The 144,179-nt window shown below is 36.9% G+C and overlaps 1 long non-coding RNA gene across 1 annotated transcript; it reads left to right on the forward strand.

Annotated features, from left to right (window-relative positions):
* The first annotated feature begins 52,030 nt into the window (after window positions 1-52,030).
* LOC141960751 (uncharacterized) lies at window positions 52,031-117,826 on the forward strand. Its single transcript, XR_012633689.1, has 5 exons — window positions 52,031-52,363; window positions 83,005-83,118; window positions 116,659-116,741; window positions 116,827-116,898; window positions 116,983-117,826. It is a non-coding gene; the product is annotated as an uncharacterized LOC141960751 (long non-coding RNA).
* The last annotated feature ends 26,353 nt before the right edge of the window (window positions 117,827-144,179 follow it).

Consider the following 144,179-nt stretch of genomic DNA (forward strand, 5'->3'; position numbering starts at 1 on the left):
GATATTCCATTTACTAAAGGTTTTATTTGATGGATGTCTCAGGGCATACAGCTTGCATGCTAGTGGTCTTTAACAAATAGTATGCTGGCATCATGTGATGACAGGTACTTCACACTTGGTGTGGAAATATTAATTTCTGAAATATGGAAGCTTATTTTAGCCTAATTTTAAATGCAGTAATTTATGATTTTAAGTAACTATGCCACAAAATAATCCATGTACATCACATAATATTCAGGAACGGCTACAGGTGGAGCTTTCCCATATAAAAAATAGATCATTATGAACTGCACCTCTTTCTACCAGCTGGACAATCTTGCACTGTAATTCTTATGTTGCACTAATAATTATCAGATTAGTATTTAACTGTTCTTATCCAACTGGGTATAAACTGGGGCACATACATCCCTTAAGATTTGAGCTAGCAGCAACCTAAACACATGTGTTACCACATGCATAATTGTAGTCTTACTGGGATGTCAAACTTTGATCGTAAAGGAGAAAGGTGTGTTCACATTTTGTACCTGTGAAGCTCTTGCTGGAGGAGGCTTTCAGGGAAAGATAGTTTTCTCGAAGTGTAAACTAAGTGTAGGCATTTTTACTCAAGTGACACAGAAAGAAGGGAAATAGGGGACCTGTATTCAAACTGATGCTGTGAATCTACGTTAGAAATTAAGATTTAGAAATAAAGCATAATGACACATTCACAGTCAGCCAAAAGTACTATCCCAGATAAACATAAGTGAAAATGAACATACAAGATCAGATGAACAGAAGTGATCTTTTATGGGACAACTTTCCAATAAGAAGGCTCCAAAATGCACAATCAGAAATACTAATACTAATTATGCCCCTTCTGGTATTTTTTATAGTTTATTCACTTCAGTAAAAATAATGGGTGTCTAATCCCATAAAACATTTTTAGATAGCAAAACATTACCAGTTCTTACTTTTTAGCAAGTACTAGACTAATTAGTTTTATATTACGTGTATATCGCTAAGTCTGGTTCATATTTATCTGAATAATACATGCAATATTTTCTACTGTCTGGGTACTAACACACACAATTTCAAATATACTTCAGCACATCAGCACATCCATACAAATAAGCACTTCACACTTATTTTCATGCTTGGAAAAAGACTAGAAATGTCACTTGACCATCTGAAATGTTATATCAGTAAACTTCTGTGAATAAATGCATAGTACTGTACTATGGCCAAATGGGCGAAGAGTCCTGCACACACAAGGGTGAAATAATCAGATCAGCTATAACGCACATTCCGTGTTTGATATTTTTACCCCAGCCTTAGGAGACAAAATCAAACACTCAGAAAGGTTTGTTTGGTTTCTTCTTAAATTCTGGAGGAATTCTTATTTTAGCTATGAAAGAGTAATTTCCTTACATGGTATTTCTTAGTACTTTTCTTACATGGTAGATTGATGACAAATTCTGGAAGAACAGTATGATTAGGTGAATACATGTTTTTCTATTTATAACTATTTCCACAGCATTGTAGATGAATTATTGTATATTTAAGGGTAAATTCTTCATGTAGTATTCTTCATGTGTAGAATACTACATTCACAGGTGAGGTGTGCTTTACAGAGATCCAATTGCAATGACACAACTTGAGGCAAGGGTATGTATCCTAATTTTTAAGTTGAATCTTCATCTGAATTTAACACTAATGTGATTTTTAAAACTTTTTAAAACTCTCATCCTATGTATCATGCCAATTTTCTTTTGTGACTCTAATTTGCTTTATTGTGGGAAAATAGTAACTGACAGTTTATTCATGAATTATGTCCTGCATACTGTTTGCAACAGCTGTAGACTTGAATCATCCCCTGTGTGAGCAAAACACAAATTTCCTAGACGTGCATCAAACTACATTCAAGCAAAATGTGAGATGACTGTTAAAGCTATAGCCCCCAAGCCTTCAGCAAACGTAAAGCCTGTCATGTGAAATGTGGATCTTAATGCATGGTGTTCTATTGAGCTACTGTACTTGATTTGAAACTAAATTTAGGTATCAGAGAATATAATTATAATCACAAAGCCTTAAGGGGAAAAGAGAGGTCACAAGAATAAAGTAATTTTTTCTTAATGTAGTGTTAGTGAAGAACCTTTCCATATAAAGATGTCTTTTTTTTATAAAAGTCTATGACCAAATTTATTCCTGATATTATTCAGCCGATCTAATTTTTGCTGCTCCTATAGTCTTAACTGACATTGCTAGCGTTTACTGCCTTTGGATAAAATGGTATATTGGTTCATATGTGAAATGAATAGGCTTAGACAGGGAAGAGGAAAAAATTAACCAACCTGGTTTAGTCATAGTGGACAAAAACCTCAGGGATCAAAAAGTCTACAATAAGGCAGATTGGAAAAGTCTTTATGCACAAGAAACCCAAGTCAATGTTCTGAAGAAAGCTTGAGGGTTTCCAGAACATCACTCAAACCTGAGATACAGTATACAAACTTAAGATATGTTGTAAACTTCCACTGTTTTATGGCTACATTAAAGAACACAAAAGCTTTCTGAAAGTTTACTGAGGCTGAAAATGTATTATCACTTGTATATCAAAGTTTCCTTATTCCTTCCAATAAAAGGAGATAAGTTATGTGCTTTAATACCACCCTCAGCAAGCAGATAGACATTTCCTTTAAATCAGCCATTGCTGTTAGCTGCTGGACAGAACTATGTGCTACTTAGTTTCTCAGTATTCTCAGCCTTCACAATTCCGATTCATTTACTCAGAGCCACTATAAGATCTGGAGGCACTGCAAGCCCCTCAAAGGTTGTGGGGAAAATGTGCTTTTAAAAATTTTAAGATGTAAACCTATACCATCATTAACCATACACCTACAGTTATCATATACATTAATAATTCTGCAGAACTATTTTCAGCCCAGCAAGCTGAAGAAACATGAGGATACCTGGCAGCATAACAAAGGGACCAGAGATAACACATAAGAAGCAGGGAAAGTGAAAGGAAACAGGAGATAAGGGCAGAAGGAGTTCAGTGATGTGGGATGTAAATCCATTGGATTTACAGGGTTCATAAAACTGAACTCTGTTGTCCATAGAACTTGTTTGGGTAAGCCACGTTTTGGATGACAATAGCTTCAAATAAGGCAACATGTATAAGTCCTATAAAATGCACTCAACCACACTAGATCTATGCTAGCTATAACTGTGCTCCAAAGCTATTTTGATCAAAGCTCAAGAATTACTATCTTCAAAACTGGAAATCCTATTAGTGACTATTAGATAGTCACATCCTATAGTACAGCTAGAGTTGGGTGATGTTTGAGTCCAATCCCTTTAAAATCAGCATTTAGCCTTTTCATCCAGAGTGGGTGAGCTGAAATCCAAGATGGAGAGAGCTTCTCACACTAGGAAAGTCTGGATTCAGAGCTCACCTTTTAAGGTCTTGGCTTATGTAGTTTGTGAGCTAGTGTGGAGAGGACATAATATTATTTAAGACAAGAATCACTGAATGGTACTACTGTTCTTTTTCAGTAATGCTGAGAGGTTAGTTAAGATAGCGATAAAAAAATTCCTGTCTGAGTGTAAAAGCATTGACTTATATAGCAATTCATATGGGAGCCCAGAGGATTAAAGCCTGGGAACTGCCACACTGAAAAATAGACCTGAACCGATTTGAGTAAAAGAGCAATTCCTTTATCTAGCAACTCCATCACTTTCTGTCAGACAGTGTGTTAGGACTGTTTCCCCTTCACACTTCTGCAGGATGCTGTATCCCCTTCAGGCCCAAGGAACATTACTAGTAAGTTAGACTGATTCGAAGTCACGTTCGCTCTCTGAGTATACACACAGAAACTTCTGTCTCAGTCTTCTCCTTAAAAATACACCAATACTGTGGTTTATATAAGGCTGGGATTAAGAGAGTTGAATAAAACAGCAACAATCCATCAGAAAAAGAAATTAAGCCTCTTTGAGCATCTTAAGCAGAAAGGAAGTGGGTCACTCAATTATCTATATGTAAAATTAGGCATTTAACTTATTTCAGCTTATATCAAATTCTTTAAATCATTTGTGGTAATTCACCAATCATTCCAGTTAAATATATGAAGTAATGAGAACTAGACATCTAGAGACAGACATGCATCAAACACACATTGGTTAATAAACAGGTTTTGATTTAACAACAAAAGATGCATCAAACCTTTTAAGGGTAAATTCAAATTACCTGTGTTTTGAGGAGAAAGGAGTAAAACATAATACACTTTTGTTTTGCTCAGGCTTATGCAGGTAACAGGGAGAGAAGGATGGGCTCTGTGAGGAGAGCTGGGCTGTGCAGCCCCATCACATTCTTGTTACCATGTATTAAGGTGTAACAGAGAAACAGGAATGAAAAGTGGCAGGTATAAAAAGGTGCTCAACTTCAGTGTTAATGCTACAAAGGTGTTGTTAATAAAGGCCTAATATATGACCTTACCATATGTTTCCTTAAATTCAGATTAGCTTAGAAAGACCAAAGCCGGACTAATAGATACTACCTACAATGAAGTAAAGTATCAATTAAAACAAACCAATATTATTAACGTGTATAATTAATAACTACCTCAATAATTGATTTGGTCAAGCATTATTTATTCAGAAACAGGCCACTCTCAAAAATATTCACAAAGGAAAATACTTCATACTTAAATATCCCAAATTTACAGTTAACATTTGTTTTTAGCTTTTTATTACAAGAGTATTTTAGGAAATGTTTAATGAGGAAGCTGTCCTAACGACACAAGAGTTCTTTTGGATTCTGTTTTTTCTTTCATTCAAACATAACAGAGGCCATCTGCTGATGTTAGATGTGGATTGGCTTTGATCTTCACCAAAACACAGAAGTACCCCTTTCTACATTTCTTTCTAGTCCCACACCTCGTGGTCACAGTGACCAAAGTCCAGAGAGCCTCATGTGTCTGACCTAACTGCTTGGTAAGAAGGAGTATGGAGCACATGAGAGACAGCTCTCTGTAGATTCAGAGCATTCTCTAAAACCGCACAGTTTTTTAGTATGCCCCGTGAGGGTGGTGACGAGATTGTTCAAAAGGACATTTGTATTAAGCTTGGGTTGCCCCTTGCTTCAGCAATCTCCCTGATTGCTGCAGGATCTATCAGCTTTTCTTTCCATCACCTACTGTCCCCCACCACTTTCCCCAAGGTGACATATTAGCTTACTTCTGGGGTATTCTGCTGAGGAAACACAGCTGTAGCTAGAAATAGGAACAGAATACTTTGGCTGATATAAAAATCTCTGAAGTTTATGTGATGCTTGGCTCAAGCACTCACAGACTGCCAGATCGCTGCCAGGAAGGCATTTCCCCACAGGGCTGCCTGGCAGAAGTGCCCTGGCTGTGGGTCTCCCATGCTAGTGCTAGTCCCCTAGCCTTGCATCTGAGGCTCACCTGGAAACTTCACTTAGCAAGTTCCCTGCTACTGTGGTGTCCTGTGACACCAATAAAGCTTCTGAGGTCTCATGCCTTCTTCCTGTGACCACAGATCTTTTATCATGGGTTTAAGCTTGTTACAGGGTTTTAGAAGTGCTGCGCAGCCTCTGGGAGGAGCAGCAGCAGACGTCCCCTGGGCCCGCCTGGGCCCGCCTGAATTAACTGCCTGTTACACAATTGTCAATCTGACAGCCCAGTTGGTCCTTCTCATGCTCAGATTTCTAACCTGTAAATCATGAACCCGCCCTAGTTACAAGAAAAAAGAGAACTTTTTTTCTTTTTTGTTGTTGCTGGTTCTTATGTTTTTTCTTGGCAATACCTTCTATAGACCCATTCTCATTATTTTTCCTCCTGCACAGCAGTTCCCTTCAAGTCACAAGCAAAATCAAGCTTAAAAAAACCAACAACAAACACTCAAATAATTCATTCTATTTAAATAGATGGCTTAAAATACCTTATAAACCAATGTAAAGCAACCTTTTTAAAAGGAAAAGCTACATTTCATAACATTACACATATATCTTGCAGAAGCTCAGAAACTGAAGATGGAATCCCATCACATAAATTATTCATTCTCTGCCAAGGCAGTTCCCTGTAATGTAAGTTTTGAATAGTTGAAAAGTTAAAAAGGTTTTAAAGTTAGAAAAGTTTAGAAGTTAGAAAGGTTTTAAATACTTGTAAATGGGTGACAGAAATCAAGCTTTCCCTAGCTTCTCAGAAAGATAAACCATATGGATATTAAAGCACTATCCTAGTGTCCCTGTTTATGCTTCTTGTCTTGGGCTGTTTGCTTTTGCTAAGATATAGTCTTTACTCAGAATAAGATTATTTTTTGTTGCTTTTCTCATAACAACATAAATAAAATATTTGTATGGGATAGATTTACACTACCTTCTAAAAGGAGGGGTAGTTTAGACACAGAACCTGAATACAGGAGATGGAAAAAATACAAACTAGATTGCAGACTTTCCTATTTGTGATAAAAAACCACACATGATCGGTAGACCAGACATGCAGTTTCCTGTTTGTTTCATTTCAGAGAACAAAGAGGTTGACAAACAGTTGTATATATAATAACACTATGTTAGTCATCTTCTATCACTGAATGTTTCTAAGACGCATGACAATAAAATGGCAAAAATATTTAGCTTGTACATTTTAATAGTCAGCCTGAAGAAATGATAACGAATCGACATTTTCTTGCTACCTGCACCGATTGTATATATATCCATAACTTTTGCTCCATCTTTATAACATACATTTTGGCACTGCAAAGACCATTTGATTAATAAAATTCAAATATCTGTCCAGTGAAGAATAAAACTATATATTCACGCATCATGCAATGCAGTGGCCAAAGAAATTCAATTTGGATAGCACCATTACAAAAGATTAAATCACAGCATTGCTAGTGGTCTGTGAAATTTTGTATACTAAGAATGTTTCTGAAAAGTTTCTGAGTGTAGATTTTGAAACTGTGTTGTAATGAACTTATTTCTTTGGTTAAGAACTAACAGTCTAAGAATAAAGCACAAATCACTTTTATCTGGCAAATATCACTTAGGAGTGTATTCTTACACAGACCAAGTTAACCCCTATACATATACTACTGATAAACAAGGTACACTTCATGTACTATTCTTTCAGCAGAGGCCACGTCTGCTGCAGAGCAGCGTGGGCTGCATAAGGATTTCCTTTTTAGATGTGGAGAAGTTTCGGAAAATAATGTCCTTGAGGCGAATATTAATTTCAATTAGACAAAACCCCCCAGTTTTCAGGGCAAGGGAAAAAAATATAAATGATTCCATTCCTTAAAAACTTTGCAGCCGCACAGCTTTTTAACAGCTCATTATCCAGTGAGTGAGGAATCCTGAGCAATGTGTATCAGCTTCTACCTGATCTGTACCTCAGTGTCTAACTAAGGAGATGGTTTTTGGAAGAGTCTATGCAAAGGACAGAGTGAAAACTTGGACTTCTTCATGACTACTGTAGCCAAATATGCTAATCCCTCATTTTCCATGCAGGAAAACCAAGTTTGATCTACCTGTCTAGCTTGATCTATACAAGCTAGAATCAAAACCCTGCCTTGATACCCTATAAAACGTGAAAAATGAAGGATGAGAAAAGAGTTGGCAGTGTTGTACATTTCTTCCATTAAATATTTCACATTCTGGTGAAAATGAGGCTGCATGGCTGCCCTTCTGCCTCACTGCGCATTTGGTCAACACTGAGAAAAGTACAAGGCTCACCCTTTTCAAGCAGTAGAGCAGGGCACCACCTATTGTCTTCCTATAAACTTCATTCTTCTGCTCTAACCAGGAATTTAAACTTTTCCTCTACTCAGTTTATGCAGGATCTTTCCCCCCCCCCCCCCCCCCAACTCTACTGTTCCATTTAGAAGAGCAGCACAGAGACTATATGTCTGATATTAAGTAGGATTTAATGCCCTTCCCAGACTTGTTAGGTGACTGTTATCATGAAGGAGAATTTTATGTTTGCTGAAGAAAACTGTAGATTAGGTCAAATAGAGGGTTTGGTTTTAGATAATTTCAGTCATTACTTCTCAGCACCAGTGAGCATGCTCAAATACATTAAATAAATTTCCTTGACATCTCACTAGGGTAAAGAGGAGTCTCCATGCAAATGCAAAGGTTAAAACACATAAAAGATGTTTGATGCCTGTTAGAAAAGGCAGCAGGTCTCTTTTCTGGATTTTCCGTTTCAGACTATGTATAATTCAAATGTACTTCCCATATTCGCTTAGTTAAGACCAGAAGCTCTAGCAAAAGGAAACAGTGCCTTAGGAAGAGGCACTGTGCTACGTAATCAGTTTTCAGTTGAGACTTCATTACCATACTGAACTAGTTTCACACAGTAAGACAACCTTATGACCAAACAAGACAAAAGAAAATCCCTTGTGGGGATGTAGCACTGGATCAAGGGAACTTCTTTTGCCAGAAAAGACAGTTTCATCATGGCAGTTAGGGGTTTTCTGACTAGAAAGAAAATTGTATTGGACAAATAATTCTGCTAGGATTGCATACACCACATTGTTATGACAGGGACTTTAATTTATTTTGTACTATACTGTAGTGTAGCTCTTCATAACAAAAGATAATATTATGGGATATACTTATAGTACTGAAAGGAAATGACATCTTTACATGAAATGCTTTTCAAGGTAAATACATATTTTGATTCCACTTTGATAAACTAATGCTATATATTATCTTTTTATTTGAAAAAGTCTTTCAGTCCTTTGTCTTAAAATGCTAGATTTAAATAGATCCAGGCACAAAGACCCACAAAAATCTAAGTGATCCCAAGCTTTGTGACAGAATCCTTCTTCACAGCATTCCCATGGTAGAAGACAGACACATGTTGAGGGTTTATGATTTCAGACTGTTTCAGTCTTTCTTGCAAATTTTACTAAATAGTTAAGTTTCTAAAGCTTTTTTTTTTTTTTTTTTTTTTTTTTGAGGGGAGTGGGGGGCAAACACCATGCCCAATAGGGGAAACTTTCACTTTCTAATCATAACAGAAACACTAGCCTGCACCACAAAATAAATCCAACAGAAGAAAACATACATATTTTATTGTAGGTCCCATATTGTTTCTGTAGCTATATCACAACAATGAACTCTGTATTTCTCTCATCACAGCATATTATCGTGCTGGTCCTAGCTCTTGGAAAAAGGGAAATGCAGAACACACATGTGAAATAAAAGAAAACACATATGCTTTTGATTAAGCCAGTCTCAAGATGTTAATCCCAGACCTGAGTCAAAATGAGTATTGACACCATATGATAACTGTTCAGTTTAGGACTAGACCATAAATTGTAACATAGTGTTTTTCCTAGATAGCATGTCTTAATTTGGTTCCATCTTACTTCTGAGAGATATTGTCTCATCAACATTTATTCAGAGTTACATTCACTGCACCAGTAAGAAGTGCAGCTATTTTTTTAGCAGCCTGCTGTTGCCTTGGTTTATCCAATGCTAAGTGAGACCATTGTTCTCATTTGCTGAGAGTCAGTCAGTGAGCTACTTATGTCTCTTGCTATTAAATATTTGTTGGGCTACAAAAGAAGATGACTCTATAGACATCTTTCATTTGGGTGTTCAATTACGATGTGGAAGGTTTAAACATTTGACTTTTCCCTAGAAAAATTTTTGGTTTAAATTTATTTTGCCCTATCTAATTCTTCTACTTTATGATATCTGAAGAATGAAACATACGAGATTTTCATACCTTTTATTACCATATGGATATCCACCAACAGAAAATAAAAAATATTTACATTTATTATTGAAATTCTGAGAGTTTTTTATATTTCTTGTTCAGACTGTAAACTTGCTATATCACTACAACATTTCTTATATGCTTTTTGGGACATCTCACCCTCAGCCCATCTTTGAGCAAATTATAACAACTAATCTTCCTAAAATAGTTGTGAAACAATACATACATATATATCTCTTAAGAATGTATGTTGAAATAACTAATAGACATTCCTAATTAGAATGACAACATTTGCAAGAAATATCATTAAGCAATCCTCTATTATAGTCAAGAGAGAAAAAAAAAAATAGGACTACATAAGGTCTATTTTTCCCTATCTAGGTCCAGTTGAGTATGGTTGTCAAGAAACCAGGAATTACCAGGTTTACAGCATTTTTTGATGTTCCATAATTTGCTTTTATTACACATCAAAATAAAACAGACCTTTCACTATCAATTACAAATACAGGAAGATTAAGAGAAGTGGTTCACTTATTTTCTGGATCAAAGCTTGGACCTTGTGTCACCACATGTCAGGTAATTAACCCAAACCTGGGTCTTCTGGACTTCTCTGTTCCCCCTCTTCTTATTTCCAGCATAACTTTCACCAAAGTGAAGAACTTACCCCAAAGAGTTCTGTTTTCAAGTAACCAAGACTTTTGGACAGGGGAATGTTTAGTTTAAATACTTCTGACAGAATGGTTTAGTTTGGAAAGGAGCTCTGAAGTTCGTTCGGTCCAACTCCCTGCTCAAAGCAAGGCTAATTTACAGCAGCTTACTATATCATTGGTTTAAATATAGATGCTGATAACCTCTTTACAGACTTTTTCCGTATGTCTGATAATTGTGTACACCTCCTTGCAACTGTAATGATCAAAAATACCCTGGTGACTAACTAGATAATTTCAAGCCAGCACATATGTAATTATGTTTTTTATATCAGATATCTGTTTCATTTTATTCTCTAAAATGTGTCATCTAAAAGGAGACCATCCATAGGTTTTACACACAGAAACACACACCAGCTAACACTTTACAAAGACCATATATAGGTTAAGTGGTTTCCAGAAAAATCAAACTCTGTTTGTACCAATGAAAAATCAGTAGAAAATATGAAGAGAATATTTTTCAGGTAACACTATATCACAGGTTTCCCCACTGAATTTATTAGAATTATTGGTGGACGCCAACACTTTTCAGTTGCTCAGCAACTCTCCAACTGCTCCATCAGGGTACTGTAAGGAACAGTTTGTACTGTGTCCAAAGGTGTCTCTGTAAGAGAACACACGGGCCACAGTGCAATGTTGCAGACTTATCTTCTAGCACAGAGCTGGCCCAACTTTTGGTCAGTGCTTTACAATATTATTACTCCACAGTATTTATAAAGCATTAAAATAAATTCAGTCCTTCAAAATTTCACCATTTTTACTGGAAACATTCAGAATTTTAGTGAGGCATATGTATTTTTCCAAAAGATCCAAGCATGAACAGGGAACAACCACAAAACAAACTGCACTGCACAGACAGTTTATGAACAGTTTGCAAACGATAAAAGAAAATTCTTTATCTTATGCATTCAGTGAAATTAAGAAATAATAAATATATGTGCAGAAATAAAACTCTCCAAAGCAGGCCCTTTTATGTTATTTTTTGTCTAAAGACTAATTAACCATTTCTTTAATGCTATCTAAAGTGACTTTAACAAATGAGTATCAGCAGTTCAAACTGAATAGTCTGCCTGACAGCCTAGCTACTCAGACTTTGAGATTTAAACATGGCCTGCACATAATTAAAACAAAAAAAAAATTTAAAAGCTTCAACTACTAAAGTGTTGTCATTGTTGTTTTAAATGACAAATAAGTGGGATGGAATTCAAGACATTTAATTATCACATTAGTTAGCCAGATGGTTTATTTGAAATCCCAGCAGCTGAGTATCTGATTTTTGCTTTAAGTTGGGCTCAACGAGTCAGCAAAGGCAAAGGACAGCAAGAGTACGTGACTCTCTTCTGCTTGCTTTAACAAATAAAATTTTATCTGCTCATTCCCCTGAGCAATGTTTCAAAAAGAATTTATAGAAATAGTAGTAGACAAAGGAATATGAATGTTTCGCGACTCTTCAGATATCTTTGGTCACTTTACAGTCTTGTTACCTCTCTGACACAAACTTTCCACTAACTTTTTCAAATAAAGGGATTTAGAAGCAAACTTCCAATAAAATGGAAACTTTTTTCTAAACCTGAAAAATGGTTTAAATAGTCTGCACCACCTTTTTTCTTTTCCCGAATGTTTTGGCAGCAAATAAGATTCCTTGCTGGATGACTTCAGGGGTGGTGAGGAGGAGTCATGCATCAATAATCACAGAATAAGAACTGGTGGTATGACTTGGCTTAACTATGCTGTTTCAGCAGTTAGCTCTCTAGTGGCTTGTTCAAATGGTCTCAGCACATTCACAAGAGTTTCCATTAGTGTCTGTTCCAGACGTGAGAAGAATCCATCAATTTCATTTTCAAAATGTCATAGCATGTAATAACTGCCTTTGCTCAAACAGCTTCTCTTAATAAAGAAAGTTGAATTCTGTCTGGTAAGTGCATCCTGAATAAGTTTGTCTTGGGGAACAAGTCATTATTCTTGGAAGAGTTTCAGAAGTTTTTTGGCTTTCACAGGCTGCCTGAGCTATGGACAGATACCATCTGCTCTTATAAGAATATACATCTCTAGTGTATCATCGTACTCATGTATGAAGTATATAGACACAGAAGGGCAACATCTTTAATCCCATCCCCACTGTGAAAGTAAGTGGCAAAAATCTTGGTACTTGTTTTCTTTTAGTGGTTGAATTAGAGGAATTGAAACATTAACAGCAGAGTAATTCATTGCCTCTAGAATATTTCTCAGATGACCCTTTGAGAAAAGAAGTAGCACCTGATGTGCCCACTTAGGTGCAGTCCTTGACAGGGCTCTCCTCTAAAGTTGTAATACTGGTACATTATGTGGGAACAGTGTGTCTGGCAAACAAGGCAACCAAAGATACTTTACATACAACCATAAATACAGTAGCCTCTGTAAGGTGATATTTCCAAGTAGAGAAATATCACAATTTCTCTTTCCTTAGTGGAGAGGTGAGAAACCGAAACATTAAATGACTTGTTCAAAATTATATAGGTATCTGTGGCACGGAAGAGTCATGCCTTATTTCCCATGTTTCAGACCACATACCTTTTGGATATCTGTCCAAAGAAGTTAAAACCCTTGTTTTATGTATTGCTCTGATGTAGTAATTGGTGGAACTTCAAAAAAACCAAAACAACCAACCTCAAAAATTGAAATCCCAATGATTTTCAAAGAGACTAACATTTTTTAGTGATGAAATACAAGTACTTTGAGGTGTTGCCCAAGAGGATCAGCACATGGAAATATTAACACAAGCAAAACATTAACTAGGATTTCCAGTAAAGACAACACAGTCAATTCAGTTCTTGGTATCAAATAGCAACATCTGTACTACAGTAGGTGTATACTGCCCCTTTCACTTTTTTATTTCACACAGAATGCAGATTGCCAGTATGAGAGAATTTCTGGGTCAGGACATTAAAATCAAGCTAATGCACACCAAATGCATCATCTACGTATTTTTAGAATTCTGGGGTTGCCTGCATAGTAGAATAGTTGCTTTTTCCTAAGACTATTCTTGCAGAGGCTACGTATCATGGAGAACCGTAAACTATACTGTGTCCTTCTCTCTCTCAGCTTGTGGTCTTTCTGTTCAGTTGGCATACAGGTGTTCAGTTTTGCCTAGTCATGACAAAGTTTTTTGGATCACTATCACCCTTCAGGATTTTTTTTTTTCTAAATGACTGCACCATAGGCTGTCTGTATGTCCCCCACCCTCCCTGCCCAAATATCCCTGTAAAAGAAATATTGTCTAAAACCCACATGTGCATCACTTACTATGGCCATAGTTTGGGAATGACCAAAGTAATCTACATTACAACTATAGATTATTTGCAAAAAAAAAAAAAAAGCCCTATAAAGCTCTTGTCTATTCTTGCTTTGAGATCCTGAATACCAAAGAAGGTCAAAAATAATCCTGTCTGGCATCATTAGGTTTCCCTTTGTCAGTTAGGGGGGCCTAACTCCTGACTGCAGCACGGTTTGCAACTTTGCACCTCTCAACATATATGAACTATCATGTCTCTCTCTACCTCCATCATCCTTTAGCATACAAAATTATGCAGATTACTCCTAGCATGCAGATTATTCCTAGATAAAATCTATACCTGTTAAATTCGGAACATGCATCAATACATGATGTCACGAGTATCTCAGAAACAAACCATTAAAAATTAAGTTACGGAAATACACAACCCATAGAGAAACCTGAGGTCTGCACTATAGAAGGAGATGGAAAAAAAATCCAGTTCTGTTTAATATTTGAGACTGCTATAAATCATAGAGAATAGTTATTTAGGTTTTGGAAAATATTTTTGCATTGTGTTTTTGCTTCAGAATGGGTGGCTTCAAACATGCCACCCCAAGAACAGCTCAGTTTGTTGTCACCAGAGAGATGATCTCCAGTGTGCTTGAGAGAGACTTTGATTTGGGTGTCCCAAGAACAATGGGACACAGATTCTACTTGGGGGTCAGGGGAGACAGGCTCTTCTTCATTGAAGAATGTCACTCTATTATTGGAAAAAGACTTTTTAAATTCTGAAAAACAATGACCAAAGATAGGACTGCAAGTCTTGCCATAATACATAAACATACATTCACTTCACAAGACACAATTTACTAAATTCTGCCTTAAAATATACAGACAAAAAAAAAGTAGTGACCACACTTGTCTTGGAAAGGACAAAAGCAGAGATGAAATGTCTTGCCTATGATGATGTAACAGGTCAGTGACAGAAGTAGGACTATAAAATGCACCATCAGTTAAGTGAATCATGTACTACTCTTATAAACTATCATATTGCTTCTCTCAAATCTTACTTGAAAGAAAAACATTGGCTTAAAGCACATGCTGGTCTGCTTTGTCTCCAAATACATACTTCAAAGAAAAGTTGCAAATATTTTTTCCAAGGCTGCTAGTGGTCTATCTTTTAGAAGCGGAATAGCTACCAACAATATGTCATATGAAATAAGTGTTGGACTTACTTAATGGCAGATCACTGGACATTTATATGGGAAAAATACTCTCTCTAGTTTTGGAGACAGACTAGGGAGAGTGGGGGAAAAAAGAGGAACTCCGAGCTGTGAGCTCACAGCCCTTGCAGATAACTAAACGACTCAAAGTCATGGGGAAATCTTTCCCAGACCTTAACACAAAATGTAATAGATGAAAGAGTAAAGAAATCATATGACTGGGTGAAAGGGAGTCAGTTACAGTCATAAATGGTTTTTAATGTAACTTTTGTAGAAGTTTTGCTGGCTGTTATTTATTGACAAACAGGTTGATAACAAATTATGGAGCTATATTCTGTTTTAAAAATCAAATATTTTGTTATTTTCTCTGCAAAGCTTGAAGGGCATCCTGTATAAACTTGTTTACGTATTTGCAATTTATTGTTTCCCTACTGTTAAACCCATCTTTTCTGTGAAAACACTGTACCTTTGTGAGACTGTTAAAAGAGTGCAGCTAATCAGTCCTTTTTCTGGAAGGACTCTCTTAGATACAAATGAGGTATAAGGTCTGTGGCTTTCAAGTTCTACTGTCTAAATTGTTCTTCCGCAACAGCTGGAGAAAATGCTTTCAAGAGTTTTATGCTTCTTCCTGTGTGGTGATGCAGTTTTCCTCTAACGACTATTTCCCATCAATACCCACAGACACCTACCTTCTTAACCACAGGTTTAACGGTTACTTACCACTTCCACCTTTCCGAAAAAAAAGACTCGTTTGGAAGAAGGTTTACAAATATCTGCACACCAGGCTGTTGAAGGAGATAATATCTCAAAGAACTTAAAATTAGGTGTACAAGTCTTGTCTAAAGAATATAAACCAAAACAGTCCTGAATATGTGCTGGCAGCAGATGTGATCAAAATGATCGGTATATACTCTTTCCCATGTTCAGACTACAATGGTCTTTACTGAAAACTTCACAGCAAGAAAAAATAAGTGACCATGTTCCATGCAATAGAACTGTTATAAGATTAATAGTTAACACAGCAAAGTCTACTGTTCTGAATTATCCCACATTCTTTTGAATTACAAGAAACTTTCAAAAGCAAAGATTTCTTAAACACAGCAAAACACATGAAAACTCTGTTTTTTCCAAGAGTCACTATCTACTGAGAGACATATGCTGACTTTTCTAGGAAATTTAATGTTTGCTTCCTTTTCCAGAGGACTCTGGAGATCCACCCAATTGACTTCTCAAACTGAACGCTGCATTAACAAAAGTATATTTTAGCCTTATTAGGGTAAAACTTTCACCTATCCATTTATTTAAAATTGCAGTGAAATATTTAACTAATTGCTGTTTTTTAGATAGTAACTAAGGGTTATCATAGCAGCCCAGAAAATCAGTGTGATTTAATACTGACATATACTCTTAATTATTAAAAATACAGTATGCTTTCTCTCACATATCTAGTTTACTTATTTGTTATAAAGAAAAGAACAAGGAGAGCTGCAGCAGAAGAGTCTGTATATGACACAGTCTGATAACTATTCCTATAGACCTCTATTTCATGAAGCATGCCCAAATTTTATTTAGGGTAAAAGATGATTGCATGATTCAAAAATTCTAAACAGTCACCTGTTTTCAGGCCTGCCTCTAACAAATATTCAAACCAGTTTTCATACAGAATGATAAAGATTGCCCCCCCCCCCCAAAAAAAGAAGTGTTTTTATTTAAATCAAAACATGCAGACTGAGAGTGATGACAAAATATCACAGAAATGCCATTATAGCTTTATAAAATCAGTCAATCAATAGCTAATTCCAAAAAAGAATATAATATAAAGTCGTTGCTGATAACCTCATCTCATAAAAAGATTACTGACATCACTAAGAGAATGTTAAGTGGATAGTCTGTAAGGACTAAAGTTGAAAAGTGCTAAAGAAGTATTTACTGAGTAGTAAGGATACTGTCTACAGATTTTACTCAGTCAAATTAATCACACAGGGGAGTGAATTAAATTCAGATTAAAAAGAAATTCTTATTACCCAGAAAGGTAAGGTCTGGGGCATTCATAATCAAGACAGCAAAATGAACGATCAGGGTTTATAGAGAATGATCTGATCCATGAATCTACATCCAAATATCCCACTGTTCTGGCACTAAAAAACATGCTCAGCCCAGAACCTCAGCTACAGTTTGTGTGGTAGCCAGGTCCACTATCAAGATTGGTCTCTGTGGCTTTTACAGACTCAAAGGGGGAAAAGAGGACTTTAATAAGTTCATGTTTATTAGCATCACTTGATTATGGAATGTTTGTGGCATTGCTTAAATACAACAGTCAGCATGTCCTCCCCCTCCAACCAAAAACATTAAAAATGCATTAATAATAAGATTGATAACACTGTTATGTTTCTAATATTACTAAATGTGTTCATTCACTGGATTTTTTTTAATGTAAATGCTGCAAAACTTTTAAACTAATATATTTTAACAGAATGCAAAGTAGCAAATTCAGTTTGTCTGGCTAAAGCACGGATTCAAATTTATTAATTCTAGTTTTGTAAGAGGTTCTATATTACAGGAATACAGGGAACACAAAGAATGGAATTTATAAAGAAAGAGAACAAGAACAAAAGTTAGGTGAACAGTTCAAATCTAAGAGGAAATTCACAATTAATTTAATTCTTGGAAAGCTTTTTATACTGTAAGAATGGAACCATTTGGGCTTGCTTGGCTGCTACAGCAGCTGACAAATGTGTGTTGGATTCAGATTTGGGAGAGTTTGCAAGAGAGAAAGGACTAAAGAACTTGCTGTAGGAGGAAAAAAAGAAAAGTATCCAGAATCTCACAAAAAGATGCAAAGACAATAACATAAGTAGGTGACTGACTATTTTTATTTCATAGAATCATAGAATGGTTTGGGTTGGAAGGGACCTTAAAGCTCATCTGCCATGGGCAGGGACACCTTCCACTAGCCCAGGTTGCTCAAAGCCCCGTCCAACCTGGCCTTGAACACTGCCAGGGAGGGGGCAGCCACAGCTGCTCTGGGAAACCTGTGCCAGTGTCTCACCACCCTCTACTTATTTAGGAGGGTATCTCAAAGAAAAAATCCGAAATCCCAGGTTTGTATTTTTCACTAGAATTTTTATCACGCAAAAATCTGGTTATCAGCAATGTTTTTATAGCATTTAGTGAAAATAGCTTTACTTCTACTTCCAATGCATAATTATAATTTTTTTAGTAAGATGTCAAGATTGTTCAGCTACTGAAATGCTTGTGTTAAAACATCAGACAAGTTCATCCTATGGTTTGTTTTCTTCTCACTTTTCTAATTCATAAATCATCTCATTTATTGTTTTTATGCAAGAAATTCAAATGAGATGTTTAGTAGAACTAATATAGAATTTTTCTATTGCAAAAATCTGATTTTCTGCATTTACTATTCTCAAAAAAGCAGTCACTTATTTAATATTGGCCAGTTTTATACTTTTACATTTATTTAAGATATGGATATGACCTAAATTCAATTTAGATTTTTAATTTAGACATTAAGAACTTATTTAAATATTTTGTTTTAATTAGAAATTTTATTTTATCATCTTTTTGATGAGAATTAGATGAAAATAAGAACATTTGCCAGTTTTAAAAGACTGTAAAGACTATAAAGACTATTTTTCTTTCAAAAATCTTAAAATTACCGTATTTTAACTAGACTGTGCTTGCAAGTAGACTTGTCAAGAAACAGCCATTTTATACATTGTAGTTTCATTTTTAAAACAATGAATCCATAAACCACTAAAATTAGAAATAACTTGTCTTTTTGTTGTAGAAACCATACAGTTGTAACAGAACGAGAATCAGGCTTCAACACCCACAATCAACAGTTTAAGTAAATATATGTCCTTATCAGACCATAAGTATTTGATTGCTTATTTTTATACATTGCTAAGAGATTGTTTGGAAATGTCTCATACAAAGATATGCATATATTTGTCAGTGCGAACACTAAACACCAGCTTGTTAGCTATCACACTTTCTTTCTTTCTTTCCCTCCATGAGCAAATGTGCACAGAAACAAATGCACCCTTTCCTCTCTCCAGCTCGCCAGTGATATGCCACGATGCACTTTGTCAGAGTGGAGAATCTAGCTTTCATTCTGCATTTCCAGACATTGTGTAAACTCATTTTTGTAATATTAAGATAGAGTTTAGGTTTTGTAAACAATATTAATACAAAAACATTAAGATGATAAGAATGTAAATCAACCTTTCCTCCTTTCTGTGCCAGCAACTGCAATAAGATGAGGAGCTTTCACTGACACTCCTTTCAGGCCTCATTCACTGCTCCCATGCACTGTGTTATCCACAAATTATTCCTACTTTCATGAGTAACAATAGCACCAGCTGATAATATGTCAAACCAATGGAGACTTATTTATACTTAGGGGTATCTTAAAGTCTTAACTGGTGGGTTTTTTGGTTTTGGATTGAGAAAGTGGGGTGGAGAGAAGGCTAGATTTTACTGTTCACACGTTTGCCTTTGTTACAGATGATGGAGCATTAACAGAGACTGAGATTCACATATTTTCTGAAAATAAAAAAATTAGCATACCTAATCCAAGGAGACAACACAATAACTTGAAGAGCATCTATTCACACAGAAAACTGAGTAAAAATAATCTGTCTATACTATAGATATTCTATGCTCCATCTGTATCAGGTCTTTAGATGGCTGATACACTGACTCCTGTTGCACTTCTCCAATATCTCATGGCAGAGAGAAAACTTTACTGTTTTTCTCTCAGCTGTCTCACCAAAACAGCCTGCAGACAGCTCCATATCATAAACACTGCTAGAAGATGCCCAGCAACACCACTGCAGTTTTAATGTGACTTGTTCAAATGGTACTAGAAGGAACATCCATAAACATGCTGTGCAGCTGCCCAAGGTACAGGTGATAATATATCTCATAACCCTAATCTTCACTAGGATATAAATGTGACAAATTACAAAATAACTTGCCATTAAGCTTCCTTGGAATACCTAATTTACAGTTGAAGAATTTGGTCATTCCCACTGGCAGCTGCTATTTTCAGCCTTCACTGTATGAATCAAGTCAAGACTGAAATGTCTCATGTTACTGCCTGCCACCACAAGGACTCAAATCCAGAGGCACAAAATTCCTAATAAGGAGCGTCACAAGAGTTTCTGCTATTCTATTGTATATTTTACATTAAATTCTCTACCTCACTTAATTTATTCATCTTTGGTGAGACAAGAGGTCGCTGGTAACATTTCACTAATTCTCACTGGTGACCAGGTTGACATATACAGCTGGCAAAACACACAGCTGCTTTTTTTTTCCTTCCCTTTTTTCTTTCCTTTCCCCCTCTTTTAAACATAAACCAAAAAATATTACCTTTGTATTACAAAAGCAATCCCTTTCCTGCAAACTCTAGAGCTGCCTTCCATTAGTCTTTTTCACCGCACTTTTAAAGCCACTTCAACATTAAGGAGTTCCATAACTGCATGGCAACTGGCTGGCTGCCAACCAGCTGTAAAACGAACGCCCCTTGTATTGACATTAGAGGTTCCTTGATCATATTCAATAAAGCACCTTTGATGTTAGCATTGTTGGCTAATATCATCTTACAGGGTCCTGAGGGAGAACTTATCGAGTCTGTAAGACAGATCATAAAGCCAGAAAGGACCCTCTAGTGTTAGAATAAAACAAAGTTTGTGTCTCATGAGGTAAGAATAGTATTAATAGGTGAGAAAATGTCAAAATACACGCATCATCTATGATTCACCATTTTTTGTGTAACATTTGGTGAACCACAGATCCCACCTTGTCTAACAAATACGAAGTTGTTTTCTCTTGTTAGCCAGCTTTAACAGAGAAGTCCCCATGGGACACTAAACAGCCAGCCATGCTTGGGTGCCTTTCTGTCGTTCCATATTCTCCTGACTGTCACCCCATATCCTCCTGACCTTCCTTTGCTATAGCCAGGCATCTGCCTCTTTCTTCCCCTTTCTGGCATGCTCTCAGAGCAAAGTTTGTCACCTTGCCCACAATGTAGGACTTCAGCACTTGGCAGGCACAAACTTCTAGAGCTCTAGCACTGTGGGCTGTCTAGTTTAGCAACGCCTCTTTAAGTACGTGAAATTGTAAAAGCAGAGATACTGACAAGGCGCCCAAAGGTTTCTGAAACAAAAGGGACAATGTCCTAGGAAAAAAAGAAAAAAGATGTAATACACAGTGCCTTGTTTCAGCAACCTCAGTGCTGGGGAACAACCTCTGGAAGAGTAGAAATCTTTCCACATCCTCTACTGAAATATGGAAGGTATTCTAGGTTTTGGTGGTGATGGTTTTGGCTTTTTCTCCTGCTTGCTTCATTAGCTTGTGTGCCCAGCCCTGCAGTGGGACAACTCAGTGAAGTCATCATCTTTTCCTCTGATCTTCAGCTTTCTGTTCTGCTGTGGGAAATCCTCCAAGGGTACAGGCTTCTTTTGTTCTCTTTTTCAGTTATTGCAAAATTTCACCTTTCCCAGCCCTGTAAACCGGGAACAGCATCTGGCTAAATGTTATGACCTGGAAGATCCCTTCCAGAACTGAAAAAAACAACTTCCCTAACATACTAGTCATCTCATTTTAGTCTGGGCCAGGTGCATTTCTAAGCAGGTAAACTGACCCTACTGGAGCAAGCTGAAGTGTTGTGGTACCAGGCCTGCCTCTAGCATTGGCTATCAACAGATGCTAGTGAAGTGTGTAAGTATCAGGCAGTCACATAATGATAGTTTTTCTGTTCTATTCTTCTAGCTTGCAATAACCAGAGGTTTATTAGCTCACAGATATCTAAAAACTTCTCTTCCCTCCTTTTTTAATAATAGAGGGAAAAAGCAGAAAAAAGCTATCACAGATCACTTACATGATAAAATAAGATATTCTGTTTCATTTTTGTGAAACTGCATGGACACAGATGGAGATCATCTTCATCATCTATTAAATGCTGGATTTTGCCCTCATATTGGCCTGGCTTATTCAGCAAAGCATATTTATTCTATGTCATTACACCTAGCCCCATATGAAGTGGCTGACATTATTCTAATCCTTGGGCCAGTTCCTCCCTCTTTCTCCTCTCTGTCTCTCTAGCTCAAGGACTGCTGCCTCTTTGCTCACACCACCCATCCACATTCAGTGATATTTTTGCCTTAGGCTCAGGACCTCATGCACATGCAGGTCTGCTGTACCTTTCACACCAGGAGCACTGATGACACAATGCTCTCCACTTCTGAACACCAGTGAGATAAACCCTCTGAAGTCTAAACTTCAGACCTCCAAGCTCTGAAATACAACTCACTGTCTTGTGTCACAGTCAAAGACACTAGAAATGGACTTTCAATAATCACAGTACTAAGAATATTAAGAACACAATATTAATAATATCTATAATCATAAATAATTCCTTATAAATCTGAACACTGGGAGGAACACCTGTATGTTTATTTACCAGCTTCTTAGATGAGACATTTAGCCTAATTGGTTTGATGCCATAAACCAGTTATGTTAAACTAAATAACAGATGTATACACTTCCTTCAGACATGAACTCTTCCGATTATGACATTTCAACAAAACAACATCCAAACACTGTCTCATGAAATAATCTTGGCAGTGAGAAATTTCTCAGGGCTGTAGCCTCTAAAAGAAGCAGTATCTCTCACTCCTGCACTTTTGTATAATTTTGCTCCTTTCCAGCTACATTCTTCAGGTGAACAGGTTTTTGCAATTTATTTTACATTCACTTCAATAAGATTTTCTTAAATGTCATGTTTTCTTTGAAATAGAAAACTGCAGAATAACATAATCAGAATAAACTATGACCATACTGCAATAAAAAATATTTTTAGCAGAAAAAATCCCATAAATGAGTAAAATTTCTAATTTGTGAAATAACTGATAAGCTACTCATCTCCACAAAGAAGTTAAAAGTGTAAGATCACCTAAACATTTTATACCATGGCTATGACAGTTGCTTTTAACAGTGTGCATTCATTAAATCATTAAAAGCTGTCGGTGCTTATTAAAATGAATCTGTATTGTTTTAAACAAATAAGAAACTGCCTGAGATATAAAGGCAAGTTTCTTTAGAAGAATAGGAAAGGAGACATTAAGAGTAGCCAGCAAATTATATAGGAAAAAAAAAAAAAAAGTGTTATTTCAACTCCAGAAATTAATTGTAACTACTCCTTCCAAATATTCAGTTTAGATGTGACTACTTGAAATAAATTAATCCAGCTGAATGTTTTCAATAACTCACTTGTGTGTTGTTTTTTAAAAATTAATCTTCCTAAACTGCATCCATGTCCCCTTTACAATCAGTTGCACGAAAGATAGTACAAGCTTTATAAGCACAAATGGTTATGGAAGGTAAGTTCAAAGACACATGTGTAAGTATTCAAGGAAAGTATTCAGGTTCAGTCAAAAATATTTGCAACTTGAGTACTTACCCACTTGAAGAACAGAAGCCTTATCACATAGATTACCTGATCATCCTAATTCCAACAGTACACACCACTTGCTTGCACGGAATACCTGATGGTTAATTCAGACAGACAAGATATTGCTCTCAAACAACACTAATTCTCCTCACATAATCAATATATTTTGGTAAGCAATTTTCTGAGCATTGGAAAACGCTTTCGGTAGGCAGAATAACAGAAGAAGGGAGAGAGGATTGTAGTTGAGCTGTAGTGGGAAAAAAGGGATAAAGAACAGGAGCCCCTGGAATTGTCATTTTCACTATATTTAAGAAGGGGTACAGAGGCATAAAAAGGGGAAAACCCCACGACAGTATCAAATTGCTGGGACCTGAAATAGTCATTAATTATTTCAACTATAAAAAAAAATTCACATGTACAAAATAATTATAGCTTTAATGGTTGGTCCCCTCTCTAAATGAAATCAAGGGTAATTAAATTGTGTGGCTTAAAGAATATTGATTACTGCTTCTAATTGTGAAAGCTCATTAGAGATCCAAGTGAACAGATGAAACGTCCAAAGAACCCAAAGAAAGGTATTTGCAAAGACAGCCAGTTTCCAGGTGATACTTCTGATCCTGATACTTCTAAATAACTTAATAGATTTGAGTTGAGCCAAAATGGAGCAACAAGTGTGCTTTCAATGGGATGAATAAAAGTAGATCTTTTACAAGTGCTTTAAAAATTTCCTGGATATTTCCCATTTCTAAATCTGATCTGTAGTATATACTGAGTTAATATTTTAATCATTTTGGCTTTACATATCTGAGCTCCACTGCTGCTAAAACAGAAAGAAAACAAAAATATCCTCCCCATGTTAGATAGGATTTGGATAAAGGGTCTTTCATTACAGGTATTACAAGTTGAGGATAAGGTGCCTATTTTCATTTTCCTATTAAAGTCTTTACAATTTACAACTTTTTCTTTCATTTTCTTTCAATAATGCTATAAAATCAAAAGGGCACTAGTGATTTTGCACATTGCTTTTGTCTGACAAATATTATTTCACAAAAAATAAATGGTATTTATTTGAAAACTGGATGTATAAGAGAAAATTTTAACTAGAAAGTTTTGCAATATAGACATTAGTTCTTCACACTTTTGTGAACCAGTGAAATTCTTTTTTATAGTTGCAAGTTAATTTGACAGTCACGTTTATGCTTACAAATTAAATATTAAGTACTAAATTAAATATTAAATACTAAATAATTATATTAATGGAATGTAAAAAGGTATTCATTAATATAACTACATTAAAGGTAAGGATTCTTTCTTCCATGCAAGATAACTTTTTGGTTCACATAATAAAAAACTGAAGCCAAACAACCTGGGTTTTATTTTCAAACATACCATATGTTTTTCTAAAATAACAAATTTAACCTTCAGAGATGTGTATGGCATAAAAGAGGCAGTCAACTGGTAGTTTACTTTGCTTTTTATAGCCACATTACTTTTATTTTCACTGAACAAGGCCATACATGCTATTTTAAAGTCTGATGACTCTGGCCTTTTTAGAGTAAGCCCTCAGCCCCTCCCTGCCTCGTCCCCAAATCCTCAGACTGTCCTGTCACTTGAACAAAGTATTGCTTTTTCTGCATAAGCATCTCTCTCCTAAGTCAACAACTATATACTGCTCCAAGCACCGCAGTCCAGCCTATACGCTGGTGAATGTAGCTTGTCATTTCCTGTCACAGGATACCCTTCTAAATTGCCCTTTTCTTTTTAAGAGTTCAGCAAATCATGTTTCAAGAAATGACCATTTGTATTTCCTTTTTGATTTAACATGTTAAAAATAAACAGCAGCCATCCTTCTTGTTAAATCCAGAGCCAGACGAGGATACCGTAGATCAAAAATAAACATCACATTTCTTCTCCCAGCTATAACAACCTTGATTTTTGAAATTTGAAGTTACAAAAGAAAGTAATCTTTAGGTTGGATATTTTTAAAGATATATAGGAAAATAGAGAAGGGATTTTAAAAAATTGCAGTGAATTATTTCCTCTGCTTTTAATATTTTATGTTGGAGCATGCATTCTTGATTGACAAAAAACAAACTTCCACAAGAATGCTTAATATACCTCATGTAAGCTTTAGTAATCTGAAAGGTGTTGAGAGTAAAAGCGGTTAAAGATACAGGCTTTCACACTAAGATGTTTTGACTCACAGTTCACAAGGTTTTTGACTCAGATGAGGAATTGCCACATATGCTGTACAGTTTTCACAATTCTCATCTCAGAGGAAAAGTTACAGCCTCAAATTCCATGCAATGAAATTGAGAATGGAACTCTGAAAAATTAGTCTCTCAGTTCAGTGGCCAAGCGATAACAGATTTAGGTCAAATTATAATAAAATACTTTATTTGATTTGCAAATTAACTAACCTTTTAAAAGCTTCATTTTGATTATGGACAATTTCAAACTATAAATGTCTTTTTAAGCCAAAAGTCTAAAAAAAATTTATTTTTCCAAAAAGGTAATTGTTTTCTTACAGCAAATCAGCTATTCTTTCAACTTTTCCTTGACAGTGGAGTCAGAATACCTCCTGATCCATCTTATTACCAATTCACAGGTCACTAACAATGCCAGCTTGCTGGAAGACAGCTGGCTAGTGTGCTACCTGCCTGTGCAGACTCAACTGCAGGGGAGCTGACTGCATTTGCCAGGATATGGGCTTGCCCGTGCCACATGGGCCAGTGTGCAAAAACTGATTTAGGACACGGTCTCGCAGTAAAGACATCTTATACAATCCTAAAATCCTTCGCATGGCAAATTGAGGACTTCAGTGCAACTTCTCTATTGCTACAACTCTGGTCATGCAAATATGCCAACACATGTTTAGTCTCATATGTGAGCAAACCTTAAGTTAAGCACATGTAGATTCTGTTTCACTGATTTCCATACACAGTTAATTTTATGTCTGTTAAGATAATTTTAGAAATATCTAAGGTTTAAATTAAAGGTCATTAGTAATCATCCACCAAAAATTACAGCTTTAAAATATTATGTTCTGAGGATTAAAATGAAAGCACAAAGTGTTCAAAGTTCTCCCATTTCTTACTTCTAACCAATTCTGCAAAATAGTAATATTCAAAAGTCTTTTTTTGGTCTACTAGGATCCCTAATTTCTGAACATTATTTTTTATACCTGTTTTATATTGACCCTTCACTACACTGGAGACAAATATAGTGGGGGGACTAAACAAATGGTCATTATTTCTTCTCTAAATCATAAGGTAAAATATTGGGTCTGCATATCTTCTTCTGTACTCTTGATTCCCTTTTTGCTGGTTTGGGCAATAAAAGTTCAAAATTCCCCTACAATCTACTTCAGCATAACAGAATCAATGTGAAAAGTAAATTATCTCACGTCAATACAAAAATATGCATACAATTTAAAACAGGGTTGTTCTGCACAGTCCCTACCTTACATCATTAGGTTAGTCTAACTTTCACAGTTAAGCCTGCTTTAGTGTTTGGTCAGTTTCTGACATCCTCTAACAAGGTCTGCCATCACAAGACTGAACTTACTTTTCTTAAATTTGTTGAAGGTTATTGAACATTACTCTGAGTGTGGGAGATTCCCTGTTTTAGAGAAACACACAATTTTTGAAAAGTAAGCAAAATCATGTCTTTGCCACATGTTGTTTAAGGTTAAGGAAATCCATGTATCACCTAAAATCAGACCATGACTATGGCTGTGTTTTCCACCTTTATTGGATCTGTCTAGGTCTCACACATGACAGATCTTCATTATTAATGAACACTCTGGTTTTATCCCCTTTCTTGTATAAGAGGGGCTCATGAACTTGAAGAGACTGCTTTTCTTCTCTGAGGTAACCAAGGTCATTATTAACACACTCAAGGGAGTAATGCAGTGCCCTGTGTACTTACTGCTTTCGCTTACGTTTGGTGGTGTTGAGATTTCAGTAAAAGCATTATTGCTGCAACAGTAAACTCAGCATAGAAAAACGTGATCATTGGTATTTCTTTTCATTACAGAGTGAAAGAAAAGCTTTAGGGTAAAATATAGCTTTTCCATTAAGCTCCTTTTCCAACTATACTAAAACGATGCTATAAAAACTACAGTGGCTTTTGCTAATTCAGTGGCTGTTAATTTACAATCAGATCAAAAGGTAAGATTAGGTGTTTGAACTTTCTCTTTCCCCACTGCTGTATTTTAACTAATTCCATCAAATCAAATGTCAACCTTACTTTCTTTAAACAAAACTCATAACTTGATAAAAGTTGAGTAGTTTTCTATTTGGATCCAAAGTACAATGAGGTCAGTAAAAATACAGTCATTAAGTTTAAACAGGCTCTGGCTCAGGCATTTGTATGGTCCTAACTGGACAACCAAGATAGATGGATGTCCTTTACAAAGCTAGGAGCATTTTACATCAGTTTTTGACATTTATCATGCTAATATACAGACATCAATGACCTGAAATTCAAACAAGAGACATTACAGTGTTTCACTGAAGGGACTAATAACTACTGAAATTCTTAACTGATTTGATGAGGACCCTGCATTTTTAAAATTCAGGACACCTAAACAGATGAAAATCCTGTTGTAATACATATGGATGAATATGGACTTACACTCAGAATTGCAGAGACATTAATAGATGCCTTGTATTTCACCTTTATCTGTAACTGCACAACACCCAAATATTCTTCCAGTTATTTATGCCCTTCCCTGTTCGTCTCCTTGCATGTTCTCAGATTTTCCTTTACACCAGAAATCAAGCATTAATTCCAATAGAGGTTAATAAGTGAAAAGTCATAACTTCGGTTTTTTGAAAATTAATGCCAAACAAAATCAATTTGTAATACAGTTGATTTTTAAATATTCGAAGATCTAGCTTTGATTCTGAGAATATTTTAGCTTGAATTTTGAATTTCTTCAAGTGAGAATTTTGTAAGAATATTTTAGTCAAATAAAAAACCTGAGGCAGTCCTTAATTTTAGATCATGAAAAATGTCTTTGACTTTAATAAAATCCCAAATGTAATTAAGACAATTACTGTGTATTACACATCCTAAACTGTTTGTCACAAAGTTTCATCCTAGTACTGCATGTGTGCATAAGACACTTACCTGCGTTGGCATTACTGTTGGTTATTTTTCTTTGCTCATGCATGCAAGTACATAATTGGTATTTAAAAATCAGCACAATCTTTAGTCATAAACACGTAATGTTTACCACACTTCTTTTAAATCCAGAGAAGCTGTCAATGCAATGTTAGTGAATGCCTTCTGGAGAGGCTAAAATAGTTTCTGAAATTATGTAATGTGCATTAATGGGTTTCACTGTGATTGGTATAAGATGGCTACAGAAGCCAGCTAGAGTGAGCAGAAGTTTGGATTACAACAACTAGCAGCATTTGCATAGACTAATTCACTTGCTGCTGGCCACATACTAGTAAAAATCACTAACATGGTATCTAGACTTTCAAATCCATAGTGCTTCTGTGTAATCCCTCTTGCACTGCAGCAGTGTTCAAAATAAATAAATAAATAGTTCACCGTGCGTAATGCTAGTCAGATGAAAAAGGATGCAAAGGAGTGGGAGGGCAGAATCAAAAATCTTTAGACTTCTGGAAGTTACATCTAATTTGCAAAATGAACTTTTTATTTCAATTGTGATTTTAGATTATTGTTAAGGTAAAAACCAAGTTGCCAGTGTGCTCCTCTTCGAAGAGGTCCCAGAAAGCACATAAACACTTGCTCAAAAGCCTTCACTCACTATTGTCTAGATTTCCCTTTCCCGTCACATTCATTTTGTTCCTCCATTTTTCCAACCTCACACTTTTCCTCTATTACAGCTGTAAACCCTCAATGTCCTGACACTTTCTTGCTAGTCATCACCCTTTTCTATTGAGAGGTTTCTCATTACCTCTAAGGCTCACTCTTTGCACAGACAGTTTCTGTGCCATCCCCCTCCACCCCAGTGCCAGTCAACTGTGCTAAATCCAGACATTCCAGATGCCACAGATACTTGTCCATTACGTTATCTCCCTTCAGCCCATCTGCTAAAATCAAATTTGCTGGACTGGGGACTAAACAAATGCTTCCCCTTCTCTGGCCTCTGGTAGCACTAAGCCAGCTTAGGGTCAGTAATAACAGCAGAACTTTGAACTCAGGACTTCTGCTTTTGCCTGAAGATGACCAACTCAACAAATTAAAAAGGAATAAATGAGCTCTCCTGACATATTATATACTGTTACATTATTGAAAAAAGTTTGAAAAAACTCATCTTTGCACTATTGTAGAACCTAAAAGGCCTAATGTTCAAGCTGTAGAATGGAATCAGAACTTGTTAACAAATAAATAGTAGCAATAAGTATTTATCAATGCAGTTACATTTGTAGTCCTCAATAACCACACTGCTATTTTGTATACACATGAGCTGCATACCATCTGCTGATGTTTATTTTAATTCACTAGGAAAGGACTGTGTTTAAGTTGGAATTTAAGTGACAGAATCAGAACAAAAGGAAAAGGGCAGCAGAATAAAATGAATAAATTCCAAATATGACTTGTAAAGGCAGACAATATAAAAGCTATAATCTTAGTTTAATCCCCACACTTTTTAAACATAGTAATTACTAGACATCTGCTGGTAACACAGCCTTGCTATTGGATAACCTTAATTACCCTGTAATATTTCCTGACACTCCCCAAAATATGCCCTATGGATAATAATTCATTCACAGTTCAGCCCCATTATTAGCTACTAATTCAAACAATCAAGACAAAGACAACGAACAGATGACCTTGAACAATTACCCACTCACTGAACAGAATTTATTTCATGCTTTTCAAATACTTTACTGCTTTCCTGGCTTCATGAGCAGCACTCAGAAATTGACAAAACACAAGCAAGAAAAGAGCTGCAGAATAAAGAGATTTGCTGGGGTACCCCAGCTCCCTTAAACATCATTTCCTTGCATTAACAACATAATGGCTACAGCAATATATTTCATTTTCTAAGATTAAATAGGAACTTAGACAGACTAGGTGCAAAACCCGAAACAATTGTTTTATTAGTCTGGATTTGTAAGATGTTTAATTATCTGCAAGACAAGTATTAGGAAACTTGGAATTAAAAAAAAAAAAAAAAAATTAAATGCATATAGGTAAAATAAATGGAATTCGTGCAACTGTTGCAGAAACAGATACAGTATCACTAACTTCAGTGCTGAAGCAGACGGCTGAAAATATCTGAGGCTTCTCTGTGGGCTGCTCAGGAAATATTCAAGCCATAGATCACACTTTGTCCTCATCTGAGCTCCCATAACATGATGCCCTTCTTTCTGATTACGTAGGTAAAATCAAGTGCATAAGATGGACCATTATGGCCAAGTAAACCTTATCTCTACTACTTTGGATGATTACTTGTCTTGCTGATTTTGTGAAATAATTGTCCTAGTGAACATGAAAGGGGATATGTCTTTCAGAATTATTATTATCATAATCAGTTTTCAGAAATTTTGTCTTCAGATTCAGATAAGGAGAACGTACACCAAGGAGTGTAAATGGTTGGGTTTTTTTCTCTGTACCTCAGTTCGTTCTGTCTTTGAGGGTATAGGAGGTCCCTTGCAGTACATCTGAAAGTCAAAACATTCAGGTTCAGTTGGAAATAGGACTAGAACTACTGAACTGGTAAGAAAATAAGTTGAAGTGAAATATAGGAAAAAAAGAAAATGAAAATGAAAAGTCAAAGTGAAAAGTCAAAATGAAAGAATTGTTTTCAGAGGTGGTTCTGAGAATGACCATATCATTGTAGGAATACAGCTGAATTTCTTAAACACCTGTAAAAGTGAATGGCAGAAAGAAGATATTATAAATAAAATAAAAGCATAGAAAGACAGATGCTACAAAATGCCAAAATCAGAACTATGCTAAAAACAACTTCTAAACATTATTTATTTAAATGCACTAATCACAATGTCTTTAAAGATGAGATTATTTTAATGTAAAGTTCCAAAGACGGAACAACCTTGTGAAGTTTAGGGCAGGACAGTTAGTTCTAGTTCCAAAAAATCTGAAAGCCACAGGTAAAAGGACAGCTATAGTTCTCCTTGATCTTAAAAGGAATGCAGTCTGCAAATATAAAGCACTGCAGGAAAGGTGGAGTGGAAAAAGTTTTTCTTCTCCAGTGGAAAGCAAGAGACTGTAATATCTTCAAAGAAAATTATTTGTGTCAACATGGCTTCATACTTGAGGTTTCTTGTTGAAGCTATGCTCTCTGAGTATGCTTTGCTTATCAAGAGTGCCTAATAAAATGTCTAAGATTTAAAAGATCACCTCCCAGAAATGAAGTATATGTGATGAAATTTCTCTTCTAGTTCCAAGCAGATTTTTTTCCAACCTTTCCACTACTAGTCTGAATGTCTTCGTCAAGAATGGCTGTCCTGGGTTCAGCTGAGATAGGGTTAATTTTCAGAAGAAGCTGGGAGGGGACACATCCAGGATATATGACTTGAACTAGCCGAGGGGGCATTTGATACCATGCTCAGCATATAAACTGGAGGAGCTGGCTGGGGGAGGCAGGATCGTGGCTCAGGAGCGGGCTGAGCATCAGATTCCAGGTGGTGAGCAGTTGTGTTGTGCATCACTCGCTCTATTTTTTTGGTATTATTGTTAGTATTACTGCTTCTCTCCTTATAGTTGTCCTATTGAAATGTACTTATCTCAGCCTACGAAGTTCTACCTTTCTCTTCTTGTTCTCCTCCCTATCCCACCACAGGGGAGAGGAGTGAGTGAGTGGCCGTATGGTGCTTAGTTGCTAAATCATGGCCTAAATCATGACAATGATACTGAAGTATTATCACTTGCTCCCTATAATGTACTTTTCTAGTGTAGTAACTGTAAGAGTGACTCCTTCATAAAATCCTCACTTCAAGATTGGACATCTTTCCAAAAGACAGTTTTGGAAGCAATTTCACTAGCAATATACTGTATCAAATTTGGTATGGTCTCTTCTGGCCTCAAAATTTATTAATTACATCAACATTCCTACTTAATTCCTTTTCTTTTGGTCATTACATGATCCACAGCCCTACATTTGGGATTTTCATTAGGAAGTACATTTTTTTTATATCTAGAACTTCTCTAGAAATGGACGATTTACATTTCCTTTCACAGATCAAGAGTAGCCTCTCAGGTCATAATGAAGCATCTAGGGAACAAATATGTTATCAAGACTTTGTAAGAAGAGTGTGCTCTGTTTATGTTTCAAAAATCACTCATGTAATGGATTGTCAACATAAAATACTTTTCTGTGGATAAGCCAACAAAATAATCTCTTGGCCACGGGTCAGGAATGGCCTTTTCTAATGCATAAATATTAAAATTATTATTTGGGGGGGCAAAGTTTGAAGTACACTTGTTATTAATTTATATACAGACCAAATTAATGCAACTTGCCTGAAGCTCATGTCCTTGTTCATTCAGGAACTGAAATGTCATGTACAACGAGACAGTCTTTTCTTCTAATTAATGTGGTCATGAAACAAATGAAACACAATATGCAAATAAGACCTATAATGATTAAATAAAAAGCTGTCCCTCCAGGAACAAAACACTCAAAGTATTTTCATATAGTTGGTTTTGAAAGGCCCATCTGTTAAAACTGCAAGTATTTTGCTTAAATTACATCTGGTTACTAATAGGTACTGTGTTTCAATTATTTCAGGGAAACTTAAAAGACAATTTTTTTGCTAGAGGTCAGGTCCAGAATGTACTGCATAACTGGGTGCTTGTGTGTTTAACTTTAGATGTTGGGCCAAGCTCAAAATTAAATTTACATTTCTGTTCACATCTGAAAAGTCTCCTAAGAAAGTTGATATGAATCTAGATAATTTCTCTTTATGAATATTATACAGCCAAAAGACAAACTAAAGACTATAGAACTCATTTTTAACCTGTTGAACTTATGATTGCTACAGAATGCTATAAAGCCTACACAAAACAACCAAATTTCAAATTACGAGCAGTCCTGGCTGACCGGGGAGGTCCTGACTGATTGGAAATTGGCCAATGTGACGCCCATCTATAAGAAGGGTCGGAAGGATGATCCAGGAAATTACAGGCCTGTCAGCTTGACTTCAGTGCCCGGGAAGCTGATGGAGCTGATCATCCTAAACACCATCATGCAACACATGAGGGACAACCAGATGCTCAGGCCCAGTCAGCATGGATTTATGAAAGGCAGGTCCTGCTTGACAAACCTGATCTCCTTCTACGACAGAGTGACCTGTTTATTGGATGAGGGAAAGGCTGTTGATGTAATTCACCTTGACTTTAGCAAGGCTTTTGACACCGTTTCCCACAGCATTCTCCTGGCAAAAATGGCTGCTCGAGGTTTGGACAATTGCACACTTTGCTGGGTAAAAAACTGTCTGGACGACCGGGCCCAGAGAGTTGTGGTAAACAGAGTTAAATCCAGTTGGCGGCCGGTCAAAAGTGGTGTCCCCCAGGGCTTGGTTTTGGGGCCACTCCTGTTTAACATCTTTATTGATGATCTGGACGAGGGGATCGATTGCACCCTCAGTCAGTTTGCAGATGACACCAAGTTGGGTGGGAGTGTTGATCTGCTCGAGGGTAGGGAGGCTCTGCAGAGAGACCTGGACAGGCTGGAGCCATGGGCTGAGGCCAACTGCACGAGCTTCCATAAGGCCAAATGCCAGGGGCTGCACTTGGGCCACAACAACCCCCAGCAGCGCTACAGGCTTGGGGAGGAGTGGCTGGAGAGCTGCCAGTCAGAGAGGGACCTGGGGGTGTTGATCGGCAGCTGCCTGAATATGAGCCAGTAGTGTGCTCAGGTGGCCAAGAAGGCCAATGGCATCCTGGCTTGTGTCAGGATTAGTGTGGCCAGCAGGGACAAGGAAGTGATCTTGCCCATGTACATGGCACTGGTGAGGCCGCACCTTGATTACTGTGTTCAGTTTTGGGCCCCTCACTACAGAAAGGACACAGAGTTACTCAAACATGTCCAGAGAAGGGCAATGAAGCTGGTCAAGGGTCTGGAACACATGTCCAATGAGGAGCAGCAGAGGGAACTGGGATTGTTTAGTCTGGAGAAGAGGAGGCTGAGGGGAGACCTCATCACCCTCTACAGACACCTGAAAGGAAGCTGCAGAGATCTGGGGATGAGCCTCTTTAATCAAGTAATAACCAATAGGACAAGAGGGAATGGCCTCAAGTTGTGCCAGGGAAGGTTTAGACTGGATATCCGTTAGTATTTCTTTACAGAAGGGATTGTTAGGCGTTGGAATGGGCTGCCCAGGGAGGTGGTGGAGTCCCCATCCCTGGAGGTGTTTAAGAGTAGGGTTGATTTAGAGCTTAAGGATATGCTGTAGGTGGGAACTGTGCAAGGTGAACGGTTGGACTAGATGATCTCCAGGGTCCTTTCCAACCTAGATGGTTCTGTGGTTCTGTGAAATTTACTTACAGAGTGAAGGGTTCTTACAAAAACATGATTCTAAGAAAAATTACAGTTTTGGATCAATGGTTCCATTATCCTTTAGCACACAATAGTAAGCAAGTGTCTTACATGATTATTTTAGAAAATACCTATTTATTGAGTGTTAGAAACAGGGCAGAAAGTGACCAGATTCACTAACAAGAATTCTGATTCAAGCATTTCTTTGGCCAACTAGTTCAACAGGGGATGGCATCCCCTTTCAGAGTGGAGAGGGTCAAACTGGTTACTGATATCTTCAGAGAAGAAATTAGACCTTCCCCCTTGTTATCCAATGGGAGTTTTGACAATGGCTCTAAAACCAGTTTCACCTATTGGGCCCTTCTGGGGTGGGACATCACATCCTAGAGTCAGTAATTTCCTGTTCCTCATTAAAGTTTCATAGAGAATAGGTCCTTCATACTGTGATCCTGGAAGTTTTTACATTTTTATAAATATTCCATTTCAGTGATCCCTTCAAAGATGAAAACAAGACAATGGAGAAGGTGACCATTTCCTCCAGAAAATTTGGAGAGCCAAGGCACTTGCCTGACATGTAGGAAAGCAACATTTCTTGGAATAAATCAGGTACAACAAGATCTGGCATACAACATTTTCAGTCATAAGCAATTGTTCTGACCACCACATTGTGTTCTTAATTGGTTTTGTCCATCTAGGCACAAAGATCTTTTCCAACACAATCTCCATCAAAACTGTTATACTCCCATGAGAAGTTTTAACGTCAAGGTATTGGTATTTTTCAGTAACATGTACTTCTGCTTAACTTGACTTTTCAAATGACAATATAGAGCCTCCTAGAAAGTTACAGATCCAAAAAGCAGTGTTATTAAAGTAATAAATAAATCGTTATCTGTATAGGCAAATATGATATTCCGACAGAGACCTTTTAGATGCAAGAGAGCTGTCCAGACCCAGAAAGTACTCTGAGAGCAGCAGAATTTTTATTCCTCTCAGCTATACTGCTAAGCAATCAGGCTTCAGACCTACTAAGGGCTATTCCACACAACTCAACGGTAAAGCTGAACTTCAATTGCTACCACCTGCTTTTAATTTTTTTTTTTTTTTTCCCAGCTCCCTTTCACATGAAAGCTTATTTTTCTTTCTCAGACTGAATGTTTTTTCCTGCTTATGTTTTCTCTCTCCTCCCTGGAGTCATGACTGTCTGCTTTTATCTTCAATGTAGTCAATTCCTAGTCTATACCTAAGGCTTTGACTACAATGTATATTTTTTTAATGGAAATAAACAAACTTGCTTTCCTTTTCACTTCTCCCTGCTTCTGATACTTCCTCAATGCTGCCCAACTCCTTCTTCCTCTTCTCTTAGCTTAATCTCTTCTTTTATATCCTGAAAAATTCATTTGCTATATCATGTATACCTTTATTCCTTATTGTCTTTCTCTCCCTACCTTTATTTTCATACACTGTCTCCAAAGTCCAAATTTGGTTTAAATTACAAAGCTTTAAGGATTTTTTTTTCCCCCAAATAATACTTTAATTCCCTAGCTTTATAACGAAGCAAAATATGTTTGGTTGTTTGAAGTTAGAAAAGATCATCCCACCTTCTGAATGGTGGATACCAACTTAAATCATATAATCTTTTCTCTCTGAAGATGAGTGCTAAATTCCTGAGGCGTATTTAGAAATTGTACCTTTAGTTTTGCCACAGATGTATTAAATCAGTCTGTTTTCTAGTTTCCTATTTGATGTGAAACCTCCTGTATACTTAACATTCATAATTTTAACCTACTACAGTCTGATTTGAAACATTTCTTCTTGATGATTTTTACATCTGTTCACTGCAATATAAGCTGTATCACTGCAAGATACAGAAATCATAATTGTCACATTTTTGTTTCATATATTTTCTATGGGAGATAGAAATTATAACCATGTGTAAGAAGCTGTTGTTGGTATAAGGAAGCAGTAGCAAACCCGATGGTTTTGCCATTGCTACGTTGCCACTGAATCTCAAACATTGTCTGGCAACTATCCTCAAGGGCAATTGTCTGGCCAACTTAGCAGTGGGCCCCCTGCCATCCTAACAGATGGGCACCAAGTGTAAGTAGCCATAAGACCATATAAGTGCATTTAGTGTGAAACTTGGGGCATAATTCCCAGCCTTGATCACCATATGGCTTTTCCATACTGAGTTTGCGATAAATGGGATGTGCAGTGCTAACCTAGCTTTGAACATGAACAGCATTAAGGAAAATAATAATGAGAATAGCTCCTACCATGTGATAAGCAGGGGCTAAGTTTGGAATTAGCAGGAGCAGTAGAAGAGTAGGATTATTATACACCAATGTCTTCCCCACACTTTTATTTCTGTTGATCCACTAAGCTTTCCACGACAAACTCAACTTCTGGAAAACAAGGAAATCAGCTCCTTCACTCCCTCCATATTCCTTTACAGGGAAAGAGAATGCAAACTTATGAAAACCAGTGCCTTCAAGAAAAAACCTTGAATTGATTCACTTAGTCTTGTAACTGAACTGAATCTACATTTCAGAGTAACTTCAATATTGAATTCTGCAGGACAGTTTTACAAGAGAGGCTCAGGATTTCATTGAGTCATTTACCATACACATATTATGCTTTTACACTGTATCCTTACTGGATATGGAAAGCGTTTCACATCCCCTCAGCACACATTTTTTCAGACAATTGCCATATCTGATCTAATCCTCAAGGTAAAAGGAAAGCCAGCAGGACCTATGACTATGTTTGTGGCCACCATCTTTATTCTAAGTAATTCCAAGCAGTGCATGTCTCAGTGCCTGTGAATCATAGCAGAGTGAACTTCGTTTGAGTTTGTTAACAGAAAGGATTGAAAACAAACAGTAAGTACTGAAATAAGGATTTTAGTTCCAGGAACATGATTTTTTTTTTTTTAAATTTCTTTTTAAAATCATATTGGCTTTGAGTATTTTTAGACAGTGCTTCTGAGTTTTATTTTTATCAACAAAAGATGCTGTTTGAGACCTTTAAAGAGTGAAAATAATCTAATTTTATCAAGTCTTGAGAAAAGTATGAGAACTCTGATGAAACATTCCTCTAGATTTAAGAGTTTTAAGTGGTAGAAAATCATATGAAAAACCATTTATCTGGTTTTGTTCTTTCCCTTTCTCTCTGTCATAATTTAGGGTGTAGTTCATGGTTGATTTACACCAATCTAAAACCATGCTGGCAAAAGGCGAAGTCCCCCTCTCCCATCCCAGTTACATATTTCTACTGTAAAGGGCAATGATGCCTTTCAGTGAGGCATGACTTGAGTAGTTTAAGATATTCACAGAATCATTGTCTTAGATAAAAGAGAGGGAGGCTTAATCTGGTATACACTAATACAGATGTTGCTGGAAAGAGTTACAGCTGTGCAGCTGAAGATCTAGCACAATATATCTCTCTAGGTTCAGTTCCTAGATCTGAAAGAGCAACACCTTTCATGAATACTCACTTGATTTTACTTGCTTTCCAACAGTATTCAAATAATCAACTCTGCTGGCATGAACACTTGCAGAAAGCAAATGTCAAAGTTGCTTATGTGAGCTTTTCTGGAAGCACAATTTAAATCTAGCCCTTCAAGAATTTCAGTTGAAATATTTATCTAATTAGGAAGAGAGATAACTGACAGGCAGTATTTCATCAGAATCCTGAAGCAACCATAATAAAGATTCAAACACTGTTATATTTTTGGTTGAGATATGTGAACACTTTCAGAATTAACTTCCTACTTACCTGAAACAAAGAAGAGTTAAATTAGTGCCTATTTATGTACTGGTTACTTAGACTACCAATAGCTTTTTTTCATATATGGTTACGTATGATTAGAGCCGTTATGCTAATGTCCTCTTAAGACGATTGGATCTTTTAATTTTCTTTTTAACTATTAACATATAAAGTCTGAAGCTGAATCAAGTTATGTTTCAAAAATCAGGGAATTAACTGGGCAACACTAAATAGTATATTTTTGGAGACCTAGGCACTGACAGGAAGCTTCAAATGCTTATTCAATAGTTGAACAGGTGAGAGAGACAAACCAAACATACCAATAGAACATGTACCTAGTCAGCATTGGATTATAATTAATAATGTAAAATCCCCTTGGAAATACAGAATCTACCACAAGTATTAGGAGATCAAATTCACAGTAGAGAGATCATCTCTGTGCTTCAATTATAGCTCTGTTGAGAAATTAGTCTAAAAGTTGCACAGCTTCCTGTTTGTTATCTTTCAGAAACTTCCAGGTTCGATTCACTCAGTTTATCTGAAAAATATTTTTCTCAGTTGTCAGCCTTGCAAGACTGACCTTAAATATCAGAGTCAAAGCATGGGCTCCTTCTGATGAGTGCAACTATGAATGCAGCACTGAAAACCACAGTTAGAATCACCATTACTCCCCTTTCATGATACAAATTATAATCTGTCCATTGTGACTACTTAAATATGCCAAATTCATAACACAGAAAGAAAAAAAAGAAAAAGGACTTGAGTAAAATGGAACTAGACATGAGTGAAGTAAAAATAAACAGCAGGGAAAGCTCTAATAGGCATTTATTATCTTATAAAAGCAGAAATACTGTACTTCTGATAAAACTGAAGTTACAAGTTACCTCTTTTGGTTACAAAGAGAGAGATACATTTTTACAACATAACTAACCTGCAAAACTCACTACCTGTGAGGGATTAGACAAAACTAGAGTTTAATTTGCTTAATGGCTCAGAGATTTGACTGGATAGGGAAATTAAAGAAGGTCTTTACAAGAGAAAAGTGCACATCAACCAACTGCTTCATACCATAAATCGCAAGCCTGGGCGAGGCCAGGGCTGTGCATAAATTTCCCCAGTGGACAGATGACTTGCAGAAGTTTCTGACGTTAACAAATAAGAACAGTGAAAGCCACATGCTTTTCAGCTATATTTACACGGTTTCAGTTTCTTCACATTCTCCACTTAGCTGAGGTGTGCAGCTTCACTGCCAGCACAGGTTGTGATACAGAGCAACCCAGGAGGGACACAGCCCTCCATCTGCACCTTCCTGGTCATCTGCAAACCGGCACAGCACACAGGCAGCTCTCCAACACCCATGTATCTTCAGCGGTCCAGATCAGAATAAAAGTTATGAACCTACTACAGAAGTAAATTATGAAGTATTGTATGCATCTTGAAAGGAAATTCTATTTTGCAGCAGGTACATTCAGAATATTAGCCACATTTTCAGAATTAAGAAGCAACCAACCCTTTTATAGAAAGCAATACATCTTTGAAATTGCATTGCATTTAAAACTATTAGAAACACATTTACAAAGTTGTGGTCATTGCAAAAGCCTTATTTCTGCTTGTGTTTGCTGGTGTTGTTTCAGACTTTGTCGGCCAAAACAGAAATGCATTGTGATTTAAGCTTTCAACTGCTGGGATCCAGTCAATGGCCCACCTAACACTGATGCTGGCTCCCCAGTTTGTTCTCATTCACGTCACAGCTGTACTGAGGCGCTCCCGAGTGTTACTTGCCTGACCTCTGACGTGGCCCGGGGCTGCAGAGCGGTGGGGCCTGCGGGGGCTCTGCGTGCATGGCCGACAGCGGTGCGGGGCCGGGGCTCTCCCTCCCCGCTCCCTGCACCGGCAGCGCACAGCAGCACAGCATTCCCAAGGCACGCCGACATCCAAAGTGCTGTAGGTTGCTATTACTCCTCACAGGTCCTCTGATACAAAACACAGTTCAACCCTCATCAGCCTTTGCGAGCCCCAGTCACATTCATAATGGAAAGAATAGGGGCATTCTGGTTTTGGTTGGTTTGCTTGTTTTATAGTATTCACCTCAGGTCATGGTTTAACGTAGACTACTGAATAACCTGGTGTCCACAGTCATTTAAAAGAAGAATGAAAGTTTCTAAGGCCCTTTAATTTAAGAAAACTATTTCCTTATTGGCTACCTTATAAAAAAAATGTAATATTTTAAAATGTGTCTAGATTTTTCTCTAACTCTTGATGTAAAGTGTTAATATTAAAGACACTGATTTCAGAAATTAATGCGATAGAAATATTTTTTTTTAATTATGTTTCTATTTCAGTTCTTCTTTCTAAAATATCTTATTTTCTAAGGTATTGATCATTTGTTCAAAATTGCAAACTGGACAGTGTAGTGCCCCTTTCAGATTACACTTTTATAATCCGCAGAAACTTTGTGTTTAATCTTTTGTTAGACCCTGAAGTTCTTTGATGCATGCACATTATTTTCTAGTGATTGCCACCACATGAAAAGGGTGTTAATCCTTTGCTAATTAACAACTTGTTGAGGTCAGCGGGGGTCAGCACTTTACATTTTTGGATTTAGTGAATTTTTGGTTCATTGGAACTTCTTGTTCTCATCAGTTTAGCTATTCCATCATTTTTTTCTTGATGTATTTTGTTCCATGCCAGCAATAGCATCCTCTTGCGCTCTTATCCCACTGAGAACAAACTAAAAGCTTTTGATTTGACATAGGATTCAGTGGGCTTGTATTTTCTGAGTAGCCATACTACCTACTCTACAGATACTTTGATTACAAAGCCTATTGCTTCATGTAGTTTAGGTGTTTTGTCTAGACAGGAAATGGAGTTTCCACTGCTTTTGATAGTCATACTACATGTTTCATTGCATACAGCACTCCTTAATCAAAATACAATGCAATACTTCCACAAATTCATTAACAGATTATAAAAGGTATAAAAATTTTCCTATTGGTAGAAAAAAAATTGAAGGTGTTGCTACTTTTATTTATTCAGTAGGTAATACTTATTTATATAAATATTTATTCATTACTTTATTAGTCTGAAAACCAGTTTAATTAACTCCAGACAATTTAAATTTCTTTCACCATTACCTTCACTGAGTGCAAAGGCTTACATAGTTGAACTTCTATTAATCAGATTTCAAGAACAGATTTGTTTCTCTTTTCACCTGATATCAAGAATAAAAAAATGGTAGCTTTCTTTAGGGAAATGATACATGCCAAAAACATTCTTATCTAAGCAACATTAACAAGATCCACCTTATTTTTTCATAGCATGTCAGTGAGCTATGCTTGTTTTCTAAATGACCACATAACAACCTTTCAGAGTACTGGTGAAATATAACTATGCTGCTCTATCTGTGTATTTTCTTAAAAAGGTTCTGCAATTTGAAGAAAAGTAGATAGCAGAACAGAAGATGTTTTGTTTTGCATTCAGTTCTCATGAGCTGGAAAAGGTGTATGAGAAAAGGCGCATGAGAAAAGGCATCACAGAAACAGATTAATAAAACTTGATCGAGTTGAGAGACTATGAATGCAGAAAAAAATGAAAGGCCATCAAAACAGTCCATACAGTAATTAAGAAACATGTCTAGCCTTAGTAATCTTGTCACTGAGTTCCACAATTTTATCACACAATGTATGAAAAGGCATTTCCTTTCCTAAGAAAAGAATTTGATTTTTCTATCATCAGATTAGGTTGAAGACCTCGGTCATCCCTTGTGAGACAGTCGAGGAATACAGGCACTCCCAACTTCTCTCCTCTACAAGCTTCAGTACTTCGCAATATTTTTCCCTCATGACCCATTTTAATTCTTCTGCATTTCTTAAATAATCAGTCCTAATCTTTGCAGTCTCCTTCACCCAAACCCTCTGCCTTTACTTGGCTGTTTTCATCACTATCTGAACACCATATTTCTAAAATATACTAACAAAGATGAGGGAATTCTCTTCGGAAACACTGTTTCTTACTCTAGCTTAAAATTAAAAGAAACTGCTTAGCCAGGAAAAAAAACAGCACAGTCCTGTGGCTGTCATCCATAATTAGAATTCCTTCAAAAATGCTCTAAAAAAAATACAAAACCATCTAAAACTGAAGTGCAGACTTAGCCACACGCCTGTGTAGACATTGTGACTAATTACATGTTATGTAAACAGTATCTCACAGACAGCACTGTATAGATGATAGACCATTAAGACAGTTTACAAAGGGAAGTGAGTGATCTTACTCTTTTGAATCTTGATTAAAGGAAAAAAAATAATTGTATAAATTGCTTGGTTTAAAACGATATTGTTATCTGAAGCTCAGTAAAATTTTAGCACAACAGAGGTGATTCATGATCCCGGATATGTCTTTTTCTAATAGACAAACAAAATACCTCCAGAGTGCTGAAGTTCTAACGGCTTTTACTCAACCATTTGAACCACAGGAGGATGAAGGTTTCCCTAAGGTACCCTTGCTGAGTGTACACCTTCAGCTCCTGTTAAAACAAGGCACTGATTATCTCCATAATCATTTTTGAACAGTTATTTTGACTGTTGAGAAGAAGCAACTTCTGAGATTCCATTTATGTGGATGTATGGTAAAATGAAAATAGCTGAAAAACACTTGTTTTTCTTTTCAGTATTCTCTTTCCAGAACTTTCTTAAAGAATTTCCCATTTTTATTATTAACATCATTTTTAATTTGTTCTGCTATTCATTTGTAGTAATAGATTTTAATGCAGATAAACTAGTAATTTACTTGAAAGACAATTCCTTTCTTTGCTTATTAACCAAGTAAGGAATTTCAGTGTAAATATTGGCATTAAAACAGTGCTGTAATTTCAGCATTTGAAGAAGTTTCATTACTTGAGGAACTGAAGTATTTAGATAAAGTTAAATTAGGCCACAAGAAAACATATTTTTTAAAAAGATGATGACCTAAATGGTGAATTGTGACAGCAGCCAAGTAAATAACTTAACAAGAAAAAGCTTTGCAGAATATTGATTTAATGCATCACTTAAGCAACAGAATATCTCAAACCCGCATTATCCATGCTCTATTTCCCTGTACCTTGGACAGTTTATCTATTCACCTCTCTCAGAGGAACAAGCACATATTTCTACATGAATTGTTTGTCTATGATGTACAGTTTTTAACAGTATGATAAAATTAATCTTTAGTTCAATTCTACTTTTGTGAAAGATACTTGTTTATAGAAATTTTAGCATACTAGAATTAAAAAGCTACAGAAATTTAACCAAGATATTGTATAATTAATTATCATCTTTACTGTGTGAAAATGTGCCACTGCAAAACAAAGATTTTCACTATGTCAAAGGACAGTAAGCTGCATTTTAACTTCATTGCACAGGGTTTCTAAAAAAGCATTAAAAGAATGCCAAAAATCTGATACAAAACTACAGTGATTTTAAATTATATCTTGAAATATTACATTCAGGACAAAGACTATAATAATAGTGCTGTCTCACAGAAAGGGAGACAAATGCAGGAAAAAATACTAATTTTCATTCTTCTTTTTTTTTTTTTTTTTAAGAAACATGTGAAGGAATCTATTTTTTTTATAACAATCTGTTTTATTACCCAAAGTAAAATCGGGTGCTTTAAATATTATTTCAGCCAAAATTAGCCTTTAACAATATTGTGCCATTTAAAATGCATGAATGTCAGCTTGACAGCTAGAGAGGCATCCAATCTGAATTCTCTGATTTCCTCTCTGTGGCTACAGAGCTGGAACTACTGCTGCCCGACTCCATGTCACCCAGCTGCCACGTCAGGTTCTGCACGTAGACAGGACTGTTTTCACAGCATATGCTTAAATAGTTCTACCAAAGTCCTACATGAATGATGAATATTATGAATGAGGCCCTTTCCTACATGCCTGTCCTGAGGAAGCATTTAAACCACCTTTCATCCAATGGTTTTGATATTCCCCGATTAAGCACTCGGTTTTATGGAAAATGGGCTAAGAGGATAGAGTTACTCAGCAGGTGGTAAGGAATTGCGCAGGGTAATAGAAGCCCAAAAGAAACTATGATTTTCATAGCATTTTGCAAAAACATGAACGGTCAGAACATTGTACCCAGAACAGGGTTTGAATCACTATTTATTTATTCATAACATCTTCAGTTATTTCCATCACTGTTATCTAGTCTCAGAACTATCTCACCAGAGACCAGCAAAGAATATGGAGGTAAATTCAGTACGACAAAATGAACCACAGCTAAACTCCTTTTTAGCAACACCCATTTCACCAGTAGAAAAAAGTTTTAAATTTTCATTTCTCTTCTCAGTCTTAGAGGAAGTGGCCATGAGGTCTTAGTGATTTCCCTCCCTCCCTCCATGCTGTGGTAAAAAGCTCCCAAGCTATTTGTAGTCTACCCTTTGTAATATCTGCAAAGCAGATTTAAGGAATTACAGAAGTTACCTCCTGGACAGTTTTATTTATCTTTTACAGCTAAAGGATGCTCTAAGAGCATCGTTGGAGCCTATTTGACCACCCTTAGCGATCTCTCCAGCTGATCGAGGCAGGGAATAAGACTCATCTGTTCACCTCATGTTGATTTGTCATTTGACATCTGTGTCAGAGCAACACCCTGTAAGAGCAGACACTTTGATGCCACTGCAGCTTTATCTCTGTCAGAACTAGAGCTGGGTGGACTATTTACTGTGAATAATTTATTCAGCAGATTTCACCCATTCTTCAGTTTAAGAGTTCTCTATACATGTCCTAATTAAAAGAGATAATTGGCTTAATACTCGAGCACCTCATTCTTACTTGTTCCCTTTGTCCAGAGGTGTCCTGAATAAAGGCAGGGGTGAAAACCTGGTGCCACTTAAGACACTGAAACCCACGCTCCTCCTTGATTTCACTAAGGTCAGGATCTCACTCAGGGTCCCTCAAGCAAGAGGGACCAGTTTAGATGTGATATGCCACAAATGAGGTCCATAATTAAACAGTGGGAAGGAACAAAAGAAACAGAGCAAGGACACAGTAATAGGATATTTAGACAGTATCATGATGGCTCTATAAAAAAAAAAACAAAAAACCAAACCACAAACACAATAGAGATTACTTAAAGTAGGAGGACATTTAGGAGGGCTCGGTAGGATTTTATTCCCCTACAAGGATCAGAAAAATATGTGAACATACTTTGGTGACTGCAATTATTTGAACAAGTGCAGTTTGCATTGACTTCTCCCCTCTTCCCCCCCCCCGCTTTCCTCCCCTCTGCCTACATCTTGTTCTTTAACCAAAATCAAAACCCTCTTAGTAAAGGAATTTTTTGGTCTTTAGTGTATAAGAAATTCATTAATCAATATAGAATACATAATACAATATATAATTAAAGATAAAATGTCATTACTAGAGTAGCAGTTCTATTCAACTATAGTAATCTATTTCTGAAAGCATGTTGAACCCTGCACGCACCTCACAAGTGCCTGAAGGCAGTATTGAACTATATTCTCTAAAATGTCTAGTGTTTTGCAAGCAATTTCAAACTCCTCTGTTCTTCAACATTCAGTTGCTAAACTCTGCTGCTTAAATTATTAAATCCTTTTAATTTAAATTTTCATAAGCTACCAGAGGAAAAATGCACATACTTAAAGTAACAGGTCTGGCTTCTTGCAAGGAAAACTATGGCATTAGTATTGCTTTTATGCAGTATTGACTTCCCTTAAGAAAAGAACAAAATAAATTATTTCATCAAGGAGTAAAATGTGGAGGGCAGATGGTTAAAAATAATATCCTTATGAAACTATCTTGGTTTAGGACCACCCAAAATTGGAACAGAAATGGGGCAAACTACCTACTATCTTAATCCATAAAAGACTTAGATATCAGACAAGAATAATGAATGAAAAAATGGGAGATCTCTTTAGATAAAAATTATCGAAAAAGAAGAAAAATCATCTCCAAAATTTATTATATTGGTCCCTAAAGAATACATTACTTTGAACAAAGTTAAATATTTTAACTTTAATACATTTTCCTGAAAAATAAGTTGCAACTTCTAATGACTTGTTCCCTTACAATTCTGTAATCTCACCAATAATACTGAACTTCTGTTGCAGACAGTGCTGTAGGGGTGGGACAATGGAAGGAATGCTCTTTTAAATTTTCTTACATATAGCGTGAAATACTTAAACATTCATCTATTTAGTCTGTGAAAAGAGAGATTATTTATCCCAGGGAATTACATATTTGATAAAAATTTTTCAAAATTATACCACATATGATTTTTCAATCAAGACTTCTACATTTGAAACATGAACTGCTAAATACTATCATTCTTCACGAAATACTGGATTGCACAAAATTTTGATTGGTTTCAGATTTTAAAAGAAATAGTGTATCTTACAGTGGAATGAAACTAGAATATAATATAAAGTGCCAGTTACAGAATTCTATAAGAGAATGACAGTTTGATAGATAATTTATAAAATATGTATGTTTATATATTATTATGGATTAAACTGGGGATGAAAAAACTTACCTAAAACCAGAAAAAAATACGTAACCTTGTAAGAGTAGTCTGAGGGAAAAAGACCTGTTATGGTCACAAAGTCATACTGCCCCTACAAAGTCCTCAATTTTTTTTTGTGAAAATTGGGCCAGCTGAGTTTCAGGCCTGTGTATTTTAGGGAAAATAATTTGTTTATACTGAAAGGAGTTATGGGAACAAGTGACCAAAGAAAAGGGATAAAAATAGGAGGATTCAACAACAATTAAAGAAATAACCCAGGAAAACAGAAAAAAAAAATTGCCATTTAAAAGAAATCACCAGACTTTCTGAAATATGCAGATGTCATAGAAAAATTATTCAAGTATCTTTCATTTCAAAGGTACCTTAATTAAAGCTACAAAGGATTTTTTATATTTTTTAAACTCGAGGTATATCAGCTTAAAAGTATGCTTGTTCTAGATTTGTTGACCAAATCTTTCTGGACATCATAATTCTATGGCACTCTACATATGGCCAAGCTTTAAAATATTTCTATTACTCAATTTCATCTGAACTATGTTGCAGTTACCAACCCACTGTTTACATAACATTCTGATTTATCTAATTTTGACTTATATAAACTTGTAAAAATTTTTGAATCTATTAGGAAAAAATCCAGGATTTTCAGCTAACGTTATCAGTTCATATGAACGAGATGTTGATGACATCTAAATTCCTCACCAACAGTCCTGTAACCAAAATCAGGTTTATAAATACAAAACAACTAATAGTTCAAAGTATGCATGAATTTCAGTACATATACCTCAAGAACCTAACCGAATCTGAGATGGTTTTTGTAGTGGTTAAATTGCAGTCAGATTGTCTAAACTATCCATGAAAACTTGACCCTAAACAGAAAGAAGGCCTGCAGAGAGAACAGGAATAAGTTCTTCTGACTTTCACTAGTAATGGGATACCAGTTTCCACTCTGCCTGCTGAAAATCTTCCCAGTATCTTATGTGGTTTCATTCACTTTATCTACATAAATAGAGAAGACAGAAGAATGAGAAAAGACTCTGTTGGAAAAGAAAACACAAACTAAACAAAACGTAAACCCCAAAAAGCTCCACAAAACTAGTTATGATATTAGCTGTTTTGCTAGTGATTTTTCTTTATGTAAATGGCAGATACTGCAATGTGTCCAGGTAACATGCCATGTACAGCACAGATGACTTGCTCAGTCAGCATTTCAGCTAGTTTCACCCCTCCTGGTGCAGATGAGAACAAACCTTCATTCACAGCCCTCCTGCACCCCACACATTTGAAAAACTTGTGTTAGCTTAGGGCTGTTCTTAACCAGGGTATAAAACCATTTCCAGAATACATACACACAATGCAAGTGATGTGCATGTTTCCAGGCTCTGGTAATTCTTCTCTCTGAAATAGAGTTTGGGTGCCCTTTCTCCACTTGCCTGCCCTCAAAGATTTTCAGTGATTTTGCTTCTTTTCTGGATTTTTTTCAGCTTCTCCAGTATCTCCTGGGTTTTTTGACTGATTTCTTCTTATGCATTACCAGCATCGAGGAATTTTACTAGCAGTGACTAATGTAAGATTTAAACTTTAGCAGATACCACCTACTGCTGAATTATAAAAAGCTAAGGTGTATAGAACAGAAGAATTCTCTGGCAAAGTTGCAAGCAAATACAGTCTATACAGTAAAGTTCCATTATTTCCACAGAAAGAAAAATGGTAAGGCTTAAAAGTGCTGGGCAACATGAAATCTACATCATACACACAATGGAATTGCATTTGATTTTCTAAGGAAACAGTTAAAATGTTTTCAGAAATATCCATTTATATGGTACAACACATTAACGCACAAACTGCCTAAGTGCCTTTATTCTATGTTTCTGAAAGAAATTTACTTTTGTTTTTTCCCTTTCTAAATGTGGCACGCATTGCTAAAAAAAGCCAAGGGACAAATCTCCTCCTCCCTCCCAAATAGTCACTGATCTTAGATTTACGCAAGGAAAAAACCTCTAGCTGTTTTGTAAAGTTGTTTGGGAATGCACTCCATAAGAGAGGATGAAGGCCATCCTACTTTCTTCCCCTCAGACAATATGCTCTCTAAAAATTCCGAAGAATGACAAAGAGCTATTTTAGTGACTACCATTTCTAACTTACTTCAGTCATCTCTTTCTTTCCTAGAGTTCCTGGCCTGAGGACAGTGAATATTCTTAGGAACAGGACCTCTATTAGGCAGGAGTTAAGCGTCTTTACCAATCTTTGCTAGATCAGGAAAAAAAGCCCAAACCCCCAAAACCCCTAGCCCCAGACCAGAAATAGAAGTCTATTCTGTCAATGGATGGACTCACAGAGGACCACAAAGCAGTAACAGTACAGTCTCCAGACTCTGACAGCCCTGGGCGTACAGCAACACCTTGACTCACATCTTAAGCGTCATCACAACAACAGAATTTGCAAAGTAATCTTATTTTCCACACTGTGTTAATTTTATGATGCTCTTATTCTTTGTCTCTTACAGTTATGAACTCTTCTCTAGTTACCAATAGTGGAGAAAGCAGCAGTTTATTATGTGAACATGATGTAACCCAAGTCTTCAGTTTGATTTCTTTTCAATGGAAATGATATGGAAAATAAGATGTCCTTTAAAGATGTACTTACTTCTTTCTCGGCAGACAAAAGTGATGCTAAGTATTAATTTGGTCTCCAAACTACTGTAAGAATCACAAAAATATCTGCTTGCATCACCTAAGTCTTTGATTCATGGCTCAAGAAGTGCAGGTCAATAATCATTGCTCCAGATTCCCTAAATTTTCCTGAAATTCACTCATAAATTGTTTCAGGAAAGAGCTAAACAATACTAAATGAACTCAGATGTTTATTCCCTCTCTTTAAATAACTTCTCAGCGTTTTAAAATCAGAAACTGCATTCATGAAAAAGATATATTTAAGACAAGACCATGTACTGGTCTTAAAATGAGCGAGTTTACTGCTCTCTGGAGTAAGGTTTCTTTTATTAGTATTTCTTCCCAGTTTAATTGAATTAAACAACAACAAAAAAAGTAACCAAAATTATGAAGACCACCAGCGCTGTGAAAAAAAGAAAATGTCTCCCAGGGTTTTCAGTTGTCTCCCTTCAGTGTTCTGGAGTCCAGATGTGGAAAGCCCAGTGGAGTTAAAAACATTTTTGGAGTGAGGAGAGAAAGTTTTGATGCTACTGCTGTAGCCGTATTTTATCCAAACCAGACAATTACCTTTCTTCAAGAAAATTAACCAAACAACAACAAATCCAAAGCCCACCTTTTATATATTATTACTAAACATTATTTTTAAGTGAGCCTGCTAAAGAAATATAAACACTTTGCATCTTTTCAGAACTTAGGAGCAACAAAAGCCTTACAAGGCCTCCTTCTTAACTCAGAGTAGAACATACAGTGTATTCATTTTCTTTGAAATCCTGTTTGTCAGGTGTGTAAGTATATTTTTAAGGCTTATATTTTTCCTGCTCACATATCGAGCGAACACATATTGATTTGCTGCATCGATACCAGGTCACAGGCTACAGAGGAACGTTCCCATATCTTATGCAGCTACACCTGGAATATGGTGTTCAGCTAAGTGATGACAAGGGTGGTCAGTGAGGTGATGATAAAAGTCTATAAATAGCTTAAGAGGGTGAACTCTGAAGAGGAAGAAGCATTGTTTTAAGGTGGTCTGAACAAGCTTGACTGGTAGAAACAAAAAGATGTCCTGACAGCCAGAGCCAGGCGTAAGCTCCTGAATAGGAGCTTGTACATAGTACAAACGCTAGCGGTGCAGTCTGTCTTTGCTTGGCCTTGCATAGACCACAGGCATATAATGAATTTACTATTCCAGAATAATTATTCTGGTAAATTTCCAAGTATAGTTAAGCCCTTCAACTGCTAAATTAGGCCCTAAATTCAACAGTCCAACAGGAGCTACAACTTCAGGGTATTTAGAGCTACACTAGACAAAGCCCTGGAAATACAGAGGAGGAAATAAACCTGCCTGGAGAGGAAGACAGACACAAACCCTGACAAGTCTGTCATACTTCTACTTTCTCTGGTTCTAGAAAAACATGTATGTGGGATTTGGGGAAGGTCTTTTTAATAAGGGTTAATTGGAGAAGTATGTCACACATGACTGAGTACCGTTTCAAATTACTGCTCACACTGGCATAACTAAATCGGGCAAATGACAGAACACCAAAATAGGGAATAGTCAATCTTCTTCCCTCCTATTTAATCTTTATAGTTTCATTATTCTCAAAATGACCAAATACCAGCAATTATAGATTTCACAGAATTTGTTGCTTCTTTCAAAATAATATTATGACCACATCATAATATTCCCCAGAGATACAGTAGTTCTGTAAAATCTATTTTCTGTTGTCACTCGAATTATTAGTGTAGGCTTTGAAAAACTGCTCGATTCACTTGTCTGGTTTATGTGATGCAAAAACTCAAGTTCCTGATATAGCCCTTTCTGGGCTTAAAAAAATCTAGAAAAGATAAATTAACCACCCTTCAGTCAGCCAGAATAGAGTTATTGCCATAAAAATCATTGTACAGTCTTTATGTTACTCTAAAAGTCAAGTCCCCATCCCTGAACCTGAAGAAAGTCACTTCAGTTTCTCTGTGCTACCCAAGTAACTGCAAGCATTTCCTGACACACAGAACGCAGGCAGAAAAAGGAAAAACGTCGACTTGAGAAAAGCACAGCTTCCAATCCCCACCCACCAGCTTCAGTCAAAGGGATGACTTCAGTCCCTTTCTTAACTAATCCTGTCACTGTAAAATCCTACAGTCATTCTTCCACACATAAAGGGAAAACGGACTCACTAGGAGGACCTAGACTCTTTCAGCTTGAACTGTTAACCAATGGTGGAAATGCAAGAATGCTGAAGTTGTGCCTTCGGAGCCAATAGAGTGGATTTGTGTGTCCCACATGACTGTGTTTCCCCTGTCTTTCACATGGGCAGTATTTAGTTCAATTCAGAACTGCAGATAGTATAGCGTGCAGAGCAGCAATGGGATGTCTGAGCACAAGTGGCTGACTTCCAGGCGACTTCAGGAAGCACATTTGTACATTTCTCCTGAATTAAACTGGGATTCTGCACCCTTGACATCCTCCGACCCTCGTTGTCTCTGCAGAAGGAGACAGTGACCTGCACAGCACATCAAACTGTGAGTACAGGCTCTATTTATTTTTATTTTCACACAGAAAAGCAAATCTCTTAAAATTGTCAAAATGTTACATGCACTAAATCGATGGTTAATTCTTCTTACGAGATGGACAAGTATCTAAAGTGCTAATCGAATTCAGAAATATTTCTTGCACCCTCCAATAAAGAAAAAAAAAAAAAAAGGGGAAAAAAAAAAAAAAAAGAGTTATCCTCCAAGGCAGTGCCTGCATGCAGGCTGCATGCCACACTGCTTCCTGACATAGCCAGCATGCTGCTTTGTTCATAAAGAAAAACAAAGACAAAAAGCCCTACACACGTATGTTGTTCACTTTTATTTGTACTCTGTGTCTAATCAGGCCTGATCTGTCCCCAAGGGGAAAAAATAAAGGCAAACTTTAACTCCGCCAGCAAGGGCAGCCCAGACTTTCCAGACATCTGACAGTTATTATAATTAGCTATGAAAGACAGCGAAGACACTTTGGGGCAAATAGCTCTTACATTTGGAACAATGAAGTCGAGCAAGGTTCCCATCCCACCCCTTCCACGGGGGGAGGGGGAGAGGCGAGCCAACGGGGGGAGTGTTAGAAAAGGGTTATGGCTGGACTGAAAAACACAACTAGTATAATAATTGGACTCACTCAGCACGAGGTGAGGCTTTTTGATAAGCAACTTTAACTACCTTTAGCTTACAGCTTGAATTCACTCAGATTCCTGGTGGGGTGGGAAAGGGTGTGGGGCTTTTCACAGCATAACGTCAGAAGGTCGGGGTGGAGGGGGCAGTGGGGACTAAGGGGGCAGAAAGAAGAGAATATCCATAGCAAGAGACATTGCAGTTGCTTCCCAGAGCTTTGCTGGCTAGATCTCCTTAAGCCCAAGTTGCTTTCTGGGCAAGATTTATGAGTTCTCAAACAGAAGCAATAGACAAAGCAGAGCTTTTTTTTTTTTTTTTTTTTTTTTTCTTCTCCGGAAAAGAAATTGAACTCAAATGGATAACTGTACAATGAGAAGCACTGATTTGTATTTTTGTTCCTTTTTTTTCCCCCCACATGTTCATAAGACCTTTAATAAGCTCTCCCCCCCCCCCCCGCCCCCCCGCCTGCATGCTCCTTCCCACCCGCCCCCCCGCCTCCCCTACCAAAAGTTAGATTCTGAAAACTACGCTCAGAAGGGAAAAAGCAAAGACAATAGAAATCTGTCTCGGTCCTGGCTGGGCTGGATCCCTAATAAAGCATGACGTGAAAACTGTTTCTGAGTGAAAGATGAGCAGACTTCTTCTAAAAAAAAAATTAAGTGCAATAAGAAGAAATTGTTGAAAGACTCCAGACGCTACTAATTATAGCTTAAATAAATCTTCCTGGACAGAAGTTTGCTTGCTCCCACTGTGGGGAAAGGAACGTTAAACGAAGCATTTTTTTAAAAAAAAGCATTTGACATGAATTTTTTCATATGATTTTTTTTTTTTTTTAAATACACCATTTTATTCTTTGTCTGCCCTCCTGTTATCTCCCCCTCCCCCAACCGCCGCCCACTGTGAGCTGAGACACCTGAAGGCTAGACACAATGATCAACAGAGCACTGCGCTCGCCTGTCTGGATTCCAGCCAGATTTTTTTTTACCCTCCACAATCAAGGAGCCTGCACGCAATGCACGGCAAGCCCCTTGCTCTGCTATGTGCAGATCAGACAGAAGTCTGAGCTGTGCTGCAAAAAGATTAAAGACAAACACAAAACCTTTCCTCCTTACGTTGGCCAGGCTCGGTTTCAACTTCATTGTGATTTGCAGAAAATATGAAATAAGAAACTTTGTAAACATATATGCGTGTTATTGTAAAAAACATGCACATATGTGCACACACTTCCCAACACCATGTATCTGGGGGCATCCACTGTTTCCTATTTTACAGTGGTTTCTACTCTAGCTTTACAGTCAATGCAGTATTTTATGTTAAGTTCATGCATCACTCGCATAATTGCCGTGCACCTCTTAAATACTATGTGGAGATTTTGTATACGTATACAATGTGCTCCATAGAGGGAAACAGCTAGTATACAGAGGCCTACATCTGAGAGGTAGTCAAACTGAAATACTTGAATGTTTGGGTTTAGAGAGATTAGCAAGATCTTCTCGACAGTTCAGTTTTGTGGCAGTTTTAAACAAGGCAGTAGTGAAATGCTTTGCAAGTAGGTTGTCTTCAAACCGAAGAAGGGGAGCATGGCAGGGGACTAGTTAGCTGGCCTTGCACCCCCGGCCTTCCTGTTGCCACAGCCCAGAGGAACGCTGACTGGCCCAGTATCATCATGCCAGAAAGTTGGGCTTGGGAATGCAGTACTCCCCAAAATAGTTGCTCTCTGTTTGGTGTGGCTATGGGTGGGGTTAGCAGAGACATTCAGGGAAAAGGGAGATTCAAAGCATTTATTCTATTTAATTTTTAAATGTATGCCGTGGGGACCTATTTTCTAAAAGTTCTTAGAAATTGCATTGTCTTCTGGTACAAATTACGGTATGATACACATGATGATTAATTTTTGCATTTCAATATGGATATTGTCTGAAAAAGACTTAAAATGTTTTTAAACACGCATGCACGTGCACACACATACACTGCTTTTCATTTACTCCCTGAAGAGGCTTAAACTATATTTTAGTCACACAGGTATCTTAATAGAAAGATAGGATTTTTTACCCTTTTTTTCTTTACTATTGCTAATAAACACTGCTAAAAAAAGGAACACAGCATAGGTATCCCAGAAATTTAGTCTCAGAAAAAAACTTCCAAATAGCAGCAGAGACATACAAACAAAAGGTTGCATGTAGGGGCAACAATATCCACAGGCAAGGTAAAGATTCTAGGAAAGAAAATTCAGAGAAATGAAGAGAATGAGTTGAGAGCTGCAGTCAAATTAGTATTGCCTTATTTTTTGTAAAACAAGGGATTTAGCACTTTTCTGAAGGAACGTTTTGTGTACCTTATATGAGATATACAAGCAAACTCAACACAATGGTCATATATGAGAAGTATAGACTTGTAAATTACATGTGTATGTATCTGCACAAGTTCACTAGTATTAACATGTTGATTTCCTTTCTACTTTTCCTGGCATATTATGCTTGAAAAATAAAATTTGTCACTTATGTTTCACAAATTTATTTCAAAATAATGCCTGCAGCTACATTTTGAACTGCTGACTTTTGTTTTCTCAAAGTAATGACAATAAACAATCGTATTTTTATCCCTTTCCTAAAGACTGAAATCCTACATAAATCAATTCCTCTAAACTTCAGAAGTGATTTACACACTACCTTGTATTAGAAAGGATATTTCAACTGGCAATTCTGGCAGTTTATATATTGTTTGTCAATGTAAAAGTAATGACTAATCATATAAGAGTTAAGCATTAAACCTGGGCATATGAATACAGGGCCCTTGTCTCCATGTTTTGTTCAACACTTCCCTTCTCTCAGTAAGGTCTCTTTTTTTGTGAACGCTGCTTCTCTCAGTAAGGTCTCTTTTTTTTTTTTTTGTGCTCAGCAGCTCTGACTAAAGTAGGTAGGAGATACAAATGCCTGGTGCTTTTGCCAATATGGCATTATCCTCCAGCTGCTGTTGTCCAGGCACCTGAGATTTGGAGCTGTGTGTTTTAGCTTTTTACGCAAAGTGTATATTTACCTAAATGTGAAAAATTCTGACCTGTGTTTTTTTGCTGACTTCTTTAAACTTTTAAATAGTTGATGTTGAAACAAAGCAGTCATGGAAGCTTATGCATATTTATGACTACATTCCTTAAAAATTTGATGTCTGTTACAGCTCATCTCTTAGCCTATGGCCTCCAATTGTTTGTGCAAACTCCATGGTGTTACTTGCACAGACTTCAAGTTCTAATTTCTTTTTTTAAACTCTCCTCTCCCCTCTTCACCCCATGCTTCCTCTGTTGCATCTGCTTGTTTGAGCCTTTTGTAGTTCAAGCAGAAATGGAAGTTTTAGTCATAAGTATGAAGTGCTCCGGATTACTTCCAAAACTTTCAAAAGGTTGGTTGTTTCACTTACACCTTTGCACAGCAGAAGTAACTTGAGAGCCTACCAGAAACATAGGCAGTCTCAATAAGGTAACAGGGTCAAATGAGCTCATGCATTACAGATAGGAAGAGAACTGTGCATTGCGTTTTTATAGATAAAAAGCACAGAGTGTTTTAATGTAAACAGATTTCTGTTTGATATTTTGGCAAACTGTTGCAAAGCTCAAACTACGGCAGAGCCAGAATGACTTTCCGCATGGTACAGTTAGACCAGATGGCCACGTGTTCTTTTCTTATTTAGATGAGACTTTTCCTTTCAATAACATCTTTCTTCCTGACCTGCTTAAAAATTCCAGCGAATGAAATCAGCACAGGATTTTCAATTCTAATTGACCATGTGCAGAGGAAGGGCCAGTAGAGAAATCAGTAGGGCCATTGTAAGGCAAACTGCATCAATCTCCCCTTTGTCCTGAATCTTTTCTAGCATGAGCTAAAATAATTAAGAATATTTAATTTATATTATTTGTACAGCAGAAAATGTAGTCACGTTCAGGCAAAAATCATCACAAATTCCTCTTACAAATGTATGCAAGGAGTAAGTATGTCTATCACACACCAGACAAACAGGTACTCAGCATCATTTAATTGCCAAATATTAAAAAAACCAACCAAACAAACAACCCTCAAGCAAAGAGTGAAGTAAAAAAAGGAAAGGTGTGAGTGAATTAAAGCATGAACTGCTTTGCTTTTCCTAATGAAGGATATGGTACTTCTCAAATTAAAAAAAACCCCTACATAAATATTTTTAAAATGTCAGAAAAATATAATTTTACACTGTCCAGAATGTTCACCCTTAGAATGTCTGTAATCTTCGAACGCTATTAATTTGCCTAAATAGATTTTACACACACATACCCCACCCACGCTATGTGGGTTGGTGATCACAGTCTTACTTGTGTCTGTGTGATCCTACATGCAAAGTACAGATTGTAAATACTGTATATATCACACACAAACATTATCTACAGAAATATGCACACAGATGACATCATTATAGTCTTACCTATTATTTTATTTGGATTTAGTGAGATATACGGAGTAATATAACAATATTTATAAAGATTTAGCAAGTAGAGCATGCAAAATATACATGAGGTCCTACCCATACGTTTACATAGCCCATGGATAAGGATTCATTTTACCCACTTAGCTTTAGAAGAAAAGGCGGGGGATGGGGACAGACCAGTTGAAAGCAATAAAGAGCAAGTTTGGTTGATTTTGTTTGTGGGGTTTTTGGGGGTTGTGGGTTGGGGTTTTTTTACACAAGGAAAAAAATTAGCAAGAGATTTGTTATTCCTGTAATATTATTTTGTACAAATTCCCTCTACTATTCACAGTTTAGTTTAACATTACGCTTAAGTTGTTGATGGTTTCAGATTATCACTGTAAGATTGATTAAAGAAACAACCAAACAGCTTTTGAAAATAATTTCTGAAAAATAATTATGAAAATTATTTCAGTAAGATAGCCTTCTTCAGTTGAGTCAGGTTTCCATTAAAACCCCAATCACTTTTTAAATGAAAATTGAAAAACAATCCATGAGAAATGCAGTGGGCAGCTTGGACTTTACTATATGTCAAGCATGCAGTCCAAGTAACATGTGCGTGAAGAAACATGCCTGAGAACATAAAACAAAGCACAGATTTTGGGACTGGCCAGGCAGACGTGTAAAAGGTCTGGTTTCAGCTCTGCAGCAAGACACTTTGTAGCCTTGGGCAAATCATTTAGCTGCCTGGCTTCTCGTCTATGTCCTATTAGTAGAATTCAAGTTTTGAATTTGTGATTATTATTGCGGGGTCAGCATTGAGATACCACAGCAAAGGGTACTGGAGACACCTCAGATGCTTGAAAAGAATATATAATTCCAGACAGAACAATAGTCTTTGTTGTTGTTATTGAATCAGGTCTTTTTTGGTGTGGTATTTTTATAACTAGACAAGATACAAAGCCTGTTTCTCAAGAGGCTCATGTAACTCAGTTCTAGCTTAATTTTCTCAAGTTTTTCATGTATATAAACATTTTCTTTTTTGCTAACATGAAAAAAAAGTCAGAATATAGGATAACTGTAAGATACAACTCCATTTGTAATGAATCTCTGTACTCAACAGAAAGTGCTGTCACGCAAGGCCTAACATTAAAATGCTGACTCCTGTAGAGTAATGGCTTGTTTAACAGACTGCCCCACGGTACCAATGAGACTAACTGCAGGCTAAAACGCTGCACTGTATGAAACCTGAGCCCTAAACATCCAGTATTTTTGCACCAAGGATCTGATCATGTAATGGCATCGAGGATATTCTTACTTTTAAAGCCTGAAGGCGATCTAGCAATACACTTCCATGCTCAAAGCTCAGCATGTGCTTAAAGCATAACGCTGAAATGCGTCTCTAATTTCTACAGAACCCTTTGCTATGAGAAGTAAATACCTTTGCTGTGTTTTTCCCCCTTCACTGGCAGTCATTACATTGTGCTCCCAGTTTCACCTTTCTGTTTTTATTGATGATTCTTTGATTTCCACCATTGAACAGACCAAGTTAGAAACCCTTGGGCAATAACTCTAAAAATTACTGCACTGGAACATAAATCAGTGGGCCTGAAGTGATCATAAGATTTCACAGGTTTTTTAGGCTGCCATTTTGTGACTAATTGAAATGATGGTGTTGCATACGTGGAACTGAAAACTTTTTTTTCCTTCCGTGAGCAAATATGAGGGATCTCTGTTGAAAAGAAAAAAAAAAAAAAAATTCTGCTGAATGTTTCTGTTAATCAATATTCATGCACAGTATGAAACAAATACTCAGACTCTCAGCTATCTAGTGTCAGTGGTATTCAGGAGTTGGAAAAAATTAAGAAAAAGGCAATGTGGCAGATCTGCTGGTTATCTCGGCAGGCTGGCAGAAGGGCTGGAGTAGCAGGCAAGAAGGAAATATCCTGTGTGGAAGTACGGTCTCGTGCAGTGCTCAGAACAAGAAGAGGAAGTCAGCAAAATGGGCATGGTTACATGAAATTGATGGGCTGTATTTCACCAGCTTATTTTTACTGTCAAGGCTCCAGACTATATTAGGAGTCTATCCTGTCCCTTAAGCTAGGGGATGTGGATAATGGGATCAGATAAAATGATTAAAGTCAGTTTGGTCTCATGATTTCAGCTACTAAGTGTAATAGATGCAAAACTAAAAGACTTAATTGTATGATAAAAGTACAAAAACCTCTTTGTGTTTTACCTCTACATTTTTCCAGTTTAGAGAAACTAATGAGGGTTGGGGGGGGGGGTTGATTTAAAAAAATCAAAGGGAAGCAAAATTATTATTTTCTTGCAGCATCCCAGTTGAAACTGGTTTCATCTATACAAACAAACCGAGAAGTTGCTGTAAAACCAAATTTTATACTATATACCATGAGATATTGTACATAAAGTCTCTGGTTAAGAAGCTTCAGAAAAAAGGATGTATTTGTGTAGTTTACAGAGTTTGATAACTGCCTTTTTTTTAGAAATAGAAATCTGATAATTCTGCAGAATGTCTTATTCATACACTGAGTTTGTGCTACTGTCTTCCAGCATTATTTTTAGTTGATTTCAAATGACTTTTCTAAGAGGATAATTTGCAAAAAAAGAGAATTAAAAAATATAGTAAGTGCACTGAATGACAACAGTGAAGAAAAGTAGTTCCCAAGGTTGATTAAAAGTACTAGAAAGGGTTAAAATTTCAGATCTTTATGCAAGAATTAAAAATGAAAGGAGAGTTAAAAAAGGGGGAGAAGGGGGGAAGAGCTAAGCTGGTGACTTGAGTGTATTTATGGATTACTATGTCCTGAAAAGAAGAAAACCAGAGTTGTAAGATGACACTGCAGGGGTTGTCTGGACTTTTCACCGAGTGTAAAGTCTGTTTAGTCAGTGTCTTAATGCCTAATGCTGACCTTTGCCCTCTTCACTCCTCCCTGCTCCAGGTGCAACATTTTTGCAAGTGCTTTAACATTATTGGAAAGTTTCTGCAGGTTTCACAGGCTGCAAAGTGCACAGAGCATTTTACACAGCAACATCCCTTACTCACACCCAATATTAAGGCATAGCACTTTTTTTTAACCCGAAGTACACACAATGATTTGTTTTACACATTTTCCCTTATTAGTTATTACTGCATTAAATTAATAAAAACAAAAACTTCTTTGTAAGGGTATTCCAGTTGCATAATTCTATACAAGATACAAGATTAAGTTTAAACTCATGTCACATACTCCCCAGCACTGTGAATTATAGCAGGAGTATGCAACATATGCCAGCAACGCTATTGATCTCTCTTAAATTAATTCTCTTTGCTATGGAAATGGGAGACAAAAACAGAACCCATTGCTACAAAACAGCCAATGCACTTCAGCTGATTTTCCTCAGAAGTAAATTGATTTCTTGTACCGTTATTAATTATATTGAGACTGATATAATTTTAAAAGAAAAACACAACAGACTAATAATAAAAAGAGCTAAACTAAATAAGGTCTGGATAATTTCAATTTTGATTTACAAAAATAAGGAGTGTAGTAAAATTTATATTAAATAGAAGATGCTATAAGTTCTGCAGTTGTTAGTGATGCAGATAATATAAAAGACAGCACATGCATACGTAATGTTTGTTCACCTATGCCTTATATTTAGTAGATGGTTGCTAAGATTTTTGAGGGCTCGCAATTTGACTTTGTTGGGGAGAAAGGCTAAGCTGGGTATCAACATCTTTGAGACCGTTACAGATTTCATGTTGTTTCTGAAAAGCCTATCAATGGGCATTTCCTGCCGCTGTGGGCAAGGAACCCATTTTCCCTATTTCATGTTATGCTGCAGGACTGACGGCTTTATCAGATGTGGACCTGGCATTTAAGATCCATAAGTTTTCCAGAACATGATATCATGTACTAAAATGCACTCTCTACAACTGCAGTATAAAGCTTACTGGAAATACATGACTACCCAGTAGATGTTTCCTGCACTTTGTGATCTATTCCAGCTAACTATGCCTAAAAAAATTTAGAAGTTATGATTTAGACATTTAAAAGCTTTAAATAACTCACTTCCCCCACATTCCTTCCTCACAGAGCTATGCTGTGAAATGTTCATTAGTCTGAAGGAAAAAAGGAAAAGGATTGGTTTAAAATAGATGAATAGCAGCAGGTAGTCTTTATGGAGAACCTTACCAGTCAGAACTGTGTAGGCAGAATAACCAAGGATATCACCTCTTCTAGGTACAGCATTACTTCAAGGTAATGACGTCTGATGAGGGTTTATGTTTAGGGAACTTCCATGACAGAAATGTGTTTGAATCTAGATTAAAGCGTTTATTTTACTGGATTGTCTCAGATATGACAAGCAGCTTGCAGTATACTGTGTCTTTCTAAAAGAGTATTTTGTTGTTTCCCTATGACACCTATTTTATCTGTAATATTTCTATAATATATCTATAATATTCCCTATGACATCTTCATTATCTAGATAGTTTTAAGGGGTTTGGTTTTGGAGAAGGTTTTTTTCTTTAAAAGAAATTATGGATCTCGCTATACTAGTTTATTCTAGGAGTAGGCACAGGACAAGGGATTAAAATATTTTGGAAAGTGCCCTGAAACAGTTTTCTTATGTTCTTTGATTTCATTTGTAACATTTGGACTACAAGAGAATCAAGTAAAAAAATGAAATGTTGTTTATTGCATGACAGACTATTTGTAGAGCTGGGCAGCTTTATCTCAGCACAAAGAGTTCTCCTGTTCACAGCACAGCTGCTAACAACTCATCAACGCTCCTTGTTTAAGAGTAGGGTACAATTAGAAGTCAAAACTTGAAAGCAACCTGAAATATTATTATTGTAGTAAACCATGCAACTGGATTTGATTTCTAGTCAGCCTGTATGCTGTTGCTCCTGACACTATTTACAAGACATATTTAGTGCAGGTGGTACTCTCCTTAATTTCAGTGAAGGTCAAGTGTACTTGTCATAATTGTATTTTTTTGCACAGCTGAGAATTCAACTACTTCTGTAGACTGAAAACAGACATTGTTTCTGTGAAGGAAACACACAGCACTGAAGAGCTGAACTTGAAATAAACAGAATGAAGTAATTTTTTTGCACTGTTTTCTCCTACTAGCTCATCAGGATCATCACTTTTGAGGTTGCTGTGTATCAGTGGAAGCAGCCATTTGGGTACTTACACTTACAGAACTTCAGAATTCTTTGTCTGGAAAAAGCAGTTTCATTTGTCTTGCTTTAGATGGATATTATGAATCTTTTTCAGGACTGCAATCTGAGATGCAGTTCTTGTAATGTTTGTAAATGACTGATTTTACAATATATTTGCAAGTATAAAATTGAATAAAACTGAAATTAGTCAAGTTTCTAATTTAAACAGAGAAAAAATAGATAACAAAAATATAAATTCATTTAGTCTTCTGCTATTTTGGAATATCAAAATCATGTCTTTCAGGGAAGACTCATATAAGGCTTATTCTCTGTAAATTCCAAACTAATTTGTTACAACTGTTACACACCATACCATATCTCTAAGAAAAAACCCCAGCATGGTAGAAGTAGGATACTATTCTTTTGTCTTGACTCATTTACACTTATGAATTATCAGTTCCTTCTACATGCAATAAGTGTGTCTGAAATACAGGAAATTGTCCATTGAACCTGCTTTTTCTGCGAATATGTATTTCCCTCATCCTCTAACTTAAAATAATTTCTAATGCCTTCACTACACATTTTACATGAAGAAAGGAAATTAAACCATCTTTGAATTGTGCTTGGTTTTAAAGTTCTTTTCCATGTTAGTTGAAACAAGCCATAAAAAACAAACAAACAAGCAAAACCCCCAAGAAAACAGGTGACTCCTTTTGTAATTCTTGTAGAATCATAGAATGATTTGGGTTGGAAGCTCTAGTTCCAAACCCCCTGCCTTTGGGAAGGTTATATAATACTTTGGTCTTGCATAACACTTCAAATACAGTTTTCTTCCAGTAAACTACTCCTTAATATGCCATAGACATGGAAAAGAAGAAATCCTTCCTTCCAGATCCTGTGCACTGTAAGGATCAGAGCTCAGGTGTGCTCCAGAGCATCAGTTCACAAAATTCTAAAACTAGAGACAGAGTCCCAGTGTGAATTCCATTCGCTGGTGAGCTGCTTCTCACCCGTCTCTTCTACCCCCATCCAATCTGCTTCTTTAAACCACTCTGCCTTGAATAGCTGTATTCCTCTGAAAATAGTGTGCACGATGTAAAGATGTAAAAATTGGAACTGGTTGCCGTAAATATGAAAAGTTACTCTAGATAGGATGAAATTTTTAAATTTTACTTAAAAGCATAAATGCAAGCAAAATAGTGCCTTTTTGTGGGGCAGTTCACTTTTAACGATACATAAATATTTTTACTAAGTTGACACAAGGAAGATTAGGGCTTCAAATCTACATTTTCATTATTACTGGAAACCTCAAATAAATAGCCAGTTTACAATCTGATTAGTTTCTCTTTAATAAGTTGCCTACTTGTAAAATTAGAGACAACGATCCTTAAAACACAAAATAGTATGGTAAAGCAAGCATTGTCTTATGAAATTTCAGTAATTCAAAATATAGGACACCATTTCTTCAATCTCTGGGATTCATCAATTTTTTTTTTTTTCCCTAAATCCAAGCTTCCTCTTTCCTCACTCCCATACTTTATTTTTTTGTTTTATTTGTTTATTATTATTGTTTCAATGTTTTATTTTATGGTTAAATCCACATTTCAATTCTACAAAACACATCGTTAAAAAAAAGATGAAAAAAGATCCCTCTAACCAATATCCTCTGCCAGTTCTGTACATATGTTCAGGGAATAAAGTTTATGTAACTTCATTTCGAGAGTCATTCATCATGACTATTCTATTATTACCAGTATTCTAGTTGAATTTTGCAGGCCCAGTGGCACAATTTGGGTAACTTAAGATTTTTCCCATAAAAAAAATTAAAATCTATCTATTAGTCTTGTTAAAAAAAGAAGTGAAACCTGAGTTACTTGAAAAGCTGATAAAGTTCATGTCCTTTTCAAAGAGGAATTAGTAAGTTTTTATCTGAAAGACTGGTTTAAATTTGTACAAAACAAAAATTCCTGAACTTTAAGAAAGAAATCGGTCGAAGGAAAGAGGGACTAACACTGAATGTGTATCAAGTGCATGAATATATTTCCTGGTTCCATAACCATTTGAGTTGGTTTCCCAAGGAAGATGGCAACACACCCATACCCGTGCAGGTCGTTTTGTAGCATCTAGCATGGGGATCATATTTAGCATCATCCCAACACACTTCAATGGGTTAGGACCGTATCAAGTGTTTCCAGAACACTCGTGGTGGAAGGAGACTGGTGCCTTGCATAAAGAGGTTATGAGAAGATCAAGGCCATTGAAATCACCCGAGGGACTTGGCTTAATTGACAAACATTTTACTGTATTAAGACCTATCTGCTGGGTAACACACTATGCAGTGCCTATGTCTTGTCCCTTTCTTCCCTTCTTTGGGATTTACACAGAAAAGACAGCAATGATTTCCTGCTGGATGCCCTCAGAATTCACTGCATGTTTTGGACATTGCAAAGGGAGAGTAGACAGTGAAGAAAATGTGAGACTTTTATGGGAGAGGGGGTTGTGGCCTTTGGCTACAAGATCTTAATGAGCTTCCTGCTCCTTTTTTCCTTTGCTCTCTACAACAGGAGGTGGCAAGCGTAACGAAGACTAGAATTGTGCATTCCTCCTTGCCAAAGATTTGTCATCCAGTATTTTTAAATTTAGAAACTTAACTTGGCTGGCATTTCTTCTACTGCACAAATGTAAAATAAGTGAGGTTAACATAGCATGAAAGAGAAATGTGGGGGAGACCTACTTCTCAATTGTTCTGTTTGAAAACTCATACTTTATTTCATGACAAGCAATAAGATTTACTGAAAAAGGAATTCTGCATTGAAAGATATTGGGCATTCTTCATTATATGAGAATAGTTCTGAATGAAGACCTTCTGTATTGTTTTCCATTTCCTTAAGAAGGCCTCAGACTGTACCAGCTGTCTAAACATATTTACAATCTCTCCACACTGTTACAATCCCACTGTAGTGGAATTTGTGTAAGGGTCAAAGGTAGCATAACTGAAGAGTTTTTGTTTTGGTTTGTTTTTTAAGACACAAGAAGATAGCCATGCATTTTGTGCGAACATAGCTACACATGTAGCTGGCTCATTATAGAAACATTCGTTAATTGAATTTAGAGATACAACCTTTCTGAGTGACTGCTAACCATTTAGCAAACATTTTTTTTTCAGTTTAGTGCCAGTCGCTTTTCACTTACCTAGTGCCCTCTTTTTCTTTTTTTTTTTTCTTTGTAAGATGCTAGTTGAGCCACAAAAGCAAGTTCTGTATCTCCCAGTGTACTTGCCATGTTAATTTTACTTACTCATTTAAATTGGGAGAAATAAAGAAACATTTTGGATCAGATGATAAACCTACATCTGAAACCAGGAGCTAAGATGAGATCAGATCAAGCTTACCTAAAAGTATATACGGAATTACTGAATAACCAATATAATATATTTATCATTTGAATCAATTGCTCAGAATTTGACAGTTAATATCTTTTATGAAATTTCTATTTGGAGGATCCCTCCCCCATCCTCCAGGAAAGACATCTGGCTAGCACTGAATGGAGTTTAGTGTTTGAACATCCCATCTGGTTTCATCATGTTAACACATGATTCCAAGTCATTCAAGAAGTATGAACAATGGATATTGTATTCCATATAGTGCCATCTGGATTTAATCTTTAAAAGATGGTGGCACTGGAGAACTCAACTTTTAGTTAAAACTCAAAACATTTCATGTACTGAAAACTTATTTCCCATAGCCTCAGAAAAGTCTCACATTTTATCCTACTCTAAGAATGACAAGCAGATGTCTCCCTCATACAATGCCATTCTCATTCTTACATATCATATCTATCTTGATAAATCAAGAACACATTTCCTAAACATGGCAGTGAAAAGCAACATTAAGACAGACTTTTTCACAAGAATACTCATTATTTTCATCCTCAAATTACTTCCAGATTTCTTAAAAACAAATGCAGACATTTGCCATAAGGTAAATGGAGGTTGGGCACCTTTGCCTTCCAGAGCTGGTAACTCTACCTTTCACTGAGATTAACAAGACCTACAGAGTCTCTCTTCAAAACAAACGGTGAGTGTTTTCTTCAACAGACCAGCACTAATCTGTCTCAGTGATGCTGAAAGAACATCTCATTTCTCTCTATCCTCTTGAATAAAAATTCTACTTTCAGTTAATAACATTTCTTATTCAAACACTTCTTCCTTTACATTTATTTCTTCATAATGATGACTGACCCACTGTCTTGTAACATTGATCTTAACAGGTATTTTCTGTTAAAGGATCCCTAGTAGGAACAAATATTCAATAAGTGGCTTATTATAAAAAGTTAATAAAACTGATTTCAGACTGAAAGAGAATCATAGAAACTTCAAATGTAAACAGGTGTTTAAGTATTTACTAGCTGTCCTTTAAGCAGCCTAATAAAATTAGGTTGCTTCATTTGAGCACTTCAGAAAGTGCATGGATTTTATATGCTAGGGCAAGAAGATGAGGAAGTAAGTACAGTGATTTTGGAGTGAAAAGTCTTTTCAGTGGAATGGATTAGGGCAAGTATGCTTTAAAATTTACACAACGTGTTATCATGTAATTTTTATATCAGATTGCTGAATCTGAACTCACATTATATTTTTGGAGTTAAGATTCTAAAAGATTTGATTTCTCATCAGAAATCCCAGAAACTGTACCAGGAAGAGGGCCTGATTTATCCTGAAAAACGGTGAAGCTAGCGTCAGAGCTGTGTAACAAGACATTATAGATTTGGCTAATAAGAAAAGACAAAGAGAATTCTGTGGAGACTGATAAAGAAGATTAAATTACACCACCCAACTTTTTCTGACCTCTGTTGAAATGTATCCTTTCTTTAGTGTCACCATAATTACCAGCCAGCTCACAGGGTGTGAAGTAAGTTTGATAAAAGTGGACAAGAAAAGCAAAGTGGATGACATCAGAATTCTCACACACCGAAAACGAATTCTCAACACCGAAATTCTCAGCACCGAAATCAAAAGTATTTAAGAGGCTACTGATGATGCTTAAAAGATCATTTTGCATTCTCTGGAAAATCTGCTTGCCCACTCTATTCTTTCAGCTGACAAAACCTATCTAGAGGATCAGGACTGCTGTATTTGGAAACAGAAGGGGCAAAGGAGGAAAAACTGTGCTCCAGTTTACTTTATGGAAGTGAATGAGTTCCTTGTGGGAGGAACAGCAAAGCTAGGTTGCAGGTTAGTTGTATCAGTTGGAGATTTTATTTAAACCTATGGAGATACTGTTAAACCAGTGGATTACAAGGATTCAATAGTGTCACCTCTAGCTGATTACAGTAGGGAAACTACTGAACTCCCTAATTCATTATAAGAACTATAAAATGCAAGATTGGAATAGAGATGATCAAACTGCTGGTTTTAATATGGTGTCCCACAGTTCCTATCACCTTTAATGAGTAAATCATTAATATATTAGTGACTGTGTTCATTGATTACCACCTTGGTTTTACAGAACTAATAGAGAATTGTTTATTTCATTTGGCAATACTTCTGTAAACACTTTTCAAGTAATTCTGATTGAGTACTCATTCTGCACAGATTTATGCAACTATAGCAGACAGCCCATGTCAGAAAGTCTTCAATGTTCATTTGTCTAATTCAAGTACTCTGTCTAGAAAGGCATTGCTTTTGAGTATCCCAAACCTATTTATTCAGTTCCTTATGTTGGCAGGCACAGTCTCCAAAATACACAATACTCTTCTGTCTGTAATTATTAACATAGAAAATGTTAGGTACCTTCCTCCATCATCTGTAACACCTGAATTACTACAAGCACTTTTCATGCACTGAACAGAAAGAGGGACACTGAAAAAAGGGACTTTGGGAAACTAAAGTCCTAAACTGAGTCTGCCTGAAAGTACTTTTAAAAAATTTTAGATTTCTGTGCCCTTAAGGTATGAAAAACTTGCAAGATCCTTGCTTAAACAGAACTAAAACAAATTCTGTCTTCTAGAATTTAAGCAGTTGGTTAAATCTTGTTGGTTTCATATAAGTATTTTGAACCTGACTTTTTATATCGGAAGTGTTTGACTTCTCAAGACAAGACCTAGAGTTACAGTTGGTTCTGCTCATGATCGGTTTCACTTTAGATGTAGCAAGAGAAATACAAAGATGTAGCAAGAGCTTCCAAAAGGAGATAGAATTCATTCAAATGCTTTACTGTAAGTTGGACCATGCTGGCCTAGTTAGACAATACAAATTTGGTGCCAAATGATCCTTAAGATTAGCAGTACATCCATTTAAAAGGGCAGAAGTACTGTGCCTGATAGAACACTACATCAGTTCTCTGATTTGAGAGAAAGTATGGGATATTAATGGTGTTTTTTTAGTTCCTGAATGGAGTAAGGAGTATTTATTTTCTAGAACATTATATTCAATCATCTTGCTCCAACTTACAATGTTTAACTTAAAAAATATAGAATGCCTTCACAATTCTGTTCTGCACTGGGGGAGGAGTATCTCAGCAGTTTGATTTAAGTTTCAGAATTAAGAGAAAAATAAGTGGCTTTACTGAATGTATCTACTCTTGCTGGATATCTACATAGAGCTACCACCATTAACTGAAACTAACAGGTGGTTCTAATAGGCAATCTTGCAAGGGCAGTCTGAGTTCTAACTTGGACTTTGATTATTTGTAACTCATGGCTAGCCTTAAGGAGGCTCTAAGTGAGTTATGATCCAAATAACTAAATTAAAGCTTAAATCTCTTCTCCATTAATGTAAATAAGATATTTGTGCACTGCAGACATTTGAAATCTCAGTCTCTCCGTCTTGCTAACACAATCTTGTTTTCCACACATAAATGGCAAGCTGCCAGTCAGGGAAGTACACATGCTGCAATGCAAAGGAAAATAAGTAGATATGTCTGTATGTATTAACTACAAGTCAGAGTATTGTCTAGTGCAGCTGGAGTGAAAAACACTCCAAAAAAGCTAATTACAACTCCAGCCTTTTTTATTATAAGCAAAAGCTTTTGTGAGCTAGTTACATTCTTCACTGCATCTTATTTCTTGATTTTAAGTCTTTGTTTTTCTTCTTCCACTGATTCAAACTCTTGAAAATAAAATGATGTCAAAGCTATTAAAACAACAACAAAAAATGTTATAAGGTGGCAATTTATTGAACTATAGAACAAAGAACAAAATTCTCTTCATTCATTCCATTACCTCTACTGGTGAGCCTTTTGGTTGCTTTTAGCCATATGTAGAACACAATTCCAACATAAACGCTGGAATTTCATAAAATACCTAACAAACAAAACCTATTAGTACTGACTGAAACATTTTTATAAAGCTTTCTTTTCCCCTTCTTGGGGAATGAAAGTGCAAGTTACTGGTGAAGCCACCAGGAGACTCAGGTTCATCTGGGCTCTTGTTCAGATGCAGAATGATGTAATATGAGAAACTACTCTTTGCTCATTCCCTGACTGCCAGGCTGCGGGAAGGTATTTCCCTTCATTCATTCTACTGTTAAACAAAGCAAATTAAGACTATTTTGACACTTCTATAGAGTACAAAAATCTAGGCAATTCTATATGGTATATCATATAAACACAGTTTTACATCACCCTCAAAAGCTGGCATTAGTAATCTAGATCGGGATACCAGTGAAAAGATATGAAGTTAACAAAACTAAAAAAACCCATGTTTTCTCTCTATCTGTATTTTCTGTGCAGGTACTGTAAATATCTTAAACATCTGCAAGGTCACCATAATTGTTGAGCCTGCTAAAATAAAGATATAACCATAATTATATTTCATTCATCCTCCTCTCTAGTTAAGAATGAGAGACTTAGCATAACTAAATTCTGTGGGCTCTGTAATCTCTGCATGACTATGCTACATTCTCTCCTCATTAAATGCTTGGCATCTTCTTGTGCCACACTACTCAGCATAAGCTGCTTTTCTGTAATTCATAGACCACTTCTGTATAGGACCATTGCCATTTTTCATTTGCAAAAGCAACTATATGAAGTAATATAACTTTTGGAAATAGAAAAAATGTGTCCTACTTTTAACTTAACAGAAAGTGGCATTTCATCTTACAGCCTTGCCAGTGCACTTGTTAGTAATGTGATGTGATGTGTCATGTAGGTTGAAATGAATGTTTGCCTCAAGGATCAAGTGCCACTTCTCACCAAAAACGTAAGAAGATTTCACTTCATATTTGACTCTTGATTCACAAGTAGTGCAGTCTTTGAATATCAGTTTTTCTGTCAAACTGGAAGATGGTGATTCATGAAGTTAAACTTCATGTGAGGTTGTACCATTTTTAAAGAAAACTCCTTCAGAAAACATTTCAAAGGATTAAAAGGAAATTTATAGTCAAAACTAGATACATTGACTCCAAAATAGCTGTTTCCCATTCAGCAGCAAATCGACTGTTTTAGACGGATCTCTTAATTCTTCCCAAATTTCACTGAAATTTAATGTAGAACAGAACTAGTTTTTAACTCATAGTTTTGTGGACTGGAAAAAATTTCCTGCTTACCTGTGGTCATGAAATATTTATCAGTTTGCCAGTTGAAACAAAATATCAATGAATGCTATACGGGGATTCATTTCTATATGAGCAGGACTTCATACAAATTATCAATCTAGCATTCGGTGGTCACATGTATTCAATATAGTGAGTCATGTTATTTTATTTCACCCTCATACAAGCATAAAAACAATGTGGCCTCCTACCAAGTTTAATGTTATGGGCCAGAAGTACCTCAAAGTTGTTTGGCATAATTAACAACCCAGGATAGAACTAAATGTACTATTTGTGGGGAACTTTGCAAGAAATCCTACGTGCAACAGTACTTACTGCATAATTTCTATTAAATTGCTTTTAGTCCATTTTAGACAAGTGCAACTACTTATGTGAACTTTTCAAATTAAGTATCCAGTAAAACCATTTAATGAAAAATGAAAATGCCCTAACCAGTGCTCTAGATAATTTTAGTAATAGAACTATCACATCCCAGATCCAAATTGACCTTTCAGGTATTTTAAAAGAGAATTGTACTTGTTAAGAGGCATGCAGATTTATTCAGGGGAAGGTTGACTTTTGGACTTGGATTAGTGTAGTTCTGTGGCGGAAGACGAAAAGGGTTGAGAGAGTCAGCTCTGTATTTAAAATAGTTCTTTTGCTGCCAGAAGATTCCACTGTCACGAAACAGGTGGTACCTGGAACAAACCAGACAAGATAAAGTTCTTCTCAGCCTCTGCTTATGACCAGAGCTACGCAAATGCGTAGCTGATAAAAGGGCACTCGACAACATTTTCCTGGGTCTTTGAAACCTTCATCATAGTATTATAGATAACAAGGCTTAAGAGATGTTACTCTTGTTGAAAAGCATCTTCAACAATTATCAAAATTATGGCAGGCTGCCATTTTCTCATTCATGGAACTGTGTTGTTTGGTTGTCAGGAATTGCAGGGAACTTCTCACAGAGAAAACCTCTGGGTTTCTCAAGAGTTTGGCAGAATAGCCTCAATATTACCACAGCCTTCACATTCCATTTTAAATCTTTTAAGAGGGCTAGGAATACATTGGGGAAAAAAAAAATAGGGAATGCTTGAGAGGATCTGTAAAGATTGATCTGTTTGAGATATGGAATGAATAAAAAATGCTAGTAAGTACAAAAACTATATCCATTCTGAGATATCTTAATATTTAAGACAAATCCCATAAAATAAATTTCTCACTGCGAATCTTACTGCAAATCATCGACTTGCTTTTGTTGGCTTTTAACACTAGCAAGTTGCCTCACAAGACAAAAAAGTGCTGTTTTTTTATTAAAGTATCATAAAAAATAATATTGTCCAACAAAAGATATAGTTATTTCTTTACAAAGACAAAACCCCATTAAATTAGAAAGGATTCTATGATTAAAAGAGAGCTATACAAATATTTAACAAATATATATCCTTCGTCTATCAAGTGCAAGCCAATCATGGCTCTGTGCTTGGGAATAAAAGGTGGAGTCTGACTAAAATTTCTTCTGAGGTCAAATTTGATTGGATGGGAGACTCATCAAGGTTAGACATCTCCAGATTAAAAAAAGAAATAAAATAAAAAAATCAGTAATACTTGAATACACTGCTCTTAATATACTTCAGAGCGTTCTGGTAATTTAGGTTGTGGATTTTTTTATGATGGGGATTTTTATAGAATGTTCTCTATGCATTTTAATGTCGAAGGATCAGTATAAAAATTTTAAAGAAATAATCACTAAACAGATACATAATTACACATTTGAGAGGAAAAATGCTATTAATAGTCAATGAAAGTAACAAAAGGAATACAGAGCAGGTCTCAGTTTCCTGAGTACTGTTTGCATTTTCAGAGATAAACTTTTTCTAGAAGCATGCAAAATGCAGAATCATAGCACTCTTCTGCAATGTCAGAACTCAGTGTCATGAGGTACAATATTTTTTCTGGATACAGAATTATTTTTTTAAAATTCTAATTTTAAAAATTCTAAATTCTAAAATTAAAAAAAAAAAAAATTAAAAGAATTAAAATGAACTGTTAAAACCTCTTCAAAGAACCAACATCACTACAGCAGGCTATAGTATCTGCAGCATCAGTAACGCTTGCTAGGGCACACACTGTTCTGCCATCATTATCAGACCGACATGATGGAGGAACAGAATCAAAGGCCAAATTTTTTCAGCAAACCAAAACTCAGTGTAGAATAATATATGCCCCCATAGGTTATGACCTTATTGCAGGTGAAGAGCAGATTTAATTTCTGGAAGTGAAATAAGATGGAGAAGAAACACTGAAAAGTATTTCATGTCCTAACCTGAAGGCATGGAGCATTTACATGGTGATTTCTATATATGCTAATTTAATTAGTAAAATGAAGGCATTACGTACTATACTACTCAAAAGCAAGACTCACTACATGCAACAAAAAAATATTCAACATACTGTGAAGAAAATTATTTACTAAAAATTTCTTGTTGAATGGTATGATTTATGAACTCATGAAACAAGTTCGCTGTATCAGTTCCACTTTCTATACTAATTTTACTCAAGGAAAAAGCATTGTGCAGAGCTTGGCAAAAAAAGTATAAAAGTCTGTGGTTTTCTTATGTAACAAAACTCCCTTCCTGTATCATAAAGGAAGGCTTCTACTACACCTATGTCAAGTATACAAGCTAATAAATAAATAGAACTTTCAAAAAAGAAAAAAAGTGCTGGCTACTTACAAAAGACAATAGAACCTGCTGTTTGTGAGAATGGAAAATCATCCCCATTCAGGAAAAAAAGCAGTGGAAAAGGGAAGTATTCGTGGCCTTTATTCTGTCTCCCTAGATGCTTTACTATAAAAATAAAAAATACACTTATTTAACTGGTCACATTGTATTTAGTTTACTTGGGAGAAATAATGCTTATGGAAAGAAGCAGCCCAAGGTAGTGTCAAAATCGTTGAGAACATTTAAACAACAAAACAGAAATCCAGTTTCATCATCACATATTCCCATCTCCTGGCTTTTCAGAATAATACAGTGTTTGAAGGAATAAGAATATCATACACATTGATTTGATGAGTCTGAGCTTAAACTAGGACATCAAGAAATAATAATAGCAGCAGGTATTCCCTTACTCTTCTGCTGCTAAAAAAAGATTCAACTTCTTACTACAGGTTATTACTTCCTCCTCTGATTGACAGTTTTGCATGTCAGTTTAAGTCTCTGATGGTTAAAACAGGTATTGCAAAATATTTTACTTTTGTTTTTAAATTATTGTTTTATGTAAAGCAAAAGTATTTCCTTCCAGAATGAGCATTTGAAGTATTTGCATTTCTCTTTTTTTGACACTACTACTGTCATGGTAGAGACAACACAGTGAGGACTCCCAGGGCATTGCCCCGCCTGCTCAGCACCCTTCTAGGGTGTATGACAGAGAGGAAGACTTCAGAGAGTCAGGAGCCTTCTCCACTCTATAGCATCAGTCAGCTCTTTCCGCAGCAATGAGTGTCTGTCACTTTACAGAAAACAATAATTTTAAAAATCTTTTAATGTTAGCAGGTATCTTCTGTTCCATATTTTACAAACAAGAAACTAAAAGTTTAGAACTTTTTAAAAATTGAATCTCTAAAGTGAACACCTTTGAAAATTAAATGCCTGAACTCATATATCCTATTGGCAATCCGTAGTTTTTATTACCTGCTGGTTGCCCAGAACATTTTTTCTTTTGCAGTGCTTACTGGCAGCCTGCAGAGCTCCTACACACAGTAGGGTGAACTTTCCAAGAGCTGGCCAATATTAGTCATAGTAAAAGTAACATTTCAGGCAAATTCTTTAAGTCATTATCCATCTTCACACATCTACTTTCACACATTCACAGTAATTTACAGTATTGTCATCTATACAATCATTATTTCTTTTAAAAGGAGGATGAATGGGAATACCTTGTTTTAATTGTGTGCCAAAATTAGGTTATTGCTTAAAAGAAACAAGCAGAGCTTCCCAGCTTCTGTGAATTAAAGGGATGTGAAGCACTATAAAAATAAACCCTTAGAATACGTAAATAATATTCGAGAATGTAATTAGAAATTTTGATATTCCAGTTAAGTTTCTTACAAGGAGCCTACTCATGAATCAGAAATAAACGTCTCTTTACCCTTGAATAAATTAGACAATCAAAAATATTTACAGATGGTGGAGAAGGAATACATCAGTTTCAATCACAAACACACATATTAAAATATGTCCAAATTAATTAATCATAGAGGATTAAAAGGAAATATTGTGTTAAAAGGTGTGGTATAATCAGGGTACCTACAGTTACTTTGAACCTTGTGACTAACAGAGCAGGCTTTGGATAATACCCTACAAAAATCCAGCCTTCAGCGTTTTGGAAAAAGGCACAAGATGATAGTTCCAATACCACATAAAATAAGCAGGAAATCTAGATAATGTCCTGCCAACTGCTAGTTATCTAGAGAGTTTCACTTGGAAACTATGTACCTATAAGGTTTAAGATAACAGAATTCAGCTACCAATACCTAGTCCTGTTAGGACTGTAGTTTTCATATTATCATCTTTTAGATTAAACTGAGTCTGTATCAGGAACCTTATTTTACACCATTCTACTATTTACTATACTTGTTAATCTCTCTGAAATATGTATTTAACCCACCTACATGTACCAGTGCACACAACTCCAGTAGTGTAAAATCTGACACTTCAAAGAATTCAAAGTGTCCACTGATGGATCACATTTTTTCTAAAAGAAGCACCCTAAACATTAAATTTTTACTCCTTAGTTATGCAAAATGCACATCAAAAGCTGAATACAAAGATGAGGCTTGATATGAAATTTGTCTCTGGGATGTGCAATTGAAGATACTTGAATTGTTTATTGAAAGACTTGTATATTGTTTTATTTTTAATTAGAGAAATTTCTAACCCTAGACCTATTATGTGCAGCATATAAACACCTGATTTTCAAAGGTCCCAAATAAATGAAAAATTCACACAATTCTTTTTTTTTGTGGTAAAGAAAATGCACCTTGTCCGCAATAAACTTCCCTCACGCATTGACTAGTTACTACAGTTCTGAGTTAGGGAAAAAAAACTTGACATAAAACCTTATAGAGTCACCCTGAAAACATACCTGCAACAGTTGTCTTTTTGACTTCTTCCTATTACAATAGTCATTTGAAGTGACATGAGATACTTATTTGCAGTAAGAAACCAAGCACTTGTGTCAAGTAGCACCATATTCCATAAACTGTCTCATTTAAAAGCTGTAAGTCTAGATGGATACTGGCATGTATGATTCAAGGTGACAGAACTCAGTACTTAGCAGGGGAGGGAAATGCATTTAGAAAATAACAGAAGTCAATTATGAACTATGGAAATATAAAATCTCATTGAGTTGAATGGAAAAAGCCTGTGCTTAAAGTTAGGTATACGTGCTCAAACCTCTTCTTTAATCAGTCAACAGTAAAAGAATATCTGCCAGTAAACATTTTAACCTGACAAGGTATTGTAAATACTGTGTCTTCTCTTTGAATATATAGTCTGTTGCTTTCACAGTATTAGCTACACTCAGTGGAAAAAATAAACAAATTTATGGGATACAATGTTAGGATATCTTCTTTGAGTTTACTGAATTCCTTCCAAAATGCCTTATGGACAGACTATTTAGTATTCATTGCCATGTTCCTGTACAGCAACGGCTGTTAATCTTCTAAAATGTACAGAAAAGGAAAAACATTAGCCTGACAAACAGGCTTACTTTGGCCTGTCTTGTCATTTTTAGTAGATGAGCTATTGGGCTTTCTATGGGGGGAAAAAAAAAAAATTAATTATAGTAGTTAACTGTAAATGAAATAGCTAAAGTAGGATTTTAGTGTCTAGCGTATCTAAGAATCAGTGAAACAAATGACCTTTTCTTCTCTTTTCAAGGTCAGCACTAAGATGACATACAGTGTGTATTACATAGTTTTATCATATAGTCAACATGCCAGACGATGAACATGTAATTCAACAAGCTCAGAACTAAGGTCCAACACACAGAGTTAAATGTGCTTTCCAGTGCTTCTGAATATTGCATTCAGCCATTGCCACTCCGTAGGAAAACTACCATCTCTCCCAGCCACACACAGAAACCTCCTCCTTCTCGTCCCCCTTCAACTTCCCCCTGCCCCTGCCCCAAATGTAACCCCAAAACCAAAGAAAGGCACAAGTATGGCAGACAAGGGCAAGACTGAATTTTTGCCATTGCAGGTAGAGGAACTGAAATGACTTTAACAGTTCAGCGAGATAAATAGTGCTGCTCTGGTTTTACACTGGTACAGAAGAGATGAGGATCTAACTCCCCTTTTGTTTAACTGATTTTAATGAGAGAAATTGGGGAGGAGAAGGGAAGGGTTTCCAACTACTTTCTGGAAAGGTATCTTTGACGGGAAAATACAATCTTCAAAAAGGAGGAAAATTAAAAGCTTTTCCTCACGTTTCCTTTCATTTCTTATCTTCCTAAAATACATATATACAGTTTGTTCCAGGAAATGTCTGAAATGCCTTCTGGTAGCTTTTAAATAAACATGAAAATCTCCTTTTGAGTTCAAAGAGTTTCAAATCATGATGGGGGAAGAGGTCTTGGTCTGTAACACGGATGTAAACAAAGGTCAGGAATCATTCTTAATATTTAAAATATGTTATCATTACTTTTGGACCTTTAGTCTGCTATCACATAACTGAATTAGACTTGAGCAAAGCTCTAACGCACTTCCACAGCAATCTTTTCCTGTACACGAAAACCAAAAAAACCTCAGCTACATTTCTCAGCTGGGAGCTAATGTTTCTGGTTGCATGTTGCTGTTGCAGTTTCATTTGTCAGTAAAGCATTATTTACTTGCTTCCTGTTATTAATTATGGGAAACAGGATCTCTTCAAACTATAGAAGAGGCTCTTTTTACTCCTGTCTAGACTTTTCAAGACAAAATATTGATGAGCCCTTTAATGTTTGTGCAGAGACACGAACGGAGTTTTACCTCAAACAGCTTAAGACTCCTTATCACACATTCACAAAAAAAAACCCAAAACCACCTTTAAATCACTCGGGCTCACATCCTTATTGTTAGTCACTGAAGTAAGGTTTTCTTTCATAGTTGGATACTTTCTTCATCTGTCACACTGATTAATTAACAGCTCACAGTATGAGCTCTGAGCTTAAATAGCCTACTGAAATGAGGAGGGGAGATCAACGTTAATATTCCATAAAAAGCTGAAGAAGAAAAATGCTTTCTTCAGTAGGAAGTGATCTGTCTTCTAATAAAAAAGAAAAAAAATTAACTAATTTCTGTTTGGTTGCATTATGCAAGAAGATGAAAGCGCATGGCCTGCAAAGGAAGATTGCAGCAGAGGATTAGGACAAAAGTTAGAGAAGACTTTAAATGTTTTAAATTAAGCTGTTGGTTGGAAACAAACAGGTCTTGAACACCTGTGAAATAATTTTCATCACCATTAAAAAAAGCCAGTTTATCAACACACAAGAAACAAGCCTATAAACACAGTACCATAGCATGTACAGATATAGGGGAAAAGGCATATAATTACGTGAAATGGAGAGTTGCTAAAACATTAAATCTAAAGCTGTTTTTAGCCAAAACATTTGTAGTTTCTCACATACACACCTTTCCCAAACAGTTACAGTCTGGCAATTATTTCAAGAGTTTGACTTTCAACAGCTTGTAGCTTTCCCCCTTTTTTAAGCCCCTCCAGTACTGCTGAGTGGACAAAAATTACAGATGCAAGAAGAGCTGACAAATGAGTGCAAGGCCCCTCCTCTCCAGTGCCTCGACAGTCGGAGCTCCTGCCAAAACATGCCTGAAAGCCAGTGAGGAGACAAAGACACAAAGATTCCATTTTCCAGGGAAAATAGATTTCATGTAGGAACTACCAGGGCGAAGAATAGCACACTGGCACGTGTGTAGTTTCAAAAGCAAAGCAGGAATCAATGTTTCAGGAAAAAAATGAAATCATATTTGATTATTCAGTAAGCTCAATGAATGCTGTTTTTAACACATGGCTCTTTTTAAACGGCAAAGTGCTACAGGGGGGTGGGAGGCAGGGAAGCTCCTACAAAGCAGGAAAAACATTTTCAGTCATGGAAAACCTTCAGTTCAACATGATCCAAGCTAAGAGTTCACCACTGTTGCTCTAAATGATCTCCTGATAATGCTGTAGTACATGTGCAACCAAAACAAAGCAAAACCAGCTTTTTAAGCTCAAATCTGTTTGAATGTGTTTACTATTAAAAGATTCTTCCTCCGGGGTGTCATTAATAAAGTTACAATGAGTTTAAAACCCTGACACCTAAGCACTTCCAAGTTTGCAAGCTTTTCATAGCAAGTTTAGTACTTTTGGCTTCTTACACTATCATGACTGGCACTTATCACTGAGCTGGAATGGGTCTGCCTGTGAGCAGGGAGATCAGCAGCGAGGTGAGTGCCGACAAGCAGAGCAGAAGAAAAAGCAAGAACATAATTTCTCTTTGAAATGTCAGAAAGTTGCAAAAAAAGTGCAAAAGTGCAAAAAAAGGTGGGAAGATTTGGGACGATTCAAGTTTCTCACCAGTTTAAAAATAAAAAGGATATTTACAACAACAGCATACGAGATTAAGAACTATCAATTATTTCAAGTGTGATTCCAGTCCATTAGGACTCAGTAGCAAAAGTAGCTACTGTTAAAAATGAGATCCCACCAGACTGGGAATTTGGGCAGTAGAGGTGTAAAATGGAGGCTTAGTCATCAGTAAGTTTTCAAAATGCTCCCAACTCTGATAATTACAGCTCATCATTCTTACAAACTCTCTGCTTATAATAGCCCTTTTTTCTTTTATGTGAGGCTGCTTCTACGTATCTGGTGGCAGAGCCACCCAAACTCAGCCCGTCTTCCAGTCTTTCAGCTGAAACACTAATGCTGTATAAACAGAACATAGAAAACTTTATGTAATGAAAATACTAAAAATGTGATTAATGCCCTGAATTGAGGGGCAAAAGGTTTGCGATTGAGGATAAAATACAACTGCTGAGAGCTCTCTGCAAGAGGACTCCCAGGGGCCCCCTGCCCTGCAGAGAGCACAGCAAACTGTGAGCCCAGCTCTCTACCCTCTCCTCACCCTCCCGCCCACCCTCCCTTCAGCCCAGCCATGCACTGGGACATCTCCCCTGCCCACCCAGACCCAGGCCATGAGGGTGTGGCACAGTTCTCATGCTGAGCCCACTTGCTGCTTCACAGCCCTCAGTGTTCCCTTCCGTCTGCTCCTGAACACTGCTCTGATGATAGGCTTGAGAAAGAAAGGGCTGGTAATACTTTGACTAACTAATCAAACCACTTCAGGAGATCACCACTGATCATTATATAGGGATTGGGATAGTCAAGAACAATCTATGAAAAAACAAAGATCCTGCTAAGAAACAACCCTATTCTCCTTATTACATCTGAGCTGAATGACAGGGAACATAAGAATAAACCTTGAACATTACACATTTAGTTACAAGTTTGCATTTATCTTTCATTAAATTTATTTTTCATTACATTTCTTCACATCCCTTTGGCCAATCCCACTATCCTTCCACTTGCTAAGTCTAGGCATTTTCTCAATTTTCATAGCCAGACAGTATCTAAATGCTTTTTTTTGGGGGGGGGGGGGTGTGTGTTAATGCATTTTACTATCCAACCATCACTCATCCCCTCCTCATCTCATGTTCCTGCTGCCACAAAATCCTCTCATCTGCTCTGATAAAATGCCATCCTTCTTGTGCACAGCTATTCCCATTGGGTCTCCCTTCTTAACCAGACAAAACCACCATCACATTTTCTTTTCATTAACACAAAGGGATCTTAAATGATGACTCACTACAGAGATGTGAAAAAACTCTACATCTACCAGTTTGATCCTCTTACTGATAGTATTTTTTCCTCATAGAGTGGATCCCAGCCTCCTCCTGTACTTGACCCATAGAAAGTAGAAGAACTGCTGCACATTAACACATAGATCAAGAGTGATTTGATTGCCTGATCTCCAGAAATACTGCAAGACATGGAGATTTAGTTCTGGTGTCAAACTCTGGAAGGACTACTAACAGCAGAACTATATTTTAAAAAAAGAAAAAAAGAAAAAGGAAGGGCTGCAGTTATTGACTAGGTGAGATACACACAGCAGAGTATGAAATAAGAGACAAGATTTATGAATAAAGAGTGATAAACATGCTTTCTCTTATACATCTGGTAAACTCATTCTTCAGGCTACCACTACAAAGGAGTCTTTTCTCTCAAAAGTCAAGTCATATCAGATTATAGCAACACTGTAGCAGTTGAAAAATATTATCACTTGATTTCACATATAGAGTGGCCTGTTACCTGACTCAGCTCAGCTAACGTTATTCCTATTTGAATGCTTTTAAAGATTACTTGAAGATCAAAACCTAAAATTATTTCAGGTTTTAAAAGCTGTTGAAAGTCAAAATGAAATCTTGCATCTTTTCTAATGTCTGTTGTTGCAACCAACTTCATTTTAATGACCGCATGTCCAGGCAATATGTGGCACAGGGTTTGAAAAGGAATGAGACGTGTTTAAGTTGGCAGTGGTACAGCATAGGCCTTTAGCATAAAATTTACTAGCATTAATAGTCATTATATAATTAAAGAAATGTGCTTTAATTCCCTGAGGGGTGACAGGGTTTTTTCACATCCTGTAAAATAGACAAATAACAAGAGATTTTTTCAAAGCTATTTGAAGAATTCAAACTTGCATGTTCCTCCATTAATCATAATGGAGAAGGTTTAGCTCAACAAGATGGATCTGTAATTCTCAAAATGTCTTCCATGAAATTGCACTAAGGTTAATAGTACAGACCAGTCTTTTTAAGCATATGGTGTATAATTACAGTATATTGCAGACCGCAAGCTCTTCAAAAAGGAATCATTAGACCATTAAAAAGTACAGATTTGAAATTATTTCTTTTTAGATTTAATATAATATAATATACTTACTTGATACTGGACTTAATTGAGTCAAATTTAATAAAGTGGCTTTAACAAGCAACAAAAATATCTGTTACTTGGACCTTGGCATTTTCAGTCCTGAATGCCAAGACTTTAGAAGGCCTTGGGAATCCTGTCACCTAACTGACTGTACTTCAGGGATAGGGGATAGTCATTTGTGTTGTTCCACAGGTGCCTTTGAACATTGCAGGCTAATGTTGGAACAAGTTTCAGAGCTATTGAAAAACTGCAGGATTTTTGCAGATTTCACTAGGATTGGTGCACGGTACACCAATAAAGATCAAGCTTTTACCTAGACCTGTATTGGAGTATTTAAGTGGGATTATTTTTCTTTAAAACAGGAATGGATTCAAAACTACACTATGGAAAAAGACCAATGCACACAGCTTTAATATTTGAGTTTTCAGAGAAGGATCTTATCAACACTTATTTGCAGCACTGAAAAAAAACCATAGAGCTCATTTTCTGGCAAATTTTTATCATTGTATGTCTGAATAATCTCACAAGAACAGCAAACCAGAATAGCATGAAACAAAATACCACAGACCTATGTATATACTATGTTTAAATTATTGAAAATATAAGGCTTATTCACAGTATTGTGTCTCAGTTTAATATTCTGAATAATTTAATTTCACTCAGAGCTAACTTGAAGCACAACATATTTTACCTGAAAATCCAAAGAAAAGAATTAGTACAAATAGTACAAAACCACTCAGGCCTTTATAGTGACACTAGTGATTTTTCCTTGGGTAATGTCAAGACCAGTTATTGGCTGATCTATTGAGCATATCCTAAACTATCACACAAAATCCTCTATTTCTTTGTCTTCTAGACAAATCATCACAGAGCTACAGACCAGCAAATGAAGTGAACTGAGGGCAATTTGACCAACATCACCTGTATCAGTTCCCCAGAAGTCGATGAAACATGTTACCAGGTCTTCAAGGTACATCCCAGAGATTAGTTGGTTGTGCCACACAATTAGCAAATGATTAAACCAAGCTGTTTTCTTCCATTACATTAAGACATTTGCAGCAGTGAGAGCTATTACCTTCTACACAAGAGTGTACCTTCCCAAATTATGTTGTGTATTAGCACTTCATTAACAATGTGCCACCTCGGCCAAACGATCAGGCAGCACAGTGGTCTGAGGTACAACAGAAAGATCATTATGGAACTCCACCTGCCTCATTTGGGTAAATCAAGTAAGTATATCTGAACCACAGATTTCACAGAAATATTTGAATGCTAGTTTCCATTTCAGACCATTTGTGTATTTTGTGGCAAGCCCATTAGCCTTCTTCGGAGGAATCAACAAAACTTTGTAGAGACTGAATTAAACAGACGAGTTTTTAAATGGTTAAAATAGCTAAACATTTTTTTTCTTTTCATAAGAACAGGACCCCAGGTAAAGGATGCCTTCTAATAAAGCACATGAAAATTTCAATTATGGAAATCATTATTCTAGGCACTATGTGCCATTTTATATTCCCAGCAGGATGTTTTTCATCTCATCGAGTTTCCAAGGCTGTTTAGTGTTTCTGTATACGTAAAACATATTTAAGGGCCCCCCAAAAGATCTGCTAATTAAAAAAGCCTAGTTGAGTGGTCAGACAGACTGGAATTTGAGGATTATAGGTAAGAAGGACGAAATGAAAGCTTGGAAACTATAATTTCACTTTCTGTGGTAGCAGCAGAAGCAGCTGTTATAGACTGGGCAAATTAAAGATGTGGCTGACTAAGCCAGCAGTCTGGAAACAAGATATTGCAAAAACATAACAGCAAGTCATCTGCACCCCACTTTTAAAAAGCCAAAAGTGCTGACCATTTCTTTTTCTCTCTCTCTCTCTCTTCCTGTTATTCTTATCTGTCACAAATATCCTCCAGCTGGTACCCTTCCAGCCCTTGCTCACCACTTCTAATTTCCCACCCCCAACTTGGGGAGTTAATAGTAATTCCTGGGACTGTGGACAAGTGCTCCATAGTGGGAGTCATAAGTAAACAAGAAAGGACACTTCTAAAAGAAGAGCAGGTGAAATAACAGATTTGCAGTTCTACACTTTTTTTTTTTTGCATATGAGAGTTCATCAAACATGTAAAAACAATCTTCCCATAGTGAACAATATTTACCATTCCTTGAGAGCAGTTTCATCTGCCCAGTAAAATCAGCATCTAGCTACAGAAAGGTCTCCAAAACCAGATTGCCAGCACATTTTTCAGATACACTGGTTAAGTGTCTTGTCATTTACAATTTTCAGAAAAGACCTTTCTTGAGTTTCTAGTCTGTTTACCCTGAACCTTTTTAAAAGAAATGAAAAATCGTTGTGTCATGAACTAAGAGGCTGTATATTATTTTCTATATCAGAAAGTGATGAAGGATCTATGAATTATTGCAAAAATAAGTTACTTAAACAACAACAATATCTGAAAACAATTCTTTGTCTTTGCTCAGCAGCAGGTATGGACATCCTATTAGAAGAAACATTAGGCAGCTTTTAGGTCAAACAGTGTTGCCAACCTAGAATTCATCTCAATTTATATTAGCATAGACTTGTGGACTATTTTTTATCTCAGTTTATACATCATAAATGAATATCACCCAATCTATTTCCCCAATGTTTATTTGTACTCAAAACAAACCCATCATTTCAGATTTGTGGTACATGCATTTTTTTAAGTGCTGCCATTTCAGCACTACTCTAATGGTGGTGTTAATAATATTGCTGCATTGAAACACTGCATCTGATTTGAGGGTTACTCAATCTCTTTGCAAACAATTATTTATTAAATACATTTCAAAAATGTTTATGAGATTCATACCATAAATCTTTTACACAGATAAAATGATACAGGCAAATTAAGTGCCCCATTTCTTGTCAGAAATTAACTTTAGGTTAAATCCCATACTCAGTATGGCCTCCCCCCCACCCCTCTGTTAGCGTGGGTATTTGAGGAGGTTCCTTATATCTCCTCCCACACAGTTTCTCTGCTTCATAAGCAGAAGCCAGCTGCTGGTTCTTTCAAGTCTAGCGGTTAGCTGACATTTACCATTAGCTTATGGTTTCCATTCTATCTTAGCAAGGAAACGAGCTAGAAAATTACTTTAAAGGAGTGAAGATTAAATCTTATATATTTCTAATTCCCTAAAACTGGAGGGACCTGCAGCCACATTTTTTTGGTGGGGCATAAGGAAGGGACAAAAAGATGATGCTGTGCACCAGCACAGAGAATAGGGCTAACAAGTCCTGGCTTCACTGTTCCTATTCTTTTGCCTGGAAAACACCTCATTACAACTCTTGACCACCAGTGCCGATTTTGTTATTTATTTTCTATTCAATCTCAGTCTCTAAAAGATGCTGTGTGGAGCATTGATTACATTTCTGACTTTACAAACCTGGCAGCATTATTTAGCAACTGCCATAAAAAGAAAAAAAAAAAAAAAGTCCTGCATATAAACTTATGATACAGTGATTTTGTGGTAAAGATGGGAGAAACTAGAAAGAGATCTAGGACACACTACAGAAAACACTTAACTTTTCCAGAGCAAGGAAAACATCAAACCCAGCTGAAACCAATATAAAGTAAGATAACAACTGCATAGCACACCTGTGTGAAAGACTGCTACTACAATTTAACTCTCCCCTCCAGACACATACACTATGATACAGCCGTAACGTCTGATTTAGCTGCCAGATAAGAATGGTGATACACATCTGTTTAAGGTTTGTCTTCCTGAACTTTATCTTGAAAACAAAATTATGAATTTTAAACATGAAATTCTTATACCAAAGTACAGGTACAAAATAGTAGTCACAGCCACTATTTTCAACAGCAGGATACACTTTCTAAAACTATTTTCAGATTAATAGGTATTTTGAACTCCTAATAAGAAAAAACTAACATAGAGATAGCTCTCCCTTAGGGCAAGTTCATACATGAAGGAATCAGGATAACAGAGGTGATCTGATAAGCAAAATTCCTCCCTCAAATCAGGAAGTCAAAAAAGCCATACCTGTAGTTGTTAATAGCCCACTAAAACCCTCAGTAAAACTAAAGGCATAAATCAGCCAGCTGGTAATACTGTGTTTATTTAATGGACTTTTACAGAGCAGAAATCCAGAGTGCATTGCCTTTTATCTCATGATATTTACTAAAAAAGAGCTTTAAAAGAGGTAACATTAACAGGATTGCTGTAGATATGAAAAGGAACTTGGAACATACAATTACTGCGTGGCTCCAAACTTTATCTGATGTGTTTAGGAGCCACAGAAGAAAACCATCGTAGACAGCTCAGTACAGAGAGTGCCAGAAAATACCATACTGGCTTTTTCTAGGTCTAGGTTGGGATATTTGAAAACATCCATGACTAAATATGATTTCTTTTTCCTAAATCAAGGCTTCCATGACTGAACATCTTAGAGGTAGTTATGAAAATCTACTAGCTCGCAACATCTGCAGGAACTTGGTAGTGCAGCTGTTCACTGCACACGTATTAAACAGGCAGCACTAAAAACTGTTAAAAACAGGTCAAAGCAAAAACAAAAAGGAACTTAAATCAAGCATTTCACATGGATAACTGGAATAAAATGTAGAAACAACCTTTTCTCCAGGTCAGCAACCTGAAAGCATTAAGACAAAAAGCAGTTTGCAGCAATCCACACACAATAGGTCTTGAGCATTACTTCCTTTTATTGTGTATTGCTCTTACAGGGCACTAGATTTTTCTAAACAGTATCCAAAGCATACTTTCAAGTCCAGCCAACAAACATCTGAATATCACAGCAGCCTTTCAAGAAAAAGTTACAGCACTGTTTTTTAAGACAGACTGAAATATTTCAGAGATATCAAATACACCCCAATGCTACCTCGTCTTCTTCCCTTGAACTAAAAATGAAGAACAGCTTATCTGGAAAGCAGCATCTAATTAAAAATGATCTTTTTTAAAGTATAAAGGAGAAAAGCACCAATCTTTAAACAAGGTGGAAACCTATCTGGAGATGGATGGCAACGTCTGTTTCTTTTTGTAAAGTAATGAGTCAGAAGTACACTCAAAAACCCATTTAAGTGATAAACATTAAAATATTAAGTTCTAAACATGAGGTGCATCCTATGGGAGCATGATCCACCCATAACTTTTCTTTCCCCACTGATAGAAGCGTTAAAGAAAATTAGACATACCTGTGTTCAAGTACATAAAAAAAATATCAGTAATATCTTAACATGCATGCTGAACTTCTAGAAAGACACTTTACTGATTTTAGTTAGAATTTGTACTACAGAAGAGATGCTGTAATAGTCAACAATAAAATTAAGCTAAAGTTTTATATGACTGGGAGAGATTCAGGTATATTGGCTTGATAATTTTTTATTCTTCCATAGAGTCACACTGCCTTTATGACCAGGAGTTTTTCCTCACACTTGGGGTTTTTTTTTTTGGTTGGTTTTGTATTTTTTAAAGCAGCCCTCACATTTTCAACATTAGTTCTAGTTTTCACTATGCATAAAGAAAAATATTAAGTACATATACAAGTGCAACGACAGGAAGATGCCTATTCGCAAGTCTCAGTGGAATAAATGCAAGAATTTTCCATTGCTCCAAACAGTTCTTCAGCCACAGCTACAGTGCCTTTCTGTCCATATATGTACAGTTGTTTCACTTCACTGCTAAGGGCAAACTCTATATCATTATTACAGCGTTTTCTTTACAACATGAGCAATGGATCTATAAATTACTGTTAAGACAAAAGAATATCGATTTCTCAGAGAGATAAAAAGAGATTTTGAAATTTTTTAATTCTCTGTTAGATTTAAAAGAGGCATGTCTAAATTATTTAAAGTTTCTTTTGGGGAAAGGTGGTCATAGCAAAGGAAAGACGAGGAGAAAAACTAGGCGGCAGCATCATCACTTTCCAGATGGATAGTAGCCTGATCATTACGATTTTCACACAGAGTATCAGAAACTCAGGGTTCCAGGCCCTTCTCCAACAACAACAGAGCTCTGACATTCCAGAGACACACCAAAAACACCAGGCTATCAACCATTCTGGAGCAGCAAGGGGTCTTGTTTCTTCTCCTCACGCAAAAGGCCTTCCCAGAAAAATGTCCATTGAAAAATATATTTCTTCAAAACATGTTGCATTTTCCCCACAGGGGGGAAAAAAAAACCCAAAATATTTTCAACCAGATGTAGTCACAGTTTTTATACATATGCCATTTCAGGGAAAAATTCCTAACAAAATGAGAAAAAACAGTCTTTCTATAAAGTTCTACTAATACTTTTAATCATATTACAAGCTTAATGCATTACATGAATTTGTTGAATTAACACAGTTGGACTTTCAGATAAACAGAGGAGAGAGAGAAAAGGTTGCAATCCATCAAAAGCATGTTATAAAAACAGGCCAAGTATTTTCTTGTGCTTGAACCCTAACAAAGGGGATTTTCCTCAAGGCAATTAAGTGTTTTGTCTTATTTTTTGCTACTTTTTTTTTAATGGTAACATATCAGTTCTACTGCTTTGTTAAATACACTCTAATTTGTTCCTATCCCTGTGAAGAGCAATTTTGTTAGGACACTTTTCGTTGGTATTAGTAACAGTTATGATAGGATTGCTTTCTCTCAAGTTTTCATTTTACAGAAGACCACAAGGCCTCAGAAGATTGTTGTGGGGAAGAAATACACTGGGCCAACCTATCATGTCTGTATTACACAAAGAGCAGCCCAGTTTGGTATTCTTTCTACTCTGAAGGAATCTCACATCAGGTAGTGGAAGCTAATTCAATTATTTCTTTGTTGTTGAATGATTTTTTTCCCAGCATCTCCCCTTTAAGCACAATTTACATTTTAAGATTCTGGAGTGATATCTGCTGCTGCCAAAAGGCCACATAAGATGCATCCATTCCACCTCACTATAGGAAAGAAGGGAACTGGTTACAGGGACTCACACACCTTACTTTTCTCACATAACCAAGTAAACTACATTATAATCAATGCAGTATGCAGAAAACAGGGCTAACTGAGTTTAAAAGCTATACAGTTGCAGCCACATTTAGGAAATGCCTCTAGACTTGCTTGAGCATTCAGTAATAAACTTAGACCACAAAGCAAAGTGAATGTTCAACTCTGCATGCCCAGAAGGGAGAGAAGATCCTTTTCTCCATACTCCTAAGCCCATATTAGTCCCTCCAGTCTTTTTCCAACAAAGTAGGATTCTAGGGATCCAGGAATCATCATATCCATTTTTCTTATGTTATTATAGAGTTACTATAATCTTGATTACAATTTTCTATTAAAATAATGCATCAGCATCATCACCAGGAAACAAGGCCCTGTTTTGCTACATCTTGTAAAAACATCAAAAAATAAAAATCCATTTTCAGACTAAATAGATTAGGAAAATAGAAGTGGCCACAAAGAGTTTGGGAACAGAAAAGAAATTAATGTTTGGCATTCCTGTTCTGCCACTAGTGGCAGTTATGGCTAGTACCTGAGGTGCTTTCTGCCCTTGATCAACTGCTCATTAGTGCATTTAAAATCACTTAAATGATCTGTGGTGATGATTTAAAACAAAATAATCCTCAAGCACAATATCTACAGCATTTAATGAATTTAGGGAAAGGAATCCAGGATCTGCCCCCAGCCGAGTCATGAACATGTTCAAGAAGTTTGAACATACACACACCCAGTCATGGTAGAATATATTCTGAAATAATACCAAAAAGATGGGAACAACCACAACTACAATTGTTCTCACATTCTTTGTTTTTACTGAATCCAAGCTTTATTAAGTTTTTTGTGTCCTATAAAAACAGCCCCATTGAAACAGTGGGAGAAACACCAGAACTGAACATCTAGAAACACTTCCACAAATGGGTTTTTCTTCTTCCTCTCTATATACACACTGTAATCACAGAATCACAGAGTGGTTTGGGTTGGAAGGGACCTTAAATCTCATCCAGTCCCAATCCCCCTGCCATGGGCAGGGACACCTTCCACTAGCCCAGGTTGCTCAAAGCCCCGTCCAACCTGGCCTTGAACACTGCCAGGGAGGGGGCAGCCACAGCTGCTCTGGGCAACCTCATCCCAGTGTCACAACAAACTCTCACACTAAGAAGTTTATTCCTTGGATCTAATGTAAATCTACCCTCTTTCAGTTTAAAACTGTTACCCCTCATCCTATCCCTACACTCCCTGATAAAGAGCCCCTCTCCATCTTTCCTGTACCCCCTTTAAGCACTGGAAGGCCGCTATAACATCTCCCCAGAGCCTTCTCTTCTCCAGGCTGAACAACCCCAGCTCTCTCAGCCTGTCCTCACAGGGGAGGTGCTCCAGCCCCCTCATCATCCTCGTGGTCTCCTGTGAACCCGCTTGAGCAGGTCCATGCCCTTCTGATGTTGGTGCCCCCAGAGCTGGACACAGGGCTGCAGGAGGGGTCTCAGGAGAGTGGAGTAGAGGGGGAGAATCCCCTCCCTCAGCCTGCTGGCCACATTTCTTTTGATGCAGCCCAGGATATGGTTGGCTTTCTGGGCTGCAAGTGCACATTGCTGGGTCATGCTGAGCTTCTGTCAACCAACATGACTAGTGCAGGCAACTAGTACAATGAAGGTGATGGGTCTAGAGAACAACAAGTCCTATGAGGAGCAAATGAGGGAACTGACATTGTTTAGTCTGGACAGAAAGAGGGTCAGAGAAGACCTTATCACTCTCTACAAGTACCTAAGAGGAGGTTGTAGAAAGGTGGGTGTTGGTCTCTTTTCCCAAGTAACAGATGGTAGGACAAGAGGAAATGGCCTCAAGTTGTGCCAGGCAAGGTTTAGATTGGATATTAGGAAAAATTTCTTCACCAAAAGGGTTATCAGGCATTGGAACACACTGCCTAGGGAAGTCACCATCCCTGGAGATATTTAAAAGATGTGTAGATGTGGCATTTAAGGACATGGTTTAGTGGTTAACAGTTGGGCTTGATGATCTTAATGGTCTTTTCCAACCTAAATGATTCTATGAATGGCAGGTTCAAATCACTGGCTATGTTACCTTATATGCTGCTTTAAACACTAGCTAATTCCCTCCTTACATGGGATTCAAGATGCCATTATTATATACTTGAATCTAAGCGCTTCTTGCACTCACTTGAGCAATATGAATGCATTTAAAGACTGCAATCTATAATATATGTTCCGTCACACTGTATATACACATCCCTACAGCCACAGTGGAAGTATTTCAACAGATACAACATTATCAGATAGCCAAATTATATCCTTGCTGTCCAACAATTACAGCACCACTCCATACAGCAAAACAGGAACCTCTGGAATTCTGCATTCATGAGGGCAGCTGGGACTGCACTGCTACATCAGGAAGTGAAATGTGCTCTCCTCAGGGCTTTAATTGTTACAGAATATACTCAGGGCTTTGAGCAGAAAAGTAACAACAATTTTGGTTATTGAAGGAATTACTTGTGTATAAGGCATTTATTAGGAAAAAGTTATCTAAGTGCATAATATGCTTGGAGACATGGAGAAATTGTGTTCACTCTATATTTAAAAGCAGTTGAGTATGAACAGTTCCTTTTTCTTTCAGAAATTATTTAAGTAGAAAAATAGTGTTATACCTAAGACTGGTTTTACCAAACCTGTCACTAAATATTTTCACTAACCCATGAGCTGATCTTATTTAAAACACAGTTTGGGAAAATGCTAGCCATTACTTCTCTCAAGTTGTGCTTTGGTTTCATGTTATTCCTCACAGAGGCTTTGTGGAAACAAGTGCAAGACAAATTACTCATTCCTCTTCAGCCAAACTCCATTATATGGCAGGGAAGTGACCACCTGCAACCTTGATCCATAGCAGATAAATGAAGCCAGGTGAGATTAACTTCTTACCATAGCGGCTGTCATGCCCTCTCTGCCTTTTTCCAACACCCATACACATGCAGACCTTTACACATTTTTCTCTTCTGTGCAGGTAAATCACAGGACTGTGGCTCACTATTACATTACAGCTCATTTGGCTTCACAGATTGCCACATGACTGTAAGCACTACACGCAACTCAAATTACTATCTATTTGTGTGAAGTACATGCACACCATCCTAGCATCTCCAAATGCTCTTAACTAAATTGCTAGTTAATCCTTGAGTTTTTCATTTCTTCATATTTATTTTCCCACTTCTTTCAGCCACTGTTTTTTTCTGCTGATTATGCTGTTACAATAGTTTTCAGAGTACAGAAAAGGAGGAGATACAACATTAAAGACCATAAATTCTTCTTCCATTCAGAGTCTTTTAAGCAGTATCAGTAATACTACAGTTAAGAAATCAGTACCAGTCCGTCTCCATGAAGTATGTATCTTCTGATCGCGAGTGCAGAAGTTATGCTGATAAAGAAATCAGAATACTGCTTCTGTGCTGTTCAAGCTGATAGTTTCAAATCTGTTAATAACTTAATATGGGCAAACATATGATAATTTCTGGAAAATTCTATTAAATATTTTTAATTTCAGAGTTTCTTCTGTTCTTAAAAAATCATCTGGTACTTATGCCCAATCCCTCTGAGCATTATGAATAACATTAAGTGGGAGAAAGTGATGTAAATATGCTGCAAATTTTTCTAGCATTTCCCTTGTTTCCTACTAGAACGTGTGGCAACTTAAAGACCTGAAAATTAAGGCTACAATATTAAAACACCGAGAATTTCTTTCAAAGTCAGTGATCCCTCATAGGCATTTGCAATTTGGTTTGTGAGCAGCAGTTACAATACCCCTAAGCTCTTCCTGACCCTTGCTATTTTTGTAAACATTTCCACTAACTTGGAAGAGATTCTAGCATAAGTGATTAAGCTCTAGGTAAATTCTAGTTTTCTAGGGGTTTCAAGAAGAGGAAAGAATTCCTAGCCTGCCACACCAAGCTTTTGTGAAAAGGGTGCTAAGAAAGAATTTATGATTTTTTTCAAAAGTCACAGGCAAAATTGTAAGAATTTTGAAAGTAGATAGTGTCCCTCAACACTGTTTTCAGCAATTGATATATGTAAATTCTACATTTACAATAGAGGCATTTCCTGTCATTTTTATCTTGCATGGAAAGACATAATAAAAACTAAAGAAGCAAAAGTTTACCCAGAATTCACACTTGTCTGAATACACATCTGTGTAAATAGTACATGATAAACTACGAGCTACATGGGTAGAGACACACACAAGTCTGTTTGGAAAACACTGAATTTGGGAAGTTTGCACAAAAAGTCACAGGCTTCTAGTTATTAGAACTACTGTTTTTTTCAATAGTGGATACATAACAGGTTGGTTTAATCACTCTGACTAGATATAGTGTGAAAACACAGTCAGACAAAACAAAAAGATTTCATAAGTAATGATTCCTTTGGGACTGCAAGGAAAAAAAAATATACAGTGGAACTGAAAATACAGGGAATTTCATTTCTGTTTGCGTGATTTCTGTTGCATTATCAAGCTGAAAGACAAACTGTAACAAAAAAGAGATAGTACATTGTCAGGGCAGTGAAAGAAGAAATTAGCAACAAATCTAGGAAGAGGAAATAAAGGGAAGACAGGTTTTCTTGATACTTGTACCCCAAGACTCAGAATTTTGATATTTTACTCATGACACCTCCAAATAATGATAAGAAAGAAAACATTGATCTTTACAAGAGAGAAGATAGAAGTGGTGTAGTTCCCCAACATACTCCAAGGTTATATCTGTTGCATTTGCTGTTAGAAGTTGAGAAAACTTAACCTTCCAAAGTTTATAATTTACAGGCATAATTTCTAGTTAAAATTCTTTGACTGCCTGACAAAGAAACTTTATTAGAGACACTAAACACTTCTTTGAAGAACCCCCAGTCCCCTGCCAAAACTAAAAAGTACTGATTGTAGCAGCCATGCATAGCGCTTTAAGTGAAATCTTTCTTCACTAATATTCAGAAGAGAATAAAACCAGATATTTGCATTCACTTGAACAATGTAACTTTTTGCATTTTATTGACTATTCTGATCAAGATTCCTTCCAAAACTAAAGCAGTCATAAGGTTTCCCTTTGCACATGCTAATACTAGAACTTGGAAGAACCTGTTATGTGAATGCACAGGATCAATAGAAAGCCATTTTAATGATCACAGGTTTGAAAGACTCTGCCTCAAAGACAGATAAAAATAATTCTCAATAAATAACTTTACTAAGATCCAAATTTTCTTAATTAATGCAGTTGCTTTATTTTTCTTCACTTCTTTTTACCTTCAGTATGAAACAGAACCATGTCATATAATTTTTAGCAATTATACGTTGAATTTTAGGCATGATTTGTTTTTAAGTGAGAAAAGATATACATACACGTACACATTTACTACACTTAAAATGTGATGCTTGTACCATAAAGAGACAGCTTTTCTGAACCCCCCTACATACAGCTTTAGCAGCTATTACTATTTAGTTTTGATTTATTCATAGATGTTGGATTGAAACTTTGCTAGCACTGCAAGAATATTTTGAAAAGAGTCCATCCACTTAGCCAAAATTTGAAACAGCTAGTATATACATGGTATATACTTACCAGACTTATATACAATGAACCTGTTTAAAGGGGGGAAAAAAAGCCTAAAGGCAATTTACAAAGGCTTTATTCTTTTGTTTGCATTCTATCAGTATAAAGAAATAATGCAACTATTAAAACAGTCTCCTGATAGAAATGGCGAAGAGCTTTAAACAGGTTTCACTTACACAGCATTTCTTCTCCTCTTTTGAAATATGTACTTAAAAAAAGCTTCACAATTAAAATATTGTACACATTTTGCAAGGTTCTCACAGATCAGGAACTGTTTCTGGAAAGCCTCACTCCAATTTGGCAAACAATTACAGCATACATTACACTAAGGTGCATTAAGCATTTGGCTTCTGTGAGGGTACGGAAACATGTACTTACCCACAGTTAAGTTCAATAAGAAAAACAAAGTCAGTTATAATTTAAAATGGGGGGGAAAAAAGAAAAAGAAAAAAGGAGAGCAAGGGAAAGGACAACAAGTCTAAAAGGCAGAGAACATTACAACAGCCGAGTAGAAACAAATGAGATATTATAAAAGGGATGCAGTCACAGGACTATGTGTAACTCTGTTACAGCTAAACACCAATAGCTTCTGGTGAAATTAGTTCTGTGTGCTACTTTTACTAAAGTATAAAGAAGCATATTCAAAAGCCAATGAGCACAAAGAAAACATAGTAATCACTATTCACAATAGCGAATTCTATACTGAATTTGTGAACGGGACATGAGTTAGGCAAAATACAAGCAGCCTCCCTTTGCCTGGGATCTTTGTAGTGACACAAGCTGAATGATCTAAACAGAAAATGTCTGTCTGTGCTAGGAGGAGGGGAAGAAATAAACCACCACAAAAACAAAAACTGCTTTCCTCATGGAAGAATCGTAACTTTGGACAACATTTGGCACCACAAGTTCAAAGGGCTAGTTTATCTGCATTTAAGTACAGACCCAGGGATTTTACAGTATTCCTGTCTCCATGCTATTGCTTTTTGTGCCATTAATGGCATTTAAATTATAGACCTGCTGCAGCCATGTAGTCAAAACACCACATCACCCGATGAGACACTGTATTATAATGTCAGCATGTCTGTGTTTTAACTGTTCTTTCATATACTATACTTCTCGTCAATCATCCTCTTTCTCTGCCAAAGAATAGATACAAGAGACAAGTCTATCTTTAGATTCCACTGAAATTTCTTACTCAGACAGCTGCAATACTTCATTCATCACATAGCAAAGACTCCTGTTTACACCAATGAAATTTGGAGAGGTACAAATAGTACAGAGCCAGATAAAAAACATTAATGAAGAATTTAAAATTAAAATATAGGATATGGTTAGGGAGTCAGAAATAATGTGCTTTAAACAAACTAACTTCTAAACTAGACCAGGTGGGATTTTTTTCTTTTGTTTTTTAAATATTAGGGATTTTTTTGTTTCCACTTTCAGTAAAATAGTCCAGATGTACTGAAACACTGTTTCCAGAAGCAGGTATTTATTGACCTGTACATATGTAGTTATTCAAAATAGCAAATATTGATTAAATAACAATTTGTACTTTGATAGCATCCTAAAAGAGAATACATTGAAATTTCTAAACAACTGTGTGACAAAATCTGAGACATTTGTATTTCTAAATTATTCAAACGAAATTGAACTAGTCATATGAAGTCACTAACAGAGTTCGGAACTGAATCCAGATTTTTGACCTGCACTTAAAACTTTTTTTCATCTCAAAAGCCCAAAGAAAGCTGTTTCAAGGTCAAAAACAGGCCTTTTCTTTGGGGGTGGGGTGGTGGTGGTGTGTCTGCTACTTACAGCTCTCAAACAGCCAGCTCCATTTAAGATGAAAGGGTGTATTTATCTAACAAAGAAGTTTTAAGATTTCATGATTTTTCTATTTTCTGCACTGTAAAGTACGTGCAGTTAATCAGTCTGAACAGTCAGAACCTCAAGCTAGTATTTCAAATTATTCACTCTAAGGAAAAAAATATTCACATTAGTAAACTTTACTGAGATAATTTTATTCTATATTGGCTTATTTCTTATTTCTAATGCCATATGCAAAATAACAGTGATTTTTGCTCATTAAAGTCGTAGTCTCAACTCAGAAGAGCTAAATACCAGGAATCCATGAAGGTTTTTGAGCATGTTCTAAACTTGCCAAGATTATCTAGGGCAACTGAATATATTCAACAGTTCAATTAAACTTTTAAATTTGTTTCCACTGGGGGGGGGGGGGGGGGGGGTGCGGGGAAGGGAAGAGAAAAATCAGCCTACAGTTTTCTTTTTAAATGTTGAAATTCTTTTACTTGTTTTCCTAAAAGAAGAGAGAATTTTGAGAGTGACCTAGCTTCTTTATTTCTTTTGTTTTTCCCCTCCAATGTAATGTCTTATTTTTCTCCTGCACTCCATTTTAAATGTCATCCAAAGCTACAATGATTTGGCGTTAGAGTTTGGAAGCAAAACACAACTCCCCCCACCTATTAATTCACCCCCTCACACAGTCAAACCACCACAACAAAAAACACACCACACTATAGGAGCTGGAGTTATGCACACATATGAAGATCCCAAATATAATTTTTTTCTAAAGTGTCAATGATCAGAAAGATATACTTATTCCTGACCTTTAGAACAGGAAGCTCAGAGCACCCTTCAGATATACAAGTTTGTCTCAAACAGCTGACAAAACCATGTAGATCTACTTTAAAGTCTTGAGCTGTCTGAAATATCTTTATCAATGGAAGTGCCTCCGAAGGAGTTCCATCAAGCGTCATCAATATATACTCAGAATGACTGAAATCAGAGAGACTTCTGAAATAAGTGAGGTCAGAAGGGAGCTCAGTACCTCACCCTAGGTCCAGTGTCCTGCTCAAACCAGAGCAAACCTGTCTTTATCCTGTGCTGGGTGCCTTGTCCAATCAATTTTTAAATATCACCAAGAATGGAAATACCAGCCTCAGCTAACATGTCAGTAATAATCTGAGGCAAAACTTTACACATTTATTTAGTAATAACTCTACATGTAGGTTTACATCATCAAGCCAATTACTTAAGTGGAAGAACATCTACATTTTAGCTATAGCATTTAACTGGTCTTTGTGACTTATGGTCTCCTTTGCAAAAAGAAATAGCTGTGGTATGTCAAATACTACCCTATGGTAACTCTTGGTATGTGCTCTCAATTTAGTCTAGACCACTACCTAATGGTGTATTAAATGACTTAGAAATGATCACTTAATCTAGACATGGATGATCCTTGGAAGATAGTTTTTGATGCTCAGTTGCCCTCGAGCTCAAACCACAATGTTCCCATCTAACTTAATAGAGAGCAAAGTAAAGTAACAGTAGGCCTTTTTGGAAACCTACTCTAAATATACACTGTTTAGCCCAAAGCTACTCCTGAAACAACTCACTGTTTATAAGTGAATATGGCAACTCCTCAAAAATATCTGTTAAGAGATGCTAGGTTTGATTACTTAAGAACTGGAGATCTCTACATAGAGTTTTCTTCCTTTAGTTGGTTCAATAAATATTTTGGCCTCTGGCCTTTAAATAAGGGTAAAAATACTAGGTACGCTCTTCAGACATCTGTTTGAAAAGATACGGTACTACACGCCAAAGATTTAATTCATGCTTGGCCGCTAGCTGGCTGTAATTTGTGTTTCAGGTATAAAAAGAAAGAGCTTACTGGAGAAACACTAGAATACCTTCCCCTTTATCCCTGCTCTGAACTGGGAAACCAGGTCCATTTTTAAACTTACTGATATGTCCCTGTTAACCTCATCAATAGAAATCCACTGATTATTATGATGAATTAGGGAGAGGACTGTATTTAAACACAAACCAAAACTAAGTGAGAATGATCTGAACTCTCTGTATCCCTTCTTACAAATCAGAAGCCTGAAGTTAAGACTGTATATTTTCATGATTGTCAGGGATATTAGTGATTAAATACATTCAATTTTATACCTTGTTATATACATATTTTCATATCTTCTTTTTTAAATCCAAGAAAATACCATTTATTATTCAATTTAGGATGTATCAAAATGAAATAGGTATACTATTTTTCCAATATATGCATTCTTCAATTTTTATATAGAAAGACACAAAATTAAATGCTTAAATCAGTACCTTTTCAAGCAAATATTATTTACGGAGTGCTGATGGAAACAAGCCTTTACAAAAACCAATGCAGAAATATTTTGCTTCTCAACTACACAGAAAGTTTTTGCTCTGGAAGATCCAGCAAACACAGAAATATTTGATGCTCTAAAATCCTTTTTCACTCTTTACCATCAAAAAAGTCTGTTTTGCTTGTGTCTCAAAGATCCCCCTTTATCCAGATCTATTTACATTTAGTCATGTTTACATCCTTACACTTAGTCTGTTTTCTCTAAATAAATTCCTTGCCTTCCATTTTTCAACTTGCATGCAAGAGTAGCACAACTGTCTGTAATACCTAATTTGGACATTCAAAAATCCAATTATACATATTTAATCATTTTCTTGCATAGTCAAATAGCAAGCACCTATATTCAAACACATGTGATGGGATTCAAGAGGACAATGAAATATAAACTATCTGTCTACTCTGGGCTTTTCACTGTTTATCATCACTCATATGCATAGGGCTTTAGAGAATCTTGTAGCCAGGCTACCAAAGCTATGATTTTTAAGTACTGTTGTAGATTTAGAAATCAAACAAATTAGAAGAAAATTTACGTTACGACAGTAGGGAGAGTTTCCATATCAGTTTAATAATTACTTTTATAATCAGGCAATTTGCCATAGATACTCTCTAGAGTGAATATGAATTAGCATAATCTGTGAACTGTTTTGCTGAGCTCGTCTAGAGACCTCTTTCTAGGCTGCAAATTTTGACACATATTTTCACTCATGTATCTGCAGTTAAAGCATTATCAATTTTCATTATTAAGTACCTAATTCTGATTTGAAAAAATATGGACAGTGATATTTCAGGAGGAAAGAAACCAAAACCCATCCAAAAAGGCTTCCCAAACCCATAGAAACATCTATGCCTGCCTTCTGGTCCTGAAAAAAATGCCTCTATTGCCTGATCTAGGACAAGGTTTCTGATTATTTTTTTTCCAAACATAAGAAAACTAGAAAATAATGTGAATACAGTATGATGAAAAAACCAAACCTAAATAGAATCACATCTCAAGTGAATATCCATGACAAGTTTAACAAGAAATTATATAAACATCGCACTGAGTTATCTTCAGTTTATAATTACCAGCTTGTCATAAGCCACAGACACATAACCCCATGTGATGCAATCTACATTGCCACAGTTCACAACAGAATGATATCTCCCGAAGCTATTATTTCTTCTTTTCCCTTCTTGCAGTGCATTTTTCCAACATATTTCTGAATTTTATCATTAGAGTCCAGCTGGAAGCATGCTTCTGTTGCCAACTAGTATTCCCCCATAAGCTCTTCCTCCCCCATGAAGGGAAAATGTAGGACAGTGCTGCAGTGGTGGGAGAAGTTGGGAAGGTGAAGGGAAGAAATACATAATCAGAAACAGTAGCTCTACCAGACCTGCATTAGGCAGCATCCATCTTAGTCATAACAGCTCTTCAACTGCACTTCATCATAAACTATGGCACACCACACCTCTCACAAGAATAGGCATGTTTTCCATGTTTCTGCACCCTCAGCTTATTTTACATAAGCAACATTTGTTCTCCTTTATTGTCTCAAATTAATGAATGAAGAATCAAATGAAAGTCAGCAACATTCATACTATAGCACATTTTTACAATTAGTTTTTCCAAGTATCCCCAAAGGCATCTAGAGAGGAGTAACTAGATTATTTTCAATTACCTAATCTTCTGAATAATAAACAAAAACTATCAGTATAAAGTTTCAGTAATAAAGCAGTCTAACACAGTCAGGTGGAACATGGATAAGGAAGCTCAAAATACAGAGTTAACTCCTTCCAAAGTCAATTAAATAGGAAAATCCCTTCTTAGAAAATCCCCATATAAAGAAGAAAACTCACTTTTTTAAGACACTCTAGTTGGCGTATTCAGTAGAAGAAAACTGCATAGCACTTTTTAAGGTTCAGCTTTGCAGATAAGGAAGGCTTAAGATGCCCATATATCGAAGGTACATCATAACATTATCAAAGTAAAGATTATCAAAGCTTTTTTTTTTTTTTTTTTTATTTTAAACACACACACACACACACAGGAGAAAAACTGTCTTGAAGGTTATAGGTTACTCCCACTAGTAATTATTCATATTCATAATCTTTAAAACAAGAAATCTATCTCAGAGCTCTTTCCCATCGTTTTAACTCCAGAAAAGAACTTTAAGATATAATGAACCTTCTGTTTATATCTGGGCCATCCAACTACTTGCTGGCAGAGTAATAGTAGAAAGTAGAAATAAACTCTGCAGTTAGGTCCATAGGATTATTGTTTTCTTTTATCTTAGGTTTACTTTCAGTGTGGCTTAGCTAAAAGCTAATTTGCATTATAAAAATCCTTCTCAGATCTTCAAATTCATATATTGACATTTTCAGTCATATGCATAAATACTGGGTTCATACAGTAGATGTCTAGATTTAGCAGTTGATGCTAAACCCTTTGATAATTGAAACAGACTTTGTGGCTCTGGTTTACCTGCTAAACCTCTTCCTGGAAAACTATCCAACTGGAGAAAACACATCCTGCACACAGATTTCTTGGCTGTGCTGTGTCACATACCACCCATGAGCTGTCACTTCACCAGAAGGAGCAATATCAAGTTAGGTCTAAGAAGAAAGCAGAACATCCAGAAACAAATATATTAGCTTCTTAGTTAAGGATGAGAGGAGTCAACCAAAACCTGCAATGATTACATCCATTTCTCTGTGGTGGTGGGGGGAAGCCATGAAGACAGGTTAGTGCAACTGAAGGACTGAAGTTATAGAAATAATGTTACAGTTATCCAAGCATCTATACCCAAAATACCCATAAATATTTATATCTAGGCAGTTATATATATTGCTTAGAGAACTACACATGTAAAAAGACACTCGGAAGTCCGCAGATTGAAGAGAATGCTACTAAATTACGTGGGCAAATAGTGAGGATCACAGGCCTAGAACGGCAGCCTTGAAACTTTGGGTTTAATGTTGCTGCCATTACAGTGATATGACCAGGGACTCTCTCCTGGAGTTTGGCTCTGAAAACACTCCTCTTCCAACTGACAAAGGAGCAGGCACTTGTACTGCCTCCCTCCCAAGGAATAGCTTACCCACACAGGGCATGGAAGACCTGCTTTCCCAATGGGATTTTGAACACAGATCTGCTCCCTACCTATGACCAGATATTCTGATTGAAAAATGCTCTCAAATGCCTCCTCAATAAGCTTTCACAGTTTGCAAAGAGCAATTAAATATTCAGCTGGCAATAGAGAGTTTGCTCAGCTACAGCTTGGTAACCGAGACACCAACTTCCCTTATCTTTAGGATTGGCTCCAATGACTGCTCAAAGGAGCAGAAAGCAGAGGGGAGGGGAACCGCATGCTCCTTCAGCCTGTTGTGCAAGACATGCTGAAGCGAGGCCAGCAGGGCACTTCTGCAGAGCAATGCTCAGCACCAGCCTGGCCTGAGCAATACGGAATTCATCTGGCAGATATTTTGGTGGCATGGGGCTTTGGACACCTCCATAGTGAGACAAGCACTGAAGAGGGTGTTTTGAGTATTCAGATTTTGAGTTTAGGTACTGTGTGCTAGATGAGCACCTAAGCCAGCTGTGGAATGCATTTAAGCAAAATAATGAAGCTTGATCAGGTTTACACACTAGACTAATTTTGTAATGATTGTCTTAAATGTCTACTAAAAATTGTTTGCATATTGTAAGTGTGATTGGAAAATTCATTCTATTTTTTATACAATCAAAGGCTTGGTATTTTTGGGAAGGTCCCTGGTTTCTATAAAAACTGTAAATACCATGGAGATGTATTTACAATTATGAAAAGATTTGTTTGCACATCAGCTTCAGCATTACTTTTATTAATTTTTGTCATAATATTACACCATCTTAATTTTCAGTTTGCCAACTCTGTATAGACATCATCTAGGTGGTAAAAGGTGGGGGCAGCAGTAGTGCTTTACAGGTACTCTGCTAGTTGGCATTCTGTGCATGTTTTAGAAGTTTGATATTGATGTTTAGGCTCGATTGGCAGAAAAAACACTTTGTTTAAAATAGAAGAATTTGTAAATTCACTAAACTTAAGTCTTGACAAGTGAAGAACTGAATGACAAGCACCACAGTAGCTGAGCATAAAGGTATTCCATATAATAAAAGACAGCAAAAGGAAAAAAAAAAGAGGACCTTGCTACCATTTGAGACCAGAAACCAGTTTAACTCCTTAACCATGCAGGATGGCAAGACATTTGTTATGTAACAGCAACTTCAGATGGCGTTTTTAAATCCTGCCATCCTTTCACTGAAGAACAGAAGATTAGACTTCTACAGACTCTGAGAGACAGGGAGTGGAGCCAGCAGCAATATTTAGCACAGAGTGACTGATTTCTGGCACCATCTAGCTTCTCTGCATCAGGAATCTGGCAGCCTGGTAGGTGCTTTTCAAAGACACTGATTGAATAGTTGATACTAGTGCTATACAAAGGCTTAAAACAGCACAAGAAAGAATGAGAAAGAGTAGGTCCTAAGCCCCAAGACTACATTAATTTTTCCTTTCTCTTTTTAAATAAAGATACTGGGAAAAAAAATCCTGGGATGAATGCCAAAGCTAATAGAATGCAGACCCTGTTCATCATTCAGCTTCGGACTATGCATCTCTGACAAACATCTATAATATACATCAAACATGTTAGGCACAAAGAAGCCATAATGCAAGAAAGGCTGTTAATTCTCTTTTCACGGGACACAGTATAATCTGCAAAGTACAGGGGGTTTTTGACCAATAAAACTATCCCTATTTCCACTCAGAATTGTAAGACTCCAATGAGGTTTTGTAATTATAAAGAGAGTGAATTTATACTCATTCACTATACTTACAAGGAGTTTTGAACTATAGAAATTCCAATTCATCACCACCGGGTCTGAATGGAAAACTGCTGACCATCTGAGAAAAGCAGCCATGTTTTGTTGATGAACGTCAAACTGGAATAAATTGATGAGGTGTACAAACTTCTAATGCTTGTGCATTGTAAAATTTTACAGAAACATATTTGCTCATCAGCATGAAGACACGTTTACAGACTTACACCTTGGGAAACCAGAAAGGAAGACAAATAAGGTTGGTTTATACCCCCAGTAGAGGAGAAAAGGGTAGGGAAAGATGGGGAAAAAAAATTTTTACTGGACTATACCAGGCAAAAACAAGCATACACTTTCCAATTCAGAACCTTTTTTTCAATTCGCAGTGCAACTTTCTTTCCATTTGTCTGAGATCACCTAGAATGCACTTTAGGAGCTAATTCCTTCACATCTGGTTTACTCAGCATAGGCCAAATCAAAGCAAGGATTCTCAAATGTATTCTGAAACCCAACCTACTTTCTCGTTTACTTGGTCTTTTCAACTACATGCAGGCACAGCTATTGAAACAGAAAATTAGCTATGTTTACACACAACTAATACATAGGAGTTTCCTAATAGAAAGAATAAAACATAGTTACATGTTTTTTCCTATAATCCACTTAAAGTGATATTTCTCTGCTTGTCCCTCAGTGTCTTGGCTTAATGTACTCAGTCTGTATAGACACATTTTCTCAGTAAGGAGGTCTAGGGTTATACTGCTGTTGATTCATTCATGATCAGCCTTTGTGCTTTGTAATTTCATCCAATAACTGAAGTGTAAATGCAAGGGAAACACAGCTGCCTATTTATTTTAATCGTATTTCAAAGGTTTTCCTTTAAAGCAGAGTCTTGCATTCTCTTCTCTGTAGATATTTAGGTTTTTTAGACTACACATTTTCCAATTATTTTGATTATACGAAACTATGAAGGACCATATATTTTCCACAGCGTAGGGACAACTGATGTCTGAACATTAGCAAGTCAATAGTTAGTGTGGCAGGAATAAGAGTATCCAAGTGGGAATGAATTTCAAGATTTAGATCTGAGTGAGAACTCAAACGAACCTAATCTGAACAGCAGGCAGAAGTCCAAACTGAAGTTTGAAGCTACTCTCAAAGTCAGCACCTGTTATTTGAAGACAGATTAAGCTTGAACTGTTAAAGATCAAAATGGAAGAGCAAGTAAAAATTAGGTAATAGGAGCAAAACAGAGAATATGTTCATAAATGGGAAAGGAAAATTGAGACATCTGTCAACAGCCTATAACTTGGATGTCTGTTAATGGTTTTATATTCAGTTATATATTATTCAGTTGTAATTACTACAAAGTGTGTGTCTGCATAGTTTGGATGAGCCAGAGATATTAGAAATAAAGAATCTTAGGCTATTGCATAGCATTCATCTGAAAGATACATTGCATTGACTTGAACACATTTCTGTGATATTCTTGCACTCAGATTGCATTTTCAGTGATGGACAACAGCAAGTACTGGAATTAGCAGAAATTCTGCTGAGTGTCAAGGGAAGGGGTCTTTTAAAATCTCTTGATCCTTTTGAAAATCCCTGTGTGCAGTTTCATGGTAACATATTGTTTTAAAAACCCTGGTAGGTAGGTTTCTAGAAAGTAGTAAAGAGCTTTCACTAAGCCCTTCTCCTTTCCTTTTTCCTATGCTCTTATGCACGGCTATCCTGAAGCAGAGTGACTTGAACATGTATAAACACAAAGGCTTCTGGCTGCCTATGTTTGTGCTGATTTGTTTTAGTGGCAACACGTGCAATCTAAAATTGTCTGTCCCATAGCTGCTCAAAAAAAAAAAAATTATCTCATGGGTTTGATTGAAGATGTTATGGCATTGCTCATGTCCTCTTTCTAGAAGGCAGCTCTGCTGTTTTCGTCCGTATGAAGTTAGATTTCCTGGCATGCACATATGCAAACCTCCCCCACAAAAAAAAGTCAGACATGACCTTCCTCTCTCCTGTATTCTCATGTAAACTCAGCCAAAAAAAAAAAAAAGGAAAAAACCACACATCCAGCAAGTACTAGGTTTATGTGAATATTTTCAGAAGACACTTACACTATGCAGGTAATCAAATATAATCACAAACAGCTGAATGAGATTCTGATCCTAACATTCAGGGACCCAAAATAGGTGCTTGAGAGTAAGTATTGGAAAGAAGGCAAAGAACAGAAGAGAGGCGAAAAGTGTTAAAATTATTATAGGAATGGGGTAGTGCTACCCTTATTTTTGATATTCAGGAGGAGTTTGTCATGACTACACTAGCCCACTCCCTTTTTGCACTGAATAATTCCCAGCATTTCTGTATCATTGCATCTCAGATACACATATCAAGGACTTAACTTTCTAATCTTGCAAGTGTGAGCAGAGAGAAGGAAGGGGGGATAAAGCAATACCCATAAGCTTCCCTTCCCCTTTGTCTTCATATTTCTGGATGATACTTCTCTTTTTCTCCAAATACTTGAGGGATTTACTGCCTCTGCAATAGAGGTAGGAGAAGACTGCATGGAGATGACTGATCTGTATATGCATCATAAGGTTTTTATTTTATAATTTAGAAATATGTTACATGTATATTTCTCGAATAGCATGAGTGAAATTGCAGTTCCAGCAAAAAAAGTGACCAGGATTTGTCACTCTGTTATTGACTCATTAAATGGATTTTATATATTAGACAAGAATCTAGATCTCAGAAACCATTGTCTTCAATTTCCTTCCAGTTTTTGCCCTAGGAGAAGTGGAGCAAATTGCTAAGTATTTTAGCTGTTCTTTATTCTCCTTCCCCACTGCACTGTGTCTTACATTATATTAACAGTGCTGTGAACAGCATATGACAATAAAACCCTCATACACCAATTAAGCATGATCAGTTCACAAGAAGAAAAATAAGTTCCAGAGACACAAACAGACTGGCTGTATCCTTTCTTTGGTACTATTATATTCTTCCTTCCATCCTGTTTACTAATTTATTTCTTCCTCAGTCTCATATTCTGTCTCCCACAGCCTTTAGGGACAGTATTTAGAACCTTAAACCAGTTTCAATCACTGGGATGAGGTCAGCCATCAGATTCATGGGACCGGCAAGATTAGAACATATTTATCCCAAGTCCAAGTGCAGTGCCCTATTCAGAAAGTTATGCTGCCTGCTAGTTATCAGGTTGAATTGAAAACAAAAGTTATATTAAAAGACAGCAGGATCATTATTTCTCCCGTCTGCCCACCTCCTCAAGTGCCTGAGGTCATTTTCCACAACAAAAATGAAAGCCCTTCTTGGAAGTGTTTTTGTGCTAAACAGCAGTGGTTAATTTCTTGCAACTAATTAGTTATTCAAGTGAAAGTATAATGATCCTCCAACATGATTGAAAGTGCTTCAACTGAGTTTCCTGCTAACAGCATACTTCTAGAAAAGATGCAATAAATCAGCAGGGTTATGGAAATCTTTAAACAAAGCAAGTCTACGACAGGAACCCATTAAAGATATAGCCATGTAATATTTATGTACCTAGCTGACTTGTGCTTTTAACCTAGCACTTTTAGCTACAGCTTTTTAGCACCTGGGTCATATTCACTAAGAATGAAATTCACCCTATCTTCTAAAAGCCAGCATAATGTCTCTGCATTAGATGTTTGGAGTATAGAGTTACCATAGGACTTAAGTGATGGAGCCTTCCACTGAATGGAATTTAATCCAGATTTTTTAAAGAAAAATACAAACAGAGCACCTCTAAGTAGCACAGAAATTTTAATCTGTGACCTTCAAACTCCCTGATTACTCTTTACATGAAAATCGGTAGGTACATAAACAAGAAAGGTTTTTATAAATCCAAGAAGGTATCAATGCAGAAACAAAACTTCTCAGAATAGCCAATGTCATCTATAATTGTTCAGATTATGATTTGTTGATTAGGAGTGGTTAGTGAGATGGCAATAGTGGATCTCTAGAGATTTTCAGAGAAGGTGCTGACTGCATAAAATGCCATCCACTTAGTCCCAAAACTATTAAATCATTACAAGTTGGGTGTTTAAATGTATTAGGTACTGAAGAAAAGCAAGACCCAGTTTTGTAGAAATACATTTTGATTATGTTTGAGCCTTATGGATGTTATAGATGTACAAATCTGATCCTCTTAAATTTTAGAAGAGACATTTCCCTTTCTTCCATCACATTAAACTATGTTTGCATGTGTGTTTACATGTATTTTTAAACACACTCATAGTAAATGTGAAACAAAGGGAATGGTTTAATCTCCACTTGATTTGGCTATACCTGCTTTCCCTCATCCCATTCACGCATTTACTTCAATGCCAATCTTCCAGTAAGTCTTCCCACGTTTTGAGAGACAGAATTTGGATTCGCAAAGCAGTTTCATTCAAGGTCCGAAACATTATTTACTGGCCTACCCTTCCTTAGTAGATGGCTGAAAAAGGGAAACGTCGCTGCTGTGGAGCTGAAAAAGGGAAACTTCAGGAAGGCATGTAGGAACTGCAGTTTCCTGGGACTCTTGGAAGAAGCAAGAGAGTTATAAGAAATTAGCAGAAGGGGATTGAAGGACAGAGAAAAGGAGAGAAAACATCACTCCCCCTTCCTCGTAAAATCATCTTTGCTCTCACCATAGGTTTTTGGGCCAATGACCACTTTCAACTCACACTTTCTGTTGGAAAAATAAATTAGGAGTCCAGCTTAATTTTGTCAATAGGGAGTTTAAAGTGGTCACTGGAGCACAAAGAGCTTTTCAAAGGGCAGCTGAGCTCAACACGGACAAGGAGGAGGATATCGAGAGTGCTACAAAAATACAGGCAGATTAAAAACATTGAGGGCACACCATTTTTTGACAATAAAGATAAGGCTTTTATAATAGTTACTGCAATCTTGTATCTATTTACTGTAGGCTATTTTTCTTTAGAAGAATATGTATTACTTAAAAATAACTTTGCCAGGGCAGAAAATAAGTGGTTTGTGTGTGTTGGCCTTTGCTTAAAAAAAAACACCAACAGAAAACAGTAAAAGAACTAGGCATTTGCTCCCTGAATACATGGGATTATGCTTCGTATTTGTGCTGTAAATCATTGGATCCAGTACAAGTAATTGTACTGCAATGGGTTTTGCTATGCTAAATATTTAAACTGTGTGCCCAGTCCTTCAAATTCTGAGCTTATTCTGTGTTCAGAGCTTTGTAGGGCTGAGTCAATAGCATATTTGTTTTGAATGGTTGTTCCTAGATAACAGTAACAAAAATCCAAAACTTGTTTACATCATTTAACATGCCTAAAAGCTTAGCTCAAGACAAAAAGAACAAGCAAGCAGAAAAATGCTGTTCTTTAGAATGGTCTCTGCTGCTGAAAATAAGAAGTTGCACCACTAAAAGGCAAAAAGAATGTTTTGCCAACTTTGGACCAAAAAGGCTGTTAAACAACTGTTTTGTTTTTAAATTGAAGCAATGACTGGCATAAAAAGATTTCAAGGAATTTCCTCTTCTTCCTGAAGATAGCCATGAGCCTTTCTCCTACCCCAGACTGCATATTGCAGTGATTGCAAGATAGACATATCTTGCGGGTCCTAAGCAGTAGAGCCTTTGTTTATGAGAGCATACAGAATGTGTGATGGAGAGTCAAAATGAAGCAAATCAAGCAATTCTACCAATCTTATGAAAACTTTGTTCCCATCTGAGCAGTACTTTCAGATCTAATAGACAGATATTACATCAGCTGTTTAGGAAGTGCCCCTCTATTTTCTTAACTTGCATTGATATCTTAAGAACAAGATTTCACCAGCATTTACACTCAGACACCCATGGAGTGTTTAACATACTCTCAAATTGCAATTGTGGTCTAACTTGTGTAAAGTATGGTGATATTTTTAGGAACAAAGATGAAGCATCATCTCTCATCTGTTTCAAATTACACATGAAATATACTGGGTATGCTAGCAACAGAGATTTGCATGCAGAAATTTCACAAAGGAAAAAATGCAAGAATGCCAAAATACAATTACAGCAAAGGAAATCGTGCAAACAGGCAATGATTTACCATCCTTACATTTTCAGATTCACAGTTCTAACTGAATGCTGTCTGCCTTTAGTTAGTATCCAGTACTGTGTAATAAGCATGGTATTTGAAAAAACATACTTTTTTATATCTACATGCTACCTAGAAAGATCCCAGTACTTAATCTGGAAGCAGACAGAACTCAAAAAGGTGCCTCTTTTCCAGTGAAGATGTGATTTCCCCTCTAAGGGCCTGGGGCAGTGTGCCTCAAATGCTAATAGCTTGAGTTGTGTGCAATAGCCCTATATTGTTTATATAGCACTTCACATGTTCAAAGCACTATGAGATATCAGCCATCACTACACTTTTATGAGGCTGTAAGTATTACCCACTAAACATTAGGGTTCAAATGACTTGCTCTTGATCAAAAGAAACTTTGTGCAGCAGGACCATAATTATTTGAATTCGGTAATTCTCACAGTTCATTCCTATGGTGACTCAGAAAGAAGAGGGGGATGGGATATTAAAGCCAGTTGTTACTGCACTCTGCTCTGGCAGCAAGATAGAGACACGTGGAGAATCCCTAAACTAACTTGCACTCAAACAGCACCTTTTCTGTAACTTCTAAAATAATTTAAAATTGAAAACACAAATTAAACAAAATACTTTAAAAGCCCCTCAACATGTTTTTCTGAATGTATTTCATGTAATCACTGTGAAGAACCTAAAAGACAACATAAAAACTATACTGAAATACTCCAGAAATCCTAAGATGGGGGATCCCCATTCATTCTGAAGCAGTTTGGGGTTTTTAAAACCAAGAGGTTTAGTAGGCAAGTTAAAAGTAATGAGCCCACTTTCTGCAGGTAATGAACTGAAATTTATTGACTGCAGGAGGATTCAATAACTTCTAGAAACACAGAATATTTTTACTTTCCATTTTTATACATAGTTTCATTCCATGAAAATTCAGTTGCTATGCTGACATTCTCCGTTCCCATAAAATAAATCCAATGACAAAGGAGATGTTGAAAAACAACCATTGAATCCCAAGTCTCTGTTCATATGACAACCAGATAAATGCTTGACATAAATGCTAAACAGGATACACCCTGAAGATTCTTCTCTTTGTAGCTGAAAACACTTTATGTAAAAATACTACCACTGAGATTGAAGACAGACAGAATAAGAAAACTCTTATCCCCTGCCTTTTCATCCAGCACCCATCCTATCATGCAATATTGTCTTTCCCACATCTTACATTTTAACTTGTACGCAGTCTTGGTTTCCACATGTACCATATGTTTTCTGAGTGCAGCTTCACAGTTATTGGCCTTAGAATCTTGCCTGCAGGATCACATGGGAAATAGATCATACTACTAAGACAAAATGTAGGCTGCTACACACAATCCAGATTCATCAGATGAGAAAAGATTGCCCATTTAAGGCTATCACAAGAAGGGGGAGGGTAAGAAATTCCCTTCAAAGGCAGTAATGAGAACAGAGAATTACTAACAGAACGTCTTGTGTTTTAGTTGAGCTGATCATGTAGCTCTTAATATTTACCCCCTCTATCACACAACTTCCATTTGACATTTTTTGGGTACAGACCACAGAGAACTTCATGCCAGACTGTGTTTGCAGTTTCTACTGTTTTGACTTACATTGCCTGGAAAGTTAAATTACTGAAATATTTGCTAAAATATTTAAGTTTAATCATAATGTCAGTAGGTGAGCATTACTTCATGGATATTAATGTAAAAAGCAGTTACCATACTCCATCTACCGATCTAAAGAACAGATGTTTTCATGTGATTTATGGACACTGAAATATGTGCATATCTTCCATAAATAGTAATGTGTTCCAGTAACAAAGAGTGGAGAATTGTCATCCAAAAGGCTGGGAAACTGCAGGCAGTATTAGAATTTATTCACCAATTTCTTGGGTTCAAATAAAAAGCAAAGCTGATAGGTCCAGTGCCGCAATCCTGTACGTTGGAAAAGCTCTTACAATTCCAAACAGGACTAACAACATGAAGTAGTAAATTGCAGAGTTGGGCTCAATAGGTCAGATATAAAAGTCTGTTTAGAGCACGTGAATGCAACTATGATTTTTTAGGTAAGAGTAAGAATTTATGTTGATTGAGGTACAGTAAATCTAAAGCAGTAAGCAAAAAGAGAATATTGCCTTGGATATTTTTACATTAAATTTTGTTTTGGAAGGGTCTTTAATACCAAAATTTAACAAAATACTTATCAGGTAAAATTCTAAGGGGCAAAGCATAGTTTTGAACTCTGCAACTAAATTATTCCTGGAAGTGCAATCAGATATTTGATTGAACAAATATCATTGCTGCTCCTCAATTTGTTCTGTTCCTAAATTAGCTTGGCTAATCAGCATCCCACCTCAGTCTGTGTTGTAGACATGTAATATTATCTGACAGGCTTAATTTCAAGAGCACAGTCAATTTTAGGACAGCAGACTTACTAAAAACTTAGTCAAATGCTACAAACACACAAACTAGCATACCTGGAAGTGTCCTGGTTTCTGGGCCAGCAGAACTCGGATAGGACTCAATGAACTGCAGATTGTTCTGTAATGGCTATGCATGTCAAACAAGTTTTAATTTAGTTTTTAAAAAATCTCGTGGTTATTATTTCACTTCAAAAAGAGTTTTCTAGCGTGCCAAGATATTGTCCCCTTATTTCATGAGCAAGAGCCAGGATGATTCTGCATAAATTTAGAGTTCTTCATAACATAATGTACAAAAAAGCAACATTGTAGAATGCAGAATTTAAACAATTTTCCCTCCTGTCTCAAGCTGGCATGCACTAGTGCTTCAAGATGTTATGCAGCTGCTACTTTTCTCCAGAGATGGCTGTACTCCAGTAAATGGTGAAATACTCCTCAAAACATCTTTTTTCCAGGAGAGTTTTACAAGGATGTTTCCACAGGTTGAAGGCAACATGAAAACATTGTGATTGTCTAGTTGGATTTCTCAGAAAACATCGGCCTTAGAATTACTGCATTAGTAATTAGGAGCCAATGCTATACTCCAAGGCACTGCAGAAACTATTGCAGTTAGTGTTTGTGGAATACAGTGAGAGTCTTAGATTACATTGGAAGTTATTGTATTCTGTGCTTGCAGTTTTTAATACCATGGAAGAAACAAACACTTTTCATTTTGTCAGAAAAAGGACTTCCTCTTGATAGCTGCACAGAGTTTTTCTTTCAGCATATAATCCAAAATCATCCAAGAATAAATTGAATCTCTAATAACTGCAGTCAGCTGAATTTAATTCCTTTTGGTAGAAGCACAGCAGTGTCAATACTTACTTAGATTTAGTATTACTGCTAATTTATTGCAGGTAAAATGCCAATACAACATGAAAATTTGTCATTTGAAAAAGGTTTAATAAAAAATATGAACACACAACAAAAAACAGAAAAGTTGATAAGAACTGAAAACGGATCATTCTACTTCCAGGTGAGCATCCAGGTGCCAGCTGGTGTAAACGCAGATGCCACTGACGTCAGTGGAGCTGTGTCAGTTTACACTAGTTGAGAACCTGACCCCAAGCATCTTAGTGCCATTTTTAGACACTGCCACTGGAATTCACTTTTGCAACACTATTAAAAATACATTCATGCATTGTATTTCTTCCGGTCCCCAAGTGTATAACTGGAAGCCTGTTGACAGACTGTGGGAGAGCAAGCAGGAGGTGGAAGTAGCCAACAACTGTATCCATGAGATAACTTTGCAATATGAGTATTATCACTATTGTTCTGTGGTCTTCCTTTTCTACAAATGAATATTTGGCTTTGAAAAGTCTTAACTCCACCTTCCAATAACAATTCAATGCCAACAAAAGAAAACAGATGCTGTAAGACATGCAGAATATCTACCATATAAATATGTTACCATACTATTTTAATCAGTGTACGATCTGAATAGACCATTTTAATGCATCATTAGGGAAATTAACTAAAATCATAAGAAACCACCCAAACCTGAGATCTGTGTATTTACTTTATTTGTTCCTAAGCAATCTCACTGCTGTACAAGCAGTAAGATTGCTACAAGTATTAAACCAGCCATCTGAAGTAGCCTACAAGCCAGACCTGTCTGACATCTATCATTTATATTTCATCTAGCATTTATGTGGGAGAGGGAAAAGGAAGAAAGGAAGAGGTGAAGCAATAAGCAGGGCAGAGCAGTACTTCACAGCTCCAGACACCATTTCTAAGTAGGGTAAGGGAGCTTGTATTATTGTTTTATACAAGGCAGCTGTTAAACAGGAGTGTACTGTCTAACAGCTGCCAGTATTAACCAGTATAATGACATTCAACATTTGAGGTTGAATCTTTTGACTCAAGATATCAAGGTCAAAAATGGAAAAACTAACTAATTGGAAGTGAAGATGCAGTTCACGTAGCATTGAAGTAATTGTCTGTTTGTGCAGCACAACACCCATATCTTCAATTTAGGTCAGACCATCAAGAGGAAGAAAAGGACTGAAGACTGAAGATGAGATGCTCTACTTCACACAGTTGCCCTCTGGAAGGACTGGCAAAGGCAGTCACTTAAATTAAGTACAGGTCATCAGAGAAGATACCTAATCTATTTCTAAGACAGGCAGCTCTAGCAGTCCAAATCCCTATGGCCTTTACAGTGACACAATGTACTACTTCCTCATGTACCTCTGTCAATTCATGTTAGGTTCCAATTTTTTAAAGCAATATTTCATGTACACCATGACCCTATTGCTCATAGCAAGGAAAGTGCTTTGGTTTATTTATGACCTACTAACCTTAAATAAAAAAAAAAACCATACATCCAATCTGAATGTTCACATAAGCCTGCAGATCTGAAATAAAATTTAAAATAAAGTTGGCATTTGTAACAGCTAGCTAAGGCTGGGATTTGGGAAAAAAAAAAAAAAAAAAAAGACGAGCGAAGATGAAAGCACTTTTACCCTGCATAACCTGCACACATCAGGAGTCAGGGCTGGAGCTCAGGAAAATTTTTTTGTGGTTTTGTACTTACAAGTTTCAGCCCATTTCAACAGAGTATAGGTAACCAAGGAAATATTGAGGTTTTTCCATTGTGGGGGGTGGAGAGGGAATAATAACAACCTGTGAAAGTAATTCCTTCTAAAATGCAATCCACCCAGGTGCAAGCTCTACATCGGTGCTCTCCTTGCCCTGCACCTCATCTTAACTGCCAGGTATCAGGCTGGCAAGACCTCATACTGAAATATGAAGTGACAGATGAAAGCAGGGAATAAGAGCACAGGAATAAGTACTGAAGGAAATGGTGTACAGAAAGAAAGCTTATAATAGGGTGGATATTAAATATGAGCAACCATAAACCAGAAAGTCCATTCATTTGGCTAGAACAATGTTGAACAGATGCAGATGCACAAACGGCTACTGAGTTGGAGAGCCTTATTCTCTCATCACTCATGCTGGGGTAAGGAACTTTTTTCATAATACCCATGGAATTAAACTGTGGAAAAGCCAGTACAAATAAATGGAGAAAAAAATAGCCCAAAACTTCAGAGCTAAAGTACTGGCAGCAAATAATCCCATGCTGGATGTATCAGCAAAGGAAAAAAAAAAGGGGGGGGGGGGGGGGAGGGGTTTGACAGCCACATTGGTTAGATTTCAGATATAGTCATAATCACAGTGGCCTTTCTAAACAAAACACATCTAATCTACCATAAAGGAGAAAATTAGTTGATTCCATTGTTGTCTAGTTCTCCAATAGGCTATATTAATAACTCTAGATATATTTGATAGAAAATACAGTTGAGTTAAATGATGTAATAAATACCTCTACATGAAGAGCAATTAGTTGAAACAAACATCTAGGAAAAAGTCCTCGTCATGGTGTTTGTTCACAAAATACTTATGAAATGCAGTCTTTCGATGTTGGTCCCCTTTATGCAAGTACAGCCAAATTTGACAAAACCCCCAACATTTATAAAGATTTTTAAATTAATCAGAAATGGAAGACAAAGGGTATGACATCTTTTACCAAAGGATAAAGTAAACAAACAACAATGCATAGAAGCCAATGAATCAGTCACATAATTTCAGTGCAGCAAGCTAAGAGTGGACCTAACAAAAAAGAATTCCGACCAACTGAGCTGCGAGACCACCTTCTATAGGAGAACTGCTCACAAACACAAATAAGGTAAAATTCCTAGGTTACCATATTTTGCTTTCTGATGCAGCCTCTAAAACCGTTTCTCTACAACATGAAAATTGCAACTCTACATTTTTTTTTAAATGTTTTTATTTATTTATATTAAGAATTAAGAATAAGGACAACTTGAGTTGAAAAGCTAAGAAGACTGGAAAAAAGTGTGCTACTGTGGAAATTTTTAAGAATAGGCACTTTATGATGTGATGATATGGACACCATGTTGGCACCTAAAAAAACATATAAAAAGAAATTTAATTCATCAAGTATTGATACACATTCATGTTTTTTCCTACTGGAAACTATAACAGGTTCTGCACGTGTGACAATTTGTAAAGAAATGGCCTTCTGTCTAAGACAGTTATTGAGAAATTAAGCCTTCTTAAAGGAAAATGTAGTTTTCATCAATCCTAAGCAAGTTTAAATCCAACTGAACCATGTCAGCAGAAGACATTTGTACTCAATTAGGCAATCTGTAATTGGCAACACTGATTCATAAGTCTCTTAGCCAGCTCTGTTCATATATGGAATCTTGTGTTTTGTTTTGCTGTGAAGTTCAGTTTTGTGAAATAACAGACAACATTAATCCACTTGTGTCTGGATCCCCAACCTATATTGTTAGAGCCTGAATAAGTGAAATATCTTTTCTTTTCATAGAAAGAAGTTTGGAAAGTTTGGAAAACTGCCAGCTCCTTGCACAAAGACTGAAATAGGATGGGCAGAGAAGGGTGATGGTATCGGTAAGAGAAAAATGACTGAAGTTGCATCAACTGTATGATTAAAATGATTGTGTGAAATTTGATTTCCCCCCCCTCCTCCTTTCAGACATTTGAGGATGCTGTCAAGTCAATGGAGTTCTGTTGTAGTGGTTGCTTCAGTGAACATTCAACGCTGTCGGTGAGTTTGGAATTAAAGTGAAAACCATCGACCGTTGATTGTACCCTCCAGCTAACCATCCTCCTCCTTACTTCATGCTTTCAGGCCTTAACACCGAAGATAGCAACCTAACCACCACGTGATGTTTCTCCCCCACTCTGCCAAGCTTTACAAAAAAGGTCACAATCAACATTCATTGCTGTCGGTGGGTTTAACTATGTGGACAAGCTCACTGAACAATGAATGCAACTGTGGCCCCACATTTTACAGTTGCCATTGAGAGGAACATCAGCTCTGAAAGCAGTAGTGAGAAGCAAACACTTCTTACAGGCTACTTTTTTCTGGTCAAAGAAATAGTTGGGGATATTCACTTTTTGCTTGCTTGTTTGTCTTTAACTCAGCTGACTAGAAAAAAAAAAAAAAAAAAGAAATCACTGCCTTTCTGGAATATTGTCCTTCCAGGGTACAGCATCGTTGAAAACATAAAAATTTGTATTCAGTATGTATGCGGAAATAAATAACAATACAGGCAATTTTATGCATATCCATTCCTAAGGACTCTGAGCATAAGAGGAAAGAATATTTAAATCTTATTTTAAGTAGGTGTTGTGGAATAGTTCTGAAATGTCTTCTATACTTGTCATGACAAAAACAAATGGAGCCAGAGTTCAAAGATTCAGGTAAAATGTTCTATCAAATAAAAGATTAATTTTACATGAAATTGATCTTAAGCACCTACATAAATACTATTAGACAGCAAATACTATTACATTTGCCTTTTTTAGGGATCTGAAAGATGACAGAGAAATGTATATTCAGAAGTAATAATGGAACAATAGTTAAATTGTAAAATTATTGCAAACTTTGGGTACCTATGTCACATTCGTGGTGTTGCTGATAGTAATGAGAAAATAAAAATGTAAATAAACCTCACAACTTTCTCCTTATTTCCTTACAACTCTATTAACCTGGTCAGACACACAGAAGGACCAGTCTACGTTTCTCACATCACAGTCATCCAAGGTAAGTTCAGCCTTTAGACAGCAGAACTCAGATATTCTGCAACCAAAAGTTAGGTAATCACACAGCATTAGTATTGTTCCTCCTCATAATGGGGGTCTATTAACAATACTTTAGTCTGATTAATTAAAGGGTTTCCTGAGTGTATCAGTTAGTTGTCTTGTGTACTGTGCTTCTTGTTTTATCCATGTTTCACCATGTAGCACTGAACAGGATACAATCATGGGAGGACGCCTGTGTAGTTGCTTCTTGAACTTTGTGTTACCAGTCTACTTACATGATAAAAATATATTTCAATCATGAAAGATCAGTTGTCAATCCTATGCAAGACTGCTATTTATCGGGAAAAAAAAAAAAAATCTGTTCCTCAAAGGCATAACCACACTAACAAATTAAATCCTGAAATTGTTTGGACATTATTTAAAAGTAATGTTTGGGAAGATTATATTTTTTCATTGCAATATTTACTAGAGAAGAATCCACAGGTTTTATTAATCACTGAATACTATTGTGGTCAGAGACAGCAGAGTATTAAAAGGAAGGGTTTGCAATGGATGTATGACTTCTCGGCAACACTGTTCAGAGATAAGCCTGTATCTTTAAGTTCACTCATTTCTACAAAAACAGGAACTTGACTTACTACTAACTTTACATATTGTAGATAGATAAAGATCATACTAAAAGCAGGACTCAAAGGTGTATATTCTATCTAGGAGGAGAAACTTTCAAATTAAGTTGTAGCTAGTATGTTCTTGCAACAATATATATCAAGGTTCCTTATTAAAACCTGAAAATCAGGTCTTGTTTTTGCAATACATTTATTAATGCTAGCTGTAGTTGTTTTATGTATTTTTAACAGAGAAGATACTTACTAAAGTAGAAGATTCTGTAATTTGGCAACACTGGAAAGAACCAGTGTCCTGAAACATGAATGGTGTCTGTATATATGTTTTCTATGCTAACTGATGTCTGAATGATTACCATTGTAGGGACAGATTCCAGTGCAGGAAAAAGACGTTACATCCCTCCCTAAGGCAGTACTTTTCCTCAAAATACATGTTTTTTCTGTGATTTCTGTCATAATTTTGGTTCACACGCTCACTAAATATTAAATAGCAACAACTCATACCATACTAGAATAGGGTGCAATAATTTCAGCCAGCATCAATCTAGGTAGAGATTACTAGTTCACACCCATTACAAACACAAAACAAATATTTTCACCTTGACTGCAAGTTTTTACTGGTTTCTGAAGAACAGACTCTGCAGCAATGGTCTCTCTTAATGGTCCCTAGCATAAAATTTATCAGTGATTTTTAGTGAAATGTTTTCATATAGAGAGAAAAGTCTTCTTAGCATACAGATATATAATACTTCATACAATTTAACTAACAGTCAACTTCTACAGACTGGTAATTTACAGAATGTTCACTGACAAAACAATACCGCTATTCCACACCCCACAAAAGATGCTGGCTCACACACATCTTACGTTGTAAAGCCACAGAAGAATCCCATTTTGTTAACGGTAGCTGTGAAATACTGTGGAAAGGTTTCATGGTAATTTTCATGGGTTTTGGTTAATATGATACATATGTACTCAGTGCAATGCCCACAGGCCATAGAGACAGTCTAGAAAATTGCTCCTCAGTGTCATTGTAAATAAGTCACAGCAATATTTTTAGGTCAAGCATATCAAAGCTGCAGTAAATGCAATGGACCTTGACATAATAGGAGCACTAGTTTTACAGCAGCAGAGGAGAAGGAATATACTTTCCATACATGAGAGATGTTACTGTTCCCCAGTGCACACAATACTGTGCTTGAAGACAGCAGAGGTGGTACTACTTGTTATAAGGTTTGGAGTTGTTGGGGTTTTTTCCTGACTTCTGTAATAAGGTGGGTCAAAATATCTAACAGTTTCTGCATTAAGTCTATAGCTTCTGTTTAACAAGTACAGAAAGACACTCGCTTTTACCTCTAAAAATACAAGTCAAAGAATTCCTATGATAGAAATAGTCTGTGATATTCAGGACCATGGTAGGATGAATATGTTAGGCTTGCTTTTTGGCACGACCTAACACCACCAGACTAACATCTCTTGCTTTACAGATGGTGAAGTGGCACAAAGTTAAAGAGTTAAATATAGAAGTAGTCTATAGTTCAAATGGAAGCAGTATCTAGATCCTCTTGAACTCCAATCATGTGTCTTTCGGGGGGGGGGGGGGGGGGGGCACGGGGAAGGTGTGATCCTGTAATCCTGACTTTTCCCTAATGCAAACACCATGCTTTTCTTGCTGACTGCCCCCTTTTTCTTCTCTTTTGATATTTATCTTTGTTACTTGCCAGAGCTACAATGAAAACCAATTTTTTTTTATACACTTGCATGGTGACACCCACTCTAGATTAATTTTTGTATCTTGCCCTTTCTTTTATTTATAATAATTTATAATAGTTATTGATAATTTTGTCATTTTTTTTGTCTTCCTGTGCATCCTTCTTTAAGTGCAAGTGCCAGAAACGCAGACCACATTCAAACAGCCCAGCCAAAGCTAACTGAAATAGTCTGATGTCTTCTTATTTTACAAGCAATCACTGATCCTTTTCAGCCAAAAATAGCATTTGTAATGGCACCACACAGTTAACACATTTAAAATTATCTAACATTATTCCATAGATATATGTGTCCACAAGTTCTTTCCCAGTTTGAAACAGATTATTTCATCCCCTTGAAATGCAACACTTTTAATTTTTTTGAACTTTGAGATTTTTTTCAATATAGCTCCTCCTGTCCCCTCCCCAAAATCACTAAGTTTTTGACACTTAGAAACCATGGCAGTGTATAGCATTAAGAACGAACTTTTAATACAAGCAGAAGCCTATCATGATTTAGTAAAAAATATTTAAACTTGCCACTGTATTTCATTTCCCATGCATTAGTTTAATTTTTAAAGTACAAACTGCAAAAGGGGCAATAGAAAGAATAAATACAAACCCAATAATTTTTTCCATGAACTTAAAAGACATTCCTTCTCATATATAAATGAGGTGTATCATCAAGGTGCATATACATAATAGAACCATTAAAACATTTGTCATTTGCCACTGTTGGGAAATATCGCTCATACTGTCGTATAATTTAAGCAATCAGAATTTCTGGAATGCAATTACAGAATTTCACTGTTGTCCAATAAGAAATGTATTAGTAGTAAAACAATAGCACCATTTTACATTATTGCATCCTCATTCTTTGTTCATCTAGTAAGCATAAGGGTTAATTGTCCCCTCCTGTCTGCATCCAAAGTGTATTTACAAGATCAGTATTTTACATAGTCACGTTAGAGCCTTCACTTCATAACAAACAGTAGTTACAATTTAAATACATAAATATGCCTGACAAATACATGTAAGATAAGATTTATATTTCAGTTTAGGAAGTACTCATCTGAGGAGGAAACTGAGCAAGTATTCAAACCAAACAGCTTCCAAATATGGCTCTTATCAAAAAACTGATAGAATTGCCCAGTTTCTACATCTGCTGGTTATGACACTGCCTTCACATTGCCACTAGAGTAAAAAATATTCTCCTCCTCCTAGCTTTGGATCTGAAGAAATACCAAAAATTTAAGGAAAAATTCAGGTGTAGAAACTAATCCACACAAGCCATGAATTACAATGGAAACTTTGTCTATATTTCACAGTAAATCAGAAATAAGACCCCAAGCTCTGCAGCTAGCATATACGCCCATGATACATATTTTGACCTTTCCTGGTTTTCTTTCGTGAGATACAGCTTCTTCCAAGCAAGTGTTAAAATTTTTGACAATGTTTTAACAACACTACTTTAACCTATCTGAAGTTTGCAAAATTGTGGGTGTTTTGTTTGGTGCTTTTTGGATTTTTTAATTGTCATGATTTTCTGACATTCAGAAATGTCACATGAGGTCTTTATAGCGAAAAACAACTCTAAAAGGGACCAGATACCACAATTGTAGCATACCAGCGTTCAAAAGGTTCAGATACCAGGTCAGGCAAAGGGCAAGATAGCCAGAAAGTAACATTCACCTGCCCCTTAAGATAGTGGAAGTTTCATTTCGCACTCAAGACGAATAATTTATGTATATTATAGTTTATCTAAACTACAGTATCACCTAGGGTAATGGCAAGTTATCCAATAATCATGCTATTAAGCTAATTGATTGCATGGATCCATTATTTAGTGATTAAACAGTTAAAATAATTTCTCATAGCCATTTTGAAACACTGAAACAAAAAAAGATACAAAAGTATTAATTTTAGCTATAAAGAGCTGAGTCCAGGTGGTTGCCCTCAAAAGTCAACATCACCATCTGATGTGTAAAACATTCCTAATTATCATAAAGTACACCCCATGCTAATCACTGCATTTGCCTCAAAGCAATGAGCCATGATAAGCCAAGAGTTCATGATGTAAGATTTACATTTAAATGCTATACAGTTCACTGTTTCAGTATCAATATGCTGCTGGTTACCACACTGACAGACATGAAATTACTGCATCCACTGGCCTGCAGAATAGGGAGGCTACAAACTGAAAGAACTTTCAGACAGACATTCAGGATGTAACTGTAGAAGACAGCAAGAAAAAAAGACAGTACTTTAAAGACAACAGGCAGTGTGGCCTACAGAATATCTTAAAAGAAATCTTTGTAACCTTGTCAGGAAGATCTCTGTACATGCCCAAAACAATTGTAGGAGATTGTTCAGAGTTCCAGAAGTTCATGTGGATGGATCATGGTCTGCTAACTAATTAATTCAGATTCTGTGCTTGTTTTAGACAACATGCTTTTATTGATTTCAGTGGAATTATGCCAGTTTGTACAAGCTGAGGATTTGGCAAGCCAACACACAAGAGAAATGTAAAAGAAGTATGGTCCCACACATCCTACACTAAATAAAAATGCAGTCAGAGGTAGATGTCATTCTTGGGGGAGGGGGGAGAGAAACAAAAGAACATGTACTGGAAAAATACATGTTTCCACCTACAGAGAGAGCATTTCTGCCTACAGACACACTGTAGGTGGCCCTGGACACACAGCACTTGGACACCTAACTACTCCATTTGTGGAGATTACTGCTTTGCAGGTACAAATAAGGAGCTTCAGAACACAACAAGCAGGAGAGTATTTTGGGGCAGAAACATCACACCCACATTATGATAATCTGGCCTTTGCCACCACATGACAGTCTCCTTCACGAAGCTTAAGGTATGTGGGTGGGAAGGAGCTTGCAGCATATTTTTGTCTGACGATGACTCCCACAGCACAAGTGTACATACTTGAAGCAATGGCAGCTTGTTTTCTCTCCCTTCACATTGTGCACTTTACATCATTTCCCATTATTTTGACACAGAGCTAGTAAAACTAAGCCATTCATTGGTTGCATTTGAGAACAAAACCAAATTAAGTCAAAGCAAAACATTATCATAATTTTAAATACCTTCTGTAGCAATATCTAAGAGCTTTTTCACTTGGTCTAGAACTGTGTACTGTCTTCAGATTTTTATTACTCTTTACAAGAGGTGATAGATGTTCTGCAATATTCTAGACATTGCAGGTACATGTACAAATGCTTGTAACTGCTGACTGGAAATGCCTTCTGTGACCAGATGACATGCTTCAACAGTAAGATAACCAAATCACAGGTCTGTTCAAAGTGAATACCACCAAGAGTCAATTCTAAAAAAAAAACCAAAAAAACCCCCCACCAAACAAATGAACCCAACCCAACTCACCAAAGCCCCACTTTCCTTCTTCCCCTCTCTCCGTTGTCACACCACCCATCCCATCGATGTCTTGGTGGATGCAGACAGACGCTTAAGATACTTCATACTTAAAGGCAAAAAAAAAAAAAAAAGTTTCTATAAGGAGGAAGAAAACCTATCTGTGTGGGAATGTGACTCCTACTTTAAAACTTGTACTAAGATTTTGGGGGCACTACCACTAATTAGTCAGAAGCACTGCTCAAGAGTAATCCAAGTCTGAGGCATACATACATGCACAAATATTCTTTTGTTAGAACTTAAGTGCATACCTTTTCAGTTGGTTTTGACTAGTCACAATGTCCACCGCTAGTGGTTCCTCTCTACTTAGATAAAATACCTGGGCTATATTTTCCTGAAAGAAGAGACTTCCTGCCTTATCATTTTCTATGAGAACACTATCAGATTAGTTCAGGGTTCCCATGATAAAATTATTTAGCAGGAGGATATACTAGCCTTTGCTGAACTGAAAGGTAATTCAGTAAAGTGCCCACAAATAACGGACCATGTTTTAAGGACTCTTTACAGTCATTAAACAGACTAATTCTTCTGTCATCTTTCTACCACAAATGAATTGGTATAGGTCACATCTACAAAGTTCTGACTTGGATCCCCAAATTAGTAAGATTATATTAGCGCTTGCTGTGCTTGAGCTACAAGGGCACTGGTGCCACTATCCTCCTCATGACAGAAAAAGCCACAGTTTTAACAGGCCTTCCTAACTAGTTGAGCAATAATGTCGGCATCTCTGCATTGCAGACAGGTAGGTTCCTGAGCTGAATGCAGTTATGTACCTTTATTATCATCAGAAAGTGTAACAGTCCGTGTTAAAGTGAACACAGAGCCTACATACTTACAAGCACAGAATACTGCAATATGTGCTTATGTTCTATGTTCACTTTAAGATTGTTGGCTGCTACATTTTATCAGATCTTTTTAAAATAGGGTTGCTCACTAAATGCTTTCCAAGTTTTCACATATGTATCATTCCCATCAGCTACAAGTGTCAATTTGCAAGCAATGGGAACACACACACAGCGCAGTCTGATGGAATCTGTATAAAGGTAAAGCTGTCACCAGATGGCACTTACAAGTTTTGTGCAGCCAGATATTCAGAAGCAGCATCTGAATTTTGGATGCTTCACTTTTTCTTTTTTTTTCTTTCTTTCTTTTTTTTTTTTTTTTTTTGGATACTCCCAAAACACAACATTTGCTCCTAGAAATAACTCTTGTGATATTTTGTGGATAAACCTCTAACAGCTCATTTAGTATGACTACATACCTAGACTATAAGAACCCTAAATTAGTACTTGGGTAGAGACCGCTCAAAAATTCAGTCCATAATGTCAGTAAATAGACTTTTTATGAATATAATTTTGAGCCAGCCCTAACAGTAGCAAAAATAAGTAGGTTGCATGTTCGTTTCCTACAGGGAAACGTTGCCAAAAATATATAACTGTCACTTTTCATCTTTGGAATAATGTTAGCTACTGAAAAAAAAGCTTCACAATGAGCAATTATGTCTTCAGCTTTCATGTCATTTTACATCATTGCACTATCAGCCATGCTCAAAAGCTTAGAGGCAACATTCTAGGTCAGTGACTTCTGCAGATAGTGTATTTGCTGTTTGGTAATTAAATTAGATACACTTTAAATAAGCAGATTCTGAAGCAGGCAGCCACTTACAAACACACGACCAAACATATCACTGGCACTGTTGACACTGGATGACGAAAGTTATACATGTTAGCAATCATTAACTATCACTGAGGATTATAATTTTAAGGATTATGATATTAAGAATAAGTGCATCAGCAAATCACTGCAGAGAGAAATCTTTAAGATGTAGCTAAAAGCCAGACTGAAGAACTGACCTACTTTTCATCTCCAAATTTTATTTATATGTGTATATATATTTTTTTTTTAATGTTATGACATTAAAAAAATAACTTCTACCAAGAAAGCTCTCAATTATTAATAAAACTAGAGAATGGAATACTGTAGTGGGTGCTCAGCTTTTACTAAGGTTTTAACCTGCATCTCATGCAAATAGCCACTAGTGCCATTTCAGATAAAACTTTAAACAGCAAAATAGAGACATTAATTTCCACTTAATTTATCCAAGAAATTTCTACATTAAAATATTAACTCTTAAGACTTAAAATCAGAATATAAAAAAATTATTTCATATCAAACATGACTCAGAGGCATCTGCCATGTAAAAAGTATATAGGTTTGCTATTTTTTCAAGACTTACATTTAGAAATGAACATTTAAGAAGTCAGGGAAAGATCTGATGGGTGCTATATATTCTTTGTAAGAGCAGTTCTCATAAATCTTAAAGGGATAAATAGACCTTTTAAAAAACAAACTAAACAATTTGGAGAGGTAACATAAAAAATAAAATAATGTGCCCTTCATTTTGCATGTGTTTAAGGAGCGATTGCAATTGATCAAGGCATGCAAGTGATAACAGAAACAGAAAGAACACAACTACAGGCTGCAGTCTGGTAAGTCATGCAAGTGGTTCCACAGCAGATGCTATTGGGGTTCTACTGTTTGGGCACACTTTCTTCAGCCCACCCACAAGGATCAAGCTCAGAATTTTTGCTAGCTTAATTCCCGTACCACCTTGCCCACAATTAGCATTCAAGTGGAAGTCCTCAGTTTGCTACAACCATGCAAAACCGTCCAATTTTAAAATTCCAATCTGTCTTTTCTTCTGAAGCCTGAACAATTGCCCTTTTATTTCAACAAGCTACAAGGCACAGTCAACAGTCACAGATTATTAAAATATCCTATCTACCTAACTGTGTCTTCAAGCCAGCGTAAGGACAATGAAGCCAGCTCCACAAGCTAAAGACGACACAATACGATCGTAGCATTGCCATAGTTACTTCTAAAGTACTAAGCTGGAAAATTAGTCTTCCTGTTTTCAGGTATTGCTTTGGCTGAAAGACATGGAAAAACTGGCTTCAAGAATGAGGAAAACGCAACCCACCACATATATATTTCTGACTATTATAAAACATGAGACTGAACAAGGGGTTTCTGTGTCCCTTCCTGTGCCACAAGTAGAGGTTTGCAGTGGTGTCACACTCAGCTGCCAGCAGGTGTTGCAATGGGCAGCCATGTAAAGCGTCTATTCACTGAACTCTGTCACTCCAGTTATGTGCTCTTTATGGCAAGGAAAACAGAGAAAACAAAGAGGCTGTTATGCTTTAACTTCAAAGCCATCATACCCCCAAGCTTCAGCTCTGTACCTCAGCCAGCACAGCCCAGAAGAGAGACAGCATAGTCTCAGGTAAAGTTATTTTTCTGCTCCAATAACCTACTCTCTGTGGTGCTTACAAAAGAGATTAGATTTTTTTTTACAAAAAATTCTTGGTATATGCACAGTGATAGCAGAAGGTCATCTGGCATTTGTCATTTGACTGACAAGTAAGTTTTATTCTTAAGCTTTCCAAGTTCACAGGAAGTTTTTTTCTGAAATGTCATAGAGGAATCCTAAGTTTATCCATAAATGCTACAAGAATCAATGCACAAGAATTTAGGAGATATTGATCTTCCCAGTTTACAGTTCCGCTGAAGTTATCATTCTCCAGTTGCACCAATTTCTTCTTCATCATGGGTAAAGCTTTTATGAGATCCCTAAAGCCTGTGTGTAATATTTGCTCTGTTAGTCTAATTAAGGGTATTACTATGTACATAGTTACTGGATCTGTCCCCAGTGGCACATCACATCATAAATAACAGATGTGAAATGTACTCCTATTAGAACAAGCACTAGTATCAATTCTACTTATACTATCTCTTTAACCATTACATCACCTCACCATTGTTTAGGATTTTTTTTTTTTTTTTAGTAAAAAATTCTATTAAGGTAATATTAGTTTGGGATAATTAAACTTACTAAAGCTTCACTGGGCCCATATGAAGAAATAATCCTTTTGAGATGTATCCACTTTAATGTAAAATGAAACAGATTAGTTACACACAGTGCATAAGTCAGCAGTACCAAATTTCTGATGTTTAATTGCATGGGACTGACCCAAGATAAAATTACAACTTTGAACATGTATTCAAAAGTTCAAAAGGCTTTAATGTTAGTCCATGGCAGATTTAGGAAAAACAGATAAATTTGGTCTTCCGCTCCAAACTTTAGAGGTATTCACACTATAGATTTGGATTAATCTAACTACTTTAGAATATATATGCATATATTCTCTCACTGGAGAGGTGGTGACTGTACAGGTGAATTCTCTTTTCAGATCCATACAGATGCTACATCACAAGATTGAATTATGCATGTGCTTAAAGCATTAATTCAGCTGCCTAAGGCAAGGCAATTGCCTAATATCTCTTAGCTCCAGATCATCAACTGCAACATTTATGTCCAGCTAGACTCCTCAGGCACAAGGGTTCAGTACTATTAATGAGGTATAGTCCAATGCAATTATATCAACAACATAAAACCCAAGTTTTCCATTTTATTCTGTATGTATAATATAAATAGGTGTATTTTCATCTAAATCAATTTACCCTACATTTTTAACAACATACAGCATTTTGAAACCATAAGGAAATTTGAGAAGTCACATGTCCTGGTTTGAGTGAGTGGTGATAGCAGGGGAGGGGGCCACCTGTGAGAAGCTTCTCAAAGCTCCCCCAGTTCCAAGTCGGACCTCTTTTGCACTAAGGCCGGGCCAAGTAGCTGCACCTCTGCAATAACATATTTAAGAATAGGAACCTGGGAGGAGTTGTGGGAGTTGTGAGGTTCACATCTGTGCTAACACGGAGGTCAGTGGAAGAACGGGGGAGAAGGGGGAGGTGTGCTGGAGCAGACACTCACCTGTATCCCGTGGTGGGACGGCAGGGCCACCCCCCACCACCCATGGGGGTCACCGGAGGAGCAGATACCGATCTGTGGCCTGCGGAGGGCCCACACCAGGACAGGTGACTGTGCCTGAAGAAGGCCAGACCCCACGGGAGAAGCCCCCACTGTTGTAGTTCAGTGCTGGGAGGATTGCAACACGCGGGGGTGACCCACGCACCCAACACGCGGGAGTGACTCATGTCGGAGCTGGTTTGGGGCGGACTGTCTCCTGTGAGGGGGGCACCGCATTGGGACAGGGGAGGAATGCCAGAGGTGCCCCCCACCCCGGCCCAAGGTGGAAGAAGCAGCAGGACTGACCGCACCCCCCCTTCCCTGTCCCCTGCGCTGCTGAGGGGAGGAGGTAGAGATATCGGGAGCAGAGCTGAGCCCGGAGAGAAGGGAGGGGTGGGGAGAGGTGATTTCAGGATGTGATAATGCTTCTCCCAGTCCTACTCTGTCTGTTACATGTTGGTGTTGTTAGTGTCTGTATTAAATTTATGTTCTTTTTTAATTCTCCTAACAAGTCTGGATTTTGCCCGTGCCTTAAAGGATAAGATCATCCCTCCCTGTTCTTATCTCAATTTCCTGGGCCTTTTGCTTCCCTCCTCAGCACTGGGGGGAAGGGAGTAGTGAGCAGCTGCATGGTGCTCAGATGCCCTCTGAGCTCAAACCACAACATCACATCAGGTCTATCTCATTTCTCATGCTATTATTAAGCCTGTAATATCTTTGAGAACAAGTTTTTATCTTCCTTTACGGAGGAATTTTTTGTATCTTCTTTCCCCTCAGTTTTTTTGTCTTATGCTAAAGCACTCAGATTGTTCCAGGGTCAATATCTGATAATTTTCAATGATCTTTAAGATTTCAACATTCCTGGAAGTGGCACATCCAAGATCTTATTAAGTAATTTGGATGATGCTTTACTGCTATTGACTACAGTAAATACATTTTGCAACCGTTTTCTTAATTTCCCCAACATACTTGCAGCCCACCTTTTCCCAAATTAATTATTATTTGTAAAGCTAGTGAAGATGCTTAAGTTCAACACCAGGTTTTTAGTGAGGCCATTGAATAGCCCTGGACTTGGTACAGAACCTTACATACCATTATTCCACAGCTTTTCATCTTGAGAGCTAATAACTAGCAACTACCTTGAACCTTACTAATACAAGGGTAACAGTTATTGCTTCTCTGCTTTCCACAAGTCCTATTGTCCCATTGTAACGGAAATTAATTTGACAGTTTACTCCTTATAGATCCATGATGACTCTTATTCTCCTCACATTTCCAGAGTTTCTAAAAGTTGGACCACTTATTCCAATCATAATTCAAGGAATTTAACTTCAACCAGCAGACCAACAATTCTGTGACTCCTCTTACCCTGTTCCCAATCCTTAAAGATGGGAAAGATTTATTTTCTTTCTATCCATCATCTGTCCTTCACAAAGCTTTTAGCTCTTTCCTTGGAAGCACATCTTTCAGGCATTTTTTCAGGAAAAAATCTGGGAGAGAAACTAGGGAGTTTTACAGATGATTGACACTGTAAGCGCAGGACACTTGGCAGTAAAAGAGAAAAATTACTTGAGCAGAAGTATACCAGAACAGAAGAAAAACTTGTAGACAAAAATACATGACCCAGTTTTTCACTACAGACCAATAGTAAAATGGAACAAGTGACATGTATGGTGCAAGCCTGAAGGCAGGCATCCTTTCTGGTCTTAGGTAGCCTTGCTTTGGGACAGCACAGATGTGATTAAGTGACCTGGGCACTGCGGACACCAATGACACAGTTGGATAACAGTGGGATCAGGTCAGGTAGGAATAGTAGAAGGAGGTGGCATAATCAGGATGAAGGACATATAGTACTGACAGATAAGAAGAGAGCACTTCATAGACAGATTCCAGTAAGAAAAGGTTTGGAAATGTTGTGTGAAATGAAATCTTAAAAAAAAAAAAAAAAAAAAAAAAAAGAGAGAAAGACTAAAAAAAAGAGAGAAAGAATACAGAAGCATCAGATGGTGTCTCAGTATAGACCAAAATATAATTCAGCAAGAGGAGGTGAGACATTCTGCAGGAATGGAGAAAACATGTCAACAAATGTATCAGGAAAAGGAGCATGTAGAGACAAAATGGCATGCAGCTGTTGTACCCCTCTTCTTGCTCACTTGCATATTTGGTAACAGCCCTTTGCAATCATTAATCCCTTTGATAGCTTAAAAAAAGATGATATAGCGACATCCAGCTGGGCTTACATCTGCATGGATAATTCTAAAAAACTAGACATCACCTGTTCCAGATCACCTCATTTTCTAAGTTAGCAATGTGGCTGAGCTGTCTTGTTGTGACTCTACAAGTCAGAGTCCACTGTGAAGGTAGGTTTATACTGGATCACAGACTGGTGATATATAGCACGTTATTGGCCTTGTTCCCTTGCTCACAGCTGAAGAGGCCTGTCCTACTCCCCCAGCTCTCTGAATAAGATACTATGTCAGTAATGTAACACATAGAAGAATCTTTACTAGCTCACTTTCAAAATAAGCTTTCCTATTTCTAGTATTGCAATAGGAACTGAGAATTAGAAAGATCAAAAATATAATTAAAGTTTGCTAACTACCGAATTTTTTCCCTCTTTGTGGGTATTTTTCAAATTGAAGGCTTTAGCCATGTTGAAGGAAAATTGTGTCTCAGAAAGTCATTGTGAATTCTGGCAAATAAATATTAGACCTTTTGTGGCCAGACACAGGATAAAATCCTTAAACATTTCAGTGCTCTATTTATTGAAATATTTTGTTTCTGGGTGGATTTTTTGAAGATGAACATCCATTCCTGCCAGCACACTTGGACAGCTATGCCCATGCACAGCTGCTGATTCAACATCTCACAATGCAGTCATCCACACAGCCACATCAAAACAAATAATCTAAATTTTTCTTCCCCGATTTGGTTAATATTTTCTCATTTCTTTTGTTTTGAGAAATAAGTATCTTTTTGGAATGTGACTGTAGTAATTATTGATATTCCCAAGTTAGACTTCTCTTACAGCAACTTTGTTATGCTTTCATATGCACAAGAGGATTGGCCTCATCCAGAAAGCATACCCTGTGAAACCCCATTGGCTTTAGACAACAGGTTGCAGCAGTACCTGGCTTAATTCTCTAATCCTCTTGAAATACTATTTTGAAGTTGCTCTGTCCCATGACATTAGAAATGAGACTGCTGTTGCTTTCTGCTTCAAAACTTAGCAAGAACATCAGAACATGTGAACAATGAAGACATTTGTGATATTCTTGCAAGTGGCAGAAACTGTTTTCCAGGAGTTAATTTTTTTCATCTCATTTTTCTTTTCTTTGAGCCAACTTTTTTTTTTTTTTTTTCTTTTTTTCCCCAGACTGTTAGAGTGCATAAAAAAATCTTCTGGCTTCCAGCAAACTTATGTTCTACTTTCATCTAGAAAGGCATAAATGTGTTGAGCCAAAACCACAGTATTCACCGCTATTTGAAACAATCTGTGTAGCTCTTTTACATCCTTATTTGCAGAGCCCCCAACAAAATTCAGTACAGTTACCACAGCACTAACCTTTCCAACTGTCCACACACATCATCCTCTAGGTAAACAGAATAATATATAGCATCAGTCTGTGGAGCCTTTTATGACTGGGATCAAAATAGCTCCATCAACCAGCATGTGTGAATATTGCCTTTATCATCTAACCAAGTGAGATTCTGAAATTAGAGTTACAGTGGGTATTTCTGCTGATCAGAAAGATTTAACATCTCTTTTCTCATAAAAAATTATATTTGAAATAAAAAATGAATGCTTCCAAATCTAGTATTACTGTACACAATATAGGGATGAGACAGAAATTTAGTACCTCAATAAATTTTTAAAAATAATATTGAGTAAAAAAGTCTCAATTTCCACCAGTGACACATTGTGGAAAATCAAAATAGGGTTGTATGACAGGTTAATTTTTTGTATCATTTGATATGGGCAGACTTGATATTCAGTGCAATTCAAGCTTAGAAATCACTCTTCTCTCAGATCAGTCTTGAGGAACATATAACAGTAGTTAAACACACAATAAACAAGCCAAAGCATTCAGTATAACAACTGGACTTCCCTGCCCATCCCCCATAAAATAATGAATTAACCATAAAATACATTTGCTCAGAAGAACAAGCCTTTTGTGACTTCCAGTCAAATTGCATGATCAATGTGAATCAAAAGGGACAGGGGAAAAATTGGGAGTGCAGGGTCATCTGATTCAGTATTTTCAAGCAAAAATACTGAACATTTCTCACCTAAAACCTCCTCTCTTTTAATATAGATTAAACAAATATAAAATAATACCTAAGTTAAAATATTCATTTCAGACCATATATTTGCGTTAATCCAAAAGAAATTGATGGGTAAGCTAACCCCACCTTCTCCCATCTGGTTTGGTTTGTCCTGAAACCATTTCTCCTCTCTTCCTTTCAAATGCATTAATTCAATCACTGAACTGAAAAAGTCCAGCTTTATTTAACATCTGTGCTTTGATGCATGTATATAACTGGAAGATTGCAGCCTTTGATAAGCAGTATTTATTTATATTGCAAGGAACATCTTTAAATTTGTTCAGATTTTATTAGATGTTGTCAGGTGTCATACACCAGATTGGTAGGCTGGGGACAGAATCTGTACTAATTTTCTCTGGACACCACTGAAATTTGGCAATGGACAAACCATCACTTCAGGGAACCTTCTGTACAATAAATTCAGACAGAACTGAGCCATTTTCTTGCTCCCTTTACACTCCTTCCACTCCAGTAGGCTTTACTGTTGTCAGGAAGGGGTCCTTCCTGCCACCATGACAGTTCTAAACCCAGATTATCTCTTTCTCATCCAGAGAGACATGCAGTACCTCCAAAAGCACAAGAACCAACATCCACATTAAAAGGTAGAACTCATAGACAAATATTATTTGGTGAAAGCTGTTTCACTGGATCCAAAGGCTACAGCTGAGGAAAGGGAAGCAGATGTCTGTTTGCTTTAGAAACATTATATACAAGCACAGAAGCATGAGCAAAAAGAGATGGTGTCAATGCAGAAAGAATTTCCTTCAGTGTTTCAACTTCATACCGAAGCATTACCAGAATCTATGTATTTTTAGCGTACACACAGAAACAGTATTTACTCATAATAGAGTCCAAGAAAAATGTGCAGGATCGGCAATGGCAACCAAGATGTGAAGATATAATGATAAATTACGGCACACAGTGATACTCCTCCAAGCCCATTACCACTCTTTTACTTCCCTTCCAAAAATTTCCAGCCATATTAAGAACCAAGTGTCTCCTTCCTGTATCAAACTTTATTCAAAATCTGAGGAGCCTGTTCAAACTACATAGCATCTGTATATTGTGCTATGGATCCTCAAGTTTGAGAGAAGGTTGCACAGCACAAGGTGATATAGAGCAGCATTTTTATTCACTTGCATCTTGTCCAAAATTAATTTGGTTTCTATATTTGCTAGTTTTAAGAAGCTATAAAAAGTATGGTCCTTCTGAGAGCAAGCTAAGCTTTTATCATTCGCAAGAAGCAACACAGAAACTTGCCTCACAAAGATATTCAAGGGCAATCACGGTTTTGCTGCGTTAGATAAAGAATTAAATCAAATGGTGTGATAATGAAAGGTGGCAAATTACAAAATACTTTGCAAGATAATTTCAACTACCACGCTGGTGTGCGTGAGACAGAAAACTTGCTGTCGGTTTGTTCAGTTACTTCTTGATCTGGGATTTTCAATGTTTTAGGAGTGAAAACTGAATACGTGACTGTCTTAGTCACCTTTGAAAGATCCAAGTAATAATAAAACAAAAAGCAAAAATCTAAATAAACACAATCCATTATTTTAGCTCCAAGGATCCAGTATTTGCTTTTTCCACTCAGGTAATTGTTCAGGTACTGGAAACCTGGCGAGATGACATGCTTACTTTCCATTATATAGGCAAAAATTCCCTCTTCAGTCTCATTCCAGAGCCATTACCTTTACTCTAAAACAGGAAACTGAAATGAGTTCAGTAATACTTCTTTCATCACTGCTTCTGGAAAATATTTTCTCCTGATGTGTAATACCCAATATGGAATGGGAATAACTCAATATTCCATCTGAATGCTTTTGATATGAAAATGCCAAATGATAGTTCATATGAGTATAGAACAGCTAAATCTGCACAGCAGAAGACAGAAGAGAGCATGAACTGGCATCAGAAACCTGGACCGTAATTTACATCTTGGTTAATGTAGCTTGCAGTTCCTGGGGGTTTTTTTGGTGGTGTTTTTGTTTGGTGTTTTTTTAGGGAATTTGGGGGTTTTTAAGATTAGAGACAATGAACATGGGATCTAGGTACAGCTTCTTCAGCAAATCAAGGCACGCAGTGCTTCAAAAGAAAATAAATCAAAAGCAGTCTTAATTCCTTAACACATCCTAAAAATAAGATGTGCAAAAATTGACAGAAGTCATACATTAGAAAACTTCCCAGAACCTGGGTTGCAATACAAAATTTATCATGCATAATTGTTGCATATTTTCTCATGGTAGCTATAAAGTTCTCCAAGCTTACACAGAATAAGATTTTTAATCTTAGAACATTATTTTTATTCATAGCTGAGACTTAAGAGTGGCCCCATGTTTAAAGTGAGTGTGCCTATACTAGCTTCAGCAGAGCCAACTACATCATTTAAGAGTTTGTCCTTAGTGGAGGAGCAAGCCAGCACCCAAACACCTTGGGCATTCAGGGAAGGACATAAGTTTGCAGTTAGCAAAGTTGAAAAGAGAAAATACAGGAAGTTTAAGTGCTATTTTAATACTATGCAAGATTCAGAAAAAAGTTCCATTTTAAAGTTGAATTCATCATGTTAGGTTCAATATGGAAATTGAAGTCTCAAAATAATGCTACATAAAACTCCCTCTTAAAAAGTAAATTACTACTCTTTGATAAGTCTAAGAACTTCCCAAGCACAGAAAATGACACAGATATAATACTGATCGCCCAGCTTTTAAGTTTTATCTAAAAACATGGTGTATTGAACTGGTTGAGCGAGAAGCCAGATCTTTATTGAATTGCCTACCAGACTTCAAATGGACATTATTTAAAGTAAATGAAAGAATAAATTAGGTTAAGTCAAGGTACTACTGATCATTATCAACCCCAGATATTAGATTATGCAACATTCCAATAAACCTTTATTCAAGAGCTCACAAGTTCCTCATCACTCATCAGGCATGCAGACTTAGGTACTAATTAAGAAAGTCCTCGCTCATACAGCAAGAGCTGTTACAACTTAAAAAAAAAAAAAAAGTCTTTAAAAAGAAAGAATTCTCACTTGGTATCTTTAAACAGCTGTTAAAGACAGGGTCCCATTTCTAAATCTGTATTCTCAACAGCTCTCAGAAACAGTGATTGGTACTTCATATCATATACTAGAAAACTTCACCCCTTAAAGCAATCTTTCACACATTGCTTCTATGCTTATCTATAAATATAATGAGCAATCAGCTCCCACAGTGGTGCCTTGCTGTCTGTCTAGAACTACTCTTCTATTGTAAAATATTCAGACAGTGCTTTTGACCATTAATAAACAAAGCAGTCAAGCTTGCCTCTTTTCACTAGTTTAATATCAGAATATCTAAACTGCACACAAACCCATATATCTTTATGAGCAAATATTTGGCACAGAAACACACTTTAATAAAGACCTGAATTTCAAGTTACAAATCAGAAATGGACTTTTTGATGGCTTTTCTTTAGATACATAGTACAAAATACACCATTAACAAACATATGCCCTAAATTCCCAGTCAGTTTTATAGCAAAGCTGTCTTTATGAACATAATGCTAGATGTCCTTCAAAAACCACATTTGCTTAATAAAGAAAGCTGTGTGGCAGACTAAATCTGCACCCCTATTACCAGAATATACATAAATAAATTAGAGACTACTGTAAATGCATATTCACAAAAATGCCTTAATTTCATATCAGTTTAGCCATCTCCCCTAAGTGGACACAGCTGTGCATCTCTTATTTCTCATTCTTGTCCATCCATGCTCTAAATCCAATGTCTGCTTTAAATTGTTTTTAAACTAATCTACTAGGGGTTAAGTAAACTCTTAGGAAGGGGCCTTTCAGGTTTTAACCACTGGAGTTCTTACTATGGCACCAGGAACATGGGTGGCATATTAAATAGTTACAATGCCAGATACGGACACAAGACTGTTGGAATCAGAAGCTGGGACCAGCTACAGGAAAATGCTAATGGACAAAGTCTCTGGATTCAAGTAGGGCAGACATTCAGTGCAGCTTTCCACTTCTTGCAGATGCATTTAAGAGAGGCACCACCTGTTTTCCCCAGATGTTCACATGCTCCTTTAAAAGATAACTAATCAACCAGTTAATCAACCCTGATTGTGTTATGAAAATTTTACAATTAATGGATACTCCACATAGAAATCACCCCCCAAACTTATTGTATTTCATCTATCCACAGTAGTCCCGTGAATTTGTAAAAATTACAATTGCATCATGCTTAAATTATCCTGATGAAGTATGGAAGAAGACAAACTGAAGTATAGCTGTTGAAATTTTTTCAGGGAAGCTATGCTTTAAGTTATTGTACAGCTTTCCCTTTTTTTCCAAAGGGGTTTCTTAACACCATGAAGGTAGTGCTCTGTTGGCTTTACAGGAACTACAGTTAGATGTTATAGACTATTCTATTCACACAGCCTGAATTCAGAGATGTCAATCAGGTCACATATCTGCCCATTTTCTTTGTTCCTGCTATTGAAAGCAAACCAAACGTGTGATATAACAAAGTGAAAACTGTGGCACATTACTAATGTAAGCAGAAATACCCAAAGAAAATTAAAAAAAAATTAAAAAAAATTAGCTAAACAGATCTTAGATGCATGTGCTTACATAGGAAGTAAAGTTTCCATTAAAGCATCACTTCGGCTAAAGTTTGAGAATATTTTGTAGCTTAGGAATCTATAGAAGTATTTCCGCCCTGTAAAATGAAGTAGGCAACTTAAAAAACAGGTACATCAAGAGCTAGTTGATATATGGGTACTTACAGTTCATTCACATTTTCTAGCTTATATTTGAAATCATCTGAAGTGATCTAAATCTATTGCTTTTCTTTGTAGCAAATAACAACATGAAATATTTAATTTGTATTTGGTCTAGGATATTTTTGTATGTGTTGATGAATTGGTTCAACTTTCCGGCTAAATTTTTTTTGACCATGCTTTACTATAGAGAGATGAAATACTGAGACAGCCTGAATGCATACCTTTTTATCTATACAAATTTTTGTACATTTGTGTTTATCACCAGTTTCTAGTTGAAGGGAAACTTATGATAGTTATGGAAGAAACATAGCCCTTTCTGTACCAAAAGCATACTTTCACAAATATAGGAATACCCAGCTTAGATATTTGATTTTTAAACCCTGTCCCCTCTTTTCAAAGCCCTTTCTGCCTCTCTTCAGGTGTCAAGTCCCATTCTTTTCCTTTAATTTCTCCTAAGCAGGAAACAAATTTATTTGGTCTTGCATTTGAGTCCGACTTTCAAAGCCATCACTGCTAAACTGGGCTCAATATCAAATACAAGAAGTAGATTTCTATGAGCAGAAATTTTCTTCAAGCTCTATATTAAAGAGACACAGATTTAACACACACAGGTTCTTTGTCTTGCATATTACATTGAATAAGGCTTTTATATAATTTCCATTTCATACACTGTTTATTATTTGTTCCCATAGCATACACACAATGTTTGATGGCTGAGAGCATAATTACTGTAGTGTTTTCAGAATCAAAATTCACTGCCTATCTCTGTTAACTGATATGTTGCTTTTGCTTCTCTAATTCATATAACAATCATTCTATAACTGAATTCTTCTATCAGTAAAAAGTGATACTCCTAGAAAAACAAGGAATGGATAAATTTAAGTTTTTGATTATTTGCAAGACTAAGTTCTCAAACTTCACATTATGTTAGCCTTAGCATGTAAAAATACCAGAAAGAGAATTTAACTCCAAAAAATGGAATAAACTTTCTTCCCTCTCCCCCCTTGCCCTTAATCTAAGCAACTGATAATAACCGATTCAGGGTGCAGCTCTGATAGAATGTGAATGCAAGCTATGCGTTTACTTTACGTTTCTTTGCCCAGGCTTCAGAGGTAAATAATAAAAATTTTGGAATCCAGGTAGAACTTCTAGTCTAACTGGTAAGGAAAGAAAAAGAAGAAATTGTTCCCAGGACAAACAAAGATAAATTGTATATACTGTTGGACTATCAACACATCTTCCAGAAGAAAGGCCGCATCACTGAAGATTTTGCATTAAAAAATATTGAACACCTTCAGCTACTTTTCAGAGGCTAGTTTGTTATAGGAAGAATATCTTACCCAAGCTCATGATCTGTAACAACACCAAGAAAACAAAACCATGTGAGACAACCAGTCATACCAAGAGCATGTACAAAAGATAAGGGCACCATTCAAACTTCCCTCATGAACATTTTTTAAGGCTCACATCACCCTGCAGTTAGAGCACACCTTCATCAAAACCTTTCCCTATTTTCCCTGTACTATTTAAGGGCCCAAGCCTCCTCTCTGCCTCACAGCACACATACATAGCCATAGTGTCCTCAAACTACAAGGGCAGCTGAGCAAAACAAAGAGCCTGGAAACAACAGGGCAGAGACTACATTTACACAGGGAAGTTTTCACAAGCATACACAACTGCAGCAAGAGCAACCTTACCCTAAATGTGAAGCAAGACTGTTTAAAATCTCGGGCCCCAAGTCAGCTCCGGAGGAGGAAACTTTCACTTCTCCTTGCTCCCACCACCCACATGGCTACTCCAGCAGCAGGTCAGGGCTGTATGGGCTATCAACAGAAACAATCTACTTGAGTGCATCAGCTCTGAGGTGATGCCTGAGCACCTCCCCGAGGTGGCGCTGGCTGGAGACTGTCCCTATATAGCTTCTGCCGAGGGGAAGGTGCTGGGTTTGGGCTGGGCCCAGGTTCAGCCCCTCCGCCTGCACATCAGCCCAGGCAGTGTCCACAGTGCTGCTGTGCCCTCAGGGCCACGCCGTCTTGCAAACCTTCGCTGAAGCTACTTTTCCAGCTTCCTTGTGTGGGGCATAAGGGCTGGAGAGAGTTACTCTGTGCGCTACACACTACGGAGTGTGACAAAGCTGTAAGGAGCATCAGGCAGGTGTGCTCGGTGGGTGCTGGTATCTCTGATGCACTGCTCTTGGCAGCAGGGAGTGCCTCAGTGCCGGGATCATGGTGAGGGTTGGTGCTCTGAAATGCTTCCCCAGGCTGGAGCAATCAGGGCAGCAGGCAGTTCGGGTACACTGCGCCCCCCAAGGCAGCAAGCAGTTCTGCTATGCTATGCGAGGCCCACCAGCCCCACAGCGGCTGCAGGGAGATGGCTCCTGTCAGTGCCTGGGCAGAAGGCAGTAGCTGTGAGTGGCATATACAGAGTGGAATGAGGCTATTTGCCCGAAGTGCCTAAATGTGAGCTGTCTAACGGGGCTGGCTGAGCCGCCAGGCTCCTGAACATACAGCCAACTGGGAGATGGAAATGCCCAGGATGGGCCTCAAAAGAAGCTGATTGCTCTGCCAGCCTTCAGCTCACGTTACCTAACTGGGGACATGTCACCGAAGGGGTGGGAGCAGGGCTGGGCCTCCAAGGGCTTGCTTACTCTTCAGAGACTGAGTAAAACGCACATCGGGGATGTTTTTGCCCTTGATTGACCACAAGGGTTTCCATGTGTTGGAGGCAGTTACAAAGTTTAATGTCTCCCATGCTGCAAATAGTTTAAATGCCATATCCCTACCTGCACTCCTTCAACTTTTGCTGGTTTCACCACCCTTCAGCTAGCTGTTATGTAGTGGTCAGCTAATGCTAACTTTTTCACAAAGGGACTTCACTTCTGATATTAAACAGCAAGACAATAAATTGCACAGTAGTCTATGGGTATAGCGAGTTGTTAAAAGTTTTCAGAGCAGTTCTTGATTCATGCAGACAAAGAATTTCATCTCCCGAAGTCATGCCTACAGGGTTTTATCTGTGTGAACAATCTTTTGAGTTGCACCAATTCTTAACTGAGTACGTCAAGAATCTGCATTGCCTGGCAGCTCTGTCCTACTGTGACTTTAAAAAGTATCAATTCAAAATTTTTTGAACACTGCAAAGAATTTAGAATGTTTCTGCTTCTAATACTCAGCATCTGTCTAGAAAACATATCAATCATATGATCACAAACAGCTGTTGCATTAGACTTTTAATCAGCCATGATTTTCAAAAGAGACGAAGAATGTTGGAAGGGATGATGGAAAGTTATTGCAGAGAATGGCCTACTTAAGAACTTCAAAATCCAATTTTTGGTAGACAGAATTTTACTAAGCACTGTAAGACTCTTCATGTATAGAATATTATATTACAGACAGTATAGCTATCTGATATAAATAGAAATAAAATACTCAGACATAATGCATATACAAGCAAAAGTGTAAACAGTGCTCAAGGCAGGTATTTTGTTATTAAATATAAAAGGTACATATCACTATCTTGCACAGATTGCAAAGAATAAAGTTCTTGCCCAGCAGTCCATTTTCTCTTCAAGTTGCATAAATCCCATTAATGCGGTGTTATGAAGCCTTACTGGAGATGCAACATATCCCTTTGCTTAGAAAATGTTGATGTCCAAAAAATGGCCAATTTCTTCTCTCAGTAATGTTAGTGTAAATCTGCATTAGCTCTGTTGGATTCTGGAGGCATTAGAGGGTAGCTTCTAACTCATTTTTAATAGAGCATGCCAATTTGAAATAGTAATATGTCTACTCCATGTTATCTGTCTGCCATAAAAACACAAGACGGAAAAAAAGAAAGGCTACTGCTAGAATTTATTTGTGTTTTTAAAAATCCCAAACTCCTGACATTCAACTATCATAAATAGCTTCATAAAGTATTAGAAGGGATATACCATACAATCCCTTTAAAACACTTTTGAGTTCAGAGCCTTAGGACATCCTAAACACAGCCACACTGGGAACATCAAGCATGGTGTTTGCTCCACAGTCAGCCTGCATAAGCTTTTCTAGTCTTTGACTTGATCCTGACCCCTGCCTGACTTAGATGTTGCCTGCTGACCCCTTTTTGCCCAGGAACAGAGGCTGGGTGCTCTGCCAGCCCCCTCTGACTACCTGCAGCAGAGGTGAATGTTGCAAAGGCTGGTGCAGCTACTTGGAAGCTGTCATCTCCGTATGAGGAGTAAACCCTGGAGCTAAGGTCCTAGAGCAAGCAGTCAACAGACATAATGGATCAGCAAGCAATACAAACTTCCTGGCAATAGTCTTTTACTTTTCCTAGGACCATATACTTTTGCTTTCCTTATCCATAGGCGGATGAGAGCTCTTCTTCATTTTGGGTTGCCCAGGCTGCTTGAGAGGGCACACTGCAGCATGAGAGGGCACACTGACTGCCTTTTGCCTCCTTTTCCAGCTGGCTATTCTTGTTGTGTCCAATAGCACTTCAAGCTCAAAACACCAAGAACAGCAAAGGCATTTAGTTTGAAGAAAGCTTCTGTGAGAAGGGCAGGCCAGACACAGCATATAACTGTATCCTAGGGCAGAAAATAAGGTTAATTATCACACCATGATTTGTGCATACATCTAAAAGAATAGCCATGGGATCTTGAGGTTCTGCGAGCCTGATGCGGACATCAGAGTCAGTCATGACAGTCATTACCTAGAAAGTATATTAGAGGAAAGATTAGGACCCAGAAGTCCTCTACTGTCTATCTAGCTGACACAACATTAGCAAATTCTTTTTATTTAAGTGGTCAGAGACACATACGTTGTGGGTTGACTTTGGCTGAATGCTAGGTGCCCACCAAAGCTGCTCTATCACTCCCCTCCTCAGCTGGACAGGGGAGAGAAAATATAATGAAAGACTCATGAGTCGGGATAAGGACAGGGAGATCACTCACCAATTACTGTTACAGGGAAAAGACACTTGACTTAGGGAAACTAGTTTAATTTATTACCAATGAAATCAGAGGAGGATAATGACAAACAAAACCAAATCTTAAAATACTTTCCCCCCATCTCTCCCTTCTTCCCAGGCTCAACTTTACTCCTGATTTCTCTACTTCCTCTCCCCCAGCAGCACAGAGGGACAGGAAATGGGATTTGTGATCAGTTCATCACCCATTGTCTCTGCTGCACCTTCCTCTTCAGGGGGAGGACTCCTCACACTCTTCCCCTGCCCTAGCATGGCGTCCCTCCCACAGGAGACAGTCATCTACAAAATTCTCCAACATGGGTCTTTCCCATGGGCTGCAGTTCTTCACCAGCTGCTGCAGCGTGTGTCCCTCCCACAGGGCGCAGTCCTTCAGGAACAGACTGCCCCAGTGTGGGCTTCCCACAGGGTCACAGCCTCCTTTGGGTGAATCCACCTGCTCTGGCGTGGGCTCCTCCACAGGCTGCAGGTGGAGATCTGCTCCCCGTTACCTCCGTGGGTGCAGGGCACAGCTGCCTCTCCAGGGTCTGCACCACGGGCTGCAGGGGAACCTCTGCTCTGGCACCTGGAGCACCTCCTCCTCCTCCTTCTGCACTGACCTTGGTGTCTGCAGAGCTGTTTCTCTCCCATGTTCTCACTCCCCTCTTTGGCTGCAGTTGCTCTTGTAGAGGTGTTTTTTTTTCCCCTTCTTAAATCTATTATCCCAGAGCTGCTACCACCATCGCTGATGGGCTCAGCCTTGGCCACTGGCGGGTCCCTCTTGGAGCCGGCTGGCATTGGCTCTGATGGACATGGGGGAAGCTTCTGGCAGCTTCTCACAGAAGCCACCCCTGTAGCCCCCCCCCACTAACACAACCTGACACAGAAACCCAGTACAACATAGATTGTTATATTATTTCTGATGCCATCTCTTCCATATAAAATAGCACAGATACAGATTCCAAGTATTCCTCAAATACCTACTGAAGCTTATTGCACATTGCAAAATATCATGAGAAAGACAGATATGAGAACTCATGGGAGTGAACGGTCCCTTGTCCTTCAGAAATTTTTCACACAGGTCCTAAATAATATGCATTTCCAAAGTGATCCCAGACACAATTTTAATTAACATTATAAATCAGATTCATAAATCAATAAAACTTGTAGAATTACATGTGTGGAGTACAGAATGATTGTTAAAAAAAGCCCCAAGCAAACAGAAAAACCCCACCGGCATTCAAGCCTAATTAACGTGGAGGTACATTACCTGATCTGCCTGGCTGGCCAGAGTTCTGGTACAAGCACCAGTGATTTGCAGAGTGTTTTCTGGAAAAAACACTCCAGATATTTCAGATGTGATCTGGAGACCTTCCATTTTTAAGGTCTGAGTGTCACTACTTTCACTGGCTATGACGCCCTGCTTTGTGAACGGGACAGCACTTTATTAGCAAAAATACTTCTTTAATGTGCAAGAAAATGTTTTTCAAAAATCAGTAGCATGACTCTCACATCTTTAGATGCCATAGGAGCACATGGGAGCTGGGC

This window comes from Athene noctua, chromosome 5 (assembly GCF_965140245.1).
Source record: "Athene noctua chromosome 5, bAthNoc1.hap1.1, whole genome shotgun sequence".
NCBI lineage: Eukaryota > Metazoa > Chordata > Aves > Strigiformes > Strigidae > Athene > Athene noctua.